A 121,878-nucleotide genomic window follows, 5' to 3' on the forward strand; every position below is an offset into this window, starting at 1 on the left:
CTGGCTGGGCACCATTAGCACATTAATGCCTCGTCCACCCCTGGCCCCATTTCCCGTCTGGTTCGGTCAGCATCCTCAGCACAGCCAGGCACCCTCCCACACCTTTAATGTCTCAGCCGTTTAAGCCATAAAAAAAGTGGAAGGGGATGGATGTCACCGGCCATTGTGTCTACAAAAGTGGAAAATTAGGCGCTAATAAGGGCTTTATTTAAAGAAATTGAAAAGCTGCTCCAGTGATCCGCTGTCACAGGTCGGTGACTGCAGCGGCCAGGGGGAGCAGTGAAGGGCACCCCAGAGGGGGCTGGGGTGCCCGGGGGTGGGGGTGTGTGTGTGGGGGGTGTCTGCTGGGCCAGCCAGCCCCGACTCCTGTCGCCCTGGGGGGCACGGTCCTCCCCGAGGAAGAGGAGGCCCCGAGCAGCCTTGCTCCTCCCCGCTCTCCCCTCCGGCTGCCGGGGCTGCTGAGACCCGCCAGCTCATTACACGCCGCGGCGGCGGCGGCTCCCGCCGGGGCGTCCCCCGGGCCTCGGCACCTTCCCCCGCACCGGGGAGGGGGATCCCCCGTGCCCCGCCCGCAGGCGCCGGAGCGGCCCCCGCCCCCTCTTCCTTTTCCTCCCCCTCCTCCTCCTCCTCCTCCTCCTCCCCACTCTCCACCGCCCCCCGCGCTCCCGGTGCGGCCCCGCCCCGCCCCGGGCGCCCGCCGCCGCCGCCCCCGCCTCCGGAGCGGGCTGGGCGGGGGGGGCCCGTGCCGTGCCGTGCCGTGCCGTGCCGTGCCGTGCCGTGCCGAGCCGCCCGCCCCTCGCCGCGCCGCGGAGGATGCTCGGGCCGTGAGCCCGCAGCCGGCAGCCCCGGCGCCGCGGAGCCATGGGCAAGGACCAGGAGCTGGTGCAGGCGGTGAAGGCGGAGGACATCGCAGCCGTGCAGAAGCTGCTGCAGAGGCCCAAGCCCGGCAAAGCCAGTGAGTGCGGCGGCGGGGGGGGGGGGGGCCGGGGGCGGTGGGGAGGAAGAGGGGACACACACACACACACAGACGCGCGACACGGACGGGACGGGGACCGGCATCGCGGCGGCTGGGGGCCCGTATCCCGCCCGCTGCTCCCGGGGCCCGGCCGGGATGCCGCCCTGCCCGGCCCCGGAGCATCCCCGGCCCTTCTCCGGTGAGGCGCGGGCGGGCGGGGGCCGTAGACGTGCCGTGGACCCCCGTTGCCCTTCGAGGGGTGGGGGAAAGAGGAGGGGACGCGACACCGGCGGTGGCCGAGCATCCCCGGGTGCTGTGCGGGCGCTCGGCGCTGCACGGGATCGCCCCGCCGGTCCCGGTGCAACCCCCGGTGCTGCCCTTGCTCTGTGCCCGGTAACAGCTCCCGAGCCCCTGGGGAGCCTCGGCCGCGGGAAGGGGGTGGGGGGGGCTCGGCGGGGTCAGGGGGCTGCAGCCAGGCAGAGCCGGGGGCACCTGCGTGTCCGTGGAGCGTGTGTGTGCGCCGGAGCCGCCGGTGCCCGCCCGCATTTGCACGGGTCCGGGTGCGTGGGGCTGCGCGCGTGTACGTGCGTGCCGGGTGTGCATGCGTGTCTGTGTTTGGGTGCGTGTCTGTGTTTGCGTGTCGGTGTGTACCCTGGCATATGTGTGTTTGGATGCGGCTGTGTTGGTGTTTCTGCCTGTGGGGGTGTTTGGATGGAGCTCCGCGGGTATCTCCCCGGGTGCATCTCTGCGGCGGGGTTTGCACGGCGCCGTGTGTGCACTCGCGTGCGTGTGTCCAGGCGTGAGGCTGCGGGGGTGTGCGTGTGTCTGTACGTGTGTATCTGTGTCGGTACGTGTGTGTAGCTCCAGGAGTATCTGCTCTCTGTATGATTTAACCGCTCTGTTGAGGCGTTCCACCCGGGACTGAATTATTCATGGTGCTGATGCAGCCGCAGGTTTCAGGCCTGGTGCGCGGGGCTGGCCCGGGGGGCTGGGGACTGTCCCTGGGCACGGGCAGGGACCACGGGGAGCACTCGCGTGGCATCAGGTCGCTTGGCGTGTGGCCCCTTCACCGCTGCACCCTGTGTCCCTCCCTCCGGGGCCTGGCACTCCCCGAACTTGGGCACCCCCGTATCGCTGAAGCGATGCAGGGCCGGTGCGGTGTCCCCCATCCTTGGTTGTGCAGGGGTGTTCCTGGCCAAGTGGGGCCAGAGTGGTGTCCCCTCCGTGTCCTGGTGCCGAGCAGGGCTGACGTGACATCCCCCCTGTCCCCAGTGCCGTGCAGGGCCCGGCGTGGTGTCCCTGATGCCGTGCAGGGCTGGCACGGTGTCCCTCGTGTCCTGGTGCTGTGCAGGGCCGGCGTGGCATCCCCCATGTCACCAGTGCCATCGTTGCTGTCGCTGCCGAGAGCCTGTGCAAGGAGGGAAGGGGCTCCAGCACAGCCCCCCCTTCATCCCAACCTGCTCCAGGCGCTGCTGTGGCCTCTCGGAGCGGTGTGTTGGGACGAGGCCCGGCCTGTGCCCAGCACTATCCCCCGCACACCCCTCTCGGATCCCCGCTTGCCCCGGGCACACAGCTGGTGTTGCTGTGGCAACGGCCAGCGGTGCCGGAGTGCCACCACCTCCTCCCGCATCCCTCTCCTTCCCAGCCTTGCTCTGCTGCATCTCCCGCCGCAGAGCCCTCCGGCCGGGATGGCTGCGGGGGGCCAGCGGTGCTCCCCGTGCCAGGCCCATGAGCGAGGGACAAGGGACACCCAGTGGGGCCGAGCCTGGCACTGGGGACATTCCCACTGTGGGCCTGGATGCTTGCTCCGTGCCCCAAGCTGAGCTGCAACGTCTCCAGCTCTGCCGGACCCTGCACAGTGCTGGTGCTGGGTGCTCTGGTGCCATTTCCCCACGGGACCCAGCTCTCCTGCCCGGTGTTGGGTGCCGTGCCCCCAGCTTGGGGTGCACGAGCACCTCTGGCTGCAGCAGCAGCGCTGGAGGCACGGGGTGGGAGACCACCGAGCGGGGTCCCCCCAGCCCCCTCCGCGTGCTGCTCCCACGCGTGCCTCCGGCGTTCCCCGCGCTGCACGGCACCAGGAAGATTTGTAACTTAGCTCTGTTATCTGGATAATATCCTATTCACGTGGGGTTTAAGAAACGAGATTTTAAAAATCCCTGCGTGAATTAACACGGGTTGCTATGGCGACGTGGGGCCCAATTTAGCTTGTGGAGTACGAGTTTGTGGGGCCCGGGCCGGCCGCAGCGCGCACCGCGCTCGCTTCCCGGGCATCCATAATTGATGAGGTTGTCTGAAAGTTACGCAAATCAGATGCAGGGATTTGGCAGCAAACTGTTTCCCTCCCTGTCCCCTCCTCCCCGGTGCTACCTCGAAGAATTGTAGTGACTTGGCGTTTTCCCCTCGGTTCCCTGGCTCAAGCGCCGGGGGATGGGACAGGGCCCTGGGGTGTCCCCAGCAGCATCCACGGCCACCGCACTGTCCCCATCCCGGGCACCCGGGGCTTTGGGCAGTTGTGCCGTGCAGGGGAACCGCGGTTCTTCAGCTGTGGGGTCTCCATCCACTTTGAAAACAGCTTCTGCGTGGCACCCGCTGGTGCCGTGGGAGGGACCACCAGCTGAGGATTGGGCACTTCTGCCCCACTTTCTCCTCCTGCTGAGCTGGGGGAATTTGCAAAGTGCTTCCATACACAGTGATTCTCGTGGAGATGTCCTGGCACGTGGCCCCGCGGTGCCGGGCGAGCACCCGGTGTGGCAGGGGCCGGCCGTGTCCCACGGGGCTGCGCTGCCCACCCAGTGCTGTCCTGGTCCCCGGGGCTGCCATCGGAGCGTGTGTGTCCTCGTGTGCCACCGGAGCTCTGGGTACCCGGGGCCGGGTGAGCCACGTTGCCTGGCTGGGTTTGGGAGCTGGGTGCAGGACCCCCTGCACCCCACTCCGCGGGGTAACCCAGCCCAGCCTGGCCCCACTGCCCGGGGGTGCGGGTGCTGAGGCGCAGGCAGCTCTTAGGGTGACCCTGCGGGGTGGGGAGCCCCGTTACTGCCCGCTCAGGGCTCTGCGTCCTGCCCTGTGTCGCTGGTAGCAGCTCCTGGCGTTTGGGGGGCTTATCCCAGCCAGACCCGGCCCCGCTGCCACGTGCAGGGAGTGGGTCCTGTCCTGCCCGGGGAGGGACCCCAGCCCCGCTGGCACCACTGGTGCTGTCCCGGCCACGCTGCTCCCGGCTGCAGGCCGTGCAGGGCAGGCAGAGCCCGACGGATGAAAAGACCAGGAGAGGAGCCAAGCAGCTCCTCGGAGGGATGTGCGCGGTGCAGACAGTTTGCCTGGGAGTGGGCAGCAGGGGAGGGTCCCCACAGCTCAGCGAGCACCCCCAGGCTCATCCCCCTCCAGGGTGCTGCCATCCTGGGGGGGACCCATCCCAGGATGTCAGCAGCAGCTGGGTGGGCTCCCTGCTTTGCTCTGGGGTGCAGAGCCAGACCCCGTGGGGACATGGGTTCCCCGGGCAGGGCCTTGCTGGCTGCCTCCTGCTCTCCAGCGCAGCCTCCTGCGCAGCGGCCAGTTAATTCTAGGGGTTTTTTTTGCCTGCATTTGATTGCATTAATAATCTCCTCTGATAACAGTATTTAATAAAACCAGGCTAATATGGCGCAGTTAGGAAATGTCTTTGACATTTTACAATTCAATTTCCATGCAGTAAAAGGCAGGGCAGCTGCAAATCCAATTGTGGTGCAGTGCCCTGGGCGCGTGTGGCCAGCAGAGCCGGAGCTGCCCAGTTCCCTCCCGGTCCTCTGGTAAGTCAGCAAACTTCCCCGGGTGGCAGCCGTCCCTAAAGGCTCCCGCTGCTGCTCCTCGGCCTCGCTGCAGGGGAAGCCCAGGCAGGGGGGGAGCAGACGGAGCCCCCCGGGTGCTACCAGCCTCTGGAGCCATCGGCGCCAGGCACGACGTCTGAAGCAGGAGGAAGGGGCTGCGGGGTCAGATCCTGTGGCAACTTGGCCAAACTGGGGGGCTACAAAGGGGTGCTGGACCCCTCCGTGCATCCTCCAGCCCATGGGCAGGCGTTGCTCCTGTGCCCCCTCTGGTCCCTTCGGCACAGATTAAGGGGTGAAACTCCAAGGGGGTGGGTTGGGACGTGTGGGGTGATGCTGGCACGGGGCGATGTTGGGGCATCCTGGGCACGGGGCCCGAGGGCCCTCCGGGATGGCAGTTGGGGCCGAGCGGCTCCTGCCGCTGCCGTGCCTAATGGTGCGTCAGCGGGTCCCTTATAAACTTCTTCTTGGGGTTTCTAGCTCGTGTGTGAAACCTCGCTCCCAGCAGGACTTGGCAGGCGGGCGCAGGCTGGCGTGTGCCAAGTTTCCTTCCAGAGAGAGGGGGATTATTACTCAGCCCGGGGTGACATCTCGTTATTTTACATTTTCTTGCCTTTCTCTCCAGCTGGCACGGAGTTGGGGGTGCAAACCCTCCTCCACCCCTCTGCCACCCCAGCACAGCCCCATTTCGGGGCTGGTTGTGGGGTCCCTGCCCGCCGGGGGATGCTGCAGAGGACCCGGGGCTGTTGGCCACCGCCACCAAGGAGCAGCGGAACAGTGGGCCGGCAGCTCTGCTCCCAGCTGGCGGCTCTCTCACTGGCCTGGATTTTTTTGTGGCAGTCCTGAATTCACCTGGCTTGATACCAATTAGCCCTTTGTCGGTGACAGGTGGCCCCTCGTGCCCCGGGGCTCTCCAGGGCCACCGGCTCCGGCTGTTTCCCGCACGAGGACCTCGCCGCTGGGTGCTGTGGTGCTCCTCACTGCCCGCGCACCGTGGTGGGGTGACGCTGCCGGGGACGTGGCAGGGCCAGGCTGCACCCCAGGGTGACGGTGCTGTGGGTGCTCAGGGTGCTGGCGGTACAGCCGTGGGTGCTCTGAGCCCCCCCCTCCGCAGCCGCCCCTTTCCCTGCCAGCCCATCGTGGTTTCCAGTAGCCAGGCTGGCGTCTGGCTCCTCTCCCTTGCTCTGCGCTCCCTTTAACCCTTCCCTCCCCTTCCCAGCTGCTGGGAAAGGCTGCGATCAGCCCCCTCCCTGGCTCGGTGCACCCGGGTACCCCCCAGCCCCTTCCTGCTCCCCCTCCGTGGCTTCACGGGCCGCAGCGATGCCGATGGACAGCGGCTGCGTGGTGCTGTGCCGGGTGCTAAAGCGGTGCTGGGTCCTCGGTGAACGCCTGCCCTGGGCCCAGGGCAAGTGGGAGCTGTGGTGTGACCGGTGGGGTGAGCCTGGCTCTGGGGGGGCGATGCTCGGGGCTGTGCCTGCTCTCCATCCTGGGGCTGGGGCCGGGGCTGGGCACCGCTGGCTGCCCCGAAGAACCGAGGCTGGTGAGCCCCCGGCTGAACGCTGGCCTTGAACCTGCTGCAGCCGGCACCTAAAGGTGCCTTTTGCAACTGTTGGGACGCTGCCGGGAGAGCGTTGGAGAGCTAATTTGCTGGTATTTAAGGGCTGATGCTGGTATTGCCAGGCCAGGCTCCCGCGGGCGAGGGGAAGGTGTTGGGAAGCAAAACCCTGGGCCATGCGGACGCTGCTGCTGCTCCGTCACCGTTCTGTGGCCCGGCTTTGGCTGAGTGCGCCCCGAGGACGGGCTGTGCTGAGCCGGTGTGCAGCACCGATGCCCACCTCTGCGCCGGGTTGCCAAACCATCCCGTGGTTGGGGCACGTGGGACTCGCCCTCCCGGTCCCCCCTCCCCGGAGGGACGAGGGCCAACGCAGCCCTCTTGGCGCAGGAGCGATTCCGCCGGCGGGCCAGCTCTTCGTGCCGGGCTGAGAGGGATTTTTAAGCCGTAATGAAATGTTAATAGTATTTTCCAACTCAATACGGGAGTAGAAAATGAGGTGTTTAACACTGGGCTCCGCAGCGACAGGAGCAATCAGCCTGAGAAATGGGAAGCCGGGGACGCAGCGCCGGCTTCGGCTCGGCCTGCTCCGGTGATGGATGGGTGCCGGTGCCCGGCACGAGCCATCCGGCCGGGGAAGCGCGGTGCTGGGACGGTGCTGGAGAGCGGCTGGTGAGAAGTGCCGGCTCTGCCTGGGTCTCCTTTGGTCTTTCCAGCAAGGTCACCGCCGGCCGCCTGGCGAGAGCCGCACAAGATCGAGGGGGTTGTGGGGCTGGGGTGCGCCGGGACGCAGCAGGACGATGGCACCCCTGGCCCCGCGCCCTGCCACGGCCCGTACGGGCGGGAGACAGAGCAGGTTGGCAACGGTGCCCAAGCAGCTGCCGCTGGGCATGCGTGCACCCGCTGCGTGTCGCGTGCCTCTGCGCACCCACGGGCACGCGTGTGCCCACGGGCAGGCGTGTGCCCCTGCCCTGTGCATCCGTGTGCCGGCGGCTGTCTCCGCTGGCCGCTTCGGCAGTGCCCCCTCCCCGCCTGGGCGCTGGGGACAGCTCTCGGCCACGGCGGCAGCAGCTGCCTGATCCCTTCCAGATGCGGCTGCCGGCCTCCCAGCCCCGCGCCGCCTCCTCGCCGAGGCCCCCGTAGAATATTTTTTTTTTTTTTTTTTTGGTCCGTGGCTGCCGGAGCAGACAAAGCAGCCGCCTGCCCGGCTCCTGCATTGCAGCTGGGCTGTTTACGGCGCGTTCCTCGCGGCGGTGCAGCTCCGCGGCAGCTCTTCTCCCCGCTGCCTCCGCTCCGGCGTGCGCGGATCCTGGGGCTGCCTCTGCCCGGCTCCCGGCCGCGATGGGGCAGGTGGTCCCGCACTGCCCCTACCAGCCCCACTCCCAGTATCCACCATGCTGGGGACGCTGGGACGGGCCCTCCCCTTCCCCTGCAGCGCTGCCAGGCCTTCGGGAGCAGCGGGAGGCCTCCGGCCGGGCTCCTGGTGCTCAGGGCAGATGCACGGCATCGCCCGGCTGCACGTCCCCGTGCTCGCCCACCCACCCTGGCAGTGACCGCGGTGGCACCGAGCCGCCCAGCGCCGTGCCCGTCCTGCCCGCCGGGAAAAGCCACGGCGGTGTGGCGGGTGCGTGGGTGAGCCCGGTGCACCGGCAGGCGCGGAAGCCAGGCCGTTCCATGGACGAGGCCAAGTGATGGCACTAAAGGCACCACGTTTAAAATTAGCCCCTTGGGGCTGTTTTCCCCGCGTACGGCACGGGAGCTCGGAGCCCTCTCGTTTATCCGTGCCACCTGCACGCACACGTGTGTGCACACGTGTGTGCACACAGGCACACGCTCCGGGTACGCCGGGGAGCTCCCCGCCACTTCCCAGTGGTGTTGGGCTGGGCTGGGTTCCTGAGAAGCCAGACGATAGAGACCGTTCATTAGTTAACGATGCTTTAAGATACGCAAAGCTACTGGTCCGTGCATGGCTGGGGTCGGTCCTCCCAGGGCTCCCTGGCCCCGCAGAGGAGGTGGGGACGGGGAGGAGTTGGGGATGGGGCCAGGCAGGATCATCTCTGCCCCAGGGTGGAGGCAAGTGGTGCCAGTGTCAGCCCCTCTCTGCTCCCGTGTCCCGGGCAGCCGAGGCTGCGCGGTGCTGGGCTGGGGACGCAGGGGTGGACGGGCAGACGCAGGCTGGTGGCGGCCCCGAGCAGCCACGTCTTGTCCCCCGCCGCGGCAGCCTCGCCGTGCCGGCGGTGACTCCAGCCAGCCAGGGCGATTACTGAAAATTACCTGTTTGCCGCCGCCCCGGCACGGGGAGAGCGGGCTGTCAATTAAAGCTCCGTGGAAGCCGCACCAACACGCGGTTCCGTGGAGACGAGGGTGGGCGTACGGCTGGCACCGGGCTGGCGGCGACGGGCGCGAGGCGGCTGGTGTGATGCTCGGTGCTGGTCCCGTCGGGCCGAGCGTGGCACCTTGTGTCCCACCCGTGGGGCCAGGGCCGGTGCGGCACCGCGCTGCCCGCACCCCTGCCCGGCCCTGCTGCCGTTTTTCCAGCGGTCCCCGGTTGCATGGGGCTGTCACCAGCAGCCTCGGCGCGGCCGAGCAGCGCGGCACCGTGTGTTCTTCAGGGGTCAGCGGATTTTCCCGCAGCCCCGAGCTGGCAGGAGCTGCCGGGACTTTGCAGGCAGCGACCCCCGTGCTGGGGAAGAAGCATCTGCAGAGTCAGGGACCTGCACGGCTGAACCCCAAACCGGGGCTGGGGGGGGGGCTGGAGCTGCCCCGGGGGGATCTGGCCGATGCAGCACGACTCGGCTGGGCTCCGTGGCACGGCACGGCAAAGGTCGGGTGAGGATACGGCTCGGCGGTGCAGGGAGAGCAGGGATGCTCGTGGTAGCTGCTGGTGAGCACCACTGCCCCGGCACGGCACTGCTGGGCACCGTGGGGTGCTGGGTCTCCTGCCCGGCTCCAACCCCAAGTTTTTAGCAGGTTGATTCTGCCTGGGGTACACCCACGCTCCCCCATCCCTGCTTGCCCTGGCAGCCCGCAGGGTCAGCCCCTCATCCTCCCTTGGGATTGAAAAGTTTTTTTTTTTTTTTTTTTACCAAAAAAAAAAAATGTACAGAGGAGTCCCCGCTGCCTCTTGAAAGCTGCATTTAAGTTGCTTCATCCTGGCCCCAGGGGACAGCCCTGTGCTGCAGCAGCACCGTGACTCAGGCTGCCACAGCCTATTGATTTTGAAGTGCAGATTTCTCCGCTCCCCGGGGAAGGCTCCGCGCGAGGGCCGGCAGCCGGAGCACCAGCAGGTGCCCTGGGCACGGGGCCAGCATCCCCCAAAAGGGCCGTGGGTTTTGGGGAATGGCTTGTGATGGGCACTGAGGCGCCCAGCTGTGGGCATCCAGCTGTGACGGGCTGTCCAGCTGTGACGGGCAGTTGTTTTCCAGCTGCGACGGGCATGGTGCTATCCAGCTGTGGGGGTAGTTATCCAGCTGTGGCAGGCACCGTGCTGCAGTGGGTCCATCCCACCCCCCGCCACCCCCTTTGCCCCAGGCAATCCCTTCCCGTGCACCCAGCAGCCTGTGAGCTTCCCGGTGCATTATTTATACAGTCAAAATCGATCAGAAGATGATAACGGCTTCATTAGCATCTGAACATCGCGCCGGCCTCAGTGCTTGACACGACCTTGGCTGCCGGAGTACAAGCCTTTCGCTGTCTGACAGCGGCGAGGACCGGCTCCCCAGTGTCACCGGACCCAGGCGGAGCTGCTCCCGCCTCCTCTGTGGGGTCCCCAGGGGGGCACCCCATCCTCGCTGCGAGGAATAAGACCACTCGTGCCAGGGCTTCTCGTGCAGCGAGCGCTTGCAGCGCCCGTTGTTTGTGTGGCGCTCGTCAGCAAGGATATAATTAAGAGCAGCTATTTTGGATGCTTCCTTTATCCGGCAGCTCACAGCAATGTCGCTGCAGGGTCCTCCCCCCTCCTCCGAAACAGGCGCTTGGCTTTGCCTTGAATGTCTTCCCCGGGGGTACTCGGTGGTGGTGTGCTTGTGGGGTCTCTGGCCGGGGGGGGACACAGGCAGGGCTCCTGCTGCCCACATGGGCTGGGGATGGAGGGGAGTGGTGGGGCTGGAGGGGGACCACTGCAGTGGGGTGATGGAAGGGATGGAGAGGAGCGTTTGGCGGGGTTTGCCCCGGCTCATTCGTTGCTGCCGCCAAGCTGGGGGGGGGGGGGGGGGAGAGAGCGGGGGGCCAGCGATGGCTTTCCCCTCATTAAGTAGATGTTGATTTAGCAGAGGCTGGAGCCATCTGCTCGGAGCAGCCGCCCGCTCCCTGCGAGCTGGCGCAGCGCTGCCGGGGGGGAGCTGGGCGAGGATGTGCTTCGTCAGCGGGGGCTTGGCCGGGAGCCCCCGCGCCCCGGCCGGGCATCGATCGCTGCTGGCGCTGCGCTGGCTGCCGATGCAGGGGGGCTGGCGCAGGAGCACGCCGACGGGCGCTGCATGGCCCCGCTGTTGGGGAGGCAGAGGAGCCCCCGGGGGCACGGAGAAGTCCCAGAGTGTGGGCCTGTGGCCTCGGGCACGTGTGCAGGGACAGGGCGGGCACACGGGGGTCTCCCTAGGGCGTGCACAAGGGTGTCTGGAGCTGTAGCTGGGCACGGGGGTCTCCCCCGTGACATGCACTGGGATTCCTGGAGCTGTAGCTGGGCATGGGGGTCTCTGCCATGGCATGCACTGGGATTTCTGGGGCTGTAGTTGGGTACAGGGGTCTCCCCCGTGACATGCACTGGGATTCCTGGAACAGCCGCGCACAGGGGTCTCCCCCGTGACATGCACTGGGATTCCTGGGGCTGTAGCTGGGCACGGGGGTCTCCCTGTGGAGTGCACTGGGATTCCTGGAGCAGTGATTGGGCACGGGGGTCTCCCTGTGGAGTGCACGTGGGTGCCTGGAGCTGTTGTTGGGTACGAGGGTCTCCCTGCAGCATGCACCGGGATGCCCAGAGCAGCGGTTGGACCCAGGGATCTTGCCCATGACATGCACTGGGATTCCTGGGGCTGTAGCTGGGCACGGGGGTCTCCCCCGTGACATGCACTGGGATTCCTGGGGCTGTAGTTGGGCACGGGGGTCTCCCCCATGACATGCACTGGGATTCCTGGACCAGCCGGGCACGGGGGTCTCCTCGCAGCACGCGCTGGGATGCCCAGAGCAGCTGCCAGGCCCGGTACAGGGGGTGCAGGGGGTGAGGGTGATGTGCTACCGGATGCTGGGGTCGGGCACAGCAGCTTCCCCGTGCCCACCCGACCCTGCACGTGCCACCGGCTCGTGCCTCGCCCGCTGTCGCGGTTCCCGCCCGGGGCCGTCGCGGGCTGGGGAGGATGGAGCCCAGCGAGGAGCTGGCCGCACGCGGCGCGCCGGGCTGAATTCAAGCGTGCATTTAGCTGCTGTGATCCTTGCGTTTAAGTAAAGGCATTTCTGGGAGTAGCGGCTGGGCTGAGCTCCCCGCGGCGGTGTTTACTCGCGGCAGACGCTGTTTATAGGCGCTGCCTACGGCAGGCGGCTGCGGCTCCCGGCGTGTGCAAGAGTCGTGGGGCTGGAGCTGGACCCGGTGGTGCTGGGGCTCCCTGGATCTGGCAGCACAGCACGTCCCCCCTTTTCCCGGGGCTGGCGATGTGGTCCTGCCCGACCCTGCTCAGCACCGTCTCACGGCCCCTCGGGGTGCTCACGGGGTGCAAGCTGCTCCGAGAGCCGTGCGGGGGCGGGGGGGGGGTTGGGGTGCAAGGGGAGCCCTGTGCTCCCATGTGGCACGACCATCACCTGAGCAGCCCGTGCTCAGCAAAGAGGGGGTGCCGGGGTGTCCCAAAGACAGTGGTGGGGCTCGGGCGGTCTGAGCAAGGGCCCCAGCACCGGGGGTGTCACCATCCCTCCGCGCTGCGACGCCGGCTCGATGGCCCCGGCGCCTGCCGCTGCGTGGGCAGTGCTCGTGGGTGCTCGATGCTCTCTGTCACCCCCCCCTGCCCCCCGGTGATCCTGGCAGGGAGGACGGCGAGGGACACGCTCAGTTCTCGCCGGCAGCGCGGCCGCGCAGGAGCCCTGCTCTCCGCCCTGCCAGGCGCGTCTCCCTTTGGGGCCGGTATTTTTAATTGGCAGCGCTCTCAGCCCCCTTCCCTCTCCCTCATTAGCGGAGGAGTTTTCCTTGTGCTTCCCAGCCATTAACGAGCTCTCCAGCATCTCGCTGCCCTCAGCCAGGCTTCAAATCCCGCACGGCAGCAGCGGGGCTGAGACAGCCCCCCGGGGTGCTGATCTGGCGGTGGGTTGGGGTGCCCATCCTGCTCCCCCCCCCCTGCCCCAGGAACTGTGAGGGTCCGGGTGGGCTCCAGGCTCCGGCTGCGGTGCTGCGCCCTCGGCACGGCTCCGTTGTGCCCTGTGCCAGGCTGCCAGTGCACGCTGCTTCGTTACAGAAAGGGCTTAATTACCGGGCTGCAGGACCACGGCGTGAGGGGTTTTTGCTCCTCTGGAGCTTTGGTGGTGCCGGCTGGCGCGGCGGCTGCCGCCTCCCCTGCCCTGCGGGTGCAAAGCCACTGTCCCTCCAGGGCCCCAGTGCTGGTCCAGACACCGCAGGGGGTGCCACCATCCACACCTCCCTGGGCTGCTGCACCCCAGGAGGACACGGGACCCCCCTTCTGCTCCCCATCAGACTGGTGCTGCACATAAAGACCTTTCGTGGCAGCGCTGGAAGCCACGCCGGGGCCCGAGCTCGCCGCAGCCCGGCAAAGGCACCGGCAGGCTCGTGGCCACCGCCAGAGCTTTAACGAAAGTCAAACCGCTGCGCGGCTGGAAGTCACTGACTAAGCACTTGGCACGGGCGTTGATGGAAGTGCTAAACAGATTTTGGCAGCCGCAGCCTCTCCTGCAGGTGCAGGGAGGAGAGATTTGCCGCTACGGTGTGTTCGGCTGATGCCGATTTGGCCGGTGCTGGGGGCCGCCGGCACGCCCCCGGGGACCGGCATCGCGGGGTGCGGGGGTGAGTGCCATCGGTGGCATCACCGCCGCACCCCGCGACGCCAATCCCCGGGCATTGCCCCATCCCAGCCCCTCGCTGGGAGCAAGCCGTGGGAAAGGCCAGGCACCGCAGACCTGCTGACATCCGTCCGTCCGTCTGCAAGGACCGGGTAGCCGGAGCGGGGCCCGTCTCGGGGCCGGAGATCAGAGCCAGTGCTGGGCACGGTGCCGCTCTTGCGCCCGCCGGCTCCTTTTGTCCGCCGGCCTTTTTACATCCCTGGGGGGCCAGCTCGGCCCCCTTCTCCTGGGAGCTGCTTCTTGGCGCGGGGCGGCAGCGGAAGCGGCCCTGGGCTCCCCTCCGCCGGCGCTGAATGGCACCTTTGTTGGGGTGCCAGGCGGCAGCTTGGGGCTGGCGGGGACCCGCTCAGCCCCGGCCGCTGCGGTCGGTCCCGCTATTGGGGGGCTCTGCCCACCAGCAACATCCAATCCCTTCCCGGGGGGAGCACAGGGATGGGATGTGGGGGGGCTGCTCCCTGGGTCTGGCCGCCCCCACGGGGGGTTGTTGCTGGGGTCGTTTGTTACTGTGTTAAACCACCAGTGCGGGCTGCTGGGGCACGGAGGCTGCTCCGACGCCGGGGGCTCGGGCTGGTGGCGTTTTGTTTGCTGGAAGGGGGGTGTGTGGGGCTGGCTGTGGGGACCCCGCGGTGGCCCTGTCCCTCCCCACACCCCGGGGACCCTGCGGTGTCCCTTCTCATCCCACAGCTGCCCCGCAGCACCGTGTGCCAGGAGGAGAAACTGGGCGACCTGGCTGACGGGGGCCGATTGTCGTGGCCGTTCAGAAGCCGTCCTCCGTCACTCTCGCCCGGCGGCACCGGGCTGTGGCATCATTAGCAAACGTCCTGCGGCTCGGGCTGTCGGGTGGCTGACGGAGTGTGGGACGGAGCCAGTGCCGGGTGCCAGACCCCCAGAGCCTCTGCGTGGGCAGGGAGAAACCTCTTCCACCATCCCGGCCACCCCTGGGACCAGCGTGGCCCAGGCAGGGGGGGCTCAGCCCAGCACCTTTCCCGCCACCGATGTCCCCTGCGCCCCGTTTGCTGACACAACCCTTTCTGCCAAATAATTGAATATCACGCCGGGATGCTGACAAGGAGACACGGGGCTCGGCTGCGGCGGGCGTGGGGGCTGCACCGTGGGTCCCCAGCTCGGGGCTGTGCCCTGCTGCAGCCACCCTCCTCTTCCTCCCGCTCCGGCTCCCCGCTGAGGGTCGCGAGGAAGAGCAGGCTCACTGGAAAGCCTGAGTGGCATTTTTCGGTTAAATCTTATGTAAATCTGCCTCCATCCTCCTTCCTCACGGTGCTAATTGGATTGCCCCGAGGAGGTTTATTTTCCCACGCAGGCCAGGGCGGGGTGGGAGTGGGGCAGTGCCGGGCGGTGAGCTGCGGGGGACGTGCCGAGCTCCCCGCTCTGCCCAAGCCGCCCGGCTCGGTGTGGCCCCGGGCTCCACGGGGCCGTGCTGGAGCCCCAGCGAGGCGAAAGAGCCGGGGAGGGAACCCCTGGCAAACCCACAGCAGCCCGGGTGGACAGAGACCGTGGTGCCGGGAGAGGCCCTCGGGACCCCTCCACCCTGAGCCCCCCACGGCCCCGTGCTGCGCCCTGGCCCGAGCTGCAGGGAGCCGAAACCTGGAGCTGCAGCCTCATCACCTCCCCGGCCACCTCCCGTGCCACTCTAACGTGCTGTCCCCTTCCCTCCCTCCCTCCCAGAGCTCCTTGGATCGGCAAAGAGAGTCAACGTCAACTTCCAAGACACCGACGGGTGAGTGGGAGCCCCGCGCAGCTCTGCTGCGGTCACGGAAATGGTGGGGTGAGCTGGGGGGGGGGGCAGATGGGGTCAGGAACGGGAGGGCATGCCCTGGGGACACGCGGCTGCAGCGCCCCGGCTCCTCCTCATCCTCGCCCCCCTGTGCAAGGTGGTGGCAGCTCCCGGGTGGTTTTGGGGGGGGATGTTGGAGCAGCCCTGCACCCGCAACAAATCCACCCTGGGCGTGCACAGGGCAGACCCAAGCTGCAGCCTCTGTGCGCTCCGCTCTGCCACCGGTGCCGTGCCTCAGTTTCCCCATCTCTGCCGTGCTCGCCCCCGGGGACGGGGTCCTGCGCAGAGCGTGGCCTTTGCCGCGCCGTGCCGGGGGGGAAGCCCCCGAGGCAGCCCTGTTGGGGGGGGGAGGGGGGGGGGGGCTGTGATTTGCACCATCTTGAGCGGATTGGAGCAGGGCGCTGGAGCGGAACACGCTGACATTTCCCAGGCAGGCGCTGGGGATCGAGCCTCCTGCGCCAGCTGTCTGCTCGCATCGCCGCTCCCCGCCGGCGGGAGCGTGGTGGCCGGGGCGTGCTCCCCACGGGGGGGCAGGGGGGGGTCACATTCCCACCCCCACCCCCCCCCCCAGCTTCAGCTGCGGGTCCTGGTGCTGGGGGGGCAGAAGGGATCGCTGCCCCGCTGCTCGCCTCCCGGGCACCCAGCAGCCGTGGGGGCTGGCGGGTCCCGCTGGGGTCCGCAGCCTGTTCCCCTGCTCCAGTGACACCGGGGTGGCCGTGGGGATGGGATGGGGACGCTGTGGGTGAGCGGGGTGGCGGGGGCCAGCGCAGAGGATGCTGCTGCCGGGAGCAGCAAGTAGGCTAGCTCCCATCCAACATCCCGGACAACCCCCCCCCACTGTGTGCCAGTGCCTGTGGTCGTGCTGCCAGGGCCAGGCTGGGGGAAGTGGGTCAGTGGGGAGACTGGCCCCCCACACCCCTGCCTCAGTGGGACACCCCCCCAACCCCCCCATGCCTCCTGTGCCCATTGCCAACAGCCCCAGCGGGTCTCAGCAGCCCCAGGGAGCATTTCATCTGCATCCATCTCACTCCAGCGTCCCCAGATCAGACCCAGGGGTGTCGTCCCCAGCTCCGGGGTGTCCCCAGCCCTGTGTCCCACCGTGGGGGTCTGCCCTACGGCTGCAGGGCCCCAGAGGATGATAAATAAAGTGAATGGGCTGGAGAACAAACTCACAGCCGCCCCCCGCACATCCCACCCTCCGGCCCTTGCTGCGTGCGGGGACGTGGCCGGCTCGTGGCTCGGCCACGGCGGGTCCCTGCGGCAGCTCTTGCTCCTGGAGGGATGTAGGGGTGGGGTTGTCCGGGGTGCTCATGCACACGGGGAGGGGGGGGGGGAGCTGCGGGAGGCAGAGTGGACGCCCCGGGGTGCCGCGGTGGGTGCTGGCTGCAACCAGGCAGGGCTGCGGAGGGGACGGGGATGTGGGACCCCCCCACACACCTCGCCCCCCGCCCTGACCCCGCGGGCGGTCCCCAGGTTCTCGGCTCTGCACCATGCGGCGCTCAACGGCAACACGGAGCTCATCTCGCTGCTGCTGGAGGCGCAGGCTGCCGTGGACATCAAGGACAACAAAGGCAAGTCCCTGCGGCCCGGCTGCGGCCCCCGCCCCCCCCACCCCGGGCACTGGCCCCAGGGGGCTCACGGGGTGCCCGTCCCCCCCGCTCGCCCGCAGGCATGAGGCCCCTGCACTACGCGGCTTGGCAGGGCAAGAAGGAGCCCATGAAAATGGTGCTGAAAGCGGGTTCTTCCGTGAACATCCCGTCAGACGAGGGCCAGATCCCCCTGCACCTGGCAGCCCAGCATGGGCACTACGACGTGGTACGGTGGGGCTGGCAGAGGGGTCGGGGGGGTTTTTTGGGGTGGGGCCTGTGCTGCCCTCCCTGCCCTCACCGAGCCGGGGGCTCTCGCTCCTCCGCAGTCGGAGATGCTCCTGCAGCACCAGTCCAACCCCTGCATCATGGACAATTCGGGGAAGACCCCCCTGGATCTGGCGTGCGAGTTTGGCCGGGTCGGGGTAAGTCCTTGAAGTGCCGGGACCCCCGATTGGGAGGGGATGGGGGGCACGGTGAGGTCCCTGGGGGTGCTGGAGCCGTCTTGGAGGGGGGAAGAGGGCAGCTCCCGGGATGGCCAAGGGTGGGGAGATGGGGGGGGGGAATGTCTGGGTGCTGGAGGAGGCGGGGGGGGGGGCAGGCAGGGGCTGGGGGGGCCGCGGCTGAGCCGCCCTTGCAGCCCTGCTCCGTCTGTGTTTGCTGAGCCAGGTGGTCCAACTGCTCCTGAACAGCAACATGTGCGCGGCGCTGCTGGAGCCCAAACCGGGGGACGCCACCGACCCCAACGGCACCAGCCCCCTGCACCTCGCCGCCAAGAACGGCCACATCGACATCATCCGGTGGGTGCCAGGGGCGGGGGGGGGGGTGTGGGGGTGGGTGTCCCTCCATCCCCACTGACACCGCCCCCCCCCATCTGCTCGCAGGCTCCTGCTTCAAGCCGGCATCGACATCAACCGGCAAACCAAGGCGGGCACGGCGCTGCACGAGGCGGCCCTGTGTGGCAAAACGGACGTGGTGCGGCTGCTGCTGGATGTAAGGGCCCCCCCCCGACCCCCCCCCCCCAGATTCCCACCCCCCCCCCCCCGCCCCAGCCCAGGGAGGGGCTGAGGGAAAGCAGTGACCCTGCAGCAGCATGCGTGCCCCTTCTGGGATGGCAGCGAGGGTCCTGGGGGGGACACGCACCAAGGCAGTGAGCTGTGCCGGTCTTGGGGGGTGGCCTGGGGGGGGGGGTCCCGGGGGGGTGTCTGCAGCGCGGGGGGGGGGCGGTGGGGTCCAGCCTCCTCCCAAGCCCTCTCCATGCCGTTGCAGAGCGGGATCAACGCCCACGTCAGGAACACCTACAACCAGACGGCTCTGGACATTGTCAACCAGTTCACCACCAGCCAGGCCAGCAAGGAGATCAAGCAGATGCTGCGGGGTAGGGGGGGGCGGGGGGGGGGGGGGAGTTATGGGGCGGCTGTGCCGGCGCTGGGGGGGGGGTGGGGATGCCGGGCTGGGGGTGAGAGCCCCCCCCCGGGGCTGGGCGGCCGGCGACGCTTCCCGCTCTGTCCCCGCAGACGCCTCGGCCGCTCTGCAGGTCCGGGCCGTCAAGGATTATTGCAACAACTACGACCTGACCAGCCTCAACGTGAAAGCCGGGGATGTCATCACCGTGAGTGTGGCGGGGGGGGGGGTCAAGGGGGGGAGGGTGGGACACGACACCGGGGCCACCCCACTGGTGACACCATCCCCTGCCCGCAGGTGCTGGAGCAGCACGCGGACGGGCGCTGGAAGGGCTGCATTCACGACAACCGGACCGGCAACGACCGCGTGGGCTACTTCCCCTCCAGCCTCGTCGAGGCCATAAGCAAACGAACAGGCAAATAATCCGCCTCCCCCCCACACCACCACCACCCCCCCCCCCCCAGCTCCCAAACCCGCAGCCCCAGGGAGCCCCGGTTCGGTCTGGTGGTGCCTGGAGGTGGGGAGGGGGGGGGGTGCAGGCGGTGAAGCCAAGCCGGGGCGATGCCCCCCATGGTGCATGTTGGGGGGTCGGTGTCCCCCACCGTGGGGCCGGTGCCTTTGCGCGTGTGGGGCTGGTGTCCCCCCGTTGTGTATGTGGGGCCGGTGTCCCCACAGAGGGTGGGGGGGGTCGGTGCCGGCAGCCCCGGCGCCAGGCCGGTGCTGGGCTGGGGGAGGCATTTGCGGTGCCGAGGGGCCCGGTGCGTGGGGAGAGCTGGGGGTGTCACTGCGGTTTGGGGGGGGCGGTGCTGCAGCAGTGGGGGCTGCAGGATCTGGTGTTTGGGGTCTGAGCAAGGCGGGGGAGCTGGGCACCAGTGCCAGCGACCCAGCGCTGCCCCATGGGGACCCTCTCCCTGGCCAGGGGCCGGCTCAGGGATCGGACCCTGCCCCCCCCCTTGCCCTGCGGCTGCCTGTCCCCGTCCCCATCCCAGGCGCGGACCCCCGGGGTGGCCCGTTGGCTGTGCCCACGGCCAGGACCGGCGTGATGGGGTGGCTTGAAAGGTCCCACATCGACCAGCTCACTGCTCCCCCCGCCCCCGGGGCAGCCACACGCTGCCCCATCCCCGACGCGATCTCGGGGGCCACGAGCAGGGAATGGTGGCACTCGACCGAGATCCCAAGGGAGCGGCGGGTGCCGGGCACGGCCGCGGGGGCTGCGGAGGAGCCACGGGCAGGGGCAGAGCCGCCCTGCGGGTGCCGGTACCCCGGGGACAAGGGGCTGTGGCTCCCCGGGGTGCAGCTGGCCCCCCAGCACCGTTGGCCAGGGTGTGGGGTTTCGTTGCCATCCCACGCAGCAGCGTTGGGGTGCAGGTGGCGGCTGGCCCCCCCCGGGTTTGGCCGGCTGGGTGCGGGGGGTGCTGGTGCTGCAGCCCCCCAGCCCGGCCGTGCCTGCAGCCCCCCCCCTCCTCCCAGGACGCCTTTACGGGGAGCGGGACCCCCGGCAGCCGGGCTGTGGGAGCCCCACGAGCTGCCGCTGCCCCGAGCGTGGGGCTGCCCCCGTGCCCGTGTCCCGCCGGGGAGCCGTGGTAGGGCCGGGGGCCGTATCCTGCCACCAGGCTGGGCCCTGCGCTGAGCTCCTGCTGCTGCTCCTCAGCTCGGCCCCGCATCACCTGGGCCTCAGTTCTGGCTTCTCCACTTTCCTTTGGTTGCTTTTTTTTGTTTGCTGCTTTTTTTTTTTTTTCCCCCTTCCTCCTTTTTTTTTTTTTTTTAATTTTTTTTTTTTTTTTTTTTTTTTGGCAGCGCTGAGCACGTCTCTCTTATTTTGATTCTTTTCATTTTGTCTCTTGTTATGTTTTATTATCAGGTTCATGGGAGACTGTAACAATCCCCCAACAGTACCAAAAGATCCCGCTCCCGGCTTACGGGGCTGCTGTGCTAAACGGTGACGCCTCGTCCCATCCGTTCCATTCCCTGCCTCCACCTCCACCTCCACCACCACATTCCCATCAGACTCTTTTCAGTTCCTTTGGCTATCGCAGGCTCTCCCCTAGCAGTGCCGACGAGCCGCGTTACGGACAAGGTAGTTCACCGCTCGCTTCGTGCTCTCCATGGATTTCTTTCTTTTCCTTTAAAGCGTGCATCGAGTCTTTTCTTTCTGCTCGGCCTCTCTCCCCTCGCCCCGTGCCGTGGCGGGGTTCGCACGCAGGTGCGTGCAAGGCGTGTGCAAGGCATGTGCAAGGCGTGTGCGTGCACACACACATGTTGCCAGGCCCCCCCCCCCCCCCCCAAAATGCCCTTTTCAGCGCTGCTGCAGCCCTGCGTGACCCCCAGCCCTGCTGCTGCCGGCACAGCCCACCCTCACCCCGCCGTGTCCCCGGCTGGGTCCCCTGGATGGGGGGGGGGGTCCAGGTGTGCGGGGACCCCCAAAACCACCCTCCAGGCTCTGTGCTGGGGGTCTGACCCCCACCGAGCCGGGGCTGTGCGCCGAGAGCGGGAAGGGGCTGCAGTGCCGGGGCCGGGGGGGGGGTGTGCTGCTCTCAGGGCTGGCACCCTGGGGACCGTCCCCGCACCGCGGGTGGGTGACGGGTGCTGCGTGTTGGTGTGTCGGGAGCACCCAGAGAGCAGATATTTGGCGGGGGGGGGGTTGCAGGGGTGCAGCCCGTGCCGTGCCCACGGGGGCTGCCGATGGCTGGCTGGGGGCTGGGGGGGGGGCGGTGTGTGTGTGTCTTTGCATGTACCGTGGTGGCAGCGGTTGTGCTGGGAGAGCACCGGGCTGGCCACGCTGGTGACGAGGACAAGGCAGAGGAACTTTTCCGCGGGGACTCTGTGTCCCCGCTGGGTCTCACGGGGCTCCCCTCGGTGTGGCCGCGGCACGCGCAGCCCGGGGACGCCTCAGCCCCATCGCGGCGCGGCCGTTGGTCCCCCCGCCTGCTCCTTCGGTGACTTTATCACCCCGTACCGTCCCCGTCCTGCTCCGGGCCGGTTGCTAACGGCCTGAGCGGCTTAACGAACAAAACCAGCGTGGGCAGTGGCAGGGTGGCCGTGTCCTGGGGCCGGTGACGGGGTTGGGCTCCTCGGTGGCCGGTGACGGGGCTGTGGCAGTGCCGGGCTTCGCAGGGCTCTCGTCCGTCTCACCCGATGCTGTTCTCAACGCCGGGCGGCCCCGGTGCGGGCAGGACCCGGCAGCGCGGTGAGCCGGTGAGGGGATGGTGCTTTACGGAGGGGACACACACACACACACACCCCGGGTCCCCTCACCCACTGCTGTGTCACCATGGGGCACCCTGAGGAGCGCCGGGGCGGGGGGGGTTCAGCACCTGGTGCACGTTCTCCCCCAGACGGGTGCAGGCAGCTGCAGGGGCCCTTGGCTGAGGGACAGCGGGGTGGGGACCCTGGTCCCCACCGCTCGAGTTTGCCCCGTCCCCTTTGCTCCCCCACACCGGGTCACGTCCCCATCCTGCTCCGCACAGGGTTGGCACAGTCCCTGTCGCCTGCACGGGCTGAGCAGGGGCACTGGGGACCCTCACCCCCCCCCCCCCCCCCACCAGATCTGGCCGCAGGGTGGGGATGTCCCAAGCTGGTCACTGTCACCCCGAGCCAGCTGCTTGTTAGGGGGGGATAAGCCCCCCATGGGACAGCGCTGGCATCCCTGGGCACTGCCATGGCCGGGGACCCCCACGCCTTCGCTGCGGGGTTTTCCCGGCGTGCGGCAGTGACGGGCCCCGGGGTCACCCCTCCCTGTGCCACCCCGGTGCGGGGGCCACGCCGGCCTGACGGCTGCTCTCTCTGCTCTGCCGCCAAGGGTCCCGTGGGGCCGACATGAGCCCGTCCCACCTCTCGCCGTCGCAGGGCGGATCGGCCGCGCCGGCTCCCGCCGAGGAGATCTGGGTGCTGCGGAAACCCTTCGCAGGTACGGCGGGTGCGCGCTGCTGGGACCCCCACAGCCCCCCCCCCCCTTCCCCTCCCCTTGCCCCCTGGGGTGGCGGGGGGCTCGGTGCCCTGACGGCATCTCCTCTCTCTCCGCGCAGGTGGTGACCGCAGCAGCCTGGGCAGCACGGGCAGCGTGGCCTCTGCCCGCAGCTCGGGGAGCGGGCAGAGCGCGGGCAGCGGGGCGCACGCCCTGCACGCTGGCTCCGAAGGCGTCAAGGTAAGGCGAGCCCCGAGGTGGCCGTGCCAGCCTGCGGTGACATTTGGGTTCCGTTCCCAGTCCTGGCACCGGCGCTCGCCCTGGGGCAGGACGTTTGCTGCCTTGGCAGTCCCCGCCGGGACTGATGCTCGGCTGGGTGCTGTGGGGTCCCACCAGCACCCAGCGTGCCCCCCCCCCCCAGCACCCGCAGCTGGCCCTGACGGTGCCCACCGGCGTGTCCCCTCCTGGCCGGTCCCCAGCTGCTGGCTCAGCCCCCGGCGCGACGTCGGGGCCGGGCAGGGGCTGCTGGCGTGGGGAGGGGCCGGCCGAGGCTGCTGCCGTGCCTGTGCTGCCGCTCTCTGGGTGCCTCTGCACAGTGCACTGCCCTGCACTGCCCTGCCCTGCACTGCCCTGCACTGCCCTGCCCTGCACTGCCCTGCCCTGCCCTGCACTGCCCTGCACTGCCCTGCCCTGCCCTGCACTGCCCTGCCCTGCCCTGCCCTGCCCTGCCCTGCACTGCCCTGCCCTGCACTGCACTGCCCTGCCCTGCCCTGCACTGCCCTGCCCTGCCCTTCACTGCCCTGCCCTGCCCTGCCCTGCCCTGCACTGCACCGCACTGCACTGCCCTGCCCTGCCCTGCCCTGCCCTGCCCTGCCCTGCACTGCCCTGCCCTGCACTGCACTGCCCTGCCCTGCCCTGCACTGCCCTGCCCTGCCCTTCACTGCCCTGCCCTGCCCTGCACTGCACTGCCCTGCCCTGCACTGCACTGCACTGCCCTGCACTGCCCTGCCCTGCCCTGCCCTGCCCTGCCCTGCCCTGCACTGCCCTGCCCTGCCCTGCACTGCACTGCCCTGCACTGCCCTGCACTGCACTGCCCTGCACTGCCCTGCCCTGCACTGCATGCTGCGTGCTGCCGCCAGCGTGCTGCCTGCTGCAAGCGCTGCACTGCACATCCCCCGGCCGAGGCACCGTGTGCCCCCCCCCCCCCCCCCAAGCAGGCTGGGTGCAGGGGCTCTGCGTGCCCCCAAACCGAGCCCCGCGCTGCCGGCCGTGGGGACCCCGCTTTGCCGGCAGCGGAGATGGGGGCCCGGCAGCTCGGGCTGGCAGCCTGTGCCGGGGGTGCATCAGGCTGGATTCGGGGTGCAGGGGAGGGACACACGCACACGCACACACACACACACACACACTCAGCTTCTCCCGCTGCCTGCCAAGCACCATCTGTGCTGCTCCCGCTCTCCCCGCTGCAGCCCCAGGCTGCTGCACCCCTCCCTTGCCCACCCTCACCCGGGGCTGGCAGCACCCGCGGTGTCGCCCCCCCCCCCCCCCCCCACCTCACCGCCCCCCGCTCGCCTCACTCTCCTGCCTGCTCTCCCCCCCGCTTTCCTCGGGGTGTTTTTCAGCTGCTGGCAACGGTCCTTTCCCAGAAGGCTTCTGCGCAAGAGACTGTCGTGGGCGATGGGCCGGCCAAGGCGCAGGACATCCCCGCAGGTGCGTGTCGCCGGCCGCCGGCTGCCGGGAGCAGGAGGAGCCCTGGCCCTGCCGCGGGCGTGCCGTGGATCCCGGGATTTGTCTTTTTTTGTTTTTTTTATTGCCACGGCACCCATCGCCAGAAGAAAAACGTGTGGGTAAAAAATGACTCTCTCGCCTTTCGGCTGCTGCCAGGCCTTCTCCTGCCTCGGTTAGTGGGGGGGACCCCGTGGGGGGCGTGGGGGGGGGGTGGCGTGGGCAGGCGGGGGGGGCGGCAGCGCTCCTCCCCCCGGCCCCCCCCGCCAGTCCCGCCGGAGCCCGAGCTGGGGTCCCCCCCCGCCGTTGCCATCCGGGGGGGGGCTGTGGGGAGCATGGCCACGGCGCGGGGGTGCCCACGCCGTGGGGGAGGCACACGCTGGGCTGGGGGGGGGGAGGGAGTGGAGGGGGGGGGGGCGAGAAGGGAGGGGAGGTGGGGTGCAGCTGGGAGATGCACAGGCGAGGAGGATGCACACGTGGGGGATGAATGTGTGGGGGGATGCCCGGGCTGCGGAGATGCAGACGGAGGAGTGGGGGGGGGGACGCACGCACAGAAGGGAGGGTGCACACGTTGAGGTTTGGGGGGGGCGGGGGGGGGGGTGGAGTGGGGAGGGAGGGAAGCACATGCTGGAGAGATGCACACGCAAGTGGGATGCAGACGGGAGGGAGATGCACCCGGCAGAGAGATGCACACGGGAGGAGGGTGCCCACGCAAGTGGGATGCAGCTGCCAGGAGGATGCACACGCAAGGAGGATGTGCACGCACACACATACACACACACACACATGCACACACGGTGGGGGGGGTGCACACGCACACACATGCCGCCTGTACACGCACACACGGAGGATGCAGTTGCCAGTGAAGCGGGGTGGGAGGAGAAGAGGCTGCTTTTGCTGGTCCTGATCAGAAACATGAGGCAGAAATTAGAAATTTCTGGGCAGCCCTCGTCACCCCCAGGGCTGGCGAAGGCACCAGCGGGAGGGTGGGCACCGCGGCGGGGGGGGGGGTGCTGGGGGACAAGGCAGCTCGTGCCAGCTCGCCCTCCCCAGCTGGACCCCTCGCTGCGGGGCATGGCGGGGGGATGAGCCCTGGTGTGGGGTGGTGGCACGGGGCCGGGGGGCTCTGGGGAGGTGGGCAGCCAGGGAACCACCCGCTCCGCTCCCACCGCAGCTGGATCCCGCTGCAGCACCCCGGCCGCGCTGGGGGCTCGCCTGGCTCTGGGTGGGTGGGCACCCCGATCAGTGAGGGGTGCTGTGACCCAATGGCAGACCCCCACCACCCCTGCCCATCCCGGGGGAGTGGACCCTGCGTCCAGGGCACCCCGAGGTGCTGGGGTGGGTGTTGCTCTCTCATGCCCTGCCGACCCGGGGGGCCGTGGCTGTGCCATCCCACCCGGGACGGGGGTTTGGCCGGAGCCCAGGGGCCGCGCAGCCCCCAGCCCCGCTGACCGCCACCTCTCCGGCAGGTTCGTCGCGGTCGCAGAGCGTGGCCAGCTCCCCGTACGCCCCCCAGCCCCCCGCCGAGCCCCAGCTGAAGAAGATGGAGCCGCCGTCGGAGGGGAAGGTGAGTGGGGAGGGCTGGGGTGGCGTGGGGACCCCCACGGGGTTGTGGTGATGCTGGGGCACGGCCGTGCGGCAGGGCCACCCACCCCCCACCCCCCAGCACCCGTAGCCACCGTTGCTTTGGCACCCCTGTGAAGGGACCGTCAATTCTGGCGTGGCTCTGGGTGCAGTGCCCGTGGGGTGCTGTGCCGTGCCGGGAGCCAGCGGCGTGAGTCATCCCTGCGGCTGCTGGCCCCCCCCCCCCCCCCCCCCTTCCCTGCTCCACGGCACCAGCCCCCCGCACGCCCCGGGGTACAGCCAGCCTGGGGAGCCCCGCTGCGGTGCCGGAACGTGGATGGGTGTGGGGACAGCCCCGGGGGGGGGGACGTGGGTGCCCGTCCCCGGGGTTACCCCAAGCCGTGCCGTCCCTCTCGCCCCAGAGCTCGGAGGCCGTGTACCAGTGGCTCTGCAAGTTCCAGCTGCAGCTCTACGCTCCCAACTTCATCAACGCCGGCTACGACATCACCACCATTAGCCGGATGACGCCGGAGGTGAGGCTGCGGGGACACCGGGGCTGGCCAGTGCCACTGGGAGTGGGGCACGGCCAGTGTGGAGCAGCACTGACCCTCCCCGCCCCCCAACTCTGCCCCAGGACCTCACGGCCATCGGTGTCACCAAGCCGGGGCACAGGAAGAAGATCGCCTCTGAGATCAACAACCTCAACATCCCCGAGTGGCTGCCGGAGTACAAGCCGGTAAGGGCGGCGAAGCCACATCCAAGGTGGCAACTGGTCCCCTCCCTGTCCCCTCCAGGGTGGCGTGGGGGGGGCAAGGGTGGGAGCTGGCTCACCGCCGCCAGCGTCCCACGGTCCCAAAACCGCGCACGTCCCCTCCCGACAGCCCAGGGGCTGTCAGGCTGGTGCCAGCTTGTCACCACCTGGACGGGACACGGTGTCCCCTGCCCCGTCGGCCGGGCGCAGCTTTGGGCTTCCCATGGGAACGGGGCTGGGCATGGCCCCGGGTGCTTGCGGAGCACGGGGACAGCGGTGGGGACAAGGGGAGTCGCCTGGGGCTGTCCCCGGCGAGGCGGGATCATGGCATGGCGCGGGTGCTGCGGTGCGGGGGGGATGCCGGGGCCAGACCCCGCTGCCAGCCGGTGCTGAGCTGTGTCCCCCCGTGTCCCCCGCGTCCCCCTCCACCCCAGGCCAACCTGGCGCTGTGGCTCTCCATCATCGGCCTGTCCCAGTACTACAAGGTGCTGGTGGAGAACGGCTACGAGAACATCGACTTCATCACCGACATCACCTGGGAGGACCTGCAGGAGATCGGCATCACCAAGCTGGGTAAGGTCCGGCGCCGCGGCGCTGGCTGCGGTGGCCCCCGGCGGCGGCGCTGATGCCCGGTGCTGTCCCCAGGCCACCAGAAGAAGCTGATGCTGGCGGTGAAGAAGCTGGCGGAGCTGCAGCGCGCCGAGCTGGGCAAGTACGAGCCGGGCACGCTGAAGAGGAAGGCGGCGGCGGCGGCGTGCCCGGAGGTGCTGGCCATCGAGTCCCCCCCGCCGGAGCCGCCCGAGTGCCAGTCGCCCAAGATGACCACCTTCCAGGACAGCGAGCTCAGCAGCGAGCTGCAGGTGGCCATGACCGGCGAAGCCCCCGAGGAGCCCCCCGAGAAGGCGGCGAACCCCGCGGCCCCCGGCTACCGCTCGCCCCCAGGGCTGGGCGGCCGCGCCAGGCTGATGAGCAGCTCGCAGGAGCTGCTGGGGGACGGCCCGCGGGCCCCCCCGGCCTCCGCCATCTCCAAGAGCCAGGAGTACCTGGCGGAGGGGGCCGGCGAGGGCCCCCCCGCGCCGCCCAAGGAGGGACGCCCACCCCGGCACGGCCACCCCGTCAAGCGTGCCAGCGTGCCACCGGTGCCCGGCAAGCCCCGGCAGCCCTTCCCGCCTTCCGCCGGGCAGCTGACGCCGCCGCAGACCCCCGGCAAACCGCGGCCCCCCTCCCCGCAGGGCCCCCACGCCACCGCCAAGGTGAAGCCCACCCCGCAACTGCTGCCGCCGGGCGAGCGCCCCGCGTCCCCCCGCTCCCTGCCCCAGTCGCCCACCCACCGTGGCTTCGCCTACGTCCTGCCGCAGCCCGCCGAGGGCGAGGGGGGACCCCCGGGGGTGCCCGTCCTGCCCGTCTCGGTGCCGGTGCTGTGCCTCCCGCCGGCGGGCGAGGGTGAGGAGGAGCCGGGGAGGCCGAAGAAGCGGGCGCACAGCTTGAACCGCTACGCCGCCTCCGACAGCGAGCAGGAGCGGGACGAGCTGCTGGTGCCGGACGCGGGGCCTTACGCCACCGTCCAGCGGCGCGTGGGGCGCAGCCACTCGGTGCGGGCACCCGCCGGCGGCGACAAGAACGTCAACCGCAGCCAGTCCTTCGCCGTCCGCCCCAAGAAGAAGGGGCCCCCGCCGCCCCCGCCGAAGCGCTCCAGCTCCGCCATCTCCAGCGCCGGCATGGCCGAGGACTTCCCCAAGGAGGGCGAGGGCGAGGCGGCCGCCGGGCCCCCCCCGCCCACCACCACCACCACCGCCGCCGCCGAGGGGGAGAGCCGCCGGGAGCAGCGGCGAGCCAGCGACCTGGGGGGCAGCGTGGACACGGGCAGCGCCGGCAGCGTGCGCAGCATCGCGGCCATGCTGGAGATGTCCTCCATCGGCGGGGGGGGCCCGGGCGCTGGCGCTGCAGAAGCCGCCCGGGGCCGGCGGGCCGGCGGGCAAGGCGCCTGAGGGCTACTACCTGCAACCGGGGGCTCCCCCGGGCAGCCCCGAGCGCGCCCGCGTAGCCACCGTCCTGGCCACCGTCAAGCACAAAGAGGCCATCGGGCTGGACGGGGAGGTGGTGAACCGGCGCCGGACCATCAGCGGCCCCGTCACCGGGCTGGTGGCCGCCGCTCGCCGCGAGCGTGCCGACAGCCTGCGGTCGGAAGCCGGCGGCGACGGCCCCGGTGACCGGCTGCGGGTGGAGCGCGGCGGCTCCCCGGACGGCATCCCCTTCGCCGAGGAGGGCAACCTCACCATCAAGCAGCGCCCGCGGCCCCTGGGGCCGGCCCGGGGGGAGACGGGCGAGGGGTTGTCCCCAGCCCACCGCCACGGGGACCTGGGCAAGGTGGAGGCCAGCGCCACGCTCAAGCGGCGGATCCGGGCCAGGCAGAGCCAACAGGACGGCGTCCGCTTCGTCCTCACCGAGTCCGACACCGTCAAGCGCCGGCCCAAAGCCAAGGACAAGGAGCCGGCGCTGGAGCCCCCCACGCTCGCCGTCTACCAGAACGGCACCGGCACCGTCAAACGGCGGCCGCCCCCCGAGCTGAGCGGGGCCGAGCCGCCCCCCACCCCGCCGCCCGCCGCCCGCCCCGACGGCCCTGACTACGCCCCGGTGCCCGCCGAGCCCAAGAAGCCCTTCAAGCCGCCGGTGTCCCCCAAACCCGTGCTGACGCAGCCGCCCCAGAAGGTCCCAGGGCCGCCGGCACCCATCCCCAAAAAGGTGCCCATCCCGAGCCCCGGCAGCCCAGGTAGGTGCCCCCCCCACCCCACCCCACCCGCCTCCCCCCGGCGTGAGCACCGCAGCGGGGGGGATCCCACCCCGTCCCACCCCCTTGCTGCCCCTCTCCCTTCTCTCCGCAGAGGTGAAGAGGGTCCACGGCACGCCGCCCCCCGTCTCCCCCAAGCCTGTGCCGCCCCCCACGGCGCCCAAGCCCCCCAAACCCCACGCCGCCATCCAGTCGGTGAGCGCCGGTTCCACGCCGGCCCCGTCCCCGGCCCGGCAGCTGGGCACCGCCGCCGCCAAGCCCTCCAGCACGCCGCCCTCGCTCTGCTCCAGCCCCGCCAAGCCCCTCTCGCCCGGCGCCCAGCCCCAGCAAGTGCCGGTGAAGCCGCCGCGCTCCGCCATCGCCGGCCCCTCCGCCGACAGCGCCGGCCCCGAGCTGGCGCAGCAGAAGCTGGAGGAGACGAGCGCGTCCCTGGCCGCCGCGCTGCAGGCCGTGGAGGAGAAGATCAAGCAGGAGGACAGTCAAGCGGCAGAGTAAGGACAGGGAGGGGGGTTCTGGGGGGGGGGGGGGGGCGGCTGGTGGTCTCTGGGGAGGGAGCGGGGCTGCGCTGTGCCACTGAGCTGCGGCGGGGGGGGGGGGGGGGGGGCTGTGGGGAGGGATGGGTGGGTGTGGGGTTGTGCCACTGTGGTGGGAGCGGGACTGTGCCGGGGGTGATGTTTGCTGGGGGGGACAGTGTGCCGGAGCGCCACGGGGGTGGTGGTGCTGGGGGGGGGGGATGCTGTGCTGGAGACCCACAGGACAGGAGTGGTGGTCCTGGGGGTGCCAGAGCAGCGTGGGCGGGGCGGGGGGGCGGGCCTGGGTATGGGGGTGTGCTGGGGGCTGCCTTGGAGAGGTGACACTGGGGGACACGGAGACAGAGCAGCGTGGGGCTGAGCTGGCCCCCCGCTGTGGGGTGGCACTGGGGAGGTGACACTGGGGGACACGGAGCCGGAGCAGCGTGGGGCTGAGCTGGCCCCCGCTGTGGGGTGACACTGGGGACACGGAGACAGAGCAGCGTGGGGCTGAGCTGCCCCCGCTGTGGGGTGGCACTGGGGAGGTGACACTGGGGGACACGGAGCCGGAGCAGCGTGGGGCTGAGCTGGCCCCCGCTGTGGGGTGGCACTGGGGACACGGAGACAGAGCAGCGTGGGGCTGAGCTGGCCCCCGCTGTGGGGTGGCACTGGGGAGGTGACACTGGGGGACACGGAGCCGGAGCAGCGTGGGGCTGAGCTGGCCCCGGCTGTGGGGTGGCACTGGGGAGGTGACACTGGGGGACACAGAGCCGGAGCAGCGTGGGGCTGAGCTGCCCCCGCTGTGGGGTGGCACTGGGGAGGTGACACTGGGGGACACAGAGCCGGAGCAGCGTGGGGCTGAGCTGCCCCCACTGTGGGGTGGCACTGGGGGACACGGAGACAGAGCAGCGTGGGGCTGAGCTGGCCCCCGCTGTGGGGTGGCACTGGGGAGGTGACACTGGGGGACACGGTGCTGAGCGCCGCTGGGCGGGTGGGGGGCGGTGGGGTGGGGTGTGTGCGCGGCGCCGCTGCCCCACGCGCTGACCCGTTTCCCCCCGTCCCGTCCCCCCCCCCCTCACCCAGCTCGGCCGCGGAGTCGAAGAGCACCGTGAGCATCCTGGACGACATCGGCAGCATGTTCGACGACCTGGCGGACCAGCTGGACGCCATGTTGGAGTGAGGGGCACCAAGGCCCCCGCGAACCTCAGGGCTTACGTGGGCACAAGGGCACAACGATCCACGACACCCCCCCCCCCCCCAATCCTCCTCCCCTCCTCAACATCCCCCCCCCCCCGGGCCCCCCCGGCCTGCCCCATCCCCTTTGTACAGCCGTCCCCTCCCGGACATCCCGTCCCTCGGGGTTTGCACAAAGAAGAAGATACCTCAGGATTGTGCTCACGGACTCGGCGCCGGCTCCGGCAGGACTCCCTTTTGCAAAAGCAAAAAAACAAAACAAAAAAAAAAACCAACAGAAGAAATGAAGCAACACGCCCTGGACCGAAAAGGCGCCCACCGGCTGCCGGGGGTGCGGGGGGGTCTCTCCCCCCACCTGCCCGGTGGTGGCCACGGCCCCAATGTAGCACAAGCCCTGCCCGGCGCGGTGGCGCAGCCGCGTGTCGCCGGTGGCGTTTGCTGGTGGCGGGTGGGCAAATGCACTTGGGTTTCTTTTCTCCTTTTTTTTTTTTTTTTTTATATAGATATATATATATTTTTTTTTAATTATTTTTTTTATTTTTTTTAAATTTTCTTTCTCCGTTGGCGTTTGCCGGGGGCGGGCAGGGCGCGGGGTCCCGCCGCGGCATCGCACGAGCCTTGGGCTGGCGTGGGGGATGCTCCGTGGGGCGGGGGGGGGGGGGGGATGCTCCCCGAGGGGCCCGGCCGTGGGGCTCCCCTTCGCAGGGCGGGGGCTCACCTCAGGCGTGAAAAAAGGGTTTTTTTTTTTTTTTTTTTTTTTTGTTTGTTTGTTTGTTTGCTTTTTGTTTGTTTGTTTGTTTTTTTGGGGGATTTTTTGTTGTTTTTCTTTGCGTTGGTTGTGAAATGGGGAGCGAACGCCCCGTCTCGGGGCCCTCGGCGGTGCGGGGGGGCAGCGGGACGTGCCCCTGCCCGGCCCCTCCCCGCAGCGGGGGGGGGGGGGTGGACAGTGATAAGCTATAAAGAAGTATTAATTTATTGGCGGGGAAAAAAAAAAAAAGAAAAAAATATAAACCAGATTTTCCCCCACCCCCCGAAATAATAAAAAGAATAAACTTTAACAAATATATATTTAAAAGATTTTAAAAATATTAGCAATTATATATAAAGCAGTTTAAAAGAAATCAAGAGAAAACTGGATTTTAGCTTGAGAAAAACTATTAGATTATACTAAGCTGTGTGTCTTGTGGCAAACTCATTCTAAGAGTAGCACAATATTTACCTTTTCTCCGGGTGGAAGGTACGTGCGAGCAGTTCTGTTCGGGTCTTTCCGTTGGGATTCAGTGTCACGTCTTTATTTTTACACCGTTAAGAACTCAAAGGATGTGCCTTGTTTTATGGACGTTTTCGTTAATTCTTATACTGGAGGTGTTTGATTTCTTTTGGAGTGTCTTCAGGGTTTGGTTTTGTTTATTACTCTTTTTTTTTTTTTTTTTTTTGTTCTTTTTCCCAGCATTTCTTTGGTGTGCGCGTGTGTGGGTGTGCGTGTGTGTGCACGCGGGGGGTGCGTGTGCTCGCGTGTGTTCTCCGGGACGCACCGCTGTATATTCATGTATAAACTGGAGTTGGAGTCTGGTTCAGTCGCTTGAGTCCTGATGAATGCATTTTTTGCTTGTGGTTTCAAAACGAAGTGTTGCTGTTCCTTTCTTTTCTTGAGACGTAGAGTGGTCTCTCCCTCCACCTTCCTCTCCCTCCCTCTTTCCCCCACCCCCCCCCCCCCCCGCCCCGTCTCTCCCATTGTGGTCACTGATCCAGATGTGTTTGGCACAACTTTGAAATTTCTTTTAAAAAAAAAACAAAACAAAAAACAACAAAAAAGACTTTAAAAATAGTAAAAAAAAAAAAAAAAATCACCCGCCTGAAAATATCTGTTGAAAAGAAAAAATATGTATCTAAAAAAATTAATCCATAAAGTTCTACATGATGGATATATACATATATATATTTTTTATGATTAAGTTATGGACTCTGTATCGTATCCCATCTGTCAAGCTATGCATCTTGGTGCTTCTCCCTGCTCCTCTGTGCTTAGATTTCACCTCTACTTGTCTTATTCTTCCTATTCTGAATAGTAGATGGCTCGTGGTGCTGTGAAGAAGTTTGCTCCTATACGAAGTCTGGCAACAAATATTTAAAGAAAAATAATAAAAAAAAACCAAAACCAAAACCCCTCCCAGTCTGCCAGCGCTGTTTGTGTCCAAAAACCATCGACCATCACGTGCGCTGGCTCCTGCCGTGTGGCCGGGCCGGGTGAGCGGCTGTGGGGGTCCTGGGGGGGGGGGGGTTGGAGGAGGCTGTGGGGGTCCCAGGGGGGGTGGAGGAGGCCCTGGGGGTCCCAGGGGGGTGGGTGGCCGTGGGGGGTCCCGGGGGAGGTGGGGGAGGCTGTGGGGGTCCTGGGGTGGGTGGAGGAGGCCGTGGGGGTCCCGGGGGGGTTGGGTGGCGGTGGGGGTCCCAGGGGAGGTGGGGGAGGCTGTGGGGGTCCTGGAGGGGGGGGGTGGCCGTGGGGGTCCCAGGGTGGGTGGAGGAGGCCGTGGGGGTCCCGGGGGGGTGGGTGGCGGTGGGGGTCCCAGGGGAGGTGGGGGAGGCTGTGGGGGTCCCAGGGGGGTGTGGGTGGCCGGGGGGGGGCGTGGGTGGTCGGGGGGGGTCCTGGTGTGGGGGGGTGGGTGGCCGGGGGGGTGCCGGGCTGTGCTGGCACAGGACACGCGGGTGGGTGGGTCGTCGTGGCGTGGTCGGGACTTGCCGGGGGTACGTGCTATGGGGGGGGCAGCCCGGCCAGCTGGGAACTTGCTCTCCCCCCAAGTGGGCAATCCCTGGCCCCCCCCCCCCCAAGTTTGTCACAGCGGGGGCCGTGGCCGTGCCCACCCCCCCGGGGCAGCACCCGTGGGGCGGGCGGGCGGGTTGCAGGCTGGAGCTGCCCCCGGACCAGTGCTGGCCACTGGCTCCCACCGGGAGCCTGCAATAACTCACGCTGGCCAGGAAGAACAGCTCTTTCTGCTTTTATTGTCAATGAAGAAATAACCAAATCTATATTACAATCTTAAAAACAGTAGAAAATGTGAGTAAAAATGCAACGGAGGCTTTTTCTCTTTAATGTGGAGACCATTATTACAGGGTGGCGAACAATGGGCTTGTGTTATTTGAGAACTAGCTGTGGCATAAAAATCGTACCTGGCTACTCAAGAAAACACCCTCTTCCCAGATGGATCAGCCTGACATCTTGGCAGTAAAATTAAATACTAGAGAGAGAAAGGGGCCGGGGTCCCAACCCAGGGCAAGGCCTAACGCTCAGGTCGCGCATTTACAAGGGGACCGGCCTCCCGGCGTCGCTGCCCTGGCCAGGCCGGCTCCCGCCTGTGCCAAGCGTTGCCATTCGGGCCCGTCACTGGCCAAGGGCCACCGTGCAGCTGCCCCGGTGGCCCAGGTTCCCCCCCGGCCCTGGCCCCAGAGGATGCTCCCCAGCTCGGGGTGGGGGGGGGGGGGGATGCGGGGCAGAGGAGGGGCACCCTGCGGCGCGCGAGGCGCTGGGCACCCCGAGGGCTTTTCCTCTGATTTTCTAAATCACACCCGGCAGAGGTGGGGGGACGTGGGGAGCACCCGCGGGGCAGACCCGCCCTGAGAGCTGCCAGCCGGGGTCCGTGCAGGGGGGGGAACCGGCCCGGGGGGGGCAGCAGGCAGCGGTTATCTCAGAGTGGCGGTAGTCACCCGGCGGGCCGACGGAGGGGAGCGGTTTTTGGTCGTTCAGTGTGTGCGGAGCCCTCGCTAGCAGGTCCAGACCTGTGGAGGAGAGACAACAGGCACCCGTGGCAGGGACTGTTCTGAGACAACAGGCACCCACGGCAGGGACTGTTCTGAGAGACAACAGGCACCGACGGCAGGGACTGTTCTGAGACAACAGGCACCCACGGCAGGGACTGTTCTGAGAGACAACAGGCACCCACGGCAGGGACTGTTCTGAGAGACAACAGGCACCCACGGCACGGACTGTTCTGAGAGACAACAGGCACCCACGGCAGGGACTGTTCTGAGAGACAACAGGCACCCACGGCAGGGACTGTTCTGAGACAACAGGCACCCACGGCAGGGACTGTTCTGAGACAACAGGCACCCGTGGCAGGGGCTGTTCTGAGAGACAACAGGCACCCGTGGCAGGGACTGTTCTGAGAGACAACAGGCACCCGTGGCAGGGACTGTTCTGAGAGACAACAGGCACCCACGGCAGGGACTGTTCTGAGAGACAACAGGCACCCACGGCAGGGACTGTTCTGAGAGACAACAGGCACCCACGGCAGGGACTGTTCTGAGAGACAACAGGCACCCGTGGCAGGGACTGTTCTGAGAGACAACAGGCACCCACGGCAGGGACTGTTCTGAGAGACAACAGGCACCCACGGCAGGGACTGTTCTGAGAGACAACAGGCACCCACGGCAGGGACTGTTCTGAGACAACAGGCACCCACGGCAGGGACTGTTCTGAGAGACAACAGGCACCCACGGCAGGGACTGTTCTGAGACAACAGGCACCCACGGCACGGACTGTTCTGAGAGACAACAGGCACCCACGGCAGGGACTGTTCTGAGAGACAACAGGCACCCACGGCAGGGACTGTTCTGAGAGACAACAGGCACCCACAGCAGGGACTGTTCTGAGACAACAGGCACCCGTGGCAGGGACTGTTCTGAGAGACAACAGGCACCCACAGCAGGGACTGTTCTGAGAGACAACAGGCACCCACGGCAGGGACTGTTCTGAGAGACAACAGGCACCCACGGCAGGGACTGTTCTGAGAGACAACAGGCACCCACGGCAGGGACTGTTCTGAGAGACAACAGGCACCCACGGCACGGACTGTTCTGAGACAACAGGCACCCACGGCAGGGACTGTTCTGAGAGACAACAGGCACCCACGGCACGGACTGTTCTGAGACAACAGGCACCCATGGAAGGGACTGTTCTGAGACAACAGGCACCCACGGCAGGGACTGTTCTGAGAGACAACAGGCACCCACGGCAGGGACTGTTCTGAGAGACAACAGGCACCCACAGCAGGGACTGTTCTGAGACAACAGGCACCCGTGGCAGGGACTGTTCTGAGAGACAACAGGCACCCACAGCAGGGACTGTTCTGAGAGACAACAGGCACCCACGGCAGGGACTGTTCTGAGAGACAACAGGCACCCACGGCAGGGACTGTTCTGAGAGACAACAGGCACCCACGGCAGGGACTGTTCTGAGAGACAACAGGCACCCACGGCAGGGACTGTTCTGAGACAACAGGCACCCACGGCAGGGACTGTTCTGAGAGACAACAGGCACCCACGGCACGGACTGTTCTGAGAGACAACAGGCACCCACGGCACGGACTGTTCTGAGACAACAGGCACCCGTGGAAGGGACTGTTCTGAGACAACAGGCACCCACGGCAGGGACTGTTCTGAGAGACAACAGGCACCCACGGCAGGGACTGTTCTGAGAGACAACAGGCACCCGTGGCAGGGACTGTTCTGAGAGACAACAGGCACCCACGGCAGGGACTGTTCTGAGAGACAACAGGCACCCACGGCAGGGACTGTTCTGAGAGACAACAGGCACCCACGGCAGGGACTGTTCTGAGACAACAGGCACCCACGGCAGGGACTGTTCTGAGAGACAACAGGCACCCACGGCAGGGACTGTTCTGAGACAACAGGCACCCACGGCACGGACTGTTCTGAGAGACAACAGGCACCCACGGCAGGGACTGTTCTGAGAGACAACAGGCACCCACGGCAGGGACTGTTCTGAGAGACAACAGGCACCCACAGCAGGGACTGTTCTGAGACAACAGGCACCCGTGGCAGGGACTGTTCTGAGAGACAACAGGCACCCACAGCAGGGACTGTTCTGAGAGACAACAGGCACCCACGGCAGGGACTGTTCTGAGAGACAACAGGCACCCACGGCAGGGACTGTTCTGAGAGACAACAGGCACCCACGGCAGGGACTGTTCTGAGAGACAACAGGCACCCACGGCAGGGACTGTTCTGAGAGACAACAGGCACCCACTGCACGGACTGTTCTGAGACAACAGGCACCCACGGCAGGGACTGTTCTGAGAGACAACAGGCACCCACGGCACGGACTGTTCTGAGACAACAGGCACCCGTGGAAGGGACTGTTCTGAGACAACAGGCACCCACGGCAGGGACTGTTCTGAGAGACAACAGGCACCCACGGCAGGGACTGTTCTGAGAGACAACAGGCACCCACAGCAGGGACTGTTCTGAGACAACAGGCACCCGTGGCAGGGACTGTTCTGAGAGACAACAGGCACCCACAGCAGGGACTGTTCTGAGAGACAACAGGCACCCACGGCAGGGACTGTTCTGAGAGACAACAGGCACCCACGGCAGGGACTGTTCTGAGAGACAACAGGCACCCACGGCAGGGACTGTTCTGAGAGACAACAGGCACCCACGGCACGGACTGTTCTGAGACAACAGGCACCCACGGCAGGGACTGTTCTGAGAGACAACAGGCACCCACGGCACGGACTGTTCTGAGACAACAGGCACCCGTGGAAGGGACTGTTCTGAGACAACAGGCACCCACGGCAGGGACTGTTCTGAGAGACAACAGGCACCCACGGCAGGGACTGTTCTGAGAGACAACAGGCACCCACGGCAGGGACTGTTCTGAGAGACAACAGGCACCCACGGCAGGGACTGTTCTGAGACAACAGGCACCCGTGGCAGGGACTGTTCTGAGAGACAACAGGCACCCACGGCAGGGACTGTTCTGAGAGACAACAGGCACCCACGGCAGGGACTGTTCTGAGAGACAACAGGCACCCACGGCACGGACTGTTCTGAGAGACAACAGGCACCCACGGCAGGGACTGTTCTGAGAGACAACAGGCACCCACGGCACGGACTGTTCTGAGACAACAGGCACCCACGGCAGGGACTGTTCTGAGAGACAACAGGCACCCACGGCACGGACTGTTCTGAGACAACAGGCACCCGTGGAAGGGACTGTTCTGAGACAACAGGCACCCACGGCAGGGACTGTTCTGAGAGACAACAGGCACCCACGGCAGGGACTGTTCTGAGAGACAACAGGCACCCACAGCAGGGACTGTTCTGAGACAACAGGCACCCGTGGCAGGGACTGTTCTGAGAGACAACAGGCACCCACAGCAGGGACTGTTCTGAGAGACAACAGGCACCCACGGCAGGGACTGTTCTGAGAGACAACAGGCACCCACGGCAGGGACTGTTCTGAGAGACAACAGGCACCCACGGCAGGGACTGTTCTGAGAGACAACAGGCACCCACGGCAGGGACTGTTCTGAGACAACAGGCACCCACGGCAGGGACTGTTCTGAGAGACAACAGGCACCCACGGCAGGGACTGTTCTGAGAGACAACAGGCACCCACGGCAGGGACTGTTCTGAGACAACAGGCACCCACGGCACGGACTGTTCTGAGAGACAACAGGCACCCACGGCACGGACTGTTCTGAGAGACAACAGGCACCCACGGCAGGGACTGTTCTGAGACAACAGGCACCCACGGTAGGGACTGTTCTGAGAGACAACAGGCACCCACGGCAGGGACTGTTCTGAGAGACAACAGGCACCCACGGCAGGGACTGTTCTGAGAGACAACAGGCACCCACGGCACGGACTGTTCTGAGACAACAGGCACCCACGGCAGGGACTGTTCTGAGAGACAACAGGCACCCACGGCAGGGACTGTTCTGAGAGACAACAGGCACCCACGGCAGGGACTGTTCTGAGACAACAGGCACCCACGGTAGGGACTGTTCTGAGAGACAACAGGCACCCACGGCACGGACTGTTCTGAGAGACAACAGGCACCCACGGCAGGGACTGTTCTGAGACAACAGGCACCCACGGCACGGACTGTTCTGAGACAACAGGCACCCGTGGCAGGGACTGTTCTGAGACAACAGGCACCCACGGCAGGGACTGTTCTGAGACAACAGGCACCCACGGCAGGGACTGTTCTGAGACAACAGGCACCCACGGCAGGGACTGTTCTGAGACAACAGGCACCCACGGCAGGGACTGTTCTGAGAGACAACAGGCACCCACGGCACGGACTGTTCTGAGACAACAGGCACCCGTGGCAGGGACTGTTCTGAGACAACAGGCACCCACGGCAGGGACTGTTCTGAGAGACAACAGGCACCTGTGGCAGGGACTGTTCTGAGACAACAGGCACCCGTGGCAGGGACTGTTCTGAGAGACAACAGGCACCCACGGCAGGGACTGTTCTGAGAGACAACAGGCACCCACGGCAGGGACTGTTCTGAGAGACAACAGGCACCCACGGCAGGGACTGTTCTGAGACAACAGGCACCCACGGCAGGGACTGTTCTGAGACAACAGGCACCCGTGGCAGGGACTGTTCTGAGAGACAACAGGCACCCACGGCAGGGACTGTTCTGAGACAACAGGCACCCACGGCAGGGACTGTTTTGAGACAACAGGCACCCACGGCAGGGACTGTTCTGAGAGACAACAGGCACCCACGGCACGGACTGTTCTGAGACAACAGGCACCCGTGGCAGGGACTGTTCTGAGACAACAGGCACCCACGGCAGGGACTGTTCTGAGAGACAACAGGCACCTGTGGCAGGGACTGTTCTGAGACAACAGGCACCCACGGCAGGGACTGTTCTGAGAGACAACAGGCACCCACGGCAGGGACTGTTCTGAGAGACAACAGGCACCCACGGCAGGGACTGTTCTGAGAGACAACAGGCACCCACGGCAGGGACTGTTCTGAGAGACAACAGGCACCCACGGCAGGGACTGTTCTGAGAGACAACAGGCACCCGTGGCAGGGACTGTTCTGAGAGACAACAGGCACCCACGGCAGGGACTGTTCTGAGAGACAACAGGCACCCACGGCAGGGACTGTTCTGAGAGACAACAGGCACCCACGGCAGGGACTGTTCTGAGACAACAGGCACCCACGGCAGGGACTGTTCTGAGAGACAACAGGCACCCACGGCAGGGACTGTTCTGAGACAACAGGCACCCACGGCACGGACTGTTCTGAGAGACAACAGGCACCCACGGCAGGGACTGTTCTGAGAGACAACAGGCACCCACGGCAGGGACTGTTCTGAGAGACAACAGGCACCCACAGCAGGGACTGTTCTGAGACAACAGGCACCCACGGCAGGGACTGTTCTGACAGACAACAGGCACCCACAGCAGGGACTGTTCTGAGAGACAACAGGCACCCACGGCAGGGACTGTTCTGAGAGACAACAGGCACCCACGGCAGGGACTGTTCTGAGAGACAACAGGCACCCACGGCAGGGACTGTTCTGAGAGACAACAGGCACCCACGGCAGGGACTGTTCTGAGAGACAACAGGCACCCACGGCACGGACTGTTCTGAGACAACAGGCACCCACGGCAGGGACTGTTCTGAGAGACAACAGGCACCCACGGCACGGACTGTTCTGAGACAACAGGCACCCGTGGAAGGGACTGTTCTGAGACAACAGGCACCCACGGCAGGGACTGTTCTGAGAGACAACAGGCACCCACGGCAGGGACTGTTCTGAGAGACAACAGGCACCCACAGCAGGGACTGTTCTGAGACAACAGGCACCCGTGGCAGGGACTGTTCTGAGAGACAACAGGCACCCACAGCAGGGACTGTTCTGAGAGACAACAGGCACCCACGGCAGGGACTGTTCTGAGAGACAACAGGCACCCACGGCAGGGACTGTTCTGAGAGACAACAGGCACCCACGGCAGGGACTGTTCTGAGAGACAACAGGCACCCACGGCAGGGACTGTTCTGAGACAACAGGCACCCACGGCAGGGACTGTTCTGAGAGACAACAGGCACCCACGGCACGGACTGTTCTGAGACAACAGGCACCCGTGGAAGGGACTGTTCTGAGACAACAGGCACCCACGGCAGGGACTGTTCTGAGAGACAACAGGCACCCACGGCAGGGACTGTTCTGAGAGACAACAGGCACCCGTGGCAGGGACTGTTCTGAGAGACAACAGGCACCCACGGCAGGGACTGTTCTGAGAGACAACAGGCACCCACGGCAGGGACTGTTCTGAGAGACAACAGGCACCCACGGCAGGGACTGTTCTGAGACAACAGGCACCCACGGCAGGGACTGTTCTGAGAGACAACAGGCACCCACGGCAGGGACTGTTCTGAGACAACAGGCACCCACGGCACGGACTGTTCTGAGAGACAACAGGCACCCACGGCAGGGACTGTTCTGAGAGACAACAGGCACCCACGGCAGGGACTGTTCTGAGAGACAACAGGCACCCACAGCAGGGACTGTTCTGAGACAACAGGCACCCGTGGCAGGGACTGTTCTGAGAGACAACAGGCACCCACAGCAGGGACTGTTCTGAGAGACAACAGGCACCCACGGCAGGGACTGTTCTGAGAGACAACAGGCACCCACGGCAGGGACTGTTCTGAGAGACAACAGGCACCCACGGCAGGGACTGTTCTGAGAGACAACAGGCACCCACGGCAGGGACTGTTCTGAGAGACAACAGGCACCCACGGCACGGACTGTTCTGAGACAACAGGCACCCACGGCAGGGACTGTTCTGAGAGACAACAGGCACCCACGGCACGGACTGTTCTGAGACAACAGGCACCCGTGGAAGGGACTGTTCTGAGACAACAGGCACCCACGGCAGGGACTGTTCTGAGAGACAACAGGCACCCACGGCAGGGACTGTTCTGAGAGACAACAGGCACCCACAGCAGGGACTGTTCTGAGACAACAGGCACCCGTGGCAGGGACTGTTCTGAGAGACAACAGGCACCCACAGCAGGGACTGTTCTGAGAGACAACAGGCACCCACGGCAGGGACTGTTCTGAGAGACAACAGGCACCCACGGCAGGGACTGTTCTGAGAGACAACAGGCACCCACGGCAGGGACTGTTCTGAGAGACAACAGGCACCCACGGCAGGGACTGTTCTGAGAGACAACAGGCACCCACGGCACGGACTGTTCTGAGACAACAGGCACCCACGGCAGGGACTGTTCTGAGAGACAACAGGCACCCACGGCACGGACTGTTCTGAGACAACAGGCACCCGTGGAAGGGACTGTTCTGAGACAACAGGCACCCACGGCAGGGACTGTTCTGAGAGACAACAGGCACCCACGGCAGGGACTGTTCTGAGAGACAACAGGCACCCACGGCAGGGACTGTTCTGAGACAACAGGCACCCGTGGCAGGGACTGTTCTGAGAGACAACAGGCACCCACGGCAGGGACTGTTCTGAGAGACAACAGGCACCCACGGCACGGACTGTTCTGAGAGACAACAGGCACCCACGGCACGGACTGTTCTGAGAGACAACAGGCACCCACGGCAGGGACTGTTCTGAGAGACAACAGGCACCCACGGCACGGACTGTTCTGAGACAACAGGCACCCACGGCAGGGACTGTTCTGAGAGACAACAGGCACCCACGGCACGGACTGTTCTGAGACAACAGGCACCCGTGGAAGGGACTGTTCTGAGACAACAGGCACCCACGGCAGGGACTGTTCTGAGAGACAACAGGCACCCACGGCAGGGACTGTTCTGAGAGACAACAGGCACCCACAGCAGGGACTGTTCTGAGAGACAACAGGCACCCACGGCAGGGACTGTTCTGAGAGACAACAGGCACCCACAGCAGGGACTGTTCTGAGAGACAACAGGCACCCACGGCAGGGACTGTTCTGAGAGACAACAGGCACCCACGGCAGGGACTGTTCTGAGAGACAACAGGCACCCACGGCAGGGACTGTTCTGAGAGACAACAGGCACCCACGGCAGGGACTGTTCTGAGACAACAGGCACCCACGGCAGGGACTGTTCTGAGAGACAACAGGCACCCACGGCAGGGACTGTTCTGAGAGACAACAGGCACCCACGGCAGGGACTGTTCTGAGACAACAGGCACCCACGGCACGGACTGTTCTGAGAGACAACAGGCACCCACGGCAGGGACTGTTCTGAGAGACAACAGGCACCCACGGCAGGGACTGTTCTGAGACAACAGGCACCCACGGTAGGGACTGTTCTGAGAGACAACAGGCACCCACGGCAGGGACTGTTCTGAGAGACAACAGGCACCCACGGCAGGGACTGTTCTGAGAGACAACAGGCACCCACGGCACGGACTGTTCTGAGACAACAGGCACCCACGGCAGGGACTGTTCTGAGAGACAACAGGCACCCACGGCAGGGACTGTTCTGAGAGACAACAGGCACCCACGGCAGGGACTGTTCTGAGACAACAGGCACCCACGGCAGGGACTGTTCTGAGACAACAGGCACCCACGGTAGGGACTGTTCTGAGAGACAACAGGCACCCACGGCACGGACTGTTCTGAGAGACAACAGGCACCCACGGCAGGGACTGTTCTGAGACAACAGGCACCCACGGCACGGACTGTTCTGAGACAACAGGCACCCGTGGCAGGGACTGTTCTGAGACAACAGGCACCCACGGCAGGGACTGTTCTGAGACAACAGGCACCCACGGCAGGGACTGTTCTGAGACAACAGGCACCCACGGCAGGGACTGTTCTGAGACAACAGGCACCCACGGCAGGGACTGTTCTGAGAGACAACAGGCACCCACGGCACGGACTGTTCTGAGACAACAGGCACCCGTGGCAGGGACTGTTCTGAGACAACAGGCACCCACGGCAGGGACTGTTCTGAGAGACAACAGGCACCTGTGGCAGGGACTGTTCTGAGACAACAGGCACCCGTGGCAGGGACTGTTCTGAGAGACAACAGGCACCCACGGCAGGGACTGTTCTGAGAGACAACAGGCACCCACGGCAGGGACTGTTCTGAGAGACAACAGGCACCCACGGCAGGGACTGTTCTGAGACAACAGGCACCCGTGGCAGGGACTGTTCTGAGAGACAACAGGCACCCACGGCAGGGACTGTTCTGAGACAACAGGCACCCACGGCAGGGACTGTTTTGAGACAACAGGCACCCACGGCAGGGACTGTTCTGAGAGACAACAGGCACCCACGGCACGGACTGTTCTGAGACAACAGGCACCCGTGGCAGGGACTGTTCTGAGACAACAGGCACCCACGGCAGGGACTGTTCTGAGAGACAACAGGCACCTGTGGCAGGGACTGTTCTGAGACAACAGGCACCCGTGGCAGGGACTGTTCTGAGAGACAACAGGCACCCACGGCAGGGACTGTTCTGAGAGACAACAGGCACCCACGGCAGGGACTGTTCTGAGAGACAACAGGCACCCACGGCAGGGACTGTTCTGAGAGACAACAGGCACCCACGGCAGGGACTGTTCTGAGAGACAACAGGCACCCACGGCAGGGACTGTTCTGAGAGACAACAGGCACCCGTGGCAGGGACTGTTCTGAGACAACAGGCACCCACGGCAGGGACTGTTCTGACAGACAACAGGCACCCACGGCACGGACTGTTCTGAGACAACAGGCACCCACGGCAGGGACTGTTCTGAGACAACAGGCACCCGTGGCAGGGACTGTTCTGAGAGACAACAGGCACCTGTGGCAGGGACTGTTCTGAGAGACAACAGGCACCCACGGCAGGGACTGTTCTGAGAGACAACAGGCACCCGTGGCAGGGACTGTTCTGAGAGACAACAGGCACCCACGGCAGGGACTGTTCTGACAGACAACAGGCACCCACGGCACGGACTGTTCTGAGACAACAGGCACCCGTGGCAGGGACTGTTCTGAGAGACAACAGGCACCCACGGCAGGGACTGTTCTGAGAGACAACAGGCACCCACGGCAGGGACTGTTCTGAGAGACAACAGGCACCCACGGCAGGGACTGTTCTGAGACAACAGGCACCCGTGGCAGGGACTGTTCTGAGAGACAACAGGCACCCACGGCAGGGACTGTTCTGAGACAACAGGCACCCACGGCAGGGACTGTTCTGAGACAACAGGCACCCACGGCAGGGACTGTTCTGAGAGACAACAGGCACCCACGGCACGGACTGTTCTGAGACAACAGGCACCCGTGGCAGGGACTGTTCTGAGACAACAGGCACCCACGGCAGGGACTGTTCTGAGAGACAACAGGCACCTGTGGCAGGGACTGTTCTGAGACAACAGGCACCCGTGGCAGGGACTGTTCTGAGAGACAACAGGCACCCACGGCAGGGACTGTTCTGAGAGACAACAGGCACCCACGGCAGGGACTGTTCTGAGAGACAACAGGCACCCACGGCAGGGACTGTTCTGAGAGACAACAGGCACCCACGGCAGGGACTGTTCTGAGAGACAACAGGCACCCACGGCAGGGACTGTTCTGAGAGACAACAGGCACCCGTGGCAGGGACTGTTCTGAGACAACAGGCACCCACGGCAGGGACTGTTCTGACAGACAACAGGCACCCACGGCAGGGACTGTTCTGAGACAACAGGCACCCACGGCAGGGACTGTTCTGAGACAACAGGCACCCGTGGCAGGGACTGTTCTGAGAGACAACAGGCACCTGTGGCAGGGACTGTTCTGAGAGACAACAGGCACCCACGGCAGGGACTGTTCTGAGAGACAACAGGCACCCACGGCAGGGACTGTTCTGAGAGACAACAGGCACCCACGGCAGGGACTGTTCTGAGAGACAACAGGCACCCACGGCAGGGACTGTTCTGAGACAACAGGCACCCACGGCAGGGACTGTTCTGAGAGACAACAGGCACCCACGGCAGGGACTGTTCTGAGAGACAACAGGCACCCACGGCAGGGACTGTTCTGAGAGACAACAGGCACCCACGGCAGGGACTGTTCTGAGACAAGAGGCACCCACGGCAGGGACTGTTCTGAGAGACAACAGGCACCCACGGCAGGGACTGTTCTGAGACAACAGGCACCCACGGCAGGGACTGTTCTGAGAGACAACAGGCACCCACGGCATGGACTGTTCTGAGAGACAACAGGCACCCACGGCAGGGACTGTTCTGAGAGACAACAGGCACCCACGGCATGGACTGTTCTGAGACAACAGGCACCCACGGCAGGGACTGTTCTGAGACAACAGGCACCCACGGCACGGACTGTTCTGAGACAACAGGCACCCACGGCAGGGACTGTTCTGAGAGACAACAGGCACCCACGGCAGGGACTGTTCTGAGACAACAGGCACCCACGGCAGGGACTGTTCTGAGAGACAACAGGCACCCACGGCAGGGACTGTTCTGAGACAACAGGCACCCACGGCAGGGACTGTTCTGAGAGACAACAGGCACCCACGGCAGGGACTGTTCTGAGCAGCTCTCTGGGCTTCTCTTCACCCTTGTGCAGACCTTCCCTCTGGGCCTCCAGCATCCACAACACCCTCTGTCTGGAGTTAAACCTCCCACCCACTGAGAACCATCCCCTTGCTTGTCTTAAGACCGCTCCTAACTCATTTAAGGCCCTACTTCCAGCCCTGGAAGAGACCAAACCATCAAGGAGAAGCTTCTTGAGGACACCAACCTTTACAGTGCTGTCCACAGCGCCGGAGAAGAGGCGGCCCCTGGAGACGGCGAGGGCAGTGACGCTGCCCTGGTGTCGCAGCAGCGTCTGAGTGCAGATCATGTTGTCCATGCTCCACACCTGCGGGCACAGGGGAGGCGTGAGCCGCGCCAGCGGCACGGGGCTCTGGCACAACCCCGAGCACCAGGAGGGACGGGGGATGCCGAGCGCCACGGGCTTCGAGGCAAGTGGCACAAATGAAATACGAGGCCAAGTGGCACGTGGGGATGGGCATCCCTTTCCCCGCTTTCCCTCAAGGCTGTCTCCGGTTTAAGAACAGTGTCAAATACACAGATGCAGCTGCACAGCTCTGGACACGTACCCTGAGAGACCGGTCATACGATGCACTGAAGACTTTGGTTTGATCCGGCGTGGAGATGACAGCGAGGGCGTAGACCGTGCCCACGTGCCCGGTCAGCGTGCGGACTTGTTCCTTTGTCTCTATATCCCAGACCTGCGGGAGGAGAGCAGGGCTCAGAGGTTGCACTGGGCTGCAGGCCCCCCAGCTTCTGCTCGGAGAGGTGTTTTCCACCTCCACGCACACCTCCAGAGTGGGTGCTGCGCGCCCAGGCCCCGGCTGTGCCACAAAAGGGACCGGCAGAGCCACGCCACCCATCTCCTTCCTCCTCTCCCCTGACCTCAAGCCCACAAAGGCACCAAACCCCGCAGCCCTTACGTGGATGAGGTTCTCATAGGTGCCGCACACGATGTGGTGGTTTGTCACGGCGATGGAGTAGACGCTGCCTCCTGACGTCTGCAGCACGTGGACACACTCCAAGTTGCGGATGTCCCAGATCTGAAAGAGATGCCGGAGCGAAAGCGGGGTGAGATCCATGCAGGGACCCTCCTCAGGAGGGGGAGCTCCCTCGACGCTGTTCTCCAGCCACGCGCAGTGTCAGCCTGGCTCCACGTGCGCCCAGATCACATCTTTAAGGACAAATCTGTCCGGCTGGGAACGTTCAGTGCTGATGACCACAAAGTCCTGCTGTCTTATTTAGCTGCCCAGCTTTGAACATCCCGGCTGAAAAAGTTGTGGAGATTGTACACCCTTTTGTGCGTGACTAGGCACACACGTGCACACACAACCCAGAGCCTGACAGCACTGAAAACGGACGCAGACAAATGACCCGGGATTTATTAACACCGAGGAGGGCAGCTTCAAATTCTCTCGTGTCACCCAGATGCTGAGAGGTGAACTATTCATCAAAGCCTGAGGCAACACAGATCGAGGGCGTTTGGGAAACCACACACAGATTGATGGTAACGCTGCAGCCAGACAGTGACCTTCTCCTCTTATCAGCAGGACTGTCAGCGCAGATATCGCTGCGGAGGCAGCGTGAGGCGCCACGGCTGCGAGGCCGCCTTTTATCTCGGCGAGCATCCCCCCCGGGCAGCTGCGCTCCCAAGGACCGGCCAGAGGCCAGGCCTTTGTGCCTGCAAAGATGCGATCAGCGCAGGAAAATCCAGCGCGTCAGCACACGCGACAGCCGTGCTCTCGCATCCTGGCAGCTACCTCTGGTCCTGCTCCGCCAACCCACGCTGCAGAATGCAGACCTGCAGAGGCACGGGGAGAGCCAACGACTTGCAGTTGCCGCGAGTCTCAGGGTCCCACCTTGATTGTTTGGTAAGATCCGCTGTAGAGATAGTTTTGAGAAGCCACCAGCGCTCGCACCCAGTGATTGAGACCTGTCAGTTCCTTCTTCAGTTTGAGCTCGGTACCTACAATATCCCAGACCTGTGGAAAGCACAACCCCCCCCCCCCCAGACACGGAGGAGAGTCTCAGCAGGCCGGGGCAGTGGTGGGGCAGAGCAGGTCAGGGCCCAGCTCGGGAGCCAGGCGCTGCCCAGCCCTGCCCAGCCAGCAAGGAAAGGCCCTACCAGCTCACTAAGCGGAACCTCGGGCTGGCTCTCCTGCCCGGTGGGAATTCCCTGAACCCACTGACTTGCAGAGAAAATAATACAATAACTATGCTGAATAAGCATGTTCCTTGAGGGCCTGGGAGAGCTAGCTTGGAGCCAGCATCACCACCGGCAGAGACCCTTCCCTAGCAGAGCCATGGGCTTGAAACACCTAAACCAAATCCACAGTAAAGAACCGCGCTGGACTTCCACTGCCTGCCACAAAGCTCCGTTCCTGCAGCTCCTGGGAAACCACGGCCAAACCCTCCCCGGTACACAGGGACCGACAGATCTCACCCTGCCACCCCGAGCCTTCTCGGCTCCTCTGGCAGAAAGGGGCTGGGGATGACAAAAACAAAAGGCCCCAAGCTCTCCTTCTGCCTAGTGCTGTCTCATTGCTCCTCCAGCCCTGCGTGCTCTCTAGGCGGCTGAACCACTCCAGGCCCCAGATAAAGAAAAGAGCATGCGCCCTCTTACAGATGGATGGTCCCATAAGCCGTCTCACCAGGAGCTGGAAGCAGAACCAAGGGAATCTAGCCAAGGCTTTAAAGGGCAACTTGCAAAGCTGTTCCCTGATTTTTGGCGTGCTTTAGGTAAAGAATGCGGATTCAAGATCCTTTGGAGGGGGTTTCAAAACAGGCAGCCTGAATCCTCAGCCAATTCTGGACCCAGACACGATTCCCAATGGTCTGAGTAGTTCTGCTGGGGGCCCAAGGACACACACATGCTCAGCAACTGCCAAGATACTCCACGGGCAGTCGCAGGTTTACAGAGTTAGAAGAAACAAGGTGTTTTTTCAGCCAGGTCCCGGAACATCTTTGACTGCAGCACAGAGCACAGGCTAAACCTCTACAGTGCTGGCTGCTCTGTGTAGCTTTGCTTCTTTGTGTGGCACAGGAGAGCATAGCAACAAGGTCACCTACAGACCAAAATGCCACTTTCTTCCTGTTTGGACACTGCTGCCTGACAGTTTGTGCTATCGGTCCCCAACCAGGCCAAGAGGAGCCACCCCAGAACTCTCCCTACCTTGATGGCTTTGAGAGAGCCGCTGAACAGCATGTTGTGTGAGGAGACCAAAGTGCAAACAGGATTGTCATGTGCTCGGATCGTGTTCACTTTCTGCAGGTTTTGAATATCCCAGACCTGCAAAGGAGAAGAGCGCCCGTGAGGGGCCGGGGGGGGGGTCCCTTGTGCTGAAGCCCCTTTGTCTCTGGAGGCCGGCAATCAGACACAGGCAAGACCAGAGGCAGGACAGGGCGCCTGTATGAGCCACTCTCCTGGCCTGATCAGGACTAACTGCCCTGTCCCAGCTCAGAGCACCAGCCTCCTGCTCCCCACGCAGGAGCGGGGAGTGGGAAATCCAGCCTGCAGGAATCACCCAGATCCACCCCGCGAGGAACTTGGCTGAAGGCAGTGGGTAAAGCACACACGGGTTATCAGCCTTACACCACCAGCAGCTGCAGAGCCTTGTAGAAAAAAGGATGCAGGTCCCTTGCTCTACAAGAGCCCGGGGCTGGCCTGTAGATCTCACATCCCGACTGTGAAGCGGAGCAGGGCTCCTGGGTACTCACAATAATGGTGCAGTCAGCAGAGCCGCTGTACAGCTTGTTCCTGTAATGTCACCAGAAAACAAAAGGAGGTCAGCAAGGGAGAGCAACGCGTGCAGGGTCCCAGCTCGTTCCCAGGCACCATGCTGGGCGAGGAGCTGCACTCTCACAGCCTCACTGGGCCAAGACTAAACACACCGGCCCCAGGAGCGGAGCCCAGGTCTCGTGGGCAGGCCAGGCTGGATTGGTCTGTCGAGCCGGAGGCCAGGCACCCCACTGGTGACCAGGGAAGGAAGCCAAGACAGCAGGAGAAGCCAAAGAGATACGCTCTTTGTCAATTTTTAAAGAGCAAAGAGGCAAGATGTGCCTCTCGTGTACAATCTCAGCACGTGCAGGACCAAGGATAGGAATTGTAGGGGCGTGCTCTGGAGCCCCAGCGCTCTCCCCCTCTCTCCCGCAGGGCCAGGTGTCCCTCTCCACTCACCCCTGGATGCAGAGAGCCAGTACAATTCCATCGTGACCCTCCAAGGTCTTTTGGCACTTGTATGTGGTACAGGTATCCCACACCTAACAGGAAACACAAGTCAGCAGGGGCTCACACGCCGGCAGACAGAGCAGCTGGGGACCCGGGCAGGATGTCAGCAAAGCCACAAAAGCACCAAAATGAGGAAACAGGCTGTCACCTGAGCACCTGCCTTCCGGGCTCCCAGGCAGAGATAAGCTTGTCTAGGAAAGGAAATTTACTGCCAAGGGTCAGGTTAAAGTTAACGAGACACTGGACAGCGGCACGCATCAGCCCTCTCCAGCTCTGCCTTCCGCAGCCCAGGCCAACACCACACACGGAACCAGGGAAGCAGCTCTTGGGCTCCTGCTTTAGCAATTCAGACCCTGTCCTAGGGCTCCCGTGGCACAGCACAGCCTCTCCGGCACTGCAAAGGTCCTCCCCGCCGAGCACACGCTGCTCTCTCGGGAAAGGGAACACGGGAATGTGCGCCCAGAGCAGCCAGGACAGGGGAGAAAGCTGTTTTCTTTCAATAAAGTGCAGCAACATCCATTTTCTTCTACGTGGCTCTTCCCATGGCTCAAAGAAACTAAGTCAAAGCTCTGCTCCTGGCAGGGCTAGTCGCGGCAGCCGGCGTGGCTCCCCAGCCCAGGCGTCAGCCACCACGGCGACGCTGGGAACTGTTGTTTAGGTTGCACTGGAGCAGTGCTGTCAGTCTGAGTTACTGGAAACAGGACAAAGGAAAACAAACAGGCCATAAAATGGAAAAAGGACACATCTGATCAGGGAGAAATGGGTTTTTTCCTGAGATGACTTTTTATAATAAGGGTAAACAAAATCAGAAGCCAAAATAGGCTTGAATGCCCTAGACACCATATAAAGCAAAACCAGCAGCAGCAGGGATGAGATTCTAATCAGGGCTTATGCAAAAACCACTATTTGTCTCTCGATTTCACTAGCACGTCATGCTTCTTTGCCAAGAATTTTGCCCAACTATAATTGCAAAGAATCATTTAAGATTCTTTGGGAGAAACTTGGGGAAGTGACATCCCCCCCCACCCCATAAACTGCAACTCAGCTTCTGTCTCACCCGAAGCACATTTCCAAATGCAGAAGATACACAGAAGATGCAAGCTCTCACCTTAATGGTTTTGTCTGAAGAGCCGCTGAAGAGCAAGTCTCCTATGGAGTAAACACACAAACACCAGACAGGGCCCTGGTGTCCCACAAAGGTCCCCTTGCACTTGAAGATCTGCTGAGGATCATAGGCTACGGAAACAAGAGGGCGGGTGAGAGGTGGGAGAATAGTGCTGCTCCACGTCACGGTGCGTGCGGAGGGGACCGCGAGCTCCCTGCACTGGCCCAGCAGGTCCTTCTCCTTGCACTTCACGCTGTCACAGGCCAGAAGGAACCGTGAGACCCTCCTGGTCTGGCTGGAAGGTCTCATGTCCCACCCTTACAGCTCATGGACTCAGCACCGCTCTGAGCCCCAGGCTCACCTCCCTAATGCAACTCCCGGGCTGCACCTAGGGAGGCCTGAGGTGCAGAGCCCACTTGACATCTCCCCCCAGCAGCCAATAACCCTGCAGCACCGGGAGTTGCCCTCTGGCCAGTGCTTCTGGCAAACCCTCCCACCAGTATTTTCCTCCTTGCAGCAGCAGTGACCCTGTGAATAAATTACTGCTGCGCCCAGTGATGACTCTTACTTTGCATATCTGTGACCTCGCCTAAAAGGGCTCATAGAACCATCGCCCCAAACCCAGCCCGAGAGGATGAAAACCACAGGTGTACTCACATCCAAGGATGCCCATGTTGAGCCGAGCATTGATGTGGGAGAGCTCATCCTGAAAAACAGAACAAGCTGCATGAGCTGCAGCAAGACCAGCCTGGGGACGGCTTTACGACTGTCCCCCTCCACTGCTGAAACCACTCTTGCCTTGGACAGGGCTGGACTCCCTGTGAAGGCCCTCCCTCAGCAGCTGACTCATTCTCTGATCCGGGGTCTCCTGCTCTAGGACTCTACGCATACATCCCTCTGTCACCTCCCTCCAGAGCCCACGGGGCTCTGACAGCATCTCAGCCCCGCATGAAACTCTTCAGTATTCAGGTGGGCACAGAAATACCTTTCCAAATATACTGTCCTTGCTCTGCCATTCACCAGACTGCTAAAAATAATCAAATTGGTTACGGGGATGGCTTGCGCAGCTGGGCTCCTGAAGCCCACTTTGCTGGAGGAGAATTGGAAGGTCTTTTTTTAGTCTCCTCCAGAGTCCGGTCCCTCTTGCGTCCATGGCGACCCTCTCCATTAGTATGCTTAGGTGAGCCAGGGCGAGCTCCTCCTAATCAGTACATCCAGTGGGATGCAGTCTGCCCAAACTAGGGAGGAATGTCTATCCAACATCAGCGCTTGAATAATGTCCAAAATCATGAGCCAGCTTTCACTCCCAGTTTGTTAGCGGAGATCTGCTTATCTTCCTGCTTTCTCTGCAGGAAGGGAGAAGGGCATGCTGTCCCTGGCTAGTATAAAAGACAGAGGAGTGCCCAGGCTTCGGAGCAGAGGACTCTCTCCTTGCTGCAGGGGTCATTTCCTCTGTTACCACATGTCCAGAGGAGCAACAGGCTGAGGAAAGGTAGCAAAACCAGCTAAAATAGCAGCCCAGACGCAGTGACCAGACTGTGCTCACTGAGCTGCTTTTAACTCAGCCTAGAGGAATCCTTCCCCTAGACCCCAGCTGCAGTGAAAGCAAACCAAACCCGGGGTGAGCAGAGGCAGCAAGCAGGAGGGAACCCCAAAGACTCCCCCCGCTGCAGAAGAAGCCTAACTAGTAGCAGAGCCAGCTAACTGCATGCAATCCCTACTCCACCCCGGGGCCCGGCCCCCTCCTCACGTTCAGCATGGAGGCGTCCCTGCGGAACTCCATCAGGTCCTCGCTCAGCTTGCTCTGGTTCTCGTCCAGCACATCTGCAAGAGATGGACAGGCCCATTGTCACTGCCAAGTTGGTGACAGCGTCCAGGGGAACAGGCGGAGGACACCTGCTGCCACCTAACCTCTGAAAAAGGAGGGAGGAGAACCCACTGCTATTATCAGCAGGGAAAAGCAGAAGGGTGTCTGCTACTCAAACCCAAATTGTACTTGGACGCTGAAAACCAGGGGAATTTCAGAGCCAAGACAGGGCTGGGCACAGCAAAGGTGTCCAGGAACCATGCTCGCTCCAGGATGGCTGCATTGTTGGCTGTTCGACTTGCTGATTTTTACAGGGGCCTGTGCACATGGACTGTGCAGGAAAACATCACAGGAGAAAGGTGGTAGCTGCCTGCAGACATTTCTAGGACTTGCCACGTGACTGGCGACTGCAGGATTAGGTCCCATAATGTTCTGGCAGCAGAGAAGTTGGAACCCCTATTTGTTCTTCTGCAAGGGATATCTGAACCTCCCGAAGCCTGCTCAGCAACAGTTTTAAACATGGAATGAATCCTGTAAATGCACCACCCTAGCAAAGAGCTGCCCTGTCCCCACGGCTCTGACCACAGAGCTCAGCCGGCGCAGACTCACCAAACTTGAGCTCCAGGTTCTTCTCCAGCTGGTCGATTTTCTCGGAGAGCTTCCCCAGCATGGAGCGCAGGAAGGCGATTTCCTGGTCCTTCTGGGCCATTGCCACCTGCATCTCATGGAAGCGATCGTCTGTCTGCTGCAGGAACTCCTTCAGACCCTCGAACTTGCACGTCTCCAAGTGGGTCTCATAAGTGTCTTGATTTCCTATGAACGTACACCTACAAGGGGAAGGCAGACGCTGGCTGGAGCAGGGCTCACGCCTCGGCGGGAGGTGGGAGGCCTCTGTGGGTCCCCGGTGGTTCCTCTCCTCCTACCAGGAGCAGTGGTACTGTGGTTCACCATCCTGCTGGGTGTAGGCAACTGCAGGGCGACAGAGAGGCCAAGCAGCTCCCGTTCTTCCAGCCAGGGCATTGGCCCCAAACTGAACCACCCGACTGTCTGTCTAGGTAGCTGCAAGGAAGAGCAGATCTCGGGCAAGAGACAGAACGTGGTGTCAGTTCATGTGCTCACCAGGAGTCCAATTTAAGAGCCGTCAAAACCAATGGAAAAAGCTGCAGCTGACCTCCGCAGGTGCTGACTTGGGCCTGCAGCACGGCAGGGAGTCAGGGCTGCTCTGTCAGGACTTGCCTTGCTCTGCTTCTGCCGAGACATCTCTTCTGGACAGTAACCTTAGCTGTGCATCCTGCAGGGAACCCCCAGCCCGGGCCGCACGCCTGCTTGGGTGACAATCAGCCCTCCGAGGCTGGTCAGCACTTCCCTTGCCCTGGGAGAAGGACTGCTTTGAGACACTGTCACGGTGCTCGAATTACTCGTCCTCCTCCCTGCGTGGCTCTGGCCACAACCACCGCTCTCTGACTCTCCTCCAGCTGGTTCTTCAGCCTACGCACCTCACCCTCCTCCTCGGCTGCCAGCAGGGCTTGCAGCTGGGCAGCGTGACCTGCCTGTTCTCAACAAAAAGCTCGGGGGCTGCCTTCTGCAAGCCCTGCAAGCCTGATCGCAGCCTCGGGCCAGTGCACAGCACTGGGTAGAGCTGCTCAGAGCCCACGGGGCTATCCCAAAGCAGCAGTAGCTGAAAAGCAGCTCAGAAAAGAGCTCAGTGCATCCTTCCCTCTACAAAGCACCAGCTCCTTACCCGTATTTGGAGTGGGGACACTTTATGTGCTCGCACTCTTTCAGATGTGCCTCCAGGTTCATTTTCAGGAGAGGTGGGCAGCTGGGGTTATTGGGGCAGCGAACCGGCCTGTAATCACAGCTGCTTTCATGATCCCTGCCCATGGAGAGAAGCAAAAGGAGGGAAAATCAGTGATAAGCAAAAATTAATGGGAACAACACAGATCATCAGTAAAGGAGCAAACCAGCCCTGTGATACTGTCAGGTGATCGAAAGCCTCCTGCTCCAAGACTGAAATTACAGCTTTAAATTCTCATTTGGCCAGTAAGTTGAGAGTAGTAACAGGCCACATTTATGCAGGAAACATCTGCAGCTGATGGGCTGAGCCTTCAGACAGCTATCAACAGCCAGGTGATAGGCAAGACAGCGAATGCATTTAGGATGGGGAGGGAGATAGACTGCAGATTCCTAGGATATAACCAGGATAACTCCTCTTACAAAAAGAATCCCAAGGTCTCTGCTTGATCACAGCCACAGTGTTTCCACCCAGGTGTGAGTGGCTGCTTCCACAGTGTATCCCCTGTCCCGACGCCGAGACGCTCATCTGGGAGCAGAGAGCAGCATCCTTTCCCTGAGACCTACCCAACTGCCATCATCCTGAGACTGAGACAGTGGAAAGAATTGTCCCCTCAAGTCACCCTGCCCATTCCCACAGCCCCGCACACCCCAGCAGAGCACTGCTGGCAGGAGCTGCGCTGTCCCCAGGAGCCGCAGGGCAGCTCAGAAATAACAACAGATTGCTGGTGGCGGAGCCCTTTCCCTGGAGAGGCTGCACGCTGGTAACAAGCCACTTACTTCCTGGCACTCAGTTTAATTGTAAATGGACATCCACGGGGGTCCACCTCGAAGGCAGCGGGCTTGCTGCTGGCTGCAGGCCGGCAGCCATACTTGCAGTGAATGAAGAGCTCCCCGATCTGCTCAGCCACCGCAATGTTGTTAACCACTACGGTCAGTTTGGCGTTGTCCACGGGGCACTTCTCTGCCAGGTGGAGAAGCAAAAGAGAGAGTCAGCAAGGACCGAGACACTGCAGGAGCACTTCCAAGAGCTTCTGTGTGGAGATTTTATTCTTTTGCCTTCTCTGGCCAAGACAGCCAACTCCCAGATGGGTCGCAATGGAACCAGCCGTGAATATTCACACAAGGTCTGCAAGCCACTATCTCTGGTTTGTGTTGGGGCCTGGTGAAAAGTCACAGTTCATGTTAACCCATGATAATTTGAGCTCGTTGCCAATGAAAGGTGGCCACCCTAACTCAGACTACCTTGTGCTTGATGAAGTGTGACAGTATTCACAGGCGGTGACCCCAGATCAGCAGATGCCCCACACGTAACCCGTTCCCCCCACCCAGAGGGACACACTGCAGGCCAGGGATGCTGCAGTGAAGCAAAGACACGAGCTTTGAGGGCAGGAGCAAAACTGAGCAACTCAGGATTGCAACTGCAAAGCGTTTTGCTCCAAATCTGTTGCTTGGGATTGACATAGCACAACACGGTGACTGGGAATTAGCATGCAAAGCAGAGGGACCCCTCACATGTGGAAGATGAACACCTTAAGGCAGAAAGAGTTGCTGTTTTGCTGCACTCCCCAGGGCCTGCTGTTCTGGTAATACGAATGGCTTGGCTTTGTGCTGAACAACGGCTTTCCAAGAGGGGCACAGGCTCATGCCAGATAAAGTCTTTTTTGTAGCAGAGAGTCCAAACCAAGCAGGAGCGGGTTAGGCCAGGCCAGCAGCCAGACACTTGGGCTCCATCAGGTTTCTGGAAGGGCTGGGTGAGCTAAAGCAGCTCTGTGTGCTGCTGTGCACAGGCTCAGTCAGTGGCCAGAGAGCTGGCACTAACGGGGTGGGGAGGAAGGGTTTGATGGGTCTCTGCCAAACACGGCCCCCCCGTTCCTTAGACAGGCAGCCACCGAAAGCTTTCTGCCTGGAATCAGTGGGTCAGCTCTGGGCGAGACAGGTATTATCCTGGGATTATCCATCACATATTCTAGGATTTGAGAACATCCTGTGCCCAGGAGCTGGGCCCAGCTTTCTAGTTCCCATGCTACAGCGCGTACCATCAGAGCTCGGAGCTGCACAGCCACCCCAGCCCCTCACTGCTGCAGTGGCAGCCTGGGCCTGACAGCTTGTTTTAAGCCCTTCAGACATCTTTCTGTGGGTTTCTTTTTAAGTGAAAGCAAACAAACCAGAAAAGAACAGCGTTTTGGCTGCATCACACAGGAACAGTTCTGTACTCACCAGATGTTAAGGCACATCTTCTACAAAATGTGTGCTGTGGAGACAAAGAGGAACAACAGTGTCACCGTAAACATTATCAGACAAATTATTCCTCGTGGCTAATGATGGGAAAGGTGGGAGATACCAAAGCCTGTGGCTCAGGGGCCTCAGCAGCTGTTCTGGCTGCTCAGCGCGCTCCAGTCTGCACCACAGGGCAAAAACCAGCTGCTTGCTCAGGCAGCTGAGAGTGCAACACGGGGCCTGTTCCTGAGGAGGATTAAGCACACGGACTGAAGGTTGGAGGGTTTGCCCCGTTCAGGATCAGGCCACGACCACAGTGCAAGCCAAAGCCAGGGGCATGTTCTGCCGCGCCCTGATATTCCTACCCTCCAAGTCTGCATGAGGTTTCTCTACTTCACCCTCCACTTTAGTCCGTGCCGTTCCTCTCATTTCCCTGAGAAGTCCTCAAGGGGAAGAGCAAGGGGAAGCCTTGCCTCTCCCTGTCCTTGGCCAGCCAGCCCATCACATATATCTCTCTGTAGCTCTTCTAACGTAGCTGAAGCTGTCCTGCTGTCAGGTGGATGGGACAGCTGGTCTGTAAACCCATTAAATGCACTGTAAATTTTGCCACTTTAAATAGCTCGCTCTGTCTCTGTTCTTACAGCAGAAATGTATGCTAACAATTTAACTTGATAAAGTAGCAAACACAATCTAGCATGCTAATGAATATAACGACTGGAACAAAGGCTGCAGCATCTCACTGGTCCTGAACCTGCCCCCCGGGCTCCCTGGAGCCTCCTCAGCCACATTCCCAGGCCACAGGGCCAGCGTTTGGCAGCAGCGCTGGAGAGGCTGCAAGTCACTCTTCAGAGCTGTTATCTGCCGCCCTGCTCACGCGGCCCTTTCCTGCCCTGCACAGCTGCATGGTGCTCTCTCCAGAGCCGCCAAACCAGGACTGCAAATGAAGCCAGTCTGCTTCCTGCAGTGGTGTTTTTTTTTTTTTTTTTTTTTTTTTTTTTCCGTATTAACCAGTAATTTCAGCATTGCCACGAAGAGCTGCTTACTGAAATGGTGCAGCGAAACTGCACCAACTTGTAGCACCTTTGGGGGTAGCATCCTCACTGCAATAAACAATCCTGCTCTCTGCTTTTGTTGCTGCAGTTCCATCCTAGCAATCAGAAGCATGTCAGAAGCATTAGAGAGCCCGCCACGAAGCCATCTTTCTTCACATGTAGCACAGAAGCAGGAATAATACACAGGTTCTATTAAATCCCAGTGAAAAGGCATACAGAAGAATATTCATAACACTCTGTGCCTTTCATTAGAGGATCTCAAATCCCTTTGCAAACGTTAACTAAATGAAGCTTCAGACCATTCCTGTTTTATGAGAAGCTTTCTTCAAAACTGAAGAGCAGCCATTCCTGGGGTGCCCAGGAGGCAGCAGCACTCTGCAGAGCCCTTCAGGACAGGGAACGAGGAGTTTTAGACCTCACTGAAGCCACACCAGGGAGACCGAACGGGGCCAGGACAGGGTGGCTGACAGTGCAGCTCCTCTGGGAAAAGCTGCCTGATTTAAGCAAGGCTTAAAGAAGCAGCTAACTGCAGAGTGCTCTACATACCACACGGCAGACTGGTTCAGAGCACATGTCCATCAGCGTCTCTGCTCCTACGCTGGCCGGGCTTCCCCAGTCAGGGGCTGCCTCCTCTTTGCTCACTAAGGCTGACAGTCACTGGGGCCAGTCAGGGCTTGGCTATAGCGCACACAGGACGTCTGTGGAGCCCACGCTCCTGATTTGGGAGAGCACTGCCTTACCCCACAGGTTGTGATGACTGGATCCTTAAACACACTACAGCACAGTTGGCAGCACAGCTTCACGGACGGTTGTTCAGCAAACACCAGTGGCTCCTGAAGAGGAGGAGAGAAAGGGGCAGAGAGAGCACAAGGATTAGTCCAAATGCAAGAGCCTCCAGCTCTGCAGAAGGAACAAAACAACTCTTCAACCGTGAGCCTCGGGGAGCTCAGGGCACAGGGCATGCTAAGGATTTCATTATCTCGAAATAAACTTTTGTCTGGATCTGCTGACCTCCAGTGTGTAGGAGGAAGGGGAAGAATGAACTTGGGAATGGCTGGAGACCCTCAGCTCAGCACAAACTGGGGGCCACCAGCATCTGGCAGGATCAGGACCTGACAGCAAACTGCACAGACCAACTTCTTTGCCAGAGTGACTCAAGTCACCAGAACTGCGTGAGCTGTACTGTCTGGTACTTTTTGCTTGGCTGGACTGAACAGTGCGCTGACAAAAATGTTCCCTGGACTAAGCCTGAAACTTAAAAGCAATTTTAAAACAGCTTGCCCTTTTGGATTTTTGAAACATCCTGAAGGAAGGACTCTTTCATGCCCTTATGAAGCAGAAACAACACTGTTTCTGCTGCAGTGGGCCCATCTCTCCAGTTTCATTTACCAGCTAAGACTGCCGGAGCAGGGGCTCTGAGCACGTCCTCCCGGAGCAGCACAGCTCTCCGCTCCCTGCCAGAGCAGGGCTTCACATTTCAGAGCATTGCAAATTAATCGCTGCAGTTTGGTCTGTCTTTTCATCCTGCGCTGCTCTCAGAAACGCAAACACAACCCCCTGGGTTCCTAAACATGAAACACACACTTTTATCCCAGATCTGCGGCAAAATGCCGCCTGACCTTGTATGTGCCCTGTCTGGGGTTAGTTACTGGGTCACAAGCTAAGCTCAGCTTAGAAGTGTTCTCCCGCAACAAGAGTCACAGGTGGACAATTCCTTGAACCCTCCTGGGGCTTACAATCAAGTCAGTGGGGTGCCACGCAGCCCTAAATGCAGGATGGGGCTCTGAATCAGTGGGGAATTGTATTAGTCTTGCTGCCTGGGGCTAGACCACCAACCTAAAGACTTGCAACCCCCTGCAGCAGAGCCAGGGAATCACACATGATGTTTCAAAGACTTATAAGAAGCAGAAAAGCCTCACCATTGTCCTCCCTTTACAGACAGCGAAATGGTACAGAAGGAAGCAAAGTAACTTGCAGAACCCGGTGGTGGAAACAAAATTAAAACCAGGAGTCCTGACAGCCAGGCTTTTAGTTGCCTGACATCATAAAAAATCTGCCCATGATAGCTCTGTGTAGTCACAAGAGTCCACCAAGTTACTCTTCTGACACTGAACTTCCTAATACTGCTCCTTCAGACAATCCCAAATACCTACTGGCTCCTCCTCTTCCTCATGGAGTGAGAACGTCGAGCGCAAGGACATGTTGGACTCAGAGTGCAATGAACGGACGGAGATAGCAGAGTCAGAGCGGCGTGGGGTGCTGATCGGAGGCTTCAAAGAGATAAAAACCAGTTCTTGTTATTCCAAATAACTCCCCTGGCTCCAAAACCCTATGCACAGAGACTTCAAGTCCAGTCCCCCCCTCCACAAAACTCAGCTGCTCCATTTGTTCATCCACTCTGCCAAGCTGCGTTGAGTGACCCGTAGAAGCCGGGGAACACTGCACCGTGCTCAGAGACAGGACAGGCATCATTCAGCTTTAGCTTACTAAACCAAGCTGACATCGAAATTCCACGCACGTAACTCTCTCAAAGGTGCGTTCGTTTGTATACTTACCGCGCGCAACCGCAAAGCAACGGTCTGGAAGAATTAATCCTTCACAGCTTTGTAAATCTCTCCCAGAGACAGCTACCAGCTTCTGCAATTCCTACAACCTCTGCAGCAGCAGCACTTGTTGTTTCACTCGCTATCTAACTTCTGCCAAGTTTCTTTGCGTAAGTGTGGAGACTTCCTTCTATTCAATTCAGTAACAGACCGGCTTTGTCGCTTCCTGCTCGGGAGGGGAGAGCTAAGTGGACATCGCCTGCACCAATCAACAAAAACCCCCCTGGTTGCGGCGGCCTTGGGATTGGCTTTGAGGGAATGCTGCCGCTGGAATATTAACCAGCAGCACATCTCTAAGGGTGGAATATCAACCAGCAGCGTGTAGCCAAGATGCAATTTGGCGTCAGAGAGAAACTGGAGACTCTTCAGACCGTGGGGTGATTGACGTGGGGGCCTAGTGCAGCTGGTAGCACGGCCACTGCTGGGTTACTCTGGAAGAGCTGCTGCTGGCAGACTGGGAAGAGCGCAGAGAGATGCAATAAGGGTCTTCAAGGAGCGGAACAAATGGGCTGACAAAGAAATGGGAGAATGGAGCCGTAACCTTCAGACACTTAGCACCGAGAGATGCCCAATGGCCAGGCTGCCTGCACCTGCATGCATCACACCTAGATGTGGCTTGATCGTAGCCTACCTCATCGCAAACTCTGAGAAGTGCTGGCTGGAAGGAGCTCTGGAGCTCGCTGGCGCTGCTGCCCCCTCCGAGAGGGGCTCTCCCTGGCCCTGGACCAGGTCAGCCCTGGCACTGCCCAGCTGGAACGGGGAAAGCTGCACGGACAAGACTCTGGTGCTCCTGGTTCCTGCTTTGCGCTAACTTGTGAGCAAAACATTTTTGTTTGTTTTGTTTTTTGGTTTTTTTTTTCCTCACGTTCAATCTGAACCTCCCAAGCCACATTTTCTGTGCTTGCCCTGGGTGAAAGTGTGTGACATCAGACCCAAGGACGGACAAAAGCAATGTAGGAGGCCAGTGGGGCAGTCAGGAAATTCAGCAAGGAAAGATATAAGATGAGGTTCAGAGACTGCTGCCTTCCTCGGAGACAAACTACACTGCAGTCTGAGTGCAGTGCTTGCTGGGCTGCAGAAGAGGAGCAGACCAGGATCCTGCTGGTTCTTCACACTGCTCTGCTTCTTAATTTTTATGATACTGGGATCCTAGGAGCTCAGAAATGCTGCATCTGCTCAGAAACTAAAGCATAAAGCTCCTTTTCTTAAAGACGGCATATTTATTGGCTAAATATGTAAACCTTGAGGAGGAATGGTTATAACAAGGTAAATCAATTTTATGCGTGTCCATTAATTTTATTATTTTCCTCCACTAGTAACAGAAGTTATTAGAATAACAAGAATGACTGTGCATAGTTGCCATTCTGGAGGTGACGCAGAGATCAGGGCAGCCAAGGCAGGCTCTGCAGCGAGGCAGTTTTATCAAGGGCAATATCCTGTGTAGATCACCAACGGAGAGGGGAGGACTGCAGCCCAAGAGCACTTGCAGGAGGCAGAGGCGTGAGAGAAAACCTTGCTAAGCCCGTGCAACACTGCGGGCTCCGTGTCCTGGCTGGGCTAATGCTGGTGTTAACCACGCAGGAGAGAAGTTGATGTGCTGAGAAAGATCACTCCACCTGGGCTGCGGAGACAACTCCGAATGGCAGAGGTGGGTGGGGGCATTCACTGCCCCTCGAGGTATCCGCTGCCTTTGTTTTTGCCAAGCAAACAAGGCTAAGGCTGGAGAGACCTCAGCTCTACGGGGTCAGTCCCTGCACTGCTTCCCACTCCTGGCCTGGCTGTTTAGACCGAGCTGTGCAGCACTAGTCACACGTAGAGCCGCCAGCACAAGGGGACTGACCGCAGGCTTCTCTTGCTCTGCAAACAGAATAGTAGGGAGTGAGGACCCCAGGACCCCCATCCTATGGGCTTCTGTCCAGACTGGGTTGGGGGGGAACCCCTATGCACCAAAGGCAAGGAGCACCGGGCCCTGCCGCAGGGTTTGCAGTTCAAGGCCTGAAGAGTTCTGGGGCACGGTGGCACAAGTGGCCCTGCTTCAGCCAGCTTTGGATTTGGGAGGGTCTGTCAGAAGGGTTCCACCTCCCCACAGCTGTGCCAGGGCTATTTCTGCACTCAACATCAGGCCCACCTTCAAACAGTCCGCAGATGGAGTGCTCAAACATCTTTTGATGGAAGATGGATGGCTTGGGGCTGCCTGGTAACTCAGTCCAGCTTCTGATTCAGAGATGAAGTTCCCTGTAAACAGCTGAGACTTCTGACAGCCAGTCAGCTCTTCAACCATTAGGATACATTTGTCCCAATATTCAGCTGTAATCTTTAGGAGTAGTTCCCATCATGCCAGCTACAAAAGCAGCCGCCACCTGAAGGCTCTAGTACCGTCCTCATTCCTGCTCCCTGCAGGCATAGCAAGGCTGGGAACCCGTGGCACTGTTTTCAGGAAAGATGACAGCAGCCGCTCAATAATCCCTGCCTTGCACACAGAACATGTGCTTTGTTTTTAGTTTCATTAAGAGGAACTTTAAAAAAAAAAAAAAGAAAAAGGGGTGGTGGAGGTCACAGGAGGGCTGACTCGTCTCCAGCTGTCTCTCTGATGGCTGACAAGCCCTTGGCAGCTTCTGGAGAAGGGAAAACTTAACGATGAGGAAGGGAAATCCCAGATTATTTTTTGACAAAGCAAAGGAAGCTTCCTAAAAGGGTTAGTGGGAGTTTGTCTGGAGCAGCAGGCAGAGCAGGGATGTGGTTCTTCTGGTTTGTTAGCACCTCACACTGCAGGCTGCTTCCTGAACCACTCATTAATCCTCTTGCTATTTTTGCTTAGGAATATTTAGCACTCCAGGCAAGGTGGGCTGAGGCTGTCCAAGAGGAGCAAGTCTAGGTCCTAGGAGAGATTGCTCCTATTCTTAGCTGCACACCTCAGTTTGTGACACTGGGGTTTTCAAAGGCATCAGGGAGCTTCTCCATCTGACATGGCTAAATGCAATGTCCCCAGCACCTCTCGTTCCTCTGGAAAAATCCTCACTTATGCTCCGTGAGAGCTGCACAGCTGATGAAAAGGGTGCAGTGAGCACAGCACTCAGCCCACTGCATTAGTGCTGACAGCCAAGGGCTTCCTGGAACAGTGGCCCAGCACTGTGGGGTCAGCGATGTGATGGAGAGTTGCATTTGCCAAGGACACAAGGCAAATGTTCAAAGGACTTGGAAAAAAAAAACAAAAACAACAAACCAAACCACAAAAAAAAAACCAAACCCCACCGCATGTGCACATAAAACACAGCACGATCCCTGAGCAACAGAAGGAACTTTATAGGATGCTGACAATAAAGCTCTTTGCAATCTGGTGTCAAATTTATTTTAAGAAGTGTTGCAGCTCCATGCTGTCGCTGACCCCAGCCTCTGCCAGTGCCTAACTCCAGCAGCAGCAGCAATCCATTCATCCCTGGCTCAGAAGCTGGGTCTCGTAACCTGACAAAGGCTACATGCACTTACTTAATTTGAAGTCTACTACTAACATGCTTAAATCTAAACAGGAGCTCGTGGTTATGAGATGTGGCTGCAGCACTAGGGACAGGAGAAGGTCAAGGCCTCTCAGAGTTATCCATCCATTCCCTGAGGTTTGCTCTGCCGTTGCTGTTCTTGGTTTAATTGATTTAGCTGATTTAATTTCTCTTTAAGCTGCTAACCCTGAGGCCCGTCAGATCACTAAATTCCCCCCAAAGAAGTTACTCAGAAATGAGTGCTATGAATGTGAAAGCTGGATATAAAATTGGGAAGTGCTTTTCTGCAAAGATATCGGGAGACATGGGTTTGTGTGAGAAGACCCCAGTGATGTAATCCCCAGGAGCCAAGCAGCCTGTAGTGTCCGACATCCCCCTCTGCAGGTTTCAAACCTGCTCCCTGTGGTCAGAAGCCCCATCTGGAGGTGGAAGTAGGAATGGATTTTCTGGTTGTAACTGCAGGGCCAGCTGTGCTGCTGGCTGGTCCATCCAACACCCTGACCCACAGTGCCTGGCCTCAGCCCCAGACATCGCTGACAGCGGCTCTGTTCTCTCCCGAGCTCAGGAGACCCACAGCCCACTGCTCACACCAGGAGGCAGGTACGCCCTCACAAATAGGCCTGTGGGATTTGTAGCTCTTGGGCTTTGTAACCACACACCGTTTTCAAGCAGTCTGAAAACGAGTACCAGCCTAATGCCCCAGGCCAGAGGTGGCCTCTGATTTCCCACTGCACCAACATGGGAACAGCCAGGAAATGCTGAAGCTGGTCCTGCCTCCGGTGCAGACATCTGCTTCCAATATAACGCAGTGCAGGGGAACGATGAGGGCGGCAGAGATGTCCAGAGGAGCACCAGAGATCTCGCATTTGACATATCATCAGCTAAGCCAGTCAGCACAGGGGCTCCTGGCAACACCTACCATGCCATCGTCCTCATCTCGCGGGGAGTAGGTGAGTGTGCTGGAGGAGGATGGGGTCCGACGATGCTGTTTAAAAGTATTGGTCCCGTCAGCTTGAAAGGAAAAAAAAAAAGAGAGAAAGAAAGAAAGAAAACAGACAAGCATTTAGGCTCCTCAGTAACATTCGCAAACTATAGGTCAGTCTCTGTAGCTGTAAGTGTTCCTTCCTTGGAAAAGCAAAATATTAGGGATTCCCCAACTCTGCTGCATGACCTGGACATATCAGTACAGGCAGAATAATCCCGATCTCATTGCTCGCGGAAATGCATGCAGCCCTTTGAAGGTAGCTTGCTCAGAAAAGAACACAGATAATATCTTAGCAGGTCCATAGGTTAAAAATACTATTAAAAGGAAACCTTATACTCCCACGTATCTTGGTCACCAACAAAAATTGCTTCGATCAAGGGAGGTCTGGATATTCTTGTAGCACAAGGGAAGCATGCTAAATTAAATTGGAGATATTTGTATAAAGATCATATTACTTATGTAAAATTTTGAATGTAAATATTCAGGAGTCCAAAAACATCTAGAGTCCAGAGTCCTGCACAAATGTAATCCAAACATTTCCCCCAGACAGATGTTCCTTATCTAAATCAGTGTCAAGTGACACAGTTTATCTTTACCGAAGTAAGGATATTTTTATTCCAAAATGAAGCCAGACCTCTTCCTACATTCACACCACGTGTCAGGGCTCAGACTCCTCACCTGCTGGGCTTTGAGGAACAAAGCAGGAGAATTTTAAATGAGCAGGTACATGTGCACCCCCTCCTGTCTGAGCTAAAAATGGCCGTGGGGGTTTTACCAAAGTGTCCAGCATGACTCACAGTCAGGCAGAAAATGAAGAGGGGAATTTTCAGCGCTGGTAATGATTGCATGAGAAGTCACAGGGATAAGTAAGATTTGGTACTGAGCTCTGTATAAAACCCTGTTGTACTATCCTAAAGTCAGCAAGGGCCTCCCAGTGGTACTGTCAAGTCTGCCTAATGGGAGAAAATTTCTGTGCATGCTCATTTCCATCACGCCTGGTGATCAGATGCCATGATTAAATAACACTTGGGCTGCATAATATTAAAAACAGCACCTTGGCACCTGTCTGTAATGAACACGGCAATTCTCCCTACAGCTTTATCATTTGTAAAACAGCAACAACAAAAAACCTGGTAGGAATCACACATAGTGGTTTGGGGAAAAGCTCTAAACGTGAAATACACTCACCCTTTGTGATGGTTGTCACAGCAGAGTAGGCTGGCCCAAAAGTTGTTTCCATTCTTGTCTGAAATATTGACAAAATGAAGGTCAGTGTGTATCACTGCACCACAGCCCAAAGGCTTGCTACACCTTTGCTGAATTGGTGAAAAAATGTACACATATATTCCCAACTTTTATCTGTGGATATTGTGATTTTTAATAGGCAAGAAAATACCATATTTTTAACAAGTGTCTTCATTTTCTCGAAAGAAAGGACGAGAGCATAAGAAGCAGCCCTAGCCCCTATCCTCTGCCAGCCGCACCGGGCCTTACCCCGTTAGTGTTTTCAGAAGTAGTGATGTTCGTTGTGCCACTGGAGAAACGATTGTAGCGAGCGTTCTTGTTTGAGCTCATAATCTAGGCCAGCATTTGTTAGTCATGGGAAGCTTGCTCTGTGGAAGAAAGACAGAAAGAGAGCTAAATTTGTTGTATATATTTTACGAGGCTCAGGGAACACTCTCCTGTGGCATTAAGTCCCAGTATTTACCTAAACTCACATAAACCTGGATTTTCATAAGGAAGTGCAAGGACAAAGTCAGGTTCCTTCAAACGATTCCCGGATGAGTGTTCAGCATTTTCTAAAAATATGATTATCTTTTAAAGTAACTCCTCAATCACCCGAATATTGGAATACCCATAGTCATTAGTTGCTTTTACAAGTATACGACTATTTTAACAGCAGATGAGACTTCTCAGGCAACTATTCTAAGACAGCATGCCACTGGCCATGATACAGGTCAGTCTTTTTAAAATGAGTGTGTACCAGTGGTGACTGGCAGTCCCAGCAGAGCCACCCTACACAGCCTGCAACTGCCTTCCTCCCCCCAGGACTACCCACCTCCAGATGAAGGCTGAGGTGCCCCCTGAAAGCTCAGCAGCCCCACATCCTCATCAGCTGGAGTGGCAGAAAGGGAACCCCTTTCCCAGGCAGGCTCTGCAGTGATTTCTGGCACCTCCAGCCAAGCAACCCAAGCCTAAACTTCCCTGCACCCCCAGAACTTAAGGCTGCCTCGTATTCAAAAGTGCAATGAGCAGAGGCCTCATCCTGTTCTTGTGATGAACTCAGTGGGAGTTTTGCTATTTAATTTAAAAGCCCTGGGCTGTACTACTGAACACAAAAGCCAGGGCTAGATCTTAGGAGAAAGAAAAAGTCCCATGTCTGATTTAGTTATGTTTGCATTAAAGGAGCCCTTTCCAGCATGGTCTGAGCTACGGGGTCAAGGAAACCATGAAAGAAACCTTACTTCAAGTAACGTTTGTGATCCTAGATCTTACTCCCAGGTTCTGCTCAGACACAACCAGCAAAGTCTGGATCATCTCCCAGAAAGAGAAACCCTCTCCCCCTAGAAGTCAGCAGAGGGGCTCATTTATCTTCCTCCATTGTTTACACAGTCTTTTTCGAGGTTCAAGTTTGCAAAGTCAAGTATTACACAACAATAATCCGCAGAAACACATGGAGTTTGCTTTCTTTAACCTCTGTTGAAACCTGATTCTGGCTTCAGGGCACAAAATGATGCTGTTGTCCCAACGAATCTGACAAGATGCTCTCAAAATCTCTCCTTTGGAGCCAGGATACCCATAGGAAGGAGCTGCACCTCCCTCTCTGCTATCGTACAGAGATGCTTCTGGCCTGAGCAGAAGTATCCACCAGAGAAGACAAGGGTTCAGCAGGGCACTGAGCTCTCCTCCCAAGCTGCCCCTTCGTCCTTGCAGCTGAAAGGTGCTGCCTGCACTTACAGGCTGTCCCAGCCTGCCCAAGGAGACAGGGACCCAGCGCTCCAGGAATAAACTGCTCAGGAAGGATCCTGATGAAGAGACACCCTTCTGTGCAAGGTATAGTTGAGTGTTGGTACCCTCGCTGCCAGCAGCAGAGTTCAAGGGCTAAAGAGAGCTGATAGACATCTGCAGTGAGAACAGAGAGGCCAAAAATGGTTTACAAAGACACAACCAAAATCCTTTTTTGCAAGACAAGAGCCAACCACCAGCAAAGGGCTCCTCAGAAGGAAGAAACACCCTGCAGATTCCTGCAATCAATCGGCCAACACAGAGCTCCCGGTCCCTGCCGAGACGGCACCGCTCTGGCCAAGCTTTCGCACTCCTGCCACTCACATTTCCAACTTTCGGGGAGGCAAAATAAATGTCTTAAGTGTTTCTAGCAATTGGTGTTCTCTTAACTGAAGGTGACAAGTCCTAAATCTCTAAGCTCACTATAAAGGAGATCACTGTGATTTCTCCACTTTACAGGAAGGGAAACTGAGGCTTCAAGAGAGGCCTGATCACACAACACAGCTGTGACCTAGGCCTGGCTCAGGGCCTCCTTAGTCCCAGCCCAAGAGCACACCAGCTCCCCCGTGAGCCCCACTGCGAGGCTGCCTGCACACAGGGCTGGCCACGTCCTGCACTCGCATTTTAAATGCTGCAAAGGTGATGCTGGAGCTCTCCTCGGCCAGTGCTCTGCTAAGGGCCGACAGCTCAGCCACGCCTGACACAGCACATCGTGTTGCTCGCTGCAGTTCCTTCTCGCACAACTGTCAGGCAGCCAGGTTACAGCAGCAGCACAGTCCTAGGGATCACTGCTCGGCTCTAAACTCTCAGAAAAAGCTACAGTCTAAAACAACAACAACAAAAACCTACCCAAAGCCACAACAAAAAAATAAACACACAGAAACCCCAAAACCAAACCCAAGGCCATCTTAAAAATAGGGATCTGGATAATGTTTTCCACACATTTGGAAGCACTGTCCTGGCTGTTTGCAAATGCCAGATCCCTTAGGAGATGCTAAGCAGAGTTGCTGGAGTTGTCTCAAGAACAGCAGGAATGAAGTAGTGTTGTGCTGCTGCATCATGGAGACCTGCCGAGCTTAAAGCTGGGTTCCAGCAAGTGAGAAGTTTGGCATTGGCCATCAGGATCCTTTTTCTCCTTTCAGTGGTTCCTTAGAGCACAGACAAGAGGTGGAGGGGGGGGGGCGGGCAGACAAAGCTTTTGGGTAACACTGGCCATGGCCCCCTGGGATCTGAATCCCATTCAGCCTCTCACCCTCTTGCAACTTTGGGCAAGGCACTGGAGCTCTCTGCTTCCTCCCTGCACAAGCCTCTTCAGCCTACCTCTTCTGCACAGCGTATCTGACTACAAACCCTGGAGAAGAAAGAATCTTTGGATAATTGTGCAGTGTATAGCACAAAAAGGTCTCCATCTCAGTTGGTGGCTCCAGATGATGCAGTGCTCATAAATAATGTAAGGCAAGAACTTCCGTGAGTGATGACACAAACTGCCGCATTTCCTGGGATTTCACGTCTCAAGGTTGCATCATCTCATGTCTAATAACATGCATGAATCCCTAAAGTTCCCCTCCTTTATAGGTTCCCTATGTGTAACAATGCAGCTAAACTCACTAATCTCTCTTCTGAGGAGGGGATTCAGCACCCTCCTTCTCTCACGTTAGAGGGACTCACTTTCCAAGGCTATGAATTCATGATTCCTTCTTCAAAGAACCTCAGCAACAACCACCTGAACACCCTCTATCCTGCACTACTCGTAAGTCAGGAGCAGGGATGTGCTCCCACCTCACCAGCCCTGACAGCATTAAGGGAACCTTGCAGATCAAATATTCCTACTGGGTTTTAAGGCAAACAATCACTCCCAGGTGAAAAGAGAGGAAGCTCATCCTTATGGAGGACCGTGGGCTATCTGGAGACTCAGGCAAAAGTTTCACCTCCTTCTCATTTTCAGGGTATGTATTGCCTTTAAACATAGCAGATGGACACTCACAAAAAACCATGGGAAAGCACTCACTGTGGAGCACAGAGACAGGAAAAACCAAGAACAAGGACAACTAACAGTTCAAGTAGTTTCATACTATCATTAAACATAGGATCAGATGTGCAACAAACAGTGACATACAGGCACATGAGCTACTGCAATCAGTGCGTTACGGTCTGTCAGCCAAGGATGAGTGTGACCCTTTAAATAACTGCCTTTGAAACTTCTGTGCAGGCTCTCGGGGTAAGCCAGCAGGCCACAGAACTGCTTACTGCTGAGAGGCGTTAAGGAGACACATCTCCAGTTTCACCCTGTCCCAAAGCCCCACTGACACGGATGCAAAAATGCCTTCCAACTTCAACAGATCTTGGATAAATCCGAAGCGAGGAAGGGAACATGGGCTGGAATACAGGGATTTTCCACTCATTGTTTATAAGCATGTCCTGCGCTCTGCAGCTTGGCTGAGCAACCTACCTGCAAGCAGCAGCAGGGAGCCTGCTTCGAGTCTTCTCTGAACAGAAACCAGAGGAATGCGAGCAATGGAAAAAATGTTGAGTGGAGTATCAGCCAGGCTGCAGAACACTAGCCACCACATGAATATCTGATTTCAGCCCAAATCTCTGCAATCACCATATATAGGAAGCATTTCAACAGAGCAGACACCTCTCTAGAGCACTGTCTGACAGCTCCTTCACATCTCAGTCTTCCAAGAGGTACTGAGAAAGGCTTTTTCCAACTGTTATCAAAGAAGTTAAAAGGAGTCAGAAAAGAGCTGGTGTTGACATTAATATCAGCTTCCCACAGCACTTGCAAAAATCTCCGCCAGATCCCCAAGCCTTGACTTGGCAGCTGAACCCCGGCCAGCTCTGCTGTGCTGTGCTCCCAGGCCCAGAGGATGAGCATCCCTCCTGGGTGGCTGGTGTCCCTCCCTGGGGCACCCTGCACCGGCCCGGGGCAGCTCCCGTCCCTGCTCTGACCGCAGGCAGAGCTGCTCAGCCTGCGGGGTCCGAGCAGAACCACCTCCTGAGGAGATACAGACTACGACACAGTCAAGGTATCAAACATTTTGTGTTACAAAACACAGGCGCTCTGTGACCTAGAAGAAAAACCTCAGATTTAGTGGAAATCGCAGAATCCTTTGGGCTGCTAAATCCTTCTCAGAGGACCAAATACAAAGGGACTCCAGAAATCTCCTGAGCACCATCAGCAGCTCCACAGAGCAGCAGGTCAGAAGCCCTCATGCTGGAAACATTCTCCCAATTTTCCAGCCCAGAACTCTGCAGGGTCAGGTTATGATTTACAGCAAAATGGGTTGCAGAGGCAGCCTGACACCTGCAGTGAGAGGACAGGATTTGTTTGCTCTGGAAAGACAAGAACTGTTGAAAGTTGTGTGCCCCAGCAGCACAAGAGCACAGGGCTGCCCTCTAAACCAGCAAGGCATGTATGGACCCATGCATCTGGAGACCAGCATGGAAACCCAGCCTGTGATCCAGACTCTCCTTGCCTGAAGTTAATTTTATTATTATTTTTTAACATGCAACTTTAGTGGGTTTGACAGTAAAAAAAGAGGGGAAAAAAAAAATCTGCCCTGGGAAAAGGAAGCTGTGGGGACTCACTATGCACTAAATCACATGGCTGATAGTAACCAGATGCAAGGGAAGGGCTAGGTTTCAGCATTTGCACACCACAGGGATCAGCTAAGGCTTTTGAGGCTCAGCAAGAAGAAAAGCCTTAAAATTCTTCCTTTGGTAATCCAGGCAAGGAAAAACCCAACCACCAGTAGTTGCAGAGGCAGATGGGGAAAGCAGTGCTCTTTTCCCCCACTGCAGAGGCCAATGGGATCAGCAATGGAGCAGCTTTCTGCCGGCTTTTTCACACTGTTGCCAACCCATCCCTGCACCTCAGAGCAGGGAGGGGGGAATCACCTCTGGGACCAGTAGCTCAGCTCATCCTCTGGCCGTGTGGAAGATGTGGAAGAGTTTGCCCAGAAAAGGGGTCTGGTGGGACCAGCATGGGTGCAAGGGTCTGCACTCCTCTCAGCCCCCAGAGCGCGCACACACACACACACACACACACACTCACCCCTGGCTATTCCAAATACTCAGCAAATGATCCTTACAACCAGACTCAAGATCAAGGCCAAAGCTTTGAGGGGGGACGCAGCATGAGGAGAAGGGACGGCAGAGCATCCCCACCCCTCACGAACATCACGTAACCTGCCCGGTCCTGCTTAGGAACCAGTTCCTAATGCCATAACCCCACCGCTGCAGGCACAGTGGCACTGCTGGGGTTTGTGCTCCGGCCGCTCTCCTGGGAGGGACACGGGATCCCACAGGTGAAACGTGGCAGCGCTGGGGAGCGGCTGGCAGACACGATGCCCCACGCTGCACGGCATCTCTTTGCCAAGAAATCTGCAAGCGTCTCCGCCTTATGCAATCAACAGCCCACAAAGCTCAGCGACATGTCCTACATCTGCTTTGTTCTTCTTTTCTCTCCCACCCCCCCCCCCCCCCCGCCGCCCTCTCAGTTCATTGAAGCTGTCTCTAAGGTTATTCACCCTTGAGGAAACTGCTGGGCTGGCAAAATCATACACAGCAGGAGTGTTTGCTGGAGAGCGAGGCCGACGCATGCAGCTGGCCTCGTGAGAAAGGCAGGCATGGGGTTATCCTGCTCTGGCTGGGAACAGCCTGCATGTGACGTGAATTTCCTTATTTCATAGCCTGGGTATTTACAGCGTAACACACAAGCTTCTGTTCCTCTTACAAAACCACAGCCAGAACAAGAAGGTTACACATCCTTGAGAGTATTGGCACATCACTGGGGAAATACTCTTACGGATGCTGAAGCGCACCGTGCTGCTCCAAGAGCCCAGCTCAATGGGACAAGGGCAAGGCAAGCAGGCGCCGAGAGCAGGGGCTGTAGCCCCTTTCTCGGCTGCATGGCAAGCTCTCACACATCCTGGGCTCTTCTGGGGGAGGTGCAGGGCTAGTAAATCAAGTCCAGTTTGAGCAGGCTCCGTCCACCTTGGCCTTCTGCAGTACCAAGGTGTTGCCCACGCTTTCTGCAAACTGCTTCTCAGTGGCCCACAGCAACCTGCAAGGGAATGTCTCAGACCAAAGCACAAATGCAACAAGATTCATGAGCTCAAAAGCCAACTCTTCTACAGAGACAACCATAGGACAGTCACGCTGGCTTTCCTGGTCAGTGCTTCTGGTGGAAATAGCACTCGTAAGTGCTTGCAAACTGTGTTAACAGGACTTAAAGAACGCGGTGACGAGGACTATCAGCATCTGGTCTGAGTTGTAAAGCACAGACTGTAAGAATGTGCGTGAGCTACAGCAGATCTCTCGGGGCAGCCACTGGACAGGAGGGTGGAGCTCAATGTTCACCCCTCAGGTTAGAGAGGACTATGCAAGGGTTCCCCCAAGAACCACTGCTGAATAAGCTTTTTCAAGGTCATAGGTGGGGATGTTGAATAAAGAGTAAACAGGGAAACTGCCAGGTTTGTACATGACATTAAGCTCTTTTGAGTAGGCAAATACCATGTTGATGGCGAGAAACTCAAGAAGAACCTCACAAAACTGAGGAGGCAAAAAAAACTGCAGATGAGCTTTTATGGAGACAAATGTCAAGCGATGCATCTAGGGAAAAATAACGAAAGCAGGCCTATGTGATGCTCAGCTCTGATTTGGCAGCTACAACTCAGGAAAGAGATGCTGAAGCCTCTGTGGACAATTAGCTGCAATTCTCAGCCCAGAGGACAGCAGCAGACAAGCAAGCCAACGAAATGCTGAGCAGCATCACAAAAGCTGTGGAGAACAACCGCGAGGATGTCATCTGGGTGCTACATAAAACCTCGATGTATTTGTCTCCTGAGTGCTGCAGCACTTCTACTCTTTGCTGCAGAAGAAGGCCCGCATAATTAGAGAAACTTCAGGGAATGACAAATGAAATGATCAATGGGATGTAGTCCCTGATGCAACTACTCTGAGCGGTGGGAAAATACGAGGCAAACGGATGGTAGAAAGTGGTCAGGTTCATGTGCTCTCCATCAATAGCATCCATTTTCATAACTGCTGAAGACAGAACTGGGGCTAGGCAGAGCAATGCTCTGACCTGGCAGGGCATTTCTTACACTCTTCGGGTGACCCCTCGAAGGCCACGCACACAGAACGAGACGTGCAGTCAGTGCTAGAAGAACATAAAACGTGAACAGAAGTTCAGCTTTACTGACAGAGCACGGCACTTCTCTCTGGTGGGGCTTTGGATCTGTGCAACAGAAAGTGTCTTGTTATTGTTTACAAGTTTTTGCATTGCTCTTCAAAGACACAGTAACTTTTCTGAGCTACTTAAAGTGAGACCATAATTGTACTGAGCTGTCATCAATAAAAATAAAAGTGACGTTTTTAATTGCTGCTACTTTTACCAGCGCTTCAATCGACTGCAGAGCTGAGAGAGCACATTCAACAGCTGTTTGAACACTGTCATTCTTTTGTGCCAATGCACTTCAGAAAGGGAAATAATTTTCTATTAGGTGCTTTTTCTAAAGGGTAATGAGTCCTTGGGATAGAAAAACTTTTTGCAATGCTTCAGGTTTTAACATGAAGTAACTTTTAAATGTGCCTGTAACCAGATCAAAAGTGATTGCTCTGGTAGAACAAAGCATCTCATTTTTCCCAAAAACCTAAAATCAAGTTAAAAGTTAGAACAGAGGCCAATGTTCAATGCTGTTTCCAGGACACAAAAGCTACACTTGAAGTTTTACTTCCATTTTAGGAGGCTGGGAGGCATCCACCTACCACACCATTTTTCTTACACAGAAGGGCCACAGACCAGCGTTTAGTAGTGCCCGACCCCTGCAGCTGAGCTTGGCTTGTCTTGGCTCAGTACCTACGTGGTCGCTGCTGGGGTGGCCAGGCTGGCAGAAACAGGCACACTCAGAGCTCTTCCACACAAAGATCTTAATCAAGAGGTGCTTTCAAAGTTGGCCCTAACATTACAGTGCTGCACGCAGTTCCTTTCACAGCTTGTAATCTTTCCCACATCCTCACTCAAAGAAGAGACCCATTCGGGGACCTTCACATTATTAAACTGTGGATTTGTTTAAGAAAAAAAACAAAAACAAAAAACAACCAAGCCCCCAAACCAACCACCTCCTACCCCTCCAAGACAAAAATCTCAGTCCTACTACTGGTTCTTGAGAGGGAATGGCTATCTCCTCTGTGCAAGGCAGATCATGATATAAGATACCACGCTTCGAAAGCTAAGAATAGTCACCTACACAAATCACACCAGAACTGGCGCTAATTGGTGTTCCTCAGCCTGGCTTGACAGAGAGCAAGTGGCTGCCGAGACCCCAGAGGGTCCTGTGGGCCAGCTGAGGCTCTGCTGCAGGTTTCCCTGCTGCAAACTGGCCTGCAGGAATCTGATAGATAGATGGGCTTGCAACTCATTTAACAAACCTCCAAGACATGCCAGGTCAGCAGCAAAGCCTGGGTTATGAAGAGATTCAGCCTTTGTCCTGGCAGGAGAGTGCATGAGGAAGCAAAGCCTCTGCTTGGAAGGCTTCAATCTTGGTTGATCAGTTCAGGGGCAGCACGAGCTGCCGCAGAAACCCCCTGGACAAACAGATCCCCAACTCCCTTGCGCACCTCTCGCCTCCAGCCCGCGCAGTGCCCGCACAAGCACTTCAGCAAGGCTGTGACGGAAAGACTTGCCTGTGAAAAACAGAAACTAATCCATCCTCAGCCATTCTAGTCCCTCCCTTGGCCAGTAACGTACCGAGGTTCCAAGGCCCGCTCTCAGCTGGCCTGGGAAAGGAGTTAAACACCAATAAACATCCAAAGCTTTTAGCGGCCGCTGGACCCCACGTGCCCGAAGGAACACTCCTCTCACCTGCTGCACTCTCCTTGCCTGGAGCCACCCTGCCAGACCCAAGGCAATCAAAGGTTCTTCTCTACTTCATTCCTTAGTTTTGCTGTGCAGTCACTGAGGGCTTTTCAAACTGCTTTGCCTTACGGGTGGCTGCAATTCTCTAGAAAGGTTTAACCGCTCCTACCACATTATGGGATTCTTCCAGATTAAAGTCAGAAAAAACCTGAGCCCATAATCATTACTCCAAATGCACAAAGTATCACTTCCACCCCCTGTTTTCCCCCATAACATCCTCCAAAGCTTTGAAACTTCATGACAGGCTCTTGCTTGCCCTCTGGGTGCAATTAGACCACTTTAAAGATCCATCTGAAATGCACCAGCTCCGTCACACACACACACACACACAAAATTTCCGTCACCTGCTCTTTTTCTACAGTTTCCTTTGACTTTGCCACTAAGAACATGCAGGAGAGCACAACATAAGACAGCTGCACTCACTGCTCAGGAATGTTAACCAGAGACTGAGAAAGGGGAGAAAATCTTAGTGCTTTCCAGGTAGCATGTGAGCTGGGCAAAATATGATCAAACTAGTGATACCCTGCCCTCTGATAAACAAGCACTGAATCCTCAATTCCAAAAGAAATGAGTGGATGTGGACACCTCCACCGCGGCAAATCTACTGACAGCTTTCAGTCAGAAGCACCGTTCAGTGTCCCACAGCCACCTAACACCACGCTAGGAAAGCTGTATTTAAATTACTCCCCCAATATACCATTAACAGCTGTACTGCAGCCAGATGACTTAGGATACAAGGGAGAAGCAGTGAGAGATCCCACCTCTTCTCGCAAACTTGGCTTCTGCTCACAACTTTGCTTAAAGAATATCAAGGATTTCCCATTTCTGAAACCACCAGGAATAGCCTTAGAAAACACTGGGTTGCTGCACAGTCAAGCGTTACGTGTCCTTAAAAATGTCACTCTGGAGATCACAAAATCAGCATAATACAGCTCCAGCTCTTTGGATAGGCGACAGGTACCCACTTCCAAACTGGCGTTGGATTTCAGATATCCCCCGCTTCTTCACTAAGATCTAGACACAGGAATGAAAACTGTTCCTCCCTCACTGCTGTCCACAACTGCTACAGCCCAGCAGCCTCCCGAGGAACACTGCCGACACATCCAGCACCCAGGGCAAACACTTTACCTTGGAGGAAGCTCACCATCGGCCATCCAAGCTGGCACGGAGAAGCGAAGCCCAGCAAGACACCACCATGACCAAGTTCCTAAACTGTGGGCAGGCTTTTCCTCAGTCAAAATGTCTCTTCCGCTATCTGTGTGCGTGTATGTGTGTATCGCTCTTAAGTGATGTAAACAGAAAGGCATGCAGAACAGTGGGCGATATGTAAATTCAGCTGGAAAATCCCACAGCTCAGCCAATCTCCGCTGCGCTGCCTCGCAGCTTTGCCCTGGCTGCTCTGAGACTGAAGAGGGTTAGTCTAGTGCAGAAAAAACAACCACTCTCTTAGCACACACGGATTTATTCCTCTGATCAGAGAAATCTCCAGGGACAGGACAGTCCATCGCTCACTTTAAAAGGAGTTTGAGTTTCTCACCCTCTTTAGATAGTTCCCAAACTATTCATAATACTGAGTATCGAGCAGCCTAACAAACAGCCACAGAGTCATCCAGGGAGATCCAGTTAACTAAGAATTGCCACAAAAAGGCAGAGCTGGTGAGCAGGGCTCGGCTGAAACACAGGCACTGATGGTGGGGGATTTCTACTGCCGGGACACCTACCCCACCCAGGAGAACAGCGTGCTCCCACAGCTGAGGCTCTGACAGGAGCAGGCACTGCAGGGAGAGCTCTCACCCCACACCCAATACACCTCTGGCAGCTTTTACACCTCATTAAAAGCAGCAAGGCAACTCTGCTGAAGCTCCAAACTCAGGCTGTGCCTAAGTCAGCAAGAGAGCAGTCTGTAAATGGGTAAATTGGGGTGTCACTGCCCTGGAGTGCCAGGGGAGTCACTGAGCTTGAAAGAAGGGCAACAGTACCCCTGTGAGCAACCACCAGCCTCCACCCCTGCCCCAGGCAGCCACTACATCCCCCAGCTCGTGGGCAAAAGGACATGCCAGTGTGTGCTTCACCATGCCCACAGCAAAGGAGTACAGCCAGGGAAGGGAAGGCAGGGGGCATAAAAATAGGGAAGGAAGAGTTCTGACAGACTGAACTTGTCCACATAATCAGAGTATTGAGCTAGTGAAACCAGAAAGGATTTTTTTTTTTTTTTCTCAAATGCCTTTCTCCTGGCACAGCTGGGCTTGGCTGAGACAACCTGAGAGGCAGGTACGATCACGCTTCAGAACACGCCAGTCACGGCTAGCGGGGGCCAGGAAGGTCCTGCGGAACAGGCAAACGCTCAGCCCAGGAGGTGACTAACTGCTGAACGCCAACTGAAGTGCAAAATGCTCAGCACTGCCCAGGACCAGCCCTGGCTGATGCACAGCCACTTCTGCGGCAGCTCTCGGTAGGACAGAGCAGGCACCAGCACTGTCGCACGGTGCTCGGCAGCTTCCCAGAGCCCGCGGGCCTCCCTGCAGCTCCAGCACCGAGTTGTGTTTGTGGAGCCCCAGGAAGAGAACAGTTGACTGCAGAAGGGTTTCAGCCAGGGGACGCAAACTTAATTATGGTTCTTCATGCGTGGCTTAAGGTCATCTACAGCTGTGCTGCCAGGGGAATGGGCAGTCATGGGCCCAGCCCCACCACTCTCACACTGCAGAGTGGCTGGTGTCACCGTGTGATCCCTTGAGCCAGCGAACAAATCTGCCTGAAAACTTGGATTATTTTTTTTTTTTCCCCAGAGTCCAGGGAACACCGTGAAAAATCATGTTTGGGTGTTACCAGGGAAGGTACCTGCATTCCCTGACTGAATGTTCTGGTCACTCCAGTTCAGTTTAGGTTGCTCACTGCCACTTGGTAAAATTTATCCTCTCTCGTCACAAAATGTTCCTTTTTGCAGGGCAGCTTCACCTGGAAGCGATCTGCTGCTGCACGCTGCAGCGAACCAAACCGCAAAGCTGGAGCTTTCTGGCTGGATTTACCCTGTCCCTTCTCAGCCTTGAGACCAGCAGCGCCCAGGGTGGGGGACCCCAGGACTTGGAGGGGGACCCAGCAGGCTGTGGACAGTTCCCTGCTCCTTCAGTGTCCTGCATGATGCTTAGGAAACCCCAAAACCCTTTGATCTGCCACTCTCCAGGTGTGCAATGAGGACAGCACCAACTATTCCCTTGCCAATGGTAACAGCCAGCTCTTTGGACCTGTAGTCAGCAGACACAGTACTTCACACAACGCAGCCCCAGTTTTTGGTGGTGCACTGGGTTATCTTCACAACACGCTTTCTGTGAACCACCTCCCCTCCTCACACAGCTCCCAGGGAGTCACATAAAGGCTGTCAGGGAAGCGGTCGACTTTCTCATGCCACTTTCCTTCAGTAAGGGCTTTCTGGAACTGTACTTTGCTCACACAGCCCTCTCCCTGAAAACCCAACAAATGTCACTGTGGCCGTAAGCAAGAGTCACTCACAGACAAATTCCCAAAGCCAAAATGCAACAGCTATTTGACAGGAACACTAAATGGTTAGGACAGACTAAAAAGAATACATCACCAGGGTGAAAATGCACAAGGAGGCAAAATTGAAGTGCCGGGATTTAAATGTTTGGCAACATTGTCAAAGTTGAAAAAATAACCGCTAGGCCAGAGTTCTCCACAATACAGTTACCTCCCCGGGGGTACAACAGCCTGGACCTGGCTTGCCATGTACATATCAAACGCGGCTAAATTACGTACCAGACCTCTTCCCACACTCATCAGCCCCCAGCAGACCCTGTCTGAGCCCTTGTCTTTGACACCAACAGAGCTCAAAAGCAAGCTGAACTGAAAGAAGGACCTCACTTCTGGCTTTCATGCAACACAACAGGGATCACCGGGTCACAGTCACGGATCAAACAGGAGAAAAGTCTTTGACAGCAAGTCTGTCAGAGGAACAGCAGCTGTGAGCTGGCAGTAGAATAAGGCAGAACTAAATAGCGTATTTGAAATGAGAAGAGGATAGAGCACTGCCTGCTCCGAGATGTGCGACTGTCTTGGGGCGGTTATGGAGATCTACCACCAAATATCCTACATTGCGTAAGTTGTGAAACCAAGGCACAGGGAAATGAGGTTACTGGGAGCTCAAGAGAGAACCATCAGCAACACGTGCCCTAAGTTGGACAAGTAATGGAGCAGAAAAAGACAAAATGAAGCACGCCCCCCCATGAGATACCTCAAACAGCAAAAGGAAAGCAGCTGGGACAAAGAAAGCGAGACAGGGAGAGGCTTCACCGAGGACCGAACAACACAGGAGAGGATACACCGGCTTCTCCGCGCACCTGAAAAATCACACTGGCACTTGCCCAGAGTTTAAAAACCAAGACACAAACCACCCCAGGGAGGGGAACGAGGTGGCAGAAGACGCGGCAGCGCTGCCAGGTGGGCGGTAGCCCCCGGAGAAGCCCCGCAGGCCCCGGAGGAGCCCCGCAGCTCCCTCCCCAGAGCAGGGTGTCCGTCCCGTCCCCCCGCCCCAGCCCACCACGCAGTCCCCGGCCCTCGCCGGCCCCGTTGCCCGGCCCGGCCCTTCCCCTCACAGAGCTCCCTCAGCCACAAGCCCACCCGGCTCCCCTCAGCTCGGCCCAGCCCCGCTCGTACCTGGCGGCGGCGGCCGGAGCGCCGGTGCCCGGCCCCGGCACATCGCGACCCCGGGCCTGCTCCCCGCTCGTCTAGCGGCTCAGCTGCCGCCCGGGCCGGAAACCCCGCGCCCCGCGCTCCTCGGGATTTGTAGTCCGTCGCGCCGCCCTCCCACCGGGCTCCTCGCCGCGGCTCCGCGACGCTGGGACTACAACTCCCAGCAGACCTCGCGCCTGAGCGCTGATTGGCGCTTTCCCGGTCACTCTATGTTACAACCACTGTCGCTACTGGCTTGGCTCGGCCTCCACCGGGGGCCAATCCGACGGCGGCAGACCACCGCCTCGGGCCACGCTGCGCCGCGCGGCGCCATTGGAGCGGGGAAAAGCAGCGACCAATGAGCGCTGGGGAGAGGCGGAGGGGGGGGGGGCCGAGATCACGCCAACCGCTCGTGATTGGCCGCGCCCGCGGGCAGCCTGCCCAATGGCGACGCGGGGGGAAGCTATAAAAGCCGCCGCGGGGGCACGTGGCCGGCCTTTCCCGGCAGGAGGTGAGCGGGAGAGGGGGGGCGGTGGCGGGGCCTTTCGCGGGGTCGGGCCGGTGATGATTTCTTATCTACGTTTCTGACACCTCGTCTGAGGGCGGCGGGCGGCCGCCGGCCCCTGCTGACCATCCCCGGCTGAGGCCCGAGGGGAGCCGCGGCGGGGCCGGGCGGGGCGGGGCGGCCCGCTCTCACCGCGCGGCCTTCTCTCCTCAGGGCTCGGCGGGAAGCGGACGGCGGAGGCCTGAGGGGCGATGCGGGAGCCTGGTCTCGGCGGCCCGGGAAGCGGCACCCCCCTGATACAGGGCCTAGATAGGAACAGGGGATGTAAGGGTTAATATGGGAATAGCAAGAAGGGGGTGACAAGGGAAATAGTTGAGATAACAGTTCTGCTTAATGAGTAGATAGTTCGTAAAACATGATGAGCTGAGGTTTGGCGACCCAGATGACCCTTCGGGGCGGTGAAACGCCCGGTCGGTTGTTTCTCGCGTACCATGCAGCCTCGTAATTTCTGGGCTCTGCAACTGCAGGGAAAGCACTCGGGCGGGTGAAGCTGGGGCTGGAGGAACTAAGCCGTGCCTTGGCATAGCTGCTGTGCAAGAGGGAGTGTCGGCTGCGGGCTCCGAGTGTGCGGGGCAGCTCCGAGTACGGCTGAAAATTGCGTTTTCTGGGGTTGCAGTATGAAACGGGGAAGCTGCTGTTGCTCACGCAGTACAGCTTAGTTTTCAAAGCACAAAGAAGCAGCTGCAGAACTGCCCGAAGTACAAGAAATACACAGGCATCGACTTTCGCCGTGGTGGATATCTTGGGGTCCTTGATGCTAACTAGCTTTTTGGAATATATCAAGTTCCTCGGGCCATGTGCTTTTCCCAGCCTCAAATCAAGTTCAGCCTGTAATTGTTACTTTTTTTGATGCTGTATCTCTGCTTTGGCTTCTGTATCAGGCCAATTTTATGCCTTACAGATTTAATAAAGTTTTCAAAACATTCCTGTTGCTTCTGTGTTTCACAAATCCCACGGGTAGCATGTAACACCACAGACCAACTTCAGACTTTGCATTTGGGCACACTGGACCATTTCTACAATTAACTATTCACTTGAAGGGAACCAGAACATCCTAAAACGAGTGCTGCAGTGTAGCTTAGCCCAGCTCCCTTTTCATTTTCATTGGGTGCACTGGAGCAGCTGAACCCTTGCTTGGTAACTGAAGCATCTAGATGGGTTTGAGAAGGAGCAGAACTATGAATGATTAACCGATGCAGGTGTGTGTTAGACAAAAAGCCATTGTAGCCACAGAGATTATTAAAAAAATTTATTAACGGGAATGAAACAAAAGCTGTAAACAAGAGCCAGCAAAAATGAGAAGTTGCATGTAATGCCGAGTCCTCTGGCTTGTTTGAATGCACTGAACAATCAATTCTTTATCGCTTGGTGGCAGTAAAGACCCATGTGAGAAGATGACAAATACCGGTCTGAGGAGGCGCTTAAGGGCCAGGTCAGTGCAGTCTTGGGGAGACCAGTCCTACAGCAGGAACTTGTGACTGGGGGCTGAGTCTGGCTTAAAGTTTAGGTCTAATACCACAAAAGCAGTCGTGATGTCTCTGCTGTAGCAGAGCTAGCTCCTGATGGGCATATTTAAAGTATTCCAAGGGGCAGCGTTTACATCTGCCTTATTTAAATCAGTTTTTTAATGGGGTTTGGTCCCGCACATGTAGTAAGTTAACAGTTGTCGGCTTTTTCTTCCAAGACAGCAAGATGCAAGGCTCTCCTGCCCTGCGAGGAAGAGGGGAGGCAGCAACCTGCTGGGAACATTAAGACTACTGCTGCTTATTTTTGCCTTTTAGACTGGAGCTTCTGGGGTAGCGTGGCCGTGCAGCGCCTGGCACCTCGGGGCAGGGGCTGCTGCTGCACCGCTAAGGTCAGGCTGAGAAAATAAAGAGCTGAAGGCAAGACCTGGGCACAGGGCAGGTACTGGGGCTGCCCGACCACCGCTCTGTGCCTCTGCCCTTCCCTGCGCAGCTGGGATGCCACCACTGGTACCTTGCAAACTCAGGGATTGCAGAAAATCCTAATCCTTTTTTTTTTTTTTTTTTTTTTTCCCTCTTCACCTCAGCCAGCAAGCGTCTGCTACACAGCCCAGCATGAGAATGGAGGTGGCTGGAAGATAAGCGGCTTCGTGTAGGAGACGCTGCTCAGGCAGCAGCCACGGGAGCACAGCGAAGCTCACCAAAGCAGCGGGAAACACTGAGTTTTCCAGATCCCCGCACGCTTCTTGAGAGTGCCCGAGCAACTTTCAGAGCCTTCCCCGTGTCCTGTTGCTACCTGTGAACAAATCTCAAAAGCACGCTTGTAGCGGGCATTCCCACCTTTCAGAGCACGTAAAGGTGAAGAGAGTTGTCCTACTTATTTCAGAGGAAGTCCCAGCTTTTAGGATCCTTTTTCATACTTTTCCTGCGCAGGACCCACTGAGCAGCAGCTTCTCATTTTACTGTAGCTCTGAGGAGTCCCTGCCTGCCTGAATCGCAGGCGGTAGCTGCGGAGGGTCTTTGTGCAGTGCTGGAACCAACACCCCCAGCAAAACATGGGGCAGGGGCGGCTCGAGAGCGAAGGATGGGTTATTTTATTTTCAAGTGGTTCATTTAGGGCAGTGTGGGGAGGTTCAGTGCAGCGGGCACCTGGTGTCATGCACGTGGAATGAGAAATTTTTTTTTTTTTTTCAAATGAGAAGACTGCCAAAGGCCAAATACTTGATCCAAATTCAAATTTGTACTTAAAAGTGCAGCTTTTTTTTTTTTTTTTTAAAAAAAAAAAAAAGCCAAATGCCTGACACAGACCAAAGGAGTGAGGAGTCCATTGAAGAGAGCTGGCAGGAGAGTCTGAAACCTGTAAAACCAATGCCTCCAGCGTTCCCTCCAGCTTTCTTCAGTTAAAAGAAAGAGCTGTCCCAAGAGAACTTTGAAGATATCAAAGCATTGTTGCAGTCTAAAAACGCTATCACACTTACATGAAGGCATTTAGAATAAGCTGCAATAGATTAGATTTCTTCTGAATTAAAGTACTAGAAACGGCAGAAGTAAGAGAACCAAAGCCTTTACCGAACAGATAAACCTTCAGGAGATCTCTGTACAACAGAAGGGTAGCAGGAGCTTACTCAGACAGACAGCTAAGCTCTTGTCTTCTGCGGGGAAGAGGAGAAACCTTCTTCGAGGAGGTGTGTTACACCACATGAGAGATGGACAGACAGAAGTAAGCAACTACAAAAATGGTTGCCTCGAAAACAAGTCTTTCCTGTGTGCCCAGGCCAGGGCTCTGAACGGCTGAATTCCAGGGACGCGGGGAAAGAAAAGGGAATTTGGGACTTTTTCCTACCCGGATTGGTGGGGAGAAGCATTTGTTCCCCTTACTCACACCGTAATTCTTACTAACCTTAAAGAAGCCTCATAAGGCTTCTGGCTGCTGCTGAATGGGTGGAGGCAGCCGCGTCTACCGACTGCCCCGGCCCCCCCGGTCCCTTCCCAAACACCCACCTCCCGCCCGCGAGGGGCCGAGCGGCTGCGAGGGAAGGCGGAGGGCTCGGGGAGCAGCGCCTGTCCCATCTGAGAGAGCTTTTGCTGCTGCTGCTTCCATCCCCCATGTCTCTCGGCTCACCTTTGGGGCAGACACAGACACGACAGACAGACATGCACACATTGTCCACGAGGAGAGAGCGCGGCGCACAAACACTTGGCATGAGTCTCTGTACAAATGCACCGAGCACATTAGGACCTGCAGCAGCCCGAGCCTCTCACTTCCTTCTTCACGTAGTCGTGGAGCTTGAATTTGGGCTCGTTGGGCAACTTCATGGACCTGTGCTTCAGTTCTCTGCGGGAAGGGGAGAAACACGTTAGTTTTAAGCCTACGCCGCCTGCTTCTAAGTTGCCTGGCGTTGCCCAGTTGAACTCAACGTGGTCTAGATGGTTTGCTAAAGCTCCCCGTGATGAGACGTTTCGTGTCTCCTGTGAGGTGGCCAGGACTTGCCAGCACAAGAGCTGAAGGTGGGAGCCCAGGGAGTGACAAGGTGACCGTGCCAGCCTTTATCTCAAAGCCTGCTGTCCCCGCCGCGGGAGAGGCGCTCAGCACGGCCGCTCTACCAGTCACTTACTTTGCAATGGCTGTGAACGCTAATTCAACATTGAGGCCACTTTTTGCGCTGGTCTCCATGAAGGGCACTCCATACTCCTGCGGGACGAGACACATCAGTGTCAGAAATGTCACCCGGTGTGTTCCCGGGAGCTCGGGGGCTCCCGGCTCGCACCAAGCCCCGGCCAACACCGGTGGCTGCCGCAGCAGCTCCTACCCTGCCCTGGGACAGGAGCTCTGCCGCGGTGGGCAGGGAAAGCTGAGCGAGGGTTCACAGCTCAGGCGTTTCTCATGCAACTTCAGAAATAATTTTCGAGAACAAAGCAGTGAAAAATGTTAGTGGAAGCTTAGAGGAAGAAAAGCAGATGAGGAGGAAGAGGAGAGCAAGATAAGGGCAGAAAAGCAAAGTGCTCCCAGATGTATTTTGGGTCAACTGGTGTCCAGTTCACCATTTCACTGGTGTGCATCATCAAGTACGCACTGGCACGCTCGCACATCCCCGGTCAGATCGTCTGCCGCAGCAGACGGACACCTCACGTACCTTGGCTAATTTTTCTCCATCTTCCCTTTTCACCACTCTGTCCTGGGCTGAATCCACCTGCCGACAGGAACGGCAAAGAGCAATTTGGGATGATTTGGCAGGTCACCAGCAGGCAACCCCTGTCCCCGCCTCATGCCCTCCCGGGGTTCCCTGCCGGCGGCTGCGACGCGGCTACACCATGGGACTGTCGGGAGGAAGGCAAAGCCGTGGGGCTGGGCTCACCTTGTTTCCCAGTAACATCAGGACCACGTCTTGCTGCGCGTATTCATGAATCTCTGTCAGCCAAGCCTGGAGGGAGACAGCCCAAGAGAGGGGTTAGCAACAGCCCTGGGGGGGAGAGGAGGAGGATGGGGAGCTGTCGCAGTCCTGGGCACCCTCGGTGAAACGCCGCCGTCCCCAGGCAATGCTGGGGGGCGTTACGTGGACACAGGGAGGAGATGGCTGGGGCTTAGGTGGAAAACAAAAAGCCAATCTCAGAAACTCAGCAGGCAGGGAGCAGCTGATCCCCTGCGATTCAGCAGCACCCTGGGGAGACGGGCTGCTTCCTTCCCCCCCCCGCGGTTCGGCAGGAGAAGCCAGGCAGCAGCCAGCAACTCGGCCCCGGGGACACCCTTCCCCAGGGAGCCCGTGGGCGAGCGGGTGCCCCGGGGGACCCACGGTGGCTGCTGACCAGGCCCCAGTTTTCAAGGACAACAGCCGCCTTTCAACCCTGCCGCCCGCTCCATCTGACCACAGGCGCTTGTAGGATTTTCACCCAAATTTCCCCCTCGGTTGGGACATTAAGACTAAACCTCCTTTTGGAGGATAAGGCCGAGGGTTTACTCCAGGATGTGCCCCATGCCCGTGTCCTGCCCGTGCTGCCCCCGTGCCAAGCACACGTCGCGGCAGGCGGCTGAGCCTGCCTCCCCAAGCCACGGGGTGGTTTCCCCACCCTCTAATCCAGCCTAATCTAATCAAACCTGCCTTAATTCCCTGTAATCCCTGACCCCGCTGCCTCCTGGGTGGGCAGTGCTGCTGCAGCCTGTGCCCTGGCTCCAAGCACCAGCTGGGCTCACGGCAAGCACCGGGCAATCCCGGCTCCACCACCGCATCCCGCAGCAGCAGCCAGCCAGTTCGGGGGAGGCGAGGGACGATTGAGGATTAGAGCCTGTCACTGACGACACGCGGGAGCCCAACACTTGCGGACGCAGCCCCGGGAGCCCATCGCACCCCGGCTGGGCTCAGGGCACTCAGCTCCGTGGATGGGTTGGTCCAAGGGACGCTCAGTCACTCCCGGCAGCCCCCCCCCTCGGCTCCCTTCTGGCACTGCGCCCCCTCTTTTCATTTCAGCACCTCGCAATCACCCTGGGTTCTCGTTCCTCCTCGCCGGGGCCACATGAGCCCCACGAGTGTCCCTCCCGCGTCCCCGTGGGGCCGGGAGAGCCGGTGCTGCAGATGGGGCCGCGTCACCCAGCAGCGTGAAACCTCCAAGTGATTTTTCTGTCTCGTTGCAGGATCACAACCCCAGCGCAGACCCGCAACCTGGTTGGCGACCAGCACTCGCTCTCCGTTACTCCCAGCAGCAGATGCCTCTCCTCGAGCCATCCAGCTCCCCAGGCTGGAAAACACTGGCCAGCCCCAGCTTGCAGGAAACATTCCTGGTGCTGGTGCCATGGGAGCAGGGTGGCAGGACGTGCCCTGTCCCCCCGCCACGGGCCTGCGGGTGCAGGAGGGTGGCAGGCGTGGGGCTGCCAACGGAAAGATGCTCCGGAGCAGGGACAACTCCAGACACCCGGGGTCAGGGGGGGTGCAGGACCCCCCAGGAGCTCCCCGCTCTGGGGTGTTAATGCTGCCTGGCCTCTCCTGTGCTATGGAGCAAGGGGTTTTTGCAGGCACGCAGCCTGCTCGCCACAGACGCACACGGCATACCCCGGTGTCTGGGAAATGAGCAATTACATCCTATTCATTCAGGGCTAATTGCTTCCCGGGCTCAGGGCGTGAGGGGAGGGGACACCGAGGCCAGGTCCTGTTGCCACCTGGTCGTGGGCAGCGTTTGCTCTCCTCCTCCTCTGCCAGATTTAACAGAGCTCTCTGCTCTGACACCGCTCCCCGGCACCCCTGAAAGCGCCCGCAGCGGGGCTGGGTCTGTGAGGAGGGGGCAGCACAAGGGACCCCCCCAAAAGCCGGCAGGAAGGGCAGGTCTGCTGGGGACGTGGAGCATCCAGCAGGATGCGACCCTCTCCCCTGCCCGGGTTTGGTCCCGTTGGGACCTGAAGGTGCAGAGGAGGATGAGGCAGCACCTCGCTCAGTAAAGCTGCCCGTGTGTTTTTAACAGAGCAAATTCTCCAGCCGGTGCTGTAATTACTCACAGCATTGATTTCCCAGTGAAGTGGCTCCCATCACCCCTTTTAGTTGCTATGAAAAGCAAAACCTTCTCTGCCTGTGCTCTGGTGTCCTCGCAGGCAGACCCGGCATTAACCACAGCCCTTCTGGAAACGCTGGCGGTTCCCAGCTCCACCGTACCCCTCCCCGGGGCCGACCCCCAACCATGACCCGTGGCAGGAGGGGCCCGGGGGTGCCGCCCTACCTGGATGTTGTCGAACGACGCTTTGTTGGTGACATCGTAGAGCAGGAGCAGGGCTGCGGAGAGAGGGACGCCGCGTTAGCGCCGGGGCCAAGCAGAGCCCGCGGCTCAGAGCTTGCTCTGCCCCCTTCCCCCGAGGCAGCGCACGCGGCCTTAAACCACCGAGGTCCCTGCTGTAAAATAGAAAGTGATATGCTGTCCTGGGTTGAGTGAGTGGTGGAGATTTTTGGTGGCAGGGGAGGGGGCTATAGGGGCGGCCCCCTGTGAGAAGCTTCTCCAGCTCCAAGTCAGCTCCACTTCTGTTTGGGAAACTGAGCCCATCAGCTGCGCCTCTGCGAGAACGTATTTAAGAAGGGACGTGGTGAGGAGGAGTGGGACTGGTGAGGAGGAGTTGCGGCAGCTGCAAGAACAGCAAGGTCAGGGGGGGAACGGAGGAAGGAAGGAGGGGGGAGGTGTGCCGGAGCAGAGACCCCCCCCCCGTATCCTGTGGTGAGACGGCAGGGCGGCCCCTCCCTGCCACCCATGGAGAGCTACATTGGAGCAGACACCGATTTATGGCCTGTGGCTTCCACCTGATTGATCAAGGTTCTGTGCCTGAAGAAGGCCGGGGTCTTGTGGGAAAAGGCAGCCCCGCTGCTGTAATTCAGCGCTGGGAGGATTGCAGCATGCGGGGGAGTCCCACGCCGGAGCAGCTCGGGAAGGGCTGCAGCCGTGGGAGGGAATCCAGTCGGAGGGAGTTAGTGACCCATGACGGAGCAGTGTGGGGAACGCTGAGGCCCGTGGGAGGAACTCATGTCGGAGAAAGTTTGTGGAGGACTGTCTCTCCTGTGAGAGGGGGACCACGATGGAGCAGGGGGAAGAAGTTCCAGAAACTTCCCCCACTGAAGATAGAAGAAGCAGCAGCACTGACTGCACCCCCCATTACCTGCCCCTGCGCCGCTGGGGGGAGGAGGTAGAGATATCAGGAGCAGAGCTGAGCCCGAGAAGAAGGGAGGGGTGGGGGGAAGGTGTTCTCAAGATGTGGCAATGCTTCTCACTGTCCTACTCTGTTATGTGTTGTTAGTGTCTGTAATAAATGTATGTTCTTTTTTTCTTCCCCTAATGAGTCTGCCTTTTTCTCATGATCATAAAGGGGGATTTTTTCCCCATCTCAGTCCTATCTCGAACCCCAAGCCTGGCTCTCTGTCCTTCTTATTGCTGGAAGAGAAGGGAGAGAGAGCCTCTGCGTGGTGGTTGCCTGCCGACCAGGCCCAAACCACGACACATGCTTAAATCCACCGCAGGCAATGCCTTAGAGTCTTGGCGTTTGCGCCTCGACACGCAGAGGCTCCTCCATCCTTGGTGGCTGCTTCCTATGGGGAAACTGCTCCGGTGATTCCCGACTCCCCCGGCTGGGAGACGGGGTCCCGAGGAGCCGGAGGGAGGGGGCTGCCCCCCCCCGGGAAGCGGAGGTGGCCGTGCTTACCATGGGCATCCCGGTAGTAGGCATGGGTGACGCTGCGGAAGCGCTCCTGCCCGGCCGTGTCCCAGATCTGGAAGGCAGACGGGAGCAGAGGGGTGAGCCATGGGCTGAGGGACCCACCCAGCACCAAAACCAACACCAAACGGCACGGTGCAACCCCCGGGAAGCCGCTTCAGCCCTTGGCTTCCAGGGACAGCAATAGGAAAAATGACAAGTGCAGTAATACTGAAGCAGCACCTCCCCGCTCCTCAGCGCGTGGAGACGATGGTGCATGGCAAAGGGCTCCCGCCACGTCCCTTAATCGGAAAATCCATCCAGCAGATGGATGCGTGGGGACTCGCTAATTTAATTTATCAGTTTTTAATGCAGCAATATGTTTGCCGAGTGCCACGCCGCTGTCGGGGGAAGATCAGTGCTAATGTTATTGAGCTCCTGGCAAAGGGGTCAGAGAAACGGTCGAGTGTCGAGGGGCTGGAGCGGCTCTGGCTGCAGGGGGACAGAAAATCTGCGTGTCCCGCAGGCTGAGCCCGGGGATGTGGATCCCTTCGGAGGATCTCAGTCCCTCTCACCATCCCTCCAGCCCTTCCAAAGCAGGAGCTGCCTGGAAACACCGGGCAAACCCCACAGGAGCTGCTCCGGTCTCGGCGGCTCCGGCCGCAAGGAGGGAGGTGGGCTGGGACGGGGGCCACCACGGCCAGGACAGCCCCCAGCCAGCCCCCGCCGGGGGCACAGAGCGGCCAAAGGGCTCGTAAGGCTGTCGCGGGGCGGGAGGAGACACCACAGCAAAGGGGTGGAGATGGGCGACCCGCTTCTGGGGTGCTCCTCTGCCGAGGGGCTTCACCCCAAACACCCGGGGGGGGAGCGTGGGAGCCGCCACCGGGGCCACGGGGACGTACCTGCAGCTTCACCTTCACCCCATCCACCGTCAGCACCTTATTCTGAAAGAGAAGAGAAAGGGCGGTGAGCGGCGCCGGGGTCACACGAGCACCCTGGCCCCCCCATCCCAGGGTGGATTCCCCCCCCCCGATTTGCTCTCCCCGCTTTATAAACTTGCATTTCTTGGCCCCAGGACCTGTTGGAGCCGTTTGCACCGTGGCTCAGCCAGATCATTCCCCGCGTGTGCGGCAAGCTACGGCTCTTTGGAAACTTCAACCCTCGCGTCTGCAAGGCTGATTTAGTGCAGCGCGTGGCTCGGGCTAGAAGACCTCTGGCAATAAATTAATGAGCGTCAGCATCCCATCTTAATGGCCTTCAAAAGACACAGCCAACTACTCCATATTCAATCAGCAGCTTAAAAATAACTCCCTGCTGTTTGTACCCATTTTTCTCCCAGTGAGTACCGGTTTCTCCTTTTTTTTTTTTTTTTTTTTCCCTGTTTTGCTTGTTTTTAGCAGGAAAGGTGGGAAGGAGGAGGAGGGCGGGGGGCAGTGCCCCTCCACGCTGCCTCACGGGGTTTTCCCCAAAGCCAACGGGAAACTTTTTGTGACTGGCAGAGCCGGGAGCAGTGCGGGGCCGCAGGGTGAGCCCATCGGTGCCCCTCTGGGCGGCTGTGCCGGCCAGCGAGGCCAGGGGACGGATCCTGACCGCGTCCCAGAGCGACCGCCGGCCCGGCGAGCTGCACCAGCCTCTCCAAAGATTAATCAAACGCAATCCTAAAGATCCAGCGGTGCCAGGGGGAAGGAGCAGAGGGGACAGTCATGTGCCTGCTGGATCCCCAGAAATTAGCACGGTGATGGGTAGGACGTGATGAAAACACAGCCAGGGAGCGCAGCAGCCGCTTGCTGCTCTGGTGATGACCGATTTAAATCCCGTTTGCTCTCCCCTCCCCAGGCTGCCCCGACACAGATCGGAAGCAGCAGGAGGGGGCTCAGCCCTGGCTCTCCGCCTGCCCCCCCCAGCACCGGACACACCACCAGCTCCGGTGCCACCAAAACCCTCCCGGGCAAACGGCAGCGCACGCGTGCCGAGAGCCACCCCCCGCGCATTCCACACCGCCAAATACCCGCATCACCACGCCAGGACAGGGCCCGCCAGGCTCTTCGTCGCCGTTTTGATGTTTTTAATTAGGGCAGGGGGAGCATCTCGGCTCCTGCACATCTACGCTTGCCCAACAGAGAGGACATGGGCGAGGTAGAGAGGGCAGGAGTGAGCCAGAGCGCTAAATTTACACCGTCTGCTAAAGCAGGCAGAGGGGAGACGATCACGGTTTATAAATACCTTCAAAGGCAGCGACCGAGACGAGGGAGCGAAGTGATTCACAGCCTGGGAGCGGTAAAAATAGGCAGCCAAGCTGCGGGGTGGGGGAGCCGAAAAGCGCTCGAGGAGCCAGCCAGGGGGGTCGGGACCGGCTCGCCGTGCCCCGCGCGCACAGCAGAGGCTTTCCCCAGGATGCGAAGCCGGAGCGGCTGGTTTGAAGTGCTGAAATCCGAGGGTTTCCCCCGCTCCGAGGTGCTCCCCAGGCCTCGGCACCGCCGCACGCCGGCTCCTGGGTGAGCGTGGCCACCAGCCGTCCCCGGGGCGGGAGCACGGGCCACGGCGGGCGGCGCTGAGCAAATCCGAGCAGAGGAGCTGCACCTTCACCAGCGCGCCGGAGAACCGCGCTGCCAGGCACCCGTTTCACAGATGAGACCGGGCAGGTTTCCTCTCTGCAGAAAATCCGCCTCCAGGGCTCAACCTGCCCTCCGAAACCCCGGGTCCTACCTGCAGGTCTCGGTGCCGCACCGGAGGAACCGGCACACCCCGCGAGGCGCAGGGGCTGGGAGCCCCGGGCTCTGCACCGGCACGATGCTCATCCAAGTGCTGTCCCAAGTCGGTGGCAACCAGCTGCCGAAGCCACTTGCCAGAGACGCAGTGCCAGGAGCTGCAGGGGAAGGAACACACTCTGCGTTTTCCCCGTCGGCTCCGGAGCACCCAGCTGCTCCGGAGCTCGGCACAGGTGCCAGCAGCTCTCCCAGGGGACGAGGACGCTTGCTGTGATGGATAACGGCAAGGGACGAGGACACCGGGAGCTTCATATTAAAATATGCCCCAAACAAGTGCCCTTCCCCCTGCAACACCAGCTGCACCAGCACCTCCAGCTCGGAGCAGAGTGTGCGCCAAGGGGTGGCTGGGCCCGGGGACGTGGCCATGTCCCCACCGTGGCCACGCTCCAAGGGTGACCGGCCACAGAGCAGGAGGGAGGGAACGTGGCCCCGGCCCCGAGCATGAGCCAGCCGAGCCGAAGCCGTCACAAAGCATCTGGTGAGCAGCTGAAAAAGCCGAAGCTCTGAGGCCGCACCTCATGCGTCGACCTCCACTTCAGGAGCTTAATTAACAGCAAAGCTGGCAGCAGCAGGATTCGCGCTAATTACGACCGACCTACATTTTAGGGACAGAGGGAAAAATGCTTAAACCTAATTAAAGTCTGTGTGTGGACCCAGGTGCTGCTGGACCAGGCTGGGGAGAAAACTGGATTCCCCGGGGTTTGGGTATGGAACAGAGCGGTGTTTCAGGGCAAGTATTTGCAGAGATGCTCCTGCAGGAAACAGCTCTTGCCTGCATCCCTGCCTGCACCCCTGCCTGCATCCCTGCCTGCCCTGAGCACCGAGTGGCTGCAAAACACGGGTGAAGAAGCCGAGCAGAAGGTGGGAGGAGCGGGGTGGGACAAGGCCAGGGCTGCTGCCAGCAGCACACAACAGCTCCCACCGGTGCCACGTGAACCCGATGCCCAAGTCTTCCCCCATACCGCAGCTAATAGACTTTCCAGCTTCCAATTATTATTCTTTTTTTAAGAAGCCGCAGTTCAATTTCATACTCGCAGCCCTTCAAAGGCACAGCTGGGGGGGGTTTAACTACTAATAAGCATCCAAAGACAAAAGACGATGTGTGTCAATGCACTGAAACATGAAATACGCTGCCAGGCCTGATCGCAATGAGAGGGGTTGTGTTGCGCAGGGTTTGTTCTTAATCTTGCACCATTTAATATAATAGAGGTAATACTCACAGCAGGCCACCCGCTATGCAAAAGCAGGCAGGAAAGCCATCCCCGCAACTCAGCTCTGTTGTCACCCTTTGCAATTTCAGTTTTTGTGTGTCCTTTTTCCTGGGGTGTTGACAATGTTATTAAAATGTCTTCTAGCAGGGGCTGCAGTGGAACGCCTGGAGTGCCTTTGTTGGAGGAACATGACGCTCTTAAGTTGAATAATCCTCAGGACGTCAGATAAATAAAGTTGGAACCTTGCAGATGCAGGGAAAATTAAATTACCAAGTGCAGATGGTCCTCAATTAAGAGCAGCATTATCAACACACCGCTGGCTGCAGCCCCGGCACGAGAGCGGCCGTTCGGCGACAGAGAGGAGGCTGGAGAAGGTGCCCATGATGGAGTGGAACGTGCTCCCCGAAACGTGCACCCCAGGAGGTGCCCCCGCTGCTGGGGCCAGCCGTGAGCAGCTGCAGTTGGGGTAACGCCGGTCCACGGGGTCCTGGTGAACCACCCCGGGAGCGACCGGCACACCCCGGCCCGTCTGCAGGCGCCGGAGCCCACCCCAGCAAAAACTGCCCCGTAACCCAGGGTGTGCCATCGCCCCGCAACCTGGCCTCTTCCTGGCTTTTCCACGCCTTAACTCCTGAATCAAAGCCTTAAAAAATGAAATCGGATACGCGATGCTGCCCAGGAGCACCCACCGCCATCCCCCCCAGCTGCCCGAGCGTCTCCCTGCGTGGGTTGGCACGGCACGGCACGGCACGGCACGGCTGCAGCCCAGCACGCGTGGCCCCGACAGGAGGAAAGGGGACGGGTGGCATTTGGGGAGCGGTGGGGGGGGACCCCAGTGAGCCCAGCCTGCAGCCCCGCTCCTCCCCAAACCTTTGGGGTTGTTGCCTGGAGAGGGGAGAAGCCCAGGGGCTGGGGGTCCTGGTAGGGACTGAGGACACTCGTCCCCCCGTTGTCGCTGCCAGGGCCACGGCTGTGCCAGCACCTCTGCTGCGGTGGGCTCATCCCCAGAACTTGGGGGGGGGGGGGTGGGTGGGCGGGGGGTCCTGGCCCCTGGCCATCCCCATCTCCACTTCCACGATGGAAAAGCAAAAAAAAAAAAAAAAAAAAAGTCATTAGTGCGCTTTGGAGGCAGCCCCCCCCGCGGCAAACCGGGGGCGAGTTCCTGCGAGAAGGGGAAAAAAACTGCATTAGTGAATATAGATCGACCCAGACCGAAGGCGGCTGGGGCACTGGTGAGTTAATTAGCGGCGGTGACGGCTCTGCTGCGGGACTGCCAGCGCAGCCACCCGGCAAATGTCACCGGGGCTGCGGCATCACGCGCCGGCCGGGGGGGTGCCAGGTCCCCACCGCCACCCCGGAGCACCCGGCGGGAAGCGGGTCAGAAATTGGGGCAGCCTTTATTTTTAGGAATCCAGGAGGAAAAACAGCCAGTACAGCACGGGGGAGAGGGCTGGAGGGATGCTGGGGGACCCCAGCCCCGTGCTGAGGCAGGACCTGGATCCAAATTCCCACTTGGCAAAGCCCAGGGGGCCCCTGGCTCCGCGAGCACAAACGCTGCCACGCTGGGAGGAGCTGGGATGCAGTTGTGATGGGGCTGTAGCAGACAGACAAATAAACACCACCTCCAAAAGCGGCTGCAAAAATAGATTAGGGATCGATATGGAAATCTGCCCAAAACAGCAGGACACTGCATTAAATTTGCTCATTAAAACCCTGAAGTTTTCCCACACACGCGTGTGCCGCTGCCAGCAAGCTGGTCCTGGCAGCTCAGCATCTTCTCCAGCCACAGCAGCCTGGCTCAGGGGCAGCCCGGCCCATTGCCAAGGTCAGGGCTCGGGGAGCAGCCCCCCGCTCTGCCCCCTCGGTACGAATAGGGCTCTAAAAACTCGGTCCCTCAAAATTAAAGCAGCCAAATTGGGTGATTTTTTTTGAGAGCGAAAAAGAAAAAAAATTAATTTTCATTTGAGAAAATGACAAAAGAAAAAAAAAAAAAAAAGAGAAACACTGAATTGCTGTTTGCTTGCAGCCTGGGAGAGTCATTTTGTCGGGTTCCAGCACTCGCTTCCTTAATGCAGCCATAAATTAGAAAATATGAGCTGCTCTAGAGGAGGAGGAGGAAGGCCCCCCTCTGCTCCCCGCCTTCGGTGCCTTCGCTCCGAGCTGCCGCGGGCCCCGCTCTCGGCACGGGCTTCGCACCGCGGGTCGCTCCAGAGATGCCGGAGGCGGCCGAGGCAGCTCCCAGCATCAGCGCCGATGTGTTGGCCAACACGGGGTGCCCGAACAAAGAGGGGGTGCTGGGGGGGGGGGCCCTGGGACACGGCAGCAGGGGGATGCACCGTCCAGGAGAGGAGCCGGAGCTTTTCCAACTCCCCAGCTCTGCATTATTTATTTACAACCTGTGCACAACCCCGGCCCAGGGAGCGCGGCAGCAGCTCGGTGCGAGCCCGGGGCCCCCCCAGCACGAGCACCCGGCAGGTTTTGGCTCTGCCAATCCCCCCCCCGGCAGCCCGGCCCGATGCCACAGGGAAGCCCCAAGCTCGGCTGTGCCCGAGGCCATCGTGGAGGACCCCACCTCGAGAAAAAAGCTGCTTTCATCAGAGAAACTGCCCTGGCAGCAGCTGGGTTTAAAACCTCCTGCTATTTCTGTTGGGGGTAACACAAGGGAAGAGAGCAGGAGGCTGATACTGCACAAGGATCCGCGCTTCCGAAATCAAGATCTGTTCAGCAAGACAAACAGTAACCGGGAAGAAATAAATATTTAACTTTCGGCAACCGTGAGCAGACACCAGAGCAAAAAGAGCAGGGCCGAGCTCTTATCTCAAGTTCACGGGGGTTTTCGAAGCCCGCGGCGGCGGGGATGCTCTGCCCATCCCCGGTTCCCGGGGCAGCGCCGGTGTTCCTCGCAGCCAGCTTGGGGAAAAACCCTCTCAGAGCACATTCCCTGCAAGAGAAGGGAGGGAACAGCCCGACACCGCACCGGGGCCTGCGGGAAGCTGCTGGGGACAGGGAGAGCGGGGCAGGGACGCGGGCTGGATGCGGTCCTGCTGGAGGATGGCCCAGGCACTGGGAACATCTCTGATGATCCTCCTCCTCCTCCGCTGTGGAGCAGCTGTGCCACCACCGGTGACATGCCCGAGCAGCCCCGGGAGAGCCGGGGACACCCGGGCAGCCAGCACACCCCGCCACGGCTCCCTCCACCCCGTCCCATAGATCTGCCTGAAGAGAAAACCCAACCATTCATCTTCCAGGGCAGGTGATGAATTTCCTCGGCAGCACTGCGCGTTTGCACTCCGCAGCTAAAAATAGAAACTTCTGCCTTTTTTTTTTTTTTTTTTTTTTTTTTTTTCTTCTTAAATTTTGTTTCTCCTCTCCCTGGGACTTGCACACTCCCGCCTGCAGCAGAGACGCGGTAACGCGGCACCTCGCGCCCGCTCCGCTGTCCCCTCCGCCGGGTCCCCTCTCTCCCTGCCCCACACACAGGAGAGGGGAGAAGCCGCAAGCCCTGCCCGATATAAATCGCCCCAACCGCGGTCTCCGGGTGGGCGCAGACCCTCCGTGTGCCCCGCCGAGCCCCGAGCCCCCTCCCTGCACCCAGCGAACGCCCCGGGGGTGGCTGCAGCTCTCGCCTTTGGCAAGAGCCGTGCACGCTACATTAAAGCACAATTAACATCTCCCTGGCTGCCAGCCCTGCAGAGGAGAAGTCAAGGCGCTTGTTAGAGCAGACACACGGAAGAATTAGTGACTTATCATCTCCCATTCACATCAGTCTGCACACAAAAAGGTTTTTCTGGCAAGAAGTAGAGAATCCTGTCTTAGGGACAGATTAGAGGTAAGAGGATCTGGTTAGGATCATGTATTTTACAATAAAGTCATGCTCTGCTTCTCGGCATCGCCCGCGGCAGCCGGGCCGGTGACGCTTTCCCCCCCCCAGCCTGGCTGCTCCGTCTCAGCACCGAGGCCACGACCAAGGGGACAGTTCCTTGAAGGAGGCACAGACACACCGGAGACTCTCGACGCTTTTCAGCCCGACGGGGCAGCTCAGGCTCATCCCAACAGGCGGGAGACGCGGCCGCCCCGTCGGAGCGAGCCCGTGCCCCAGCCCCGCGGGCAGCCGGGGAAACTGGGTTTTCCGCCCTTCAAAAAAATCCACAGGATAGGATCTGCTACAGCCGTGCCGGGGGTCGGAGCCACCAAAAAGCAACCGTCAGCAGGAAGGCTACAGCCCATCCCTGCAGCTCCCAGAACGCGGTCGGATCTCAGGACGGGATGGAGCCCACGGCTGCACCCCTCCTCCCCGCCCGGGGACGGTCGGCGGCAGCTCCCCCCCCACCCCGGGCTGCATTACTCACCCCTTCCATCTCTTTTTCCCTACTTTATAATGGAAGAGATATTTTTAAAAATATCCGTGCTTCTTCTAAACCAGGCAGCCTTGGAAACAAAGGGGGCAGAGACGGCTCACGCAGATCTGTGCCAATACCGAGAATAAGTAACGTGGCGCTCAACATATTTATCTTCATTTTCTTCATCAAGGACATACCGTGCTGCAAAGCAGAACAAGAATCTCTACAGAGCATTTATTGCAATATCATATCTCATTTACAGGAAACACAACGGCTGTCAGTGTCACGAGAATGAAAAATGGGTTATCAATTACTGTGACACAGGGAATTGTTTACCCTGCGGGGGAAATAAAGCCTCGCACCACTTTTATGATCTTAAAGGACTTTTCCAACCTAAACGATTCTCTGGTTCTATGGCAGAGAAGCCAGTCCTTGTGTCAGAAGTGCTGCGGTACCCAGTGCTGCCATCACAGCCCCGGCGGGGTGCTGGAGCTGGGGAGCCCCTCTGCGACAGCCGTACCCCGCTTCGCCCTTGTCACAGCCCCGGCCCCACACGCTCCATCCCCCGCCGCCTCCACGGGTGACAAATAGGATGATCCCCGCGGGGGGAGTCACCCCGGACACGGTTGGTGGGGGGGGACACACACACACATGAAATGTGATTTTTGACTCAATCCAGTCATGGTCGGCTCCCGGGAACCACGTTTAAGCCCGGCAGCAGCCGTCTCATCTCCAGCACAAAACCTGTCCCTGCTCAGGAGTTTAACTGGTTTGGCCCCACAGCAGCCGGGCAGCGGTGGGGTGCGTGGAAGAGAAAGTCACCCAGCGAGGGGACCCCCGGCCCAGCAGGACGGGCCCTGGGGGGCTGCAAGCCCGTCCCTCCTCTGGCTCAACCCCGCACAGCTGAGCAGCCCTGGGGAATGGCAAGCAATTAGGAAAAATTAATTTTTCCTGGTGTTACGCTTGGTCCAAACGTTTTCCATTTGGCCTATCCCAGTCTGAAGAATATTATAATTTGGTTTCAGGGCTACAAAACCAGCCTCGGCTGCCTGGCTATAAAACGTAGCTTTCCTGAAGGCAGTGGGGTCACTCTGCCTGGAGGAAGATGATGCTGAGAAAGGCTCCAGGGCTCTGGCCACCGAGACTCTCCTGCGCAGCACGGTCCGGGCAATCAGCTGTACCTGTAACTGCAGCCAGAGGCACAGCCGGGCGTCTCTGTGTCGGAGGGCTGGCACCTAAAGGGATGGAAACTTGCCCAAAGTTTCAGAGAAGACTTTGCAATCCAATAAAAAAATAAAAAAAAAAAAAAAGAACACTGGTCTGAATATCCAGCAGCAAACAACCTGGCAGCATCTGGCAGTAACACAGCATCTTCCGCAGACGACATTGCAAACAGCATTATTAAATAGCGCTTCTCATCCCTAAAAACAAAATAAAAATCCCCAAAGACCTGACAGATGAATCTGTAGCTTTTTTATCACACACACATCCTTCACCTGCAGCTTAGGCAGACAGCTTGCAAGACACACGCACTGGGAAACCTTTCTGCAAATGAAGCTGAACCAAAACCCACGCGCGGTTGCCTTGATTCATTTTTTTTGTTTTTTTTTTTTCGGTTGCACCAGGGAGACCCTTTGGAAAAGCCAAACTGCAGCAAAGAACTTGGGCTGGAGCAGCCGGGGTCCTCGGGGGAGGATTCCCACCTCTGCACCAAGCTGGGGGGGGGGTGTCCCCCGGGGAATCGGTTGCCCCCGAAGCTGCCCCGGTCGCCGCTGCTCGCCCTCGGCACCACGCTGGCGATGCCAGGCCCCGCGGCGCTGCCAGCGCGCCGAGCTCTCGGCAGCAATTTGACCTCACGTGTGTATTATTCAGGAGGGAAAAAACACATCTGCCACGCATTAACGCTTGCTCGGGAACAAAGTTATTTTAGGCATTGTCGAGCGCTTCTCACATTAATTCACGCACATTTTTAAGTGCAGCCCATCCGTGTGTTTAAGAAAGTTCGGGTTGAATTGCAATCCCACTCGCACCCCCATCGCAGCGAGACCCAGCTCTCCACGTTCAGCTCCTCGTCACTGGGTTAAGCGTCCTCGGCGCGGCTCCCCGGGGTCTGCCAGCACCTCAGCACGCAGGGCCGCGGCTGGCACGGCTCTTTGATTTTTGGGGCACGTCCTGCACCCCCGAGCAGGGCGATGCTGCGGGAGCCGGTCCCTTCCCAGCAAAGCCACCGCAGCGGAGCCTGGCTGTGCCTGTCCCCCCCGAACACGCTCCCGCGCTGCTGCGCTGACACAGTTTGGGTGTTTCCATCCCTCTTGGGTCAGCAAAGCCCCAGGAGAGGCAGCAGCAAGGAGCACCCCGGTGCTGCCCTTCAGCCGAGCGCCACTTCCCTCCTGCAGTGACAGCGGGCACGGGCAGAGGGGACGGTCCCCGTCCTTTATTTCCCCTCCTCACAAGACAATCCTCTGGTTTCAGGCGGAGACGGGGGGGTGGGGGGGTCACCCCTCTTAGGGCTCCGGCTCCCCCAGTTCTCCCACCCCTGTTTGCTGCAGGGCTGCTGCGCCCGCACGGCGGCGATAACCCTGCCGGGATGCAATGCCCCGCAGGCAGCCCTTCTCCCAACCACGGCACGTCAGGATTAGCTGGGAAGCGATTCCCAGCCCTGCTCTGGTCCCGTCCTATCAGCCACACGTCCCCAGGCCCTGGCAGCAAAGCGTGGCAGGTCCGGGGAAGGAGCCGGGGAAGGAACCGGGGAAGGAGCCGGGGAAGGAGCTGGGGAAGGAGCCGGGGAAGGAGCCGGGGAAGGAGCCGGGGAAGGAGCTGGGGAAGGAGCCGGGGAAGGAGCCGGGGAAGGAGCTGGGGAAGGAGCCGGGGAAGGAGCTGGGGAAGGAGCCAGGGAAGGAGCTGGGGAAGGAGCCGTCTTTCCTCGCAGCCAGGCTCCCTGAGTGGGAGGAGAACGTGCCCACTGGGCTCCGGACCCAGCACCATTCCAGCTCCTCGGGGTTGGCTTCAGGCCGCGTGTTCCTCGGCGCTTAGAGGAAAAACAAAAACCCCACTCATCCGAACCCCCGCGCTGCGTGATCTCCGGGGAACGCGTTTCTGCTGGAAAGCGCTGACTCAGCAGAGCCCCAGGAAGCCCACACCGGCTAGAGATGCTTCACAGCCCCCCAACCCCGCTCCCTCCCCCTGCCAACCCGCGCCCCGGCCGCCCAGCACCCGCGGGAACACCCAAAAGCGTGTGACGACAGCAGAAAATAAACGCAACCGGCGACGGCAGCGCGGCACGGCCACGGCGGTGCGGGGAGCTCTTCCCAGCCCAGCCGGTGCCACGGGGTGATGCCCGGGCACGCGGCGCGGTGGGCTCCCCCCCAAAAAAACGCATCCCCCCCCCCCCCCCCCCAGCAGCCCGGCAGAGCTGCCAGTCCTTCCCCGAGGCTGGCGCTGCTCGGGGCTGCGTGGGCTGGCCGGCGCTGCTGCCAAAACCCGCGCCGCGCTCTAAAAATTGACGCCGAGAGTAGCGACAATCCCCGCCGGCGTTTCCGCCGAGGCGTGCGGCAAACGGGGCGACGCCGATCGCCGTGAGCGCGAGGGCGAGCGGCCTGGCCGTGCCGGGGAAACGATGCTGTCCTCCTGCAACCACGACCCCGGAGACACGGCTGCAGCTCCCGAGAGCAGAGCGTGCTGGGGATGGCGGGGGGGAGTAAAAAAAAAAAATAAAATATATATATATATAAATAACAAATTATAGCTGAGCCATCTGGCTGCACAAGGAGCAGGAAAGGCTCCCTGCGCACCCAGCAAAGGGACTGGACTGATCCTGCACTGCCCCGGATCCCTGTTCCAAGACGGATGCTCATCCAGGGACCAGCCCCCTCCAACAAGGAGGTCTCCCAACAGGGTCTTTGCTACGAACCCCCCCAGCAACAAGGCTGGGCTGAATTATTCATCCAGCCACGCAGTTGTGTTTTTCTTAGTCATCGGCTCGGAGGAAGCAGCGAGGAGCGGAGGCACTGGTGGGGACCTGCTGCCGTCGAGCGGCACCGGGGAAGCAAACCCTGACAATTTGGACCGAACTCAGCATCACGGAGGGAAGGTGTTTGCCGAAGGGGGCGGGGGCTGAGCTCCCCAGAGGGGCTGGGGCTCCCTGGATGCCCCCCCCAGCAGCCTCCTGCGCTTGGCTGTGGGGGGGAAAAATAAAACAAACAAACAAAAAAAAAAATCACGAAGGGAGTTGTTTCATGGTTGAGAGCAAAAGGGCACAGCAGTGCCAATGCCAGCTCTCCCCGGCGGGGATGGCACCAGGAGCCGAGGTCACTCCAGGCTCATTATTGGTAACGAGGAATAGCAGGATCAGTGCTGGGGCAGGATCCCCCCCCCCCCCCCCCCCTTTTCCTGCCTCCCCCGGCACACATCGTACCGCCGGTACGTATCGCGAATGCCAGAAAACGCTGCGGGGTGGACGATGCGGTGGGGGGGTGGGTTTGGGGGGGGGGGGGGATGTGTGGTTGCTGTGGTGACGCCCGCGCAAGCGAAGCTGGAAAAGCCAAAGCCTCCATCTCCCCAGCGTGTCACTCGGGCCCAGGAACATCACGGCTTGGCAGGAAGAAGGGGGAAAAAAAAACCCAAAACCATCCTGAGGCACAGGCAGAGTAGACGAGGGCTGGCAAGGTCTGGAGCACAGCTCCCTGCCCTTTCAATAAATTAAATATAACCCACACACACACACAAAACAAAGCCAGACCTGTCCAGCTCTTCACCCCAGGACCAGCTGCACCCTTGGAGACGCGCTGCTGGTCTTACGATCTCCAGAAGACGACGACCCTTCCTGCCTGCTGCCCAGTCCCGGCCCCGCTGGGTCTCTCACACCAACACCTTCCCCAGGCTGAAGCCCTGAAGCTTCACCGAGACCCCCCCCCCCCCGGGCCCCCGTTGGGCTTCTCCTCACCCTGGGCCAGCCACAGACCGGGGCAATGGGCATCACCCTTTAATGCTGAAAGACCATAAGCTTCTGACATATATTAGTTACGATCCGGGAGAATTATTTCTTCCAACCCAGGCATGAAGATGAAATATTTGCTGTTGCTTTGAAGCGGTTCTGCAATCCTTCAAGGCGCGGACTCGGTGCTCCGCCGGGATTAGAAATGCTGCGTGCCCTTGTTAGACAAACAAAGCTGCCTGGGGAGCAGGGGCAGCCCCATCGCTCTGGGACGGAGCCGGTGGTGTGTTCAGCGCAGCCCAGCGCTCAGCCAGTCCCACGCTCCGAGGCAGGGACGTCCCCAAGGTGCCACCAATGTTGTCCCGCGCAGGAATCTCACGGCTCCCCGGGCTTTCCCAGCCTTCCTCCTCCTCCGGGCCCCCCCACCAGCAGCTGCCCTGGGTCCCCCTGCTCTCCTCACCCTTCACCTGCCCCCCCGCACAACGCCGCTGACAAAATATATCACTTTCAGAGGCTCTGCAGCGAAACAAGCCCTCGATCCCCAAATTCCCCACTGCCACAAGAACCAGCAGCCCCACCACCACCAGCCCAGGGCGAGCGGACAACTGCTCAGACACACAGCACGCTGCGGCTCCTTCCACCACGAACACAGCTCCAAGCCACCTGGATGAGATTTTGTTTTGTTTTGTTTTGTTTTTTTTCCTTTTCTTTGGGGGATGATCTGCCGGCACTCGCCGTCCCAGGCTTCAGAGCGGCCGATCGCTGCCCTTCCCATCTGCTCGGTGTTACCGTCGTAGGACCCAGCAGAAACCCCCCACCGGTGGGACCGGCCTGACCCCCACCTCCACGGCTCGGGTCTCTCCAACCCTTCGCCGACGCGAGGAGGGAAGCGGCTCTTTGGGACGAGGGCGGAGGGGCAGGAGGTTTTCAAGGAAGGACGATGCACAGTCAGTGTCCGGCGGGCTCGGCCGCAGACGGCTCCCCCCGCACCAGCTTTTTGGGGAAGGGCAGCGACGTCCCGCGGCAGCCCTCCCCGGCGCTGCCGAACCCGGGCACCTCACCCTCCCCTCGTGCACACAGAGACCACTGACATCCACGCCGGGAATAAACCGAAGCCTGCCGGGGGCAAATAATTCATCAGAGGTAATGAAAGGAGTCAGCGGCTCAGTGGGGAGGCAGTGGGGGCTCGGGGGGGGGGGCACTGGGACTGAGCAAGGTGAGAGCCATGGGGCAGGGATGCCCCTAAATGCCCATCCCGGGGGCGGGGGTGGGGGGCAGAGGCACCCCAAAGCCTGCCCGTCCCTGCAGACCTGGTCGCCTTTCCTCTGCTTTCAAAGAAAAACCCAATTTAGCACAGCTGAAGTCAATATTTTATCGCAAATAAAAGATGAAAGTGAAATTAAACCAAATGTATTCCATTAAATAGTCAAACCATTTAGACGTACTCTAGACCCATTTAAATGTTTTATTGGCTATAAAACACTCCCTCACAGGCCCCAGCACCACGAGGGGACCCAGCCTGGCTCTGCACCAGGGCAGCTGATGCTCCAGCACCCGAACTGGCCTCCCCGGAGCCAATTTCTCACCTGGCACCACCCGGATGGGTGCAGGCACAGCACATCTGGGTGCCCACAGCCTTCCTCCCGCACTGACCTCCTCCTCACCCCGCTCCTTGGCAGGCAGCCGGCTAAGCCGGGGCGAAGCAGGGAGCGAGGCACTGACCCACCGCCCGCCGAAGCCGTGGGGGAACGCAGAGAGAGGCGGGTGCTGCAGCGAGGATGCTGGCCCGAGGGGGTCCATCGCCCCGCACCGGAACCCAAAGCCCCGCAGGGCACTTGGAAACGGGGCCGCCGAGCTCCCGCCAAACACTCGTACAATTTTACGGCGCGCGAAGCAACGCTTCCCTTCCCGGGCTGCTGCAGGAAAACCAGAAATAAAATAAAAGCGGAGGAGGGCTCCGGGGGTGCAAGGCAGCCGGCCCCCCGGCACGGTGCTGTCCCCACGCCGAGGGGACACTGCGGTGACAACACACACGCCCGGGAGCCACTTCCCAACCTGCCCCCGTGCCGCAGCACAACTTGACTATAAAAGAAATTAAAGGATAAGAAATGAAGCCGTTCTGCTCAGATACCACAAGGTGCGGGAAGCGACTCGGCTCGCAACAGGCTGCAGAGGTGCAGGAATCGCGTTTTCCAGCAGCGGTTCCCCCATGTTGGTCCCCATCCTCTAACGGGGTTTTGAGATGCCGTACAGCTCTAACGAGGAGGAAACACAAGCAGATTATGGTGAAGAGCTTCACAACCTCCCTCCTCCCACCAGCGGCTCCCGAGTGTATTTTTCCCGTGCCTGTGCCCTGGCTCTGCAGCTCCCGAGCAGCCCAGGCCTCCTGCCCTCCGCCTGAGCTAATTACACCTTTAATTCCAACCGCCCCAGACCAGGACAGACCCGCGGGGACGCCAGCTCTCCGCACGCACCGGGAAGCCACCACGCAACAGCGGGGCTGCAGGAGCCTGGGAGACAGCAGCGTCCTTCCAGGAGCATCTCCCACAAAATCCCACGTCCCCAGCGCTCTCGCCGACAGCTGAAATGGATGCAACATTTCACACCCGGATTAAACACCCGATCTATTCCGGGTGGTATTTCCCAGACACTGAGGGGGTGGGAGAGCTCCTGGTGCGCCGAGCGCGGGGAAGGCACCTTCACACCATCCTGCAAGCGGGTTAAGAGTTTTTTTAACCAGGCCCTGGGTCTTGATGCCACTCCAGCTGCTCATTTAAAGAGCAGCTCAAGCGCTTCTCTGTTTTAAGACATTCATCCTATTCCTTTTTGCCTTCCCCAAGGCGGGAATCGAGTCCGTTGTCCACAGGGATTACCGCCAGCGCACGGGTGTTTGCAGTTTCCTGGTGTGTTGCAGAACTGGAGCACACCGAGGAGGTTTATTTTTTATAAATGCAAGAGCCAAAGAAGCATGAATAAAAGACTAGCAGATGCGAGAAAGCGGGTGCAGCTCGCCATGGGCGCTGCTCGCAGCATCTCTTGGCAACTGAGCCCCTGCATGCAAATGACAGGCTCCGCTGACTGCAAAGCTGTGTCCCTCTGCCAGGGGGGAGAGCAGCAGCTGAAAGCGAAGCAGGGCTCGATTTCCCAGGAAAAATGGCTATTTCCTCCCCCGAGAGCCCGTCCTGGGAGCAGGGAACAGGCCCCAGCAGCAGCTGCGGAGAAGCTGTCATCCTAAGAGTCAGGCATGACATAAATCGATAAAATCAAGGCGTGTTTCGGCCAGCAAGCGCCTGCGCGGGCTCCCCGGGACCCGCTTCGCCCGCTGCCGGGTTCGGGCACCTCGCCTGCCCCCTGAAACCCCGCAGAAGGGGTGGAAAGCCTCACACTAGGCACCCTCCGGGCAAATTTAGCCCAGCTTTCCTGACAGCGAGAAACGCCAAAGCAAGAAACCCGCTGCCGCCTCCTGTTAGAATCCATCCGGCGCTCGGAGGCGCGGAACGAGCCGATTTCAGACCAAGAGCCGCGGGGAAGGCAGAGCCAAGGCGGGCACACAGGCGTCCCCCCCGCCCCGGCAGCCCCCCCATGCCTCTCCCCAGGGCGGGGGGTCCACCTCCCTCGCAGGGGTGCGGAGCCAGGGCTGGCCCCTCCGCTGCTCCAGCTCACAGCCCCCGGGGACCCCCCTAAACCCAGCCTGCAGCAGCCCCCCGGCCCGGCCCGACCCCTCACACGTGCCGACAGAGATTAAACGCTCTGCTCCACACCCGCAGTCCCTTCCCTCGAATGTTCGGGACTAATTTTGTCTAGAAAGACACGCTGGAATTAATTTATTTCCGTTTCTTTGTTCTGGCCTCAGCAGATCCCCTCCCACTTCTCCCCCAGATTGGTCCATCAGAACATTAGCCCTGCTAATCCTCCGTGCCAACCGCTGAGACGAAAGCCAGCCCTTGGCTTTCAGAGGGCTCCAGCCCCAGCCTTTCAAAGAGAAGCACCGGGATCAACGCCGGAGCATCGCCCCAAGGGCAGGGATGCGGGCAGATGCTCAGGGCACCCGCACCTCCCTCCCCTGAGCGCACGGAGACCCAGGACCAGACTTGCCAAATCCAGCCCCCGGCCAGCGTTAGTTTGCACACCCTGCACGGCTGGAGCGAAGCTTTCCCAGCCCTCCTGCAAAGTTCAGCTTGTGGAGGGAGCCAGCAGCTGCTGTTTTGCCCAAGGAAGGTGCACACACACACACACACACACGCACACACACACCACAAAAAAAATAAACAGAGATGCAACAAATCTCTTATGCAAAAAACTGCATTATATATCGCTGATTCCACCCCCAGAGCAGCACAGGGCTGAATGTAATCAAGAGTCCTTAAGGCTCAGGGTCACAAGTGACAGCTTTTTAGAGCACACAGCAGCCGTCCCAGTGGGAAGATTAACTGTGGCATGGCCAAGGCTGGAGCAGAGAGCGCGGCCGCTGCCGCTCACCCCTGCCCGGGGAGGCTGCGGGTCTCTGCAGGGTAACAACCAGCAGAAACCCCTCCTGGGCACGCTGGTGCAAACGGGTGGTCGCCAAAGCTCAGCCTTCCCAGGAAATATTCCCTGCGCCCAGCTGCCGGCTCGGGAAGCCCAAACCTGCGCCGAAGCACCGGGGCTGGCTCCCTCCTCCTCCTCCCACTGCACCTGAGCGTGCTTTGTGCCCGGATCATGTTGGTTTGCTCCCTCTCTTCAGGGCAGCAAGAGAGAAGCGATACCCCTACACACCTCGGAAAAAATGAAGACCAACCACCCTGCTCTGAACTCCACCAGCAAATCCCTTCCTAACGGTTTCATCCCACTGATTAACACAGAAACCATCTCCCCTGCTAATGCAAAGAAAAACTCATTAGAACCTCTTCCCAGGGAGAAAAAGCTCATCTTTCATTTTATTTTTTTCTTTTATGTTCTCCTGCCAGGTCCAATTAGTACAAAAATCTTAACTCGCCTAGCCCAGCAAAGCTCGGGGCAGAGCGTGGGGCTGCGAGCACCCGTGGGGCACCCAGCCTTGGGGCGGCCCCAGGGAGCCCAGCCAAAACTGGGGAGGGGGCACATGGTGGGCTCACATGGCCCTTTGGCTGCTCAGCTTTGGCAAGCCCTTCCTCCCGTTAGTTAGCTCTTACGACGAGACAGAAGTACCCTTGGCTGTGGAGCTTTAATTTCTGTCAAGGTTTCTACGCTGTCCCCAAAATTACAGCAAAAGGCAGCTCCTTCGGTAGCCGCCAGAAAAATGGGATTCACAGCCCTGAGCGATAAACCTGCTCTTTTCCAGGAGACTCTTGTCCCTCAAATCCTGATGGATGAGGTTAAAAAAGCACGCACAGCCTGTCCCAGCCCTGTTCCTGCCCTCACCGGGGATCTGCCGGGAGAGACACAGCCCCTTCGCTGTCCCCAAGCAGAGAGGTCTGCCAAGAACGCCCCCCCCCCCCCCCCAGAGAAGGGTTTGCCCCCCCGGGAAAGCAGCACAGCAACTCAGACAGAAGTTTCCCTGGCTCCAAGCGAGGCCCCTGCTCAGACGAAGCCCCTGCCAGGAGCGGGACCCCTCGCCCCAGGGCTCTGCTTTGCCTCCGTGGCACCTGCAGCAGGGGAGGGGGCATCGCCAAACCCCCTGCTCAGCACCCCGGCTGGCTGGGGGGGCTGGTAGGCTCCTGAGCACCTAAAGAGGCTCCCCCAGTAAAACCAATTTTCAAAGGAAGGAAAATCCAAGGACTCGGCCTCTCCAAAGCCAGAAGCCAGTAGGTGCCATTTTGATGCATTTTTTTAATACTGTGATCATCTTTATTTCCCTGGTATCAGTGGTTTATTTTCCCAATATATTTAGATCAACATCATTCTTTGTTTAAGCGACGATGATAAGCAAACACAGTGCAAGAGGTTCTCCCTAACGTAAAACAGTAGGAGGGAAAAAACCTAGGGGGCCATTAGGAATTGTAATGCCAGATTAATTTTAAATGGATTTCTCTTCATTTACATTTGCTCAGGCCTATATAATCCCTTAGCCATAGCTTGGCGGCTCTCTAATGGCTTGACATCCCTGAAAACAAGCGGCTGATCCCGGAGCCTGCTGGGATCAGTGGGCGGACTGGGAGACAAGGTGGAGAGAGGCTGGGTGGGCGTGGGGGCAGCCCCGTGTCCCGTCTCCCCCCCCCATGTCCCGTGTCCCCCCCCCCTCCCCCCCGGGGTGCTTTGCAAAGCAGCCAGCATCGAGAGGAGCGGAGACAGTCCCGAAAACGCTGCTGGGAGCTGGGCAGCTCTGTCCCTGCGCCCAGCAAGGCCGGGCGTGCACAGGAGCGCAGCTGCCGCCCGCCCTGGCCTTGGGGACGTCCCCGCGGCCTCCGCCAAAAAAAAAAAAAAAAAAACAAACCAAAAAAAAAAAAAAAAAAAAAACCAAAAAAAAAAAAAACAAACCCCCGATGGCACCGAAATAACACCCTGCCTCCTGCGCCGGTCCGGGGCGAACGCAGCAAAAACCCAGCGACCGCCTCCCCCAGCCACGACCTCGCCAGAAAACCCAGTGCCGAATCCCGGGGTTACAGAGGAAAGGAGCGGCGATGTCCCGGTTCTGCTACTGGACAGGCAGAAATCAAAACCAAAAGGCGCTCTCGCAGCCGAAGCCTTCGGCGTCGCCACCCCTGAGCGTCACCTGCATCGTGATGCAAGCGGCGAGAGGGCACAATGACACCGTGCCTGCAAACAGGATTATCTTAATGGGAACGGAGATGGACAGTCAGAAAACTGTTTGCATGCCCCCCCCCCCCCAAATTGTGAGTGCCTTACATAGATTATAATAACGAGCTTTAGGGCACACGCATGATCTTCCCCGCTGTATAATCTGCGCGTTTCAAAACAATGTAGCTCTAGCAGCTCTATTATAGAAGTAAATTATCCCTAATTTGATTGCTGCTCAGTAGCAGTCGTTTCAGTGCTTTAATCAATAAGTCACCGGATTTTATGACTGCCCTTGGTATCAATCATTGCAATCAGTAATAAAACGCTTTTCATTTTAAGAACACCTGAAATACCATGTAATTACCTTTGTATAAAATTATGGACTCTGATTTACCAACTTCACAGAGCCGCTGCTGTAGCCCACAGCATCACCCTGCACCGAAAACCCATTTGTGGGAAAGAACATCACTTTCTTTCTAAAGGCTTTCTGAGCCGTCCCTCACCTCTCCCACCTGTCACTGTACCAGCAAGTTATCATTCCCACCCTGACAAAATAGCAGGTTACAGAGACACCCATCTCCCAGAAACTATCTGAGAAAGGGAGGTACCCGAGATCCTGCTGAGGAAAAGCAGCTGGGAAGAGGCAACGGCGTCCCCACCGACCACGGGGCAGGGAGGGCACGGCCACCGCGCACGGCCCCGGGCCGGGGGGGCTGAGCCTCCCCGGGGAGCCTGTGGCACCGGCCAGACAGCCCGGGGGGCGGCGAGCTCGGGGTTTGGGGGCGAAGCAGATGGTTGGGGAAGCGGTGAGGGGCAGGGAGCATCCGATGCTCGGGCCGGCGACCCAAGGCTTTGGTAGCAAAAGCTCCCTCGCTCGCCCTTCACAGCTGCCGTCCGGTTTTTTTGATGCCATCTCTGTGAAGTCACCGTCCCCGTCGCTCGGCTGTCCCACCCTGTGGCAGCACCGCAGCCCCCCCCCCCCCCCTCACCCGGGGACCACGGTGTCCCCAGGCAGCCCCCCCCCAGCTCCCCAGCAAGGTCCCACCGGGGAAATGCAGCCAAGAAAAGGTTTCCAGGGCCCCGGCCAGCTTTAAGACATTCCCACCTGGCAAAGGACGCTCTGCCCACACCAGGGCATTGCAGGACATGAGCTGTCCCCCCTTCTGCCCCCCATTATCCCCTCTATCGAGCCCCCGACGCTGCCCTCAGGGGTCCCCCGGCACCGGTCGCTGACAACAAAACTGTTATTTTCTGAGAGCTCAGAGATCCTTTGGCACGATGCCTCCCCTCTGTGCCCCAGAGGGCGTGTGGCCACCCCGGCACTGCACCCCGAAGCTGTGCTCAGGAGATGTTTCCAGGGAATTCCGGCTCGGGTTAGTTTTGGTTTGTTTGGGTTTTTTTTTGTTGTTGTTTTTGGGGTTTTTTTGTTTTTGTTTTGGTTTGGTTTTTTTGTTTGTTTGTTTGTTTTGTTTTTTGTTTGTTTGGTTTTTTTTGTTGTTGTTTTGTTTAAAAAAAACCACTGAAACCGACTTGCGGAAATATTCTCACTGGGCAGACCCTCCGTCCTCAGCAGCGGTTCTCACAGGACACGCTCCCCCCCCTCGTGGGTCACGAAGATGCTGCCGCACTCAGGCGGTCGCCCAGCCCCGAGGTGCCACGGGGCGGGATGACGAGGTTTAGGTCCTCCAGGCAAAGTTTTATTATTCCTCTGGAAAAGCCGTCACTCACCTGCCAGACGAGCCGGGGCAGGGGCCGCAGAGCCCCCCAGGCACTTACCCTGAAGTCGATTCCAACCGTGGAAATGAAGCTGCCGGCGAGGAAAGCGCCGTCTTTGAACCGCACCAGCAAGCAGGTTTTGCCGACCCCCGAGTCGCCCACCAGCATCACCTGCGAGGGAGGGAGGGGGAGCGTCAGACCCCGGGGTTTCGGGAAGGAAGCCCCACCGCAGCCGTCACCCCCCTCCACCCCAAAAGCCCCATCCCAGAGCGGGCAGCAGGTCCCATATTCTCGAGGGGACACATCCCCTCCAACAGCAACATCCTCGAGCCCAGGGGAGGGTGGGGGAGAGGATGGGGGATTATTCCCCCCCTGCACCACGCGTGTCCTTGAGCACTGCCCAAACTCGAGACACCTTCCCCTGACCGGTACTTAACAGATCCCCCGTGGGGGCCACAAACGCCCCTTGAAAACCAAGAGGTGCTGTCTGGGGGAGGCAGGCTGCGACCCAACGGCTGCGGGGCCCACGCTGTCCCCAGCACACCCAGCAAACGCCCCGCACCCCAGCACGTTCACGGGGAGACTTCAGGGGGGGCCCCCAAAAATGAGGACCAGCTCCAGGGGTGCACTCTGCCCCCCCCCCGAGAGCAACCCCCTTCGGCAGGACACGCGCGCAGCTTCCCGGCCACCCTCCTGGTGCTCAGCGGATGATGGAAGAGCCGCTCCCGGTGCCGCCTGCCTCAGTTTCCCCACCCTGCATCAGCCTCGGGTGCAGCCAGGCCAAGCACCCACCCTCCCACAAAAAAAACAAAAAACAAACAAACAAACAAAAAAACAACAAAACCACAGCAGAGCTGAAGCTGCTCCCAAACACAGCTCCACAGAGCCTCCGCTCAAACCACAAGCCCTCCCCACCCCTCCTGTCCCCCCAGGGCCACCGACCCCACTCCCCCCGGCGGGACGACAGCCTCCCGCCGCTGAGACACCCCGGACCACGCAGCCCAGCCGCACTCACAGCTCCCGCGCCGATTCGCGCGGCTTCCAGGGTTCCCTTTCTCCCGAACGCGCTGCCGTTGGCCCCTCACCGCATTTAAACGGTCTGCGGGTCGCGCCAAACCCACGCAGGAACCCTCGGAAGCCCCAGACGCCAGCGCCACCCTGCAGCGCAGCCTCCCGAGAGGCGGCCGCGGTCCCGGCTGTAACTTAATTTGGGGGGGGGGGGGGCACCGCCAGGGAGGGGGGTGGGCAGCCGGGATCCGGCCGCCGTGTTCCATCACCCACGGTGCAGAGCCCCACGGCGGGGCTCCCGTGGGAGCACCGCGCACAGCTGCGCGCCGAGCTCTGGCACAACACTGAGAAAGTCATTTTTGGTGCAAAATAGTAATAGTGATTTTTTTTTTTTTTTTTTTTTTTTTTTAAACGCTTTCCAGACCTCTGTTGTAGAGCAGGGTGACCCTTAAAGGCAGCTTCTCCCAGCCCAGCGCCGCTGAAGCGTCACCCCGGGCCCACAGCAGCACCCCGGGCCAGGCCCGCACCAAGGGCTCAGCACTCAGGATCCGGCCCCCATGCCTGGGACTCACGTTTGGCCACTGCCTCTGGCAGAACTCAGGAGCCTCAAGAGTGGGCTAAGGGATACAGAAAGTTTAATAAACCAGGTTTTTACTGAACGCGAAGCAATTTCTCTTTGCCACTGGTTCAAAACCAGCCCCTCGGCTGAGGTTTTGGCTGCGTGGGGCTCATCTGAGACCTTGTTCGGCTCATCCCTGTGCCTGGGCAAACTCAAGGAGCCGACGACAAGTGGGAACACGGGGATGTCTCCTTTTTAGGGAAGCTGTTGAACCGTTACTGCGGCTGTATCAGCACCAACCACCTACCAAAGCGACCAAATTCACTTCTCCAACACCCTTTGCCCCCTACGCCCACATCTTAACAACGCAAGGGCCCCGCCGCTTGCCACAGGCACCGAGCTCCCCGACACGGCGTGCCAAGGTTGGGTTTGCCACAGCAAACCCCATCTCCTCCAAGCTCCATCCCCCCCGCGCCCGGTGAGGAAGAGCTGGGTTAGGGATGCAGTCAGAAGGGTCGCACAGAATTGCAGCCTCAGCCAAAAATCGGGAAGCGAGCCCCAAGCTGGGCTCACATCAGGTCGCAGGATGGAGGTGGGAGAGGGGGGGTGTGTGCAAATGTTTGATCTGCGACTCGCTCGCCAGCATCTGAAGCGGCGAGAAGGAGCCATCTGAGCCCGTAAAAGCGCAAGCTGGAGACATTTCAACAGCAGCCAGAGCAGATTCGAGGCGACTCACGGAACGCTGTCACCCCGCTTCCCACCCGCGTTTCTTTCCGTCGTTAAAGAGGAACCAGAAGGTTCCAAAAACTCACGGGAGCAGTAAACCCCTCTGTCACCACTTGCAAAAGTTCCGCGGAAGCGGCCCCGCTGCCGAGGGCTCTGCGGGCGCAGCCCCCACCGCAGCGGGAACCCCGGGGCTGGCGGCGGGGAGCCGGGCTGCGGGGCTGGCAGGGAGGGAGGGAAAGGAGGAAGGAAGGATGGAGGGAAGCAGGGAAGGAAGGAGGGAAGGAGGGAAGCAGGGAAAGGAGGAAAAGGAGGGAGGAAAGCAGGGAAAGGAGGAAGGAAGGATGGAGGGAAGCAGGGAAGGAAGGAGGGAAGGAGGGAAGCAGGGAAAGGAGGAAAAGGAGGGAGGAAAGCAGGGAAAGGAGGAAGGAAGGATGGAGGGAAGCAGGGAAGGAAGGAGGGAAGGAGGGAAGCAGGGAAAGGAGGAAAAGGAGGGAGGAAAGCAGGGAAAGGAGGAAGGAAGGATGGATGGAAGCAGGGAAAGGAGGAAGGAAAGAGAGAAGCAGGGAAAGGAGGAAGGAAAGAGAGAAGCAGGGAAAGGAGGAAGGAAAGAGGGGATGGAAGGAAGCAGGGAAGGAAGGAGGGAAGCAGGGAAAAGAGGAAAAGGAGGGAGAAAGGAAGGAAGCAGGGAGGGAAGCAGGGAAAGGAGGGAGGGAAGCAGGGAAAGGAGGAAGGAGGAAAGCAGGGAAAGGAGGGGAGAAGGGAAAGGAGGAAGGAGGGGAGCAGGGAAAGGAGGGAAGCAGGGAAAAGAGGAAGGAAAGAGAGAAGCAGGGAAAGGAGGAAGGAAAGAGAGGACAGAAGGAAGCAGGGAAGGAAGGAGGGAAGCAGGGGAAGGAAGGAGGGAAGCAGGGGAAGGAAGGAGGGAAGCAGGGGAAGGAGGAAGGAGGGGAGCAGGGGAAGGAGGGATGCCCGCCCGCTCCTGGGAACTTCTCCGGCGGCTGTGACGAACCTACACCCGACCCCCCGGTACTGGACCCTCTCAACCGACCCCCCCACACACCTCCCCGACCCCCCGGTACCGGACGCCCGCAACCACCCCCCCACACGTACACCTCCCCGACCCCCCCGGTACCCGCCGCCCAGCCCCGCACCTTGAAAGCGAGATCGTAGAACTCGCCGCTGCTGCTGAGCGAGGGCCGCCCCCCCGCCGCGCCGCCGTTACGGGGCAGCTCGGGGGCGGGCGCGGAGCCCCGGGGGGGGGCGGCGGCGCGGCCGGGCCCCTGGGCGGCGGGGGGCAGCGCGGCGGAGGGAGCGGCGCCGCCGCCCTTGCTGCGAGCCGCCTTCTTCCGCGACATACCGGGGCCGTGCCGGGGGGGGGGGGGGGGGGTACGGGGGACACCCCGGGCTGTACCGGCCACCGCCGCCTCCCCCGGCCCGGCCCGGCCCCGCCGCCAATGGCAGCGCCGCGGGGGCGGGGGGAACGCGGCTCCGCCCCGGCCCGCGCTCCGCACCGCGCTGCACCGCACCCGCGGTAACCGGGGAGGGGAGGGGAAGGCGGGGGGGGGGGGGCACCTGCGCACGCCCGGTGCACGCGCGTGGCGATGCGACACGTGCGCGACGGGTGAAATTTTGGGAGGGGGGGGGGGGGGGGGGGGGGGGAGTTGCACACGCGAAGGGTGAAGTGGGGAGTGGGATTTTGCGCACGCAAAGGGTTGAAGCGTGGGGACGGGGGGGTGTTGCACACGCGAAGGGGGAAGTGGGGAGTGGGATTTTGCACACGCGAAGGGTTGAAGCGTGGGGACGGGGGGGGGTGTTGCACACGCGAAGGGGGAAGTGGGGAGTGGGATTTTGCACACGCGAAGGGTTGAAGCGTGGGGACGGGGGGGGTGTTGCACACGCGAAGGGGGAAGTGGGGAGTGGGATTTTGCACACGCAAAGGGTTGAAGCGTGGGGACGGGGGGGGGTGTTGCACACGCGAAGGGGGAAGTGGGGAGTGGGATTTTGCACACGCGAAGGGTTGAAGCGTGGGGACGGGGGGGGGTGTTGCACACGCGAAGGGGGAAGTGGGGAGTGGGATTTTGCACACGCGAAGGGTTGAAGCGTGGGGACGGGGGGGGTGTTGCACACGCGAAGGGGGAAGTGGGGAGTGGGATTTTGCACACGCAAAGGGTTGAAGCGTGGGGACGGGGGGGGTGTTGCACACGCGAAGGGGGAAGTGGGGAGTGGGATTTTGCACACGCAAAGGGTTGAAGCGTGGGGAGGTTGCACACGCGGAGGGTGAAACGTGTTGGGGGGGTTTGCACGCACCAAGGGTGAAGTGGGGAGCGTGGGGATTGCACACGCGAACGGTGGGGAAGGGGGGGCGGTTTCACACGCGAAGGGTGAAGTGAGGAGTGGGATTTTGCACACGCGAAGGGTTGAAGCGTGGGGACGAGGGGGGTGTTGCACACGCGAAGGGGGAAGTGGGGAGTGGGATTTTGCACACGCAAAGGGTTGAAGCGTGGGGACAGGGGTTGCACACGCGGAGGGTGAAACGTGTTGGGGGGGTTTGCACGCACGAAGGGTGGGGAAGGGGGGGCGGTTTCACACGCGAAGGGTGAAGTGAGGAGCGTGGGAGATTGCACACGCTAAGGGTGAGGACGGGGAGGGGGTTGCACACGCAAAGGGTGAAACGTGTTGGGGGGGTTGCACACGCGAAGGGTGAAGTGTGGGGAAAGGAGGGTGGTGGTGGTGGGGGGTGTGTTTGCACATGTGAAGGGTGCAGCACTGAGGGCGCTCACACGCACCCACGGGGGCATCTGCACGCCGGGAAGCAGCGTGGGGTGCCCCACGCTCTGCCCACCCCCGCGGAGGGTGCACGGCGGGGTTTGGGTGCAGCTCCCCAGCCAGGTTTGGGGTTCCTTCCCCCAGAAGTTGGGGTGTCATGTCCCCCCCCCAGGTTTGCTCCAGTTGGGGCACGGGGGGGGGGGGGATTTACTCGAGGCAGACGCAGACCATGTGCCCCCAGCAGCATCCCTGCGAGAGGTCGAATCCAGGGGGCAGAGCCCGTGGGGTGGACGGAGCGTGGGCTGCCGGGGCGGCAGGCTCCAGTTTTCCTACGACAGGAACCCACCTTGTCCCCAGTTTGTGTCAGCAACTGGTTTCAGCGAGCGACACTGGGCATCTTTCCTCCTGACTGCAAACGGAGCGTCACAGCGAGGCGCTGGCCGGTCTCTCGACTGAAATAAATGTCTTCAGCTGTGTGACACATTTCCAGTGGTGCGACCTCACCCTGACTGGAAGAGGAGGCTTGAACAGGCACATCGAAACAGGAGCGGAAAATAAATTGCTGTGGTGAGGAGCCAGGCAGGCACGTAGTGGAGATATAAAGAATAGTGCTGGCACAAGAGGGAAGGGAGGTGACAGCCAACGTGGGGGGCGGGGGGCTCAGGCAGCCCCCCCAAACCCAGGGCCAGCACTGGGGCTGGGGTGCCAGCCATGGGGAGGCTGAGGGGTTGCTTTTGCTGTGGGCATGGATGAGCTTTGCCCTTTGCTGCCCTGGGAGCATTTAAATCTACAGTTAATCCCTGTTCAATGGCCCTAAAGCACCCCAGGGGGAGGAGGAGGAGCGGGCAGCAGAGCTCTGATGGCTTTGGCCATGGACAAGGGACATGAGGTGGGTCAGGAGCTCCTGGGTGAGATCCCCCTTTTCCCACCCCCCCGCCTTGGGCATAGCCATGACTATCTTGGCCCCATGGGAACACCACGGAGTTCTGGATTTGCCGCTTCCCTCCGATATAGCTGAGGCCAGAGGAAAAAAAGAATCTCACAGTGGAGATTTATCCCCCCGCTCCCCTTTGTGTGCTCTTCATCCCGATGATCTAGCCGGGAGATGGAAGACCTGACTCGTCAGAGCAGACTTGATGCCAGGGTTTTGCACTATAATCTGATTTTCTGGGACAGCTGCAGTCAATAGAGGCCGAGGCCTCGGAGCAAAGTGCGATGCTGGAGCCGTCTGTGGGTCTGGAGGGTTTTTAACTAGTCCCTGTGCAGCAACAAGGCTGTGGTGGAGCTTTTCCCCGGTGCTCCCTGCCTGGAGGAAGAGGGTGCGCAGCCCCAGCACCCCACACCTCCCCGCAGGCTGCGAGTGCTGACGCACGGGGACTTTCCCTGCTCTCTCAGCCACAGGCGATGATGATGATGATGGAAATCTCCATGAACAGCCTTGTGTTCAGGAGCAAACAAAGCCAGCTGCCTATCGCTGCCACATCAGGGCAACGCCGGAGGAGGATGGCCCCTTATCACGGGCAGCAGCAGGGAAGTGTGCCTGATTAATTCTGCCTTTATCAAAGGTCATATGCTCCGGCAGCTGCAGCAGCGCTGGTCCCCGCTGCCCCCAGCCCCCCAAAACTCAGCCTCATGCAGCACCAAGGCTCAGAGCACCACGTCCACGAGCGCCGCAGGGAGAAGCATCTTCAGCAAGTTTCTCTCTTTTAGAAAATGTGTGTGCAGAGACACAGTCTGCTCAGAAATCGCAGTCACGCCTGGAGATGTTGCTCCTCATATAGTTACAGGAACTAATCAGATAACTGCAGCTGAACTAAGGGGGATATATTTACTAAAAATAGATTAATGGAACAACAGATGCCTGAAGATACGGCGTGCCTTGGGGAAGCAGGACTGCAGTATCTGGCAGGGCTCTGAGCGGGGCCGGCTGTGACAGTGGCTATCTGTTACTCTGATACATCTACATATGAGTAGATTTGTTTTTAAAGGCAGAAAATCAGCTCGTCCCCATCAGGGCTGCCAACCCAAGAGGTCTGTTGTATCGCAGCGTGGCGGGGGCTGTAAATGTGAGCAGAGGCAGCTAGTGCCAGCGCCTTCTGCCCGTGCCAAGGGCTGAGCAGCAGCCCCAGGCCCATGGGGACGGGACCTGCCCTTGGCTCGGCCATCCCCACCTGGGGACAGAGCTCCACACAGGGCTGGGGACACGGAGAGCCTGCCCGGGGTTGGGCAAGGGGCTCCAGCCAGCTGCTCTGCACAAACGCTGGGCTTCGGGATTTTTTTTTTTTTTTTTTTTTTTAAATCTAGCTGTTTTCTTTGGCATGGGGATTTGCAGGGTTCTCCGTGTGCCAGAAGCTGCACACCGTGCTCGGAGCCAAGCGAGATATTTTGGTGCGAGGCCATCGCTCCTTCCTCCCGCTGGTTCAGGTTGCTCCATCGCTGGCTCGTGCCGCAGCCGCCTCCGCAGCCCCTCGCCCCTCCGTCCCCCGGGCAGGGACACCCACCTTGTCCTGGCCGGGCTCTGGCGATGCCTTTCTCAGCAGCCCAGCAGCGTGCCGAGCCCGCTGTCCTCCTGGTCTCAGCTCTTGTTGCCAGCTCAGATGGAGCAGAGATGTTTCTTCAGCAGACAGGCTGCAAGGACGAGCTATTCCCATCGGAGACCGTGTCAGCTGCGCCGTCTTGGAAGATATTCATTCTTCTTTGCCTGGTGGCTGCAGGGAAAACGGTGCAGGCTCCTTCCACGTGCTGCTGGTAACATGGCTTGGTTTGCCTCTGCTGTCGCCTATTGCAAGGCCACCAGCCAAGGCTGAGGGGACTTTTCTGCAAATCACAATTAAACCTGCCAGCTCTTCCCGCTCTCTGTTCAGCGACAGGTCCTTCGCCAAGGGCACACCCAGCTCCCGCTCCAAAGGGGTTGCAGAGAAAGGGCCTGAAGGCTGTGGGCATCACCCGGACGGGAGCTGCGGGAGGGGACCCCACGCTCACAGACCTGACTCGAAAAGCCGGAGAGCTCGGGGTCGCGTCGCACCCGAGCAGCCCTCTGCCAGAGATGTCAGGTGGAGGGGCCAGCCCTGCTTCAGCGAGCGTGTCCCTGCAGAGCAGAGCCTGAGCAGGGGTGCGGGAGGGTGGCAGGAAGGTGCCCGGGTGGGTCCCAGCACCCTGCCACAGCTCAGCGGGCCAGGGCTTTCTCTCCGACGCCTTGCGAAGGGCGCAGCCCACGCAGTGCTGAGCAGGCACTGTTCCCTCCCTCGCCATTTATTGTTCTTCCCTCCCCGCTGCTCACTTACCTTTGAACGCTTCAATCTCGTTGCCTTTGTCAGTGTCACTGGCTTTTAATTGAAATTCCTCAGACATCTTCTCATCAACGCAGCCCATCAGTTATTTTTGTGTGGGAAGCGATTGTTTTCCTTTTGCAGCTGTGAAAGTTAAATTCCAGCGCTTCACTGGGAGACTGCTTTTGTCTCTTCCCTTTCTTATACTGCCAAGCCCAGTCTTGCATTGCAACCCTCCTTCCTTTGGCCAGTTATTTCATTTTCCATCTCTCCTGTGCACAGTCCCTCTGTTTCCATCTCAGGCTCCTCCAACCCATCCTGAAGGGCAGCTTCCACCTGCAGCTCCCTCCAGCCTTTCACTGCCATTTTTTTTTTCCCTGCAAAGCACCCAGGAGAGTTTGGAGAGCCCAGCTTTTTGGAATTCAAATCCATAATTTATTTGCAAGACGAGCCCTGCTGCATGCTCAGCGCCGTGGGGCTCCCACCAGCGATCTCATCCAGCTCGGGTGGTGGTGCTGGAGGGCTCTGCACAACCTTCAGCGCCGGTGGGTGGGACCCCGGGAGGTTTGGGGGTCGGGAGGGTGCAGCCCACCACCGCACAGGGCAGCTCTGGCACGCTGCAAACCAGCCCTGCAACCGGGCTGGCACGTCAACGGGTTGCAGAAGTTGCTGCTTTTGGAGCAACTTCTGGTGATAGCAGCAACCGGCTTCCCCAGGGGGGGTTTGTAAACCAGGGAGCTGGCTAAAGGCTGTTACCGCAGCACGTGCAGCCCAGGGGCAAAGCCTGAGCACTCCCTCACCCACTGAACTGCCCCCCCTTAATCCCTTCTCCCTGTCCAAAAGGCAAAGTCAAGTGAAGAAAACATCTTTCCCGGCAACTCCTGGCAGCGTTCAAGAGAAGGATCCACGCTGGCAGCAAAAGCACCCCCCCAAACCAAGACAGCATTTCCACAGGCAGCGGGACGGGGTCTCAGCCCCAAGCACAGCCCTGCGGGTCCGAGTCCTTCCCCCAGCTCAGCAGAGCTGCTGAGCCAAGGTGGCTCAGTCCCCTTCTCTGGAGCAGAACAAGAGCCCTTCGCTGGAACCGGGTGCTGTCCTGGGCTGGAGCTGGCAGAGGAGACATGGGGCACGGCTTGCCGCTCTGCCCCGCTCCGGGGCTGGCACCCCGGGATCACCCACAGCACGGGGAGATGGCAGCAGTAGCTGGGGCTCAGCAGGACGCAGCACAGCTGCTCATAGGGACTGTAAAACAAAACAAACCCCAGCAAACACAGGGGACACCCCGTTGCACCTGAAGAATTTTGCAGGTCGGCATCCCCTCCCATCCCTGCCAGCAGCGTGCCAGGACACGGGCCCTGCCTGGCACGTCCTCCGGCCCTGGCACGTCCCCACGGGCATCCCCAGGGAACTGCAGCGCTGCCCTGGGCCCCCACCGCCTCCTCCTGCGCACTAAAGGGTGATCGTGCCAGATCCTAATGAGCCTGCACTGGGCTGAGGCCAGGAAATCAGTTTTCCTTGTGCCAAGATCAAAACGAGCCAAGGTTTCAGCCGGCAGAGGACCGAGCGCAGGAAAGTCCCCAGCTCCAGCAGTCACCCACGAGAGCTTTCAAACGTGTTGAAGAGTTGGATGTTCAAAGGGCCTTTGAAATGCATCCTACTGCGATAGAGGGAGGGCTGAGCAACAAATGCTCAGTCTCGCAAATAGGAGATATATTTCAGGCTATTTGGTGTATTTTAAATGCTTTTCAGACATGCCTCAGCGGCATCAAATATTTTAGAAATACATCATCTCAGCTTAAAACTATCCAAGATATTTTCTAGCCATATACAGACACATCCTGAGACAGGGAAGGGTTAGAGCGGGGTTATGGTTTCCAAAGCAAGCCTATAAACATCACGGGGTGCCTCCATTATTCGTGCACACTCGGCCG

The 121,878-nt window shown here is 59.8% G+C and overlaps 3 protein-coding genes, 1 long non-coding RNA gene and 1 other non-coding gene across 9 annotated transcripts; 3 read left to right on the top strand and 2 right to left on the bottom strand.

Moving 5' to 3' along the window:
* Positions 1-738: 738 nt before the first annotated feature.
* Positions 739-32,733, top strand: CASKIN1 (CASK interacting protein 1). The gene is made up of 21 exons (XM_042798305.1): positions 739-955; positions 15,038-15,089; positions 16,620-16,717; positions 16,816-16,961; positions 17,062-17,157; positions 17,402-17,532; positions 17,617-17,725; positions 18,002-18,110; positions 18,250-18,344; positions 18,434-18,551; positions 21,936-22,043; positions 22,162-22,280; positions 23,660-23,747; positions 25,232-25,329; positions 25,748-25,858; positions 25,960-26,061; positions 26,511-26,649; positions 26,722-28,019; positions 28,057-28,846; positions 28,959-29,355; positions 30,457-32,733. Exons 1-21 carry the CDS (start codon positions 862-864, stop codon positions 30,551-30,553), a joined length of 4,395 nt encoding a protein of 1,464 aa, XP_042654239.1. The 5' UTR covers positions 739-861; the 3' UTR covers positions 30,554-32,733.
* Positions 32,734-33,544: 811 nt separating this feature from the next.
* Positions 33,545-80,871, bottom strand: TRAF7 (TNF receptor associated factor 7). 3 transcript variants are annotated; one of them, XM_042798301.1, is made up of 21 exons: positions 80,763-80,871; positions 66,659-66,777; positions 66,353-66,410; positions 65,099-65,190; positions 60,236-60,352; positions 58,823-58,915; positions 57,031-57,064; positions 55,591-55,774; positions 54,758-54,892; positions 53,626-53,843; positions 52,960-53,033; positions 51,867-51,915; positions 51,213-51,340; positions 50,054-50,136; positions 49,594-49,633; positions 49,049-49,165; positions 47,736-47,858; positions 46,800-46,919; positions 46,446-46,577; positions 46,085-46,204; positions 33,545-34,338 (listed from the first exon to the last, which is right to left on the bottom strand). In XM_042798301.1, the coding sequence occupies exons 2-21, from the start codon at positions 66,737-66,739 to the stop codon at positions 34,324-34,326; spliced, it is 2,013 nt and encodes a 670-aa protein (XP_042654235.1). In that variant the 5' UTR covers positions 66,740-66,777; positions 80,763-80,871; the 3' UTR covers positions 33,545-34,323. The 3 variants fall into 3 exon arrangements, with proteins under 3 accessions (XP_042654235.1, XP_042654234.1, XP_042654236.1); XM_042798300.1 differs by lacking the exon at positions 80,763-80,871 and adding an exon at positions 77,223-77,326; XM_042798302.1 differs by lacking the exons at positions 60,236-60,352; positions 80,763-80,871 and adding an exon at positions 77,223-77,327.
* Positions 80,872-81,216: 345 nt separating this feature from the next.
* LOC122153957 lies at positions 81,217-82,268 on the top strand. The gene is made up of 2 exons (XR_006165815.1): positions 81,217-81,288; positions 81,496-82,268. It is a non-coding gene; the product is annotated as an uncharacterized LOC122153957 (long non-coding RNA).
* LOC122153998 lies at positions 81,334-81,426 on the top strand. The gene has a single exon (XR_006165878.1). It is a non-coding gene; the product is annotated as a small nucleolar RNA SNORD60 (small nucleolar RNA).
* A 308-nt stretch (positions 82,269-82,576) lies between the features above and the next one.
* On the bottom strand, positions 82,577-115,427 carry RAB26 (RAB26, member RAS oncogene family). Of its 3 annotated transcripts, none has more exons than XM_042798303.1 (9): positions 115,064-115,427; positions 111,683-111,793; positions 90,861-90,902; positions 89,968-90,034; positions 88,506-88,558; positions 86,162-86,227; positions 85,940-85,996; positions 85,421-85,497; positions 82,577-85,140 (listed from the first exon to the last, which is right to left on the bottom strand). In XM_042798303.1, the coding sequence occupies exons 1-9, from the start codon at positions 115,265-115,267 to the stop codon at positions 85,038-85,040; spliced, it is 780 nt and encodes a 259-aa protein (XP_042654237.1). In that variant the 5' UTR covers positions 115,268-115,427; the 3' UTR covers positions 82,577-85,037. The 3 variants fall into 3 exon arrangements, with proteins under 3 accessions (XP_042654237.1, XP_032861561.1, XP_042654238.1); XM_033005670.2 differs by lacking the exon at positions 115,064-115,427 and adding an exon at positions 114,002-114,091; XM_042798304.1 differs by lacking the exon at positions 115,064-115,427 and adding an exon at positions 112,638-112,701.
* Between the last annotated feature and the right edge of the window lie 6,451 nt (positions 115,428-121,878).

This window comes from Tyto alba, unplaced genomic scaffold, assembly GCF_018691265.1.
Source record: "Tyto alba isolate M040663 unplaced genomic scaffold, T.alba_DEE_v4.0 Super-Scaffold_28, whole genome shotgun sequence".
Classification (NCBI taxonomy): Eukaryota; Metazoa; Chordata; class Aves; order Strigiformes; family Tytonidae; genus Tyto; species Tyto alba.

Excerpts from the sequence above, each read along its gene's own strand:
- CASKIN1 (XM_042798305.1), top strand. The coding sequence starts at position 862 with ATGGGCAAGGACCAGGAGCTGGTGCAGGCGGTGAAGGCGGAGGACATC. Across the intron at positions 16,962-17,061 it reads AGCATGGGCACTACGACGTG|TCGGAGATGCTCCTGCAGCA; the intron begins GTACGGTGGGGC and ends GCTCCTCCGCAG. Across the intron at positions 18,552-21,935 it reads GGCCATAAGCAAACGAACAG|GGTCCCGTGGGGCCGACATG; the intron begins GCAAATAATCCG and ends TCTGCCGCCAAG.
- TRAF7 (XM_042798301.1), bottom strand. The coding sequence starts at position 66,739 with ATGAGCTCAAACAAGAACGCTCGCTACAATCGTTTCTCCAGTGGCACA. Across the intron at positions 53,844-54,757 it reads TGTCCCCACTCCAAATACGG|GTGTACGTTCATAGGAAATC; the intron begins GTAAGGAGCTGG and ends TTCCCCTTGTAG. Across the intron at positions 46,578-46,799 it reads CCTATGAGAACCTCATCCAC|GTCTGGGATATAGAGACAAA; the intron begins GTAAGGGCTGCG and ends CTCCTCCCGCAG.
- RAB26 (XM_042798303.1), bottom strand. The coding sequence starts at position 115,267 with ATGTCGCGGAAGAAGGCGGCTCGCAGCAAGGGCGGCGGCGCCGCTCCC. Across the intron at positions 86,228-88,505 it reads CGTCGTTCGACAACATCCAG|GCTTGGCTGACAGAGATTCA; the intron begins GTAGGGCGGCAC and ends GTCTCCCTCCAG. Across the intron at positions 85,141-85,420 it reads GCGTTCACAGCCATTGCAAA|AGAACTGAAGCACAGGTCCA; the intron begins GTAAGTGACTGG and ends CCCTTCCCGCAG.